Source organism: Alnus glutinosa, chromosome 14 (genome assembly GCF_958979055.1).
Source record: "Alnus glutinosa chromosome 14, dhAlnGlut1.1, whole genome shotgun sequence".
NCBI classification, from domain to species: Eukaryota; Viridiplantae; Streptophyta; class Magnoliopsida; order Fagales; family Betulaceae; genus Alnus; species Alnus glutinosa.
Genome location: NC_084899.1, coordinates 15,474,021 through 15,616,854, shown reverse-complemented (window position 1 = coordinate 15,616,854; position 142,834 = coordinate 15,474,021). Strand labels below are relative to the sequence as shown.

General features: G+C 37.7%; 3 protein-coding genes and 1 non-coding gene across 4 annotated transcripts; 3 read left to right on the top strand and 1 right to left on the bottom strand.

The window, feature by feature from the left end:
* The first annotated feature begins 62,823 nt into the window (after positions 1 to 62,823).
* Positions 62,824 to 104,259, top strand: LOC133856580 (phosphatidylinositol 4-kinase beta 1-like). Its single transcript, XM_062291638.1, has 16 exons — positions 62,824 to 64,861; positions 70,761 to 70,952; positions 71,066 to 71,114; positions 79,899 to 80,031; positions 80,161 to 80,680; positions 81,154 to 81,234; positions 81,325 to 81,444; positions 82,047 to 82,116; positions 85,467 to 85,564; positions 85,762 to 85,863; positions 92,542 to 92,595; positions 101,766 to 101,909; positions 102,090 to 102,143; positions 102,272 to 102,346; positions 103,133 to 103,216; positions 103,301 to 104,259. Exons 1-16 carry the CDS (start codon positions 63,332 to 63,334, stop codon positions 103,400 to 103,402), a joined length of 3,408 nt encoding a protein of 1,135 aa, XP_062147622.1. The 5' UTR covers positions 62,824 to 63,331; the 3' UTR covers positions 103,403 to 104,259.
* LOC133858197 (small nucleolar RNA Z247) lies at positions 73,026 to 73,164 on the top strand. Its single transcript, XR_009898475.1, has one exon. It is a non-coding gene; the product is annotated as a small nucleolar RNA Z247 (small nucleolar RNA).
* An 8,192-nt stretch (positions 104,260 to 112,451) lies between the features above and the next one.
* LOC133858147 (uncharacterized) lies at positions 112,452 to 114,817 on the bottom strand. Its single transcript, XM_062293600.1, has 3 exons — positions 114,690 to 114,817; positions 114,469 to 114,531; positions 112,452 to 112,716 (listed from the first exon to the last, which is right to left on the bottom strand). Exons 1-3 carry the CDS (start codon positions 114,786 to 114,788, stop codon positions 112,543 to 112,545), a joined length of 336 nt encoding a protein of 111 aa, XP_062149584.1. The 5' UTR covers positions 114,789 to 114,817; the 3' UTR covers positions 112,452 to 112,542.
* A 9,222-nt stretch (positions 114,818 to 124,039) lies between these two features.
* LOC133857313 (BTB/POZ domain-containing protein At2g13690) lies at positions 124,040 to 131,511 on the top strand. The gene is made up of 2 exons (XM_062292530.1): positions 124,040 to 124,930; positions 130,364 to 131,511. The coding sequence occupies exons 1-2, from the start codon at positions 124,229 to 124,231 to the stop codon at positions 131,300 to 131,302; spliced, it is 1,641 nt and encodes a 546-aa protein (XP_062148514.1). The 5' UTR covers positions 124,040 to 124,228; the 3' UTR covers positions 131,303 to 131,511.
* Positions 131,512 to 142,834: the final 11,323 nt, after the last annotated feature.

Sequence of the window (142,834 nt, the reverse complement as noted above, 5' to 3'; positions counted from 1 at the left end):
GACAGTATCCCGTCAACCGTCTGTTATCCTAGTTTGCATGAGTCATAGGCTTGACTCATTTTCTCGAGCTCTCCTACACATGCATCCCTTATCCCCATCATCTTCTCTTTATAATAAAAAAATTGATTTTAAAAAAAAAGTTGACTCTGATGTGACATCATAGACAATTTTTTTTCTTAAAATCAATCTTTTTTAAAGAAAAGAGAGAGACAAAGGAGGGATGAAGGATGCATTTCTAGCATTTCTCCATTTTCTCACTGCCCCGATTGAAATTTACTTTTCCCTTCTCTTTTTTATAATTTTTTTAAAAAGAAAAATATTAACTTTTAAACATTTTTAACTTTTTTCACTTTTTATATTAAATCAACACTTTTTTATTACTTTTTAAATAAATAAAAAGTTACTATAATATAAATTTTTTTCACTTTTCCATATAAATTATTTCAACTTTATATCACATCAGTCTTATTTTCCAATCATTCAAAAATAGAACCTCTATCAACCCTGGTCTAAAGGGTTTTAACATTCGATTTCTTTTACAAGGACGACAACTCAAAAAGAAAGGACCCCACAAAATGTGAATTTTCCCATGATTCCACCTAAGCACAAAGCAATTCAACTAGGAGGCAAGTAATGCATCTTTTGCCTCCAAGCTCCGTGACCAACATATCCTTCTTGGCTTGTAACCATTGTTTGGCCTCTTTATAAAGCTCGTAGGCCGTATATATGACTTTTCGCTCCACAGTGCAAAGGGTGATGTAAGAGTCCATTATAACGATACAATATTGTTTGCTTTTGACTCTCTCGAATCAGACTTCTCAAAAAATCACTCATCTTAGTACTACTCTCGTATAATCACGTTTAACTACGGAATTCTGATAGGTTCATGGTCATTACAGCTTTAAAATACATTGTAATGGTGCGAATATACACATAAGTGTTGTGCAAATATTCACCTAAATAAATAAATAAATATTTTTACGTTTTATTCGTAAATGCACAAAATTAAAACAATAGTATAGAAGGCAAATACGAAATCATTACCATGAGGATTTGTATAAACTATGCTTAAAGAGATTTTCTTAAATAAATATTTTGAATGAGATGAGATAAAATATTAAATTGAAATAATAAAGAGAAAATGTATAGTTTCGATATCCACCACTAATCATACTCAATTAAGATTCACAATATGTACATTACTACAGTCATAACATGATGCTTAATGTTTACCAACCACAAGGGAATGGTATCTTCTCATAAAGTTATTGATTTCCCTAAGCAACAAGTTATGCATGATATCTACTCTAACTTTTTTCATCCTCGAAAGATTTAACATGGTATCTACTAAGTTGTTCTTAAAAAAAGCATAAATCTATGGAAATTAGTAAACACACTCATATTAGAACATGGTATTTATTTCAGTTGTCTTTATATTGATTAATCCAAGAACTTGTGGCGAAGTTCTTTCATTACAATATTATGTCCAAGACTCGGTTATCCAAATTGACATAAATAACAAAGCTATACCACAAGAATATGCCAGCCTAACTTAAATATGCGTGGAATTCAATAAATTAATTAATCAAATTAAGCATCAATATACAAATTGTAGCAAGGCAAATTGAAAAACTTAAATAAACATGATTAGGGCTTCAATTGAGCTCAAACTAAAGTATTAGTTATACATAATTTGGATAGAAATCATCCTCATAAGAAAATAATAAAGGAAAAGAAAAACTAGAAAAATCTTTTTTCTTGAGTAGCCTTTGATTATTCCTCAAAGCTTATATGTTTCTTCAATGTTTAAAGGCCTATTTATAGGGATTTAGGAGAATCCTAGAAGCCCTAATAGTCTCAGAAAATTCGAAAGCCAATCTCCTAGTCCAAGTAGGAGACTGAAAATCTAATCCTATAAGGAAAAAGATTTCAAATTCGTTCAGATTTGTGGTCTTTTATTGCGAGGCAATTTTGGAATAGTAAATGTCCGAATTAGGAAAAACGTATTTCAAACATATTTGTTGCATTTTGTATTAGATCTCCAACGCTGCTAATTTCACCGCAATTTGATACTTGAGAAAAAGTTATGATTAAAATATAGAGACGTGCTCATCCTGGATTATTTCCAAAAATAACAGATTTTGCCGACTTATCTTTTCTTAAATTCAAAAATGATTTGGAGTTGAATCTTTCCAAAAGTAAGTTTGCTGACTTTGGTATAATCTTGGAATTTTGTGAATTTTCTTCCAAAACCTATAAAATACAAGAAAACACAAAAACAGTACAAAACATCAAACTACAACAAAACTAAGAGATTAACATATATGAATTAAAGGGCTTGAATGTGTAACATTTAGCACTTATCACACCCCCAAACTTACATATTGCTAGTCTCTTAACAATTTCAAAATTGAAAATAAAACTAAAACAATAACTACTCTACCTCATCTATCGCGAAAAATGCGATTGCATTTAGCTTATGCAATAAGTCTTTTAAACCTCTGAGACTCCCTAATGGACCAATGAAGCTTCGTGAGGATTTGCCAAGAATGATACCCACAAACATTATGCAAATCATGTTATCTAAAAGATTGAAGCATCAACAAGATTATGATTCTCATTTATTATTAAGCTTAAAAAGATAAACTCCATATTCAAAATGAAAATGAATTCCAAAGTCTAACCACTTACAGATGACAGGCTGAGACATCACAAATTTAATTCAGTGTAAAGTGAATTAGGACATAATCATGAGGCTTCAAATTATTTCTAATGTGTAATGACTCAATACTTCAAAGTTTACTGGGGCTCCCATTAGAATGAACAACTATCATTTGCTCTAGTATTGATCATCACTTAAGACTGTCCTAATTAATTTCTAAAGTCTGCGTCGATCGCTCTGATACCAACTTTGTAACACCCCAGACTATTTATCAGTAAATAAATCCCAAGTGTTACCACTAAATCCTCATCATCAAGTAAATTGCAGAAAAAGTTTTTTTTTTTTTTTTTTCCTACTACACAAATAAAATAATCAACTCAAATTTAAACTAGAGCAACTACTAAACCATTTAAACCATACTACCTTACAGTAACAGAAATCATAATGGTATCACCACAAGCCGATCATAAGTACAGGTCATACATCAAAAACACGATAATTTATCAAATACGTAAATAGTTTGAGAACATCATAAGTCTAAATATAAACTCAATCATCATGTAATACGATTTATGAATCGAAATCCTTATTGAAGGTCATATATATATGGTTTCCAATACAATGCTATAAATTAAATTTCTTTAAAGCCTTTGAAACCTTGCATTTTCTCTAAAAACACAAATTTGAGTTTCCAAATGTTTGAAGTTCCCACTCGAACAATTGAGATCTTCTTTCCGAATGTTCGATGTTCCCACTCGAATGATCGAGACTTCTTTCCCCAAACATTCGACGTTCCCACTCGAACAATCGAGATTTTCCTACCCCGAATATTCTAGTTTCCTCTAGAACATTCGAGCCTATTTGAGACATTTTTTTAATGTTTTTAGCCACATCATCCCTTTAAGCATGCAATAAACCATATCAAGCCATCTCTTTGTTAGGACTCTTGGTTGAGTTGGATAATAGGTTTAAGTAGGAGTTTTAGGTCTTTCATGCATTCTGGTAGTCACCGAACGTTCCATTGCTCATGACTAAACATTTGACCATTGTTGGTTGAACGATCGACCTCGACACCGAACGTTCGATGAAGGCAGTAATCTGCATGATTAAGGTTTTATTACATAATTAGGGTTTTACATGCTAAATTAAGGTTTTTTTATTTTTATTTTTATTTTTTATAGATACTTTGAGAACTTACAAAGCTAAAGCCAAGACTAACCAATGGCTTAACAACAACTGGAAAACTAGAAAAACTATAAGGACGTATTACTAATTACAAAGTAATCAAGGTGGATCCTTGCCACTATCGATTCAGATCGAAGGGATAGGAGACGAGTTGGTGGGAATGCTGCCAGTTGTTACCCTGGTTGCGACCCAATTTGTTACATAATAAGCACAGAAGTTTGTCCTTCTATCGACTTTCTGTGACGACCTATTTTTTTTTTTTTTATACAAAATATTTGCATAAACATTAATCTCTTAAAATATAAATGGATCTTCACAGTGGCACGACAGTATATCGCAAAGCCAACATATGGTACATCCCCCATAATATGTACCTAGTAAATCAGAGTATAACATCTATCTACTATGCAGCAGAAAACATAAACATAATAGCAGAAATCACATCTTAAACATCTATCATAAATTAATCATAATCAAGAGCCAATATTACATCTATCTATTTAAGTCTTTCTTCAAATTAAATACATAACATAAATGACTTTATACAATAACAAGTAACACAGGCGTCACAAGCCATAAACAAAACCAATAAAACAAAGGACGCCCATGGTCCCGCAATTACGACCGTCGCGGCGAGCTTCAGTCATAATATCCTAAGTGCACATCTACAACACCCTCAACTACGACCGGAGTACCTGCAGCCAAGGAAACATCATCTATACGGTTGTGGGGGTTTGCCACATCCGTATAGGTGGAATTATGAGCCCACCGTCTTAGCATAAATAAATACACTAAGACATCAGAGGTATACTATTCACTGAATTTTCGCAAAAAACCAACTTTTCCTTCGTTTTAATATACTTTTCATGAAAACATCACACAATTTAACAATGTTATGCATGCTCATGATAGTCTTTTTATTCATTGTGAGGCTTACCCTCTCTTCGATAATTATAAGGCTTACCCTCTTTTCTTTATTATGAGGCTTACCCTCTCTTCGTTAATGTGCTCATGCTTTATGCTATACAATTCAAACTCAATACTCATATTCTTTGCAAATCATGCTTTCTTCAAACACGATAAACCAATCAACATGTAATTTTATCATTCTTCTTTGCATAATTTAAATCCCAACAACAACTCACAATCAAATCCTTCAAATCAGTTCAAATCACATTTTTCAGTCACACATCACTTCTCATAAACATCTTTGATACTTCAACATAATTAAAACTACTTAAAACATCCAGAAAGCATATAATCAACATAACGTCAGTTCAGTTATGTAAAACAATATGTCATTTGCAATTCTAAAAATATATAAAAGTATAGTTTTCTCAGTGAGTAGAATACACACCTTGGCTGCATTGAACTCGTGACTCGAACTTTACATCGGAGAACCCATTGAAGTTTCCAATCCAGACACTATCCTGCAAACATTGGTATTGTTAGACTACGCTATTGAACTCTACGCTCAATGACACATAGACTGCCCGTGTGCACACACGTCGCGCTACCCGCTTCCAAGACTAGATATGTACTTTTGGCTATTATTAGGTTAATCATTGGTTCAATGTTCGTATTTATTTGTTTATTAACAATAAGATGTATTTACTATTTTCATTAGTTTATATATTATTGTATTCCGTTTTCATTATTAATCCCTAGATATTAATCTTAGGTTTTAGGTTTGTAACATTATTTTGTTTCTTATTCTTAAACACAATTGTTATTATATTCAATACTTTATATTTTATTAGCTACTAACCATCTAGGTAGTTTAGATCATAGAACCCTAATCTTATTTAACATACTAATTTAATAACTCATATTAGATTAGATTATAATTTCGTTTGTAACATATCCGTTTACTAAAGCTTGAAGTATGTACATAGACTTCTAAACTAAGTATTATACCTATTGTTATTAGTTCATATCTCTTAGGAATTCTACCTCAATATTAGTTATGTTACTATTTCAATTCCTAACTCGCTATCTATGTTTATTTGACTAACTCAATTATTAATTATTGTATTTCTTTGACATCAAGTTATTTACTTATTTTATCCACTTATTCTCTTGTTACACTTATCCATTAACTCTTTCAAACCTAGGACCTTAGTAGTTTATACCCTAAAGGTTATCTTAATATCTTTAATCATATTATACCAAAATCACAGGGTCTATTTATTAGATTAGGTTACAATCACGTATTGCAATATATATATTCATTTATTAAAGCTTGAGACATCTACATGAACATCAAAGCTAAGGATTATACTTTACTCTTTATTAAACCTATGGGCATAAATGGATTCTAGAATTTATTTTAGCTATCTTCACTTGTTATCCATATTAAGCTCTATACTTATATGCTTTGACTCATTCCTCAATTACCGCCAAGATTAGAACCATATTACTTATAACCTCAACCTAATACAATCTCATAGTCACCATACCTATAATACTAAAATGAGGAATTCAACTATTAATTAACAACCCGCCCCCAAATTAATTGAACTCTATCAACACCTAAAATATCCAACATTATAAGCATATCATGGAGAACATATTAGCCATCATTAACCAACTACACATCAAAACAAATTCCACCATTTAACATCAACATCTATAATTACTCCAAATCAGAATTTCAACTAATCATAAGCTTCCACCAAACAAAGCCTCAAGTTCCTTACTTGTCATGACCCAAAAGAAACCACAATCTAATCCCACACATCATATGGCCATGGGAATCAAGAGTTACTGAATCAACTCAAAACACCAATAAATTAACCACAACATTAAACACCACCGAAAACTACACCCTTTAAAATCTCTCTCTATTAACTAAAACCAACACCATCAAATTAATAATCCAAAAATCCAGATTTGAATCCATTAAAACAATCATCAAATTCAGCCCTTACATTCTCGAAAACTCAAAACTATTAATCATCAAGTTAAGCCCTAAAATACAACATCAATTGTGCCAAGATTTTCCTTTACTTCAAACCACCAAAATACCCTTCATAATCACCTTTCATTCCAACATCAAGCACTTACCACAAAGCATCAATCATAGGTTATCAAAATCAAGAATCAAAACCCATAAAATAACCATCATTCGGCCATTACCATAAAATCCCCATGAAACCCTAGATTTTCATCTCAAGAAAAGCCCACAATTTCCAACTCAAAGGGAGTTCAAATCGTATCTCCAAAACAACCAAAATAAAATACAAATGCAGAATTTCTTAATCCAAGAGAACTCAAACATTCAACAGAAATTAAGGAGCCAAAATACCCAAACAATTATCAATCAAAACCCAAATATCAAACCCATCAGAAATCTAGCTTCAAGAACACCAACCCAAAAATCACCTAAACAGAAAATTGCAACCAAATCCCTAAATAAATCGATCCAATAACTGACAATCACCAAGGCAAAAAATCCATCAAAAATCAAATCTAAAAGCTAAAGGGAAGATGATTTTTACCTCTTGCTACACATAGCCGAAACCCCCATTTTTCTTCTCATTTTTCTGCAACTCGTCTCTCGACCTCGATCAGCATCTTCTAGCTCTCACGGTGGTTCTCTGTGTCTTGGATTCACTCTCACTTGACGGGTCTCACGGGTTGTGTGAGAGAAGGACGAAGAGAGGAAGAAGAAAGAAGAGGGAAATGAAGCTGGGCGTGCGCGTGACAAGGGAGAAGGGAGAAAGAAAGGAAAAGAAGAGAAAAGAAAGAAGAGAACGTGCGTGAGGGAGAGAGAGAGAGAGAGCGAGAGAGAGAGAAGGAGAAAGAAAAGAAGGAAAAGAGATAAAGTGGGAACGTGGTGCGGTGTGAGTGGTTGGGGGGAGATAGGGTAATTTTCTCCTAGCCATTCCGGTGATGACACGTGGCAGGGTAGGATTCCCTTATTTTTAAAACCCCCAACTTCTATTAATTACATCAAGACCCCACTTTATACTATTTCTATCATTTAAAAATTGTTATTTAGCCCATCATTTTTAATTAGGACTTATTATTATTATTTATTTTAACTCCATTATTTTATCTTAGACTTACTATATTTACATAATATAAATATTATCACATAGAATATAATTAGGGGTAATTACCTTTTTCCCCCATGAACTACCAACTTTTGCGCAAAGCCCCCACAAACTACCAACTCGACCAAAATAGAGGATTCAACTACCAAACGCAACCATTTTCCCTCCTTCCGTCAGTTAGAGGGTTAAAACAAACGGTCAACGGGTCACGTGACCGTCTCGTGCCGTTTTACATGGGGGCATGTTGGAAGATGGTAGTAGTTTATGGGGGCATGTTGGAAGATGATGGTAGTTCATGGGGAAAAATAGGAAGAAAATAAGGGCAAAACAGCATGTGACGGTCAAGTGACCCGTTGACCGTTTGTTTTAACCCCTTTGACTGACGGAAGGGGGGAAAATGGTTGTCTTTGGTAGTTGAATGTTCTATTTTGGTCGAGTTGGTAGTTTGTAGGGGCTTTGCGCAAAAGTTAGTAGTTCATGGGGGAAAAGGTAATTACCCCATATAGTTATTAGTCTCATCTATTTAATAAATATAATCCATTAATTGCTAAACTCTTTATTTATTTTCTTGGTCTTTACACTTTCTTTGCTGACCAGGAACAATCGGGAAGAATAGAGTCAAGAGTAGAAGAGATCCGCCAATCTTGGGCAATTTTTGGATCTTGAAGAGCCAATATAACGATTAGTGAATCACCTTCTATGATAAAGTGATTGAGACTAAGTGAAGAGGCTAAGGAAACCGCCAGTTTAGCTACTAATGCCTCTCCCAATTTGGATGACAAGTTTGGTTAACTTGAGTGGCCTGCTGAAGGATTTGCCCTTTATGATTCTGACGAACAGCTGCTTGTAATGAGAAAGTGTCTCTAATAGCTATATCAAAATTAATCTTGAAAATAGGCGGAGGTGGAGGAATCAACTTTTCTACAACTGAATTGTTTGGAACAGTTTTCCAAGCTACTAAATGTTCCATAGAGACCTTATTTACATTACGGGATAGTTGAAGAGCATTAAAAGAGATACCATCATGGTAAGCTTTGTTACGGGAAAACCAGAGAAAATCACATGCCACAGCATCAAAAATTTGGAAACAATGGTGATCAGTCTTCGGAATATTGAGAACCGACCCAGGAGAGATAATGACTTTGATCCAGTTCAATATATTTGGAAAGTACAGCGCTGTTGAATCAAGAGGCCAAGGCGAAAGTCTCCATATGACTCGGGCATAAAAACAAGCAAAGAACAAATGGGGTACTGAGTCTTCACCAACCTTACAAAAAGGGCATCGAGATTCATGAACAAGAGGTGAAAAGATGGAGTTAATACGTTCCCGTGTAGGAAGAATATTCCAAGCAATTTTCCAAATAAATAACCTTAATTTGTCATTAAGATTCAATTTCCACAGATTTTTCCAAAAGGTTGGGGAAGTACTAGGCAATGTAGTTATGGTTGACCGATTCTGCTGGATAGTAAGATAAGCTAAATTTGAAGTGAATTTCCCAGATGTAGAAAAGGTACATAAGAACTTATGCTGAGGTGCCAAAGAAATATGGATATTTGAAATCTCACAGATGGATGGAGAATCAAAAACATAAGAGAGAGCTTGCATATTCTATTTATTTGTTCCAGGGATAATAAGGTCTAAAATAAGAACATAAGATAGATTCCGATTATTAGGAAATCGTGGTTTAGGCCTGTACCTAAGCAAAGTAGGGATTCATGTTGTTGTCCAAACAGGAAATGCAGAGTTGATAGAAACTTGAAAACAAGAACCCATGGTGAGTAAATATCGACTTTTTTGTATCCCTTTCCATAACCAAGAAGTTGAGTTATGAGTAAGGGATGACAAAAAATTCCCATAACTGATGTATTTTTTCTGAACATATTTCACCCAAATACTATCAGAATTATTGAGAATCTTCCATCCCAGTTTTGCAATAAGCGCCAGATTAGTTGATTTCATATCACGAATAACCAATCCTCCTTGAGAGCGAGGCATACAAATAGAACTCCAGAATTTAAGTGATAGATTATTCAATTTACCCTCGGGGAAGCCCTACCAAAAATTCTTGAATTGACGATCTAGGGTATCACAAACAGAATCGGGCAACACAAAGGTGCTCATTGCATATGAAGGGATAGCAGCCGCACATGCTTTAATAAGAACTGTTCTTCCTGCTTGAGAAAGGGTTTTCACATGCCATCCTTAAATTTTGTGAAAAACCTTAGCCAATACAAGCTGAAACGCCTCCTTTTTGGATTTACCAATTATAAAGGGAAGCCCTAAATAATTGGAAGCCAAAGATGTTAGTTTATAAGGAAAAATACCTTTGATGCTATGGACTGTGGAGTCAGAGATATTTTTACTGAATAAAAGAGAAGATTTCCCAACATTCACTTGCTGTCCAGATCAGGAACAATAAAGATTCAGACAATATTTGATGATAGCTGCTTCAGAGGATGTAGCCTTTGCAAAAATGATGAGATCATCAGCAAACAAAAGATGTGTAATTGTGGGACAAGTTTTTGAAATTTTAATTCCTTTAAGAAGACCAATTGATTCCTACTGATGGAATAGTCTGGATAACACTTCTATTCCAAGAATAAATAAGGAGGGAGATAAGGGGTCGCCTTGCCTGAGTCCACGAGAAGGGGTAAATAAACCAAAGGGAGATCCATTAATAAGGATAGAAAGGGACGTAGAATACAGACTCTAATCCAGTTAATCCAAATTGGATGAAACCTCAGTTTTGCCATAATGGATAATAAGAAATCCCACTCCATTCAGCCAAATGCTTTCTCCATATCAATTTTGACAGTCATAAGGCCCCCACAACCTTTTTTGGATTTGAGTGAGTGAAACAGCTCATGTGCCAAAATTGAATTATCCTGAATGGTCCGGGAGGGAACAAAAGCCGATTGATTAGGAGAAATAAAATGATGTAAAAGACCTTTGAACCTGTTCGCAAGAATCTTGGATATAATCTTGTAGATTATATTGCATAGACTGGTTGGCTGGAAATGATTGACCGAAAAAAGCCCTAATCTTTTGGGAATGAGAGCATTAAAAGTGTGGTTCTGTTCTTTCAACAAATGATTCTTCTTAAAAAAAATCCCAGACACAATTTAGAACTACTCTAATAATACTCCAGTATTTATGATAAAAGAGAGCAGTAAAATCATCAGGACTTGGAGCTTTGGTAGCCTCAATACTAGTAAGAGCTTCATAAATTTCATTTTCCACAGGAATTGAGCATAGATTTGAATTTTCCTCCTCAAAGATGGAAGAATCAAAAAGGTTCAACAAATCATCTGTAGCAGTTGGCGAAGAGGAGGAAAAGGGCTGCTTGAAATGTTGACTTAAACAATTGCCTATTTTTCTTCTATCAGATATCCAAGCACCAAAAGGCAATTTTAAAAAAATCAATGGCATTACATCTTTGCTTAATCAATGTAGACACATGAACATATTTAGTATTCAGGTCCTTACAAGTAAGTCATGTATCTCTACATTTACTTTTCCAGAGAATTTCTTCTTGGAGAAGAAGAGAATCAAGCTCATGCTTAAGATTTAGTTCATCCAAGTGCAACTGTGGAGAAAAGCTAGATTGTTGTATATAATCTATATGCTGAGTAACCAAGTTGATTTTTTCCTGAATATTCCCAAAGGAGAGAGTATTCCAGAATTTTCAAAGCATATTTCACAGATTTCAATTTTTTTGCTAAGATAAAAGTAGGAGAACCATTGACATAAGAATCCGAAGCTGCAAGAATAACCGAATGACATTATGGATGTTTAGTCCAGAATTCCTCTAACCTAAAAGGTATAGGTAAATGCAAAAGAGACATTGCAGTATTGAGAATAAGGGGATTATGATCAGAATTGGTGGCTGGCAAATGACATTGAAAAATGTGGAAAGAGCCTAATCTACTGAGTTGAAGCAACACCCCAATCTAGACGTTGTTTAATCAAATTCCTCCATTCCCTATGATTTGACCATGTAAAAGAATTCCCTAAATAACCCAAATCAACCATACCACAATCATTCATAAAGGTTTGGGAAAAATCATTTGAAGAACTAGCAAATGGCAATCCACCTGATTTATTAGTTTGATCCAGAATCATGTGAAAGTCACCAATACAAAGCCATGGGCCAGAATATTTATCCCCAATAGACATATTATTATCCCAAAACTGAGCTTGAGAAGAATAATAAGGTGATCCATAAATGCAAGAAAGCAACCGAGGATGATGAGAGGGATCCGAATAACACCAAGCAGAAATAGTATGCATATTAGTAACAAAACATTCTAGTTCCACACTATAACGCCATGTCAACAAAAGACCCCTTTAGTACCAACAGGAGGAACATGTGCCATAAAAAAAAAAAAAAAAAAAAAAAAACCAAGACAGTTCATAATTATACATGCAACAGTAGGATCAGTTTTTGTTTCAAAAAGAAACATAATATCAGGACTATATTTGCTGATCTTGACTCTTAAGCTTCGGGTTGCAAAGGCACAAGACAACCCTCTGCAATTCCAAGCTAAGCGTTTCATTGTTGGGGAGGAGAACCGAATTGGTTCTCCCCCTTTTCTTCAGTGGTGGATTCTTGATCAGCCATATCAGGTGTTTTGCGGTGCAGATCCTGATTAAACAATCTTGTTCCTCGAGTTGAATGATAATATTTCCGGATAGGAGAGAGGGATGCCTCCATGTCAACTTCCATGCTAGTGGGAGGAACATCATAAGGAGAATGGATAACTGGCCCTGCTGTCAGTTTAGCATGAACAGGTGGCACTTTAATGGATGGTGGAATTGAACCAAAGGAATGAGCGCAGGCATCCATTGAGTACTGCAGAGCGGTGAGAGACAGAGCTGCCATTTCCATTTTTGTAGGTTTGGAAGTTTTAAGCTTTTTCAATTCAGACAGAGGCAACTCATCAAGATCAATCCAAGGCCTTTTTTGGGTTGAAGGCAGAGATGTAATGATCGGTGATGGTGGTGGAGAAGGTGGAGGGGGGGAGTGAACAATGGATGAAGGTGGTGCAAATGGGCTTCGAGACCGGGTATAATATGGGTGAAAACAAGTAAGCTTACTTGGATTTGGTGATATGTGACAATTCGGTTTGAAGGATCCAATATCGGAAGGTGGAGTTTGGGATATGATTTGGAATGGGTTGGGACTAGAATCGACAGGTTTGTCATAGTGAACAATCTGTGAGGTGAGAAGTCCATATGAAATTGGGCCTGGTCCTTTAGCAAAATCTTGATTGGGTGGGCTTGGCAGAGATGGATTATGGCCCAAATGAAAGGATTCAGAAGGGGGATAAATTTGGAAAGGCCTTGACCCATGAGTAGGTAATGGAGGTGATGTTGTATGGGCCCAATTGGAAAGGAAATCCATGAATCGGGCCGGATGATTAAGATTTGGGCTTTCCAAATTTGGGATGTCCCAAGTAGGTCCCTCAGAAATTTCATAAATATTTGTAATAAGCAAATCCATGACAGAAGGGGCATTATGGGGATAACAACTAGAATATTCAGCAGCTAGCAGAGCGTAATGATGTTTTACCTGAGCTGGAGGACACATGTCAACCAGGGGAGCTTTGCCTTTGTCTTGAGCAAAGCAAACCGAAGAAGTACTTTGAGTATCTGGCGCCTTAATGAAGCTAGCAGACGTGCCATGCTCTGATTCGCTCATGACTGGAAGTTTTTGTTAGTTTGTGATTGGCTGCATTCTGTTGGACCAAATCACTTATATGTAATGATGCTTATTATACAAGGATGCTATTTTATTCAGAGTCTACACTTCAGTTATGAGCTTCAAGAAGACTTTGTGCAAGATTCAAAATAGTGTAGTTCAGTTCCTTTGTATCCATCCGGACGACGTGGTATTCCATTCGGACGATGAGAACTTTCCATCCGGATGTCCCTCTGTGTCCAGAAGCTTCAAACTGTTCAAGGTTGCATCCGTCCTGACGTCACAACAACACGTCCAAACACCCTTCAGTGTTCGACAAGTAAAAGGATTTCTTTCCAAAACACAGATATGGGAAGACAGCTGCAACCATCTGAATGGCGTGGCTATTCCGTCCGAACGCTATCCTTGATAAGGCAAGTCGTGTAAAAGATGTTCAACCGTCCGGACGTCAGACTCCATGGTTCGGACGCTCAAGCCTTAATATGGAAATTACGTGCAACAAAAGTGCAACCGTCCGGATGCTAGGGCAACATCGTCCGGATGCGGCCCTATTCAGGAAAGAATTTCAAGCGAATTTGGAAAGACGATTGCACAGTTGTCCGTCCAGACGTCCTCAGCTACTGTTCGGATGCCCCCTAGGAAAATCGTATCAGACACTATTTAGGTTTCTGTAGCCTATAAATAGAGGCCCCTAGGCATGTAATTTGCAAGAATTCAGTACTGAATTCCATAGAGCTTGGAGAGTTATTTTATGAGTTATTGTGCTAGTCCATCTACTCTTAAGCTGTTGCAAAGTGCTGTTGCTATGCTGAAACTGAAGTCTATCTTAGGGTTGGCCCTAAGGTAAAGGATTCCATTGAAGACTCCTTCAAGTAGGTGACTTGGTTGGGAGGCGTTCTTGTTGGGTTACACGTTAGAGTTCAAGGTACGATCACTGCATAAGGGTTTGTGAGTGCTACTGCTTTGTAACTGACTTTGTCTTCTGAATAGTGGATATCCTAGGTTTGGCTGTCCCGGAGTGATTTTTCTCTTAATTGAGTTTCCACTTCGTCAACAAAATATTTGTGTCATTTAAATTCCGCAATTTAAATATTTTGTTGCATACTATCACACACTTGATAAATTAGAAGTCATCTTTATTTTTCAATTGGTATCAGAGCAGGTACACTCCGTTTAAAGGGTTTATTTCCTAAGTGTGATCCTTATCTTCTTGTGACTTCTATTTTTTGTTAATAACTTTTATCATGAATTTGTCTCAGTTATCTGAAGAAAATTCTAATATTAAGCTCTCTAAGGTTTTTGATAAATTGAGTAAAACTTCTAAAAACTCCAATAAAGAGCTCAAAAAAGTGAAGCAAGAAAAAGAGTCTTTGATTGTTCAGTTATCTGAATCACATGTTTTGATTGACTCTTTGAGATCTGAGAATACCATGTTGCTTAATACTATTGATGCACTTGAGAATAAATTGAAAAAGTTCTCTAGTGATAATTTGAAAAGCATGCTTTGTATTCATTCAGATATTTCTAACAAGCCTACTACTTAATTGTTGATAATATGATTACTTCTACTTCACATACTTCTGATTCTGAATTAGATTCTATTGATATTAAGCCTGTGATAGTAGATACAGCTTGTTTAGAAAAGTCTTGCTTAAATAATCATGTGATGCCAAAGTCCAAGGAATCAGGAACACGAGGTAAGTTTGTTCATACTTGTCATAATTGTGGAAAAATTGGTCATATTAGACCAAATTGTTATTTGTTGAAATCCCACAGGCCTAGGATGAAGTAGGATGCTCCGAGGAAAGGTACAGTTAAAAATTCTTCCTCATCATATGTCCCTCCGCATAGAAGACATATAAAAGGTAAGAGCAATACTATTTGTGAGAATGCTAACTTTAAATCTGCAGAGACTATCAAAAAGCATTCCAACAAAAAAAGCCTGCCTACCTGTCATCACTGGTCACATCCGACCCAAATGTTCACAGCTCCAGGCTCAGAAGTCGAAGGTTCAGAAGGCACTTCAGGCTCCACTGCATCAGTAGCAACAACAGAAGTTTGATCTTGCCAATCAGAGTGACAAACCAAAGAAGAACAAATCAATGCGCTACGAGAAAAAACCGCAGAAGCCCAATGGCAGCTATGGCTATGAAGGATTGCTGAGCCTAATACAAGGTATGCTAAGAAGAATGGACAACATGAACAAGACTTACAAACCACCGCCACGGGTCAACCAGGTATGGGTCAGGAATGATGAGACCATTCACCCCTTGAGGGGGAGTGGACTCACTGAGTAGAGGTGTAGTCTTACCATGCCTAAGATTTTGGTTCATAAATTCTAGTGCATGTTAGGTATGTTTGCATTGCACTGTTTATCATGTCATATCTTATTCATGCCTTGCATTCCGTTTGAGGAACCAATAATTCTATCCCCATATTTTGTTGTCTTGAGAAACTTTTGCAGATATTTTTTTTGGGGATGACAGTTAAAAGCACGTCGGGCGGCTGCTTTTCTATCTTGGTATTTCTAAACCTCTCTCCTCGAGGACAGTTTTGATTTTACCTTACATGCTGGGACTAGATGTTATTGCCTTTTCCATAAGCATGTCCTTGTTGTTTTTTTGTCTTATTTTGTTCAACATAAAATAAAAATAAAAAAAAAATAAAAAATTGGGGAGAAGATGCGGAATTTTATTTTTTCTGTTGATAGCTTTTCTGATATAGTTTGTGTTTTTGCCTGATATCTTAGTTCATTGTGCATTAATTGAATATGCTTATATATGATTAAGAGTTTATTTCTGTTGTCTGCTAAGTTTTCCTATTGCATCTTAATGATAGATAGTTGTTTTTCTCATGCGATGAAAAAATTGTGCACTATCCAAAGCTCCCCTAAGGTACATTTTTTTTTTCTCTCGGACTTTTAACTTCTGGAAATTCTAATAAGAGAGATTTTTTTTTGCTTAGATGGTCAAATTGACCAACTCTCTAGTTGAACCTAGAATCCATAAATTCTGGCATTCTTTCTAAGTTGTAGCACCAAGTAATATAAAGTATTCAAAACTGAATAAATATGGATAAATAAAAAGATCCACTGCTTTTATGCTATAAATCTGTTCTTGAACTTGTCCCTATAGAAACAGTTAGTGACCAAATCATTGCAGAAATAGACGGTCACTAAAGGACTAATTAAAAGAAAAATGTTGCAACTTAGGGGGATTGTATCAGATGAGGGTAACTAGGCCCTAGTAAAATAAGGTTTGACTTTTGACTGACATATCATTGATTTTCTCTCTTGTTTAGAAAATTCGGTTGCTTTAAAGTCATATCAATGACCTTCATACCTTATTCAGAACCTTTCACACACACACGCATTGCATGAGTTGAGTAATCTATTTAAAATTTCTATCTGCAGGGAAATTTGTGCTTATTGAATACTTAACTCTCATTTATATCTTTGTATATTTTTGCAATGCTATTTGATTGCTTTATCAGTTGATTATATATGCGTGTTTTGAAACTAACTTTAAGGAAAAATATTTTTCTGCAAATTTTTCTTCAGTTTCAGATTTTCAGTGTGAAGCGTCCAGACGGACCTATTCTTCCATCCGGACGAGAGCAGTGTAACGCCCCGCCTTTTACAAAAAGGCGTGAGTGAAAATTTCAAATTTCTACATGACATTACGACATCATCAGAGTTAATATTGGGCAACAGAATACAATATATCCAACAGACTTGAAATTAAATAACAAATCACAGCTTCTAATTAAAATTCCTCTAGACATCTATTAGAAAATACTTAGAACAAATACATGGAAGCAAGCGTCAATAATGACACAAAAGAATGCATGAAAATTTTAGCAATCTTCTCAACAGAAAATGTTATAAACACAGAAGACTACAAACTGAAAATTAAATTGACTTCTAAGCGTGTGTGTGGGTAAAGTGTTAACAAAATAATAACAGTGCGGAATTTAAATAACACAAGAATTTTTGTTAACAAAGTGGAAAACTCAATATGAAAAAAATCACTCTGGGGCAGCCAAACCCAGGATATCCACTATTCAGAAGACAAGATTAGTTACAAAGTAGTAGCACTCACATACTCCTGATGCAGTGGTCGTACTTTGCACTCTAACGTGTAACCCAACACGAACACCTCCCAACCAGGTCTCCTACCTGAAGGGGTCTTTAATAGAATCATTTACCTTAGGGCCAACCCCTAAGATAGACTTCAGATTAAGCGCAGTAATAGCACACACAGCAACGGCTTTAGAGAGATCAACTCAGCTCAATAATCTCACAATATAGCTCTCTAAGCACTAATGGAATTCAATACCGAATTCTTGCTGTTCTCAAGCCTAAGGACCTCTATTTATAGGCTGAGGGTTCAAATGAGCGTTTGGCTTGATAAAACATAGGCACCATCTGGACAGTAGTCAAGGGCCGTCCGAACGGAGAATTTCACTGAAATTCTTTCCTGTTTTTGATCCGCGTTCGGACGGTGGTGCCCTGTCGTACGGATGGTCGCACTTCCGCTGCAAGCAATTTCCATATAAAGGCTTTGCGCGTCCGGACTGGGGCAATGGTCGTTCGGACGGTTGATTTGATGTACACAATTTCCATATCTGATGCACGGGTGTCCGGACCATGCTGACTGGCGTCCGGATGTCTGGATTTTGAATGCGATACTTGCCTTATGGATAAGCGCGTCTGGACGGGAATCCACGTCGTTCGGATGGTTACAGCGATCTTCCCATATATGTGTTTTGAAAAGAAATCCTAAAGCTTCGTCGAACACTGAGAGTCGTTCGGACGTGCTGCTGAAACATCCGGACGGATGCAAGCTGGAGTAGTTCAAAACTTCTCGACACAAGGGAAGGTTCGGACGAGAAGTTCTCGTCATCCGGACGGATGATGCTTTGAACAGATGGGCGTCTAGACGATATGACACGTCATCCGGACGACTGGCACTTTGGACAGATGGGCGTTCGGACGGTATGACACGTCGTCCGGACGGTTGGCAGGGAACCGAATTTTCTACCTTGCAAACTGTGCAGAATCTTCTGGAAGCACTTCTGAATAGCGGAATCCTTGTTAAAAAGCATCTTTACAAAGAAGTGATTTTGTTCAACAGAATGTGGCCAATTACAAACTAACACAAACGAAATACAATCTATGTGTCCATAGCTTTAAAACCTCTTGCGCCCTAATCTTCATCTATAAAACCTGCTCCAACATACACATACATACATACATACATACATACATACATACATACATACATACATACATACATACATACATACATACATACATATATATATATATATATATATATATATATATATATAGAAACAAAAACACAAAATACCCTAAGGGAGTCCGCTGTTTCCAATAATATGAATGCTGATTTATTTAATAAATGCAACACAATGTAAATATGGCTTTATAATCACATGTATACGCAATATATAATCTATGGTAGCTAATCATGGTCATAGATTGAATATAAACATAACCATAAAGCAATAATATGACAATTTTAAATGCAGAGTTTTAGGTATTGCCATTTTTCCACTCCTCTGCTGGCCTAAGCACTGTTGGTATCTTATTTAAAGCCTGGGCTTCCTCGCTTTAACTTTTAATTATATTCTTTGGGAGCCTAGGCTCTTGGAAACCTGGGTCTTCCCTGGTGACCTAGGTACACCAGTTTTTGTATTTATTATTCTCTTTTTTGGTACTTCTACATTCACTACACCTAGGCAACCAATGAATCGTCATATACCACTGTGGATCTAGATCCACAGCTTGTTATTAAACAGCTTATTAAAATAATAAAATATGCAAAGTCACATGCCCAAACAAGTAAATAAAGCAGTAGACATAATATTATAAGAAAAATCCACCAGCATCGTCCTCAGTAAGAATAAAGATACTTATCGCCCTTTGGTGCAGTTCTCCTAGCTCATCCTTTGCCATAAATATATATATATACATACAAAGTGTTAACATCGTTACTTTTGGATATTGATTATATTCACTAAGGTACACTTATTTGTAAAGCCGATTATATCAATTATCATTCTGAGTTTATGGAACTCTATGATAGTTATACACTAAACTTAGCATCTAATCTCCATCTTTGATTAATAAAATTAGTCATTTACTAATTTCAAAATCTCAAACTCAGCTGATTACCAACATTAACAAAAGCCATTAATCTATTAAAAAAGTTGAAAAATTAAATGGACTTATAATTTTAACAAGTGTGTGTGAACAGTGTGCAACAAAATATTAAATGCGGAATTAAAAGAGACAAATATTTTGTTGACGAAGTGGAAACTCAATTAAGAGAAAAACCACTCCAGTGCAGCCAAACCCAGTATATCCACTATTCAGAAGACAAGACTAGATACAAAGTAGTAACACTCACATACCCCTGATGCAGTGGTTGTACCTTGCTCCCTAACGTGTAACCCAACACGAGCGCTTCCCAACCAGGTCTCCTACCTGAAGGGGTCTTCAACGGAATTCTTTACCTTAGAGCCGACCTTTAAGATAGACTTCAGTTGTAGCGCAGCACACTTGAAACAGCTTTAGAAGGATCTTGAACTTCTCTGAGCTCTTGTGGAATTCAATACCGAATTCTTGCAGTTCTCAATGCCCAGAGGCCTCTATTTATAGGCTGAGGTGCAGAATGGGCGACTGCTATAATATGTACGGACGCCATCCAGACGGTGAACTTAGGCCGTCCGGACGGACAGCTGTGCGACGGGATTTTCCAAAAATTTTGCTGAAAATCTTTCCTGTTTAAGAGCCGCGTCCGGACGGTCGCACGTCTGCTGCAAGTAATTTCCCTATAAGGCTTAGCGCGTCCGGATCAAGGGGGATGAACGTCCGGACGACAATTCTTCAACACGCAATTTCCATATCTGCTATGCGTGCATCCGGACCAAGAGAGGCAGACGTCCGGACGGTTGAAGTCGAATCGGCAATTTCCTTAACTGATGAGCACGCGTCCGGACCAAGGCTGACTGACGTCCGGACGGCGATATTTGAATTGCGATTCTTGCCTTATGGAGATGCGCGTCCGGACGAGATACCACATCTTCTGGACGGTTGATCGATCTTCCCTTTATTGGAACTTGGAAAGAATCTGAGACTGTTCGAGTACTGATAGGCGTCCGGATGGGCTGCTGCGATGTCCGAACAGATGCAAGATGGAACAGAAGCTTCTCGAAACAGTGTAGGGTCCGAACAGAAAAGATACGTCGTCCGGACGGATGATGCTGGTCTGTCTGGCGTCCGGTAGGGATGAACACGTCGTCCAGACGGATGGAACAGTGGATACTAATACCCACTCACACACACAATCAAATCCTCACCAAAACATAGTGGCCAGAACAGGGGAAATCATCTCCAAAACAAGGGTACTAGGCCGAAACGTTACACCAAACTCCAATCAGCTGCAAAGTCTCACAAAACAAAGCACACACATGCTCTGTCAGCACATCGAATTCATAGTAAACATACACATACCATAATCGAAATATGGGACATTTGGGTGATTAGCAAAACACACACATACACCCAATAGGCCGAAACACCATACAACCAGGAAACCATCACACCAAAATCAAGGCTCAGCCGATCAAGAATCAACTGAAAGGATCATCAAACATACAATCAGCAAAATCAATAATAATAAGTCCATGTGATGAGTGCCAAATATTGTGTATTTGGACCCCTTGATTTACATTAGTTAGACCTTTGGCCTTGTTGTTTTCTGATGTTTTGGTTAGTTTTTGTGTTTTTGTGTTTTGTAGGTCAACAAGAGAGGAATGGAAAATTTCATGAGGAAATGCTTGGAAATTCGGAAGTCTTGGAGAGTTGATCGATCGAACTTAAAAGTCGATCGATCGAATTTTGACCGATGTAGATCGATCGAATTTAATTCGATCGATCAATTTTTCCCAAAACTAATTGTTGCAGAAGCTCGCCAGAACGCCCAATCAGGAGCTTCTCCATGACAAAAAGTAGTTCTCCCTTTGATTTTCGCAGCAGAACATGCTGGTTTCGTGACCTTAGTTGTCTCTAGCAAAGAGAGGAACCCTAGAGGGGGTTAGAGGAGTCATTTTACATGGGTTTCTAACCCTAATTTCCTTCTATAAAGCCATAGTCATGCCTCCTTGTTGGAGAGCAATTCTCAGAGTAGTAGCTAGGTTTAATTTCGTGCATTTTGTAGTTTATTTCAGTAGCTATTTTCTTTTGACATTTGTCTTTGTAAAGCTTTTCTTTTATTTTCATGTTTGTTCTTCAAGTTTTTGTGGTGTTCTTAGTCATGGGAGGCTAGAACTCTCAACTAAGGCTGAGGATGAAACCTCTCCATTGATGACACTCATACTCTTGTAGTACTACTTGCACATTTAATGCTATATCATTATGTTGTTCAAGTTCCAATCATTTAATGCTTTATCTTTTGCAATGAATGTGGTTGGTGGTAGAAATAGGACATTTAATGTGTTTCAACCAATGGATACATTTTTTTATCGGTTTGAAAGATGATATCCATTGTGATTTATTCTTTGAATGGATACAATGGATGATTTGATTTCAAATGGGTACTCTTTGTGATTTATCTTTGAGTTGGATTCATTTGATGGTTCTAAGGTTTATGGTTAAGAAACTTGAATGACACCCTAAGCTTAATGTTCTTTGGGTGTTCAAGTGGAAACCAAGAGTGTGAGTTGTTGGATTTGGTTTGGTGAATTCCTTAACTTAGCATTTTTTGTGCATGTTTAACCCTCAAACTCTTGGAACTAGGTTAGAATGAGGTTGATTAAGCAAAACACTAACTTTTGACCATTTCCCTGTGGATTCAACCTCGCACTTGCATAACGCTATATTGCAAACGATTCGTGCGCTTGCGAGTACTCTTTTAAACTCATAACACCATGAATCAAGCTAATTTACAAGAATCACTAATTAGAGGATTTACCCAGAAAATTCATCGAAAAATGGGTGAAAACGATCATAGGTCTCTTATGGAAACCGGTTTCAAAACGCTGGAATTCGCCTATGGAAGTCTTCGGAAAGGCTACTGGCATTGTCACTGGCGATGACCCATGGCAGATTAGGTCTGGGTCTCGTCAGAGGGTCGGGTTTCTGCTCCAGTTCTTCTGGGTTTCGCATCCTTTTGGGTCTGTCAGGTTCTCTAGCTCCACTGGAAGTTCATCCTTCGATCGGATCTTCTCCCGGTTTTAGTCTCAGCTTCGGTCTCTCTCTCTCTCTCTCTCAAAAAAGAAGAGAAGAAAGGAAGAAAGGAGATAGGGAGAAGAAAGGGGAATCAGGTCTCACTCTTTCAATTTCTCTTTCAAACTCACTCAATCTCTCCATCTTATCTTTGAATTTCCCTCATCTTCCCCTCTCTGTCTCCCTCACTTTCTAGCTCTCCCTTCTCCCCACGATCGTCTCTTTCTCAGAGACTCGGATGGAAACGGGAAGAGAAAGAGTAAGAGGAAGAAAAGAGAAAAGGAGGAAAGAAGAAAATCAGGAAGAGGAAGGGGATGATTCTCTCTTTCACTCTCATCGCCTTTGTCTCTCTCTCTCTCTGTTTCGGATGAAGAGCAGAAAAGAAAGAACATAAAAGAGGAAAAAAGAGAAAAATAAAAGAAGAAGGAAAAAGCCTCGAGAAGGAAAAGAAAAGAAGAGAAAAGGAAGAAGAAACTCAGTGAATTTCACTGAGAGGTGCAAGATTAATGAAGGAATTGAGGGTGGATTTTATAAGCTTTGTAAACTGTGGTTAGTTTTTACCTCAGCTAAAATTAACATGAGTTAAAAGTAAAATATCTAGTTAACCTATGGTTAAATTTTATCTAGTTAGGTTAACTAGAGTTACTTTTTAATAAAATCTAATTACTATTAATTATATGTATTTTTATATAAGGTCTTTCTCATTTAATATCTCACTAGGATATAATTTTAAACCCATTTTAAGTCCAGTTCATTTCATAATTAATGTTAATTTTTGAATAACATTATTATACTAATAATATTATTATACCAAATAATATTAGGCCAAAATAATATTATGTACAATAAATATTTAATAATATTATATATCAATAATATTATTCCACAAATATTCTCATATAATAATATTGGAGGTATTATTATTCCAACTAATTCACCAGATATTTAAGTTTGCCTATTATCAAATAAGAACAAGTGATGTATAAATATGCAATTATCAGAGCAATGTCGATCGAGCGACTTTACAGTCAATCGAGCGAATGTGTAGCGAATAAAATAGATTGATTGATTATATAATTGATCGAGGGACTTAATAATGATAAGTAAATAAAATAGATCGAGCGGTTAAGAGTGGTTATCGATTGACAAGTCAATCGAGCTATGGGTATTGTCGATCGAGCGATTGGTAGAGCAATAAGTCGATCGATCGGTAGAAGTGGTCGATCAAGCGATTAAAAGTATGAATTGATCATCATGGGAATTAAATTCTATTTAAGGCGCCCTGTCTTAAAATCAGGGGTATTACAAGCAGTCTTACCATACACTGACCTAGCACTAGCCGTCCGGAAGGTTAAGTGACACGTCCGGACGGGATCTTTACAGGTTTAAGACTTGCATCTCTTTCTCTGTCATACACACATTTCTGCATTTTTATTGATTTATCATGTCATGTTGTGTGTTTTTCTAGCGAATTTCTCCCAAGATTTTGGCGTTCTACACATTTCTTCTCATTCCATGATTTTCTTTGTGTCTTCCTTTATTCTTTTAAGTTTTTGTGCTTTTAGAATATTGGAATATTTGTTGATTTGGATATTTTCTTGAGATATTGTGCATGAAAAACCTATTATGTCTGTGTCCTGGGTTGATCTTGATATATTTATGCCTTATGAATTGCTGTATTGCTTATATTTTTCTTTGGCATCCATTTGACAGCCGTAATAAATACCACATTGTTTTTGGAACTTGTTAGTATTATTTATTGGCTACATTCTGGATTAAACAAAAATACTTTATATAATGGTTGCGCTTTAACAGTACAGTCAGTTTTTCAATCTTCATGTTTTCGGACATACAATTTTCAAATCAGAATCTTCATATATTCAAACATCTACTGTTCCCAAGCTTCTAGAAGATATCCATGAAGAGTCCATTACAAAAACCAAGACAAATCAGCCGGTTCCTGTGCAACCTTCCGGACGAGTCTTTGAAGACGTCTGGACGCCCCGCAGTGTCTTACAGATAAACATTGAAGACGTCCGGATGTCAGAGCAACACCGTCCGGACACTCGGTTAATCAGTATTCGACAAGGAGTCTGTTTTAAAAAATTGACACTGTTTGGGAAGTCTCTGCAATTCGTCCGGATGACTCGGCTACACGTCCGGATGATGTTCAGTATCTGTAGATCGCCCGGACGACTTGGCAACACGTCTGGACGATATCCAGTAGTTCAGATAAACTCCAGATTTCCATTCAAATGCGGAAAGGATTTTAGCGAAGACCGTCCAGACGCTCGGTCAAGCCGTCCGGACGCAGACCTGATAAGGATAGAATTGCGCTATTTCTGAAGGATATCGCATAAATCTGTTCGGACGTGGCAAACTTCCGTCCGGACGCTCGACAGACAGAGTTCGAATCTCAGCATTTTTTTAGGTCTCTTGAAGCCTATAAATAGGGGGATCTAGGTCTGTGTTTTGTACAGAATTTGACAGAGAATTCCATAGTGCTTTGAGAGGGTGTTTAGGGAGAATCGAAGATCTGCTAGCTCTCAAGCCGGTGCCAGTGTGTGCTCAAGTGTTCATGTGAAGTCTATCTTAGGGGTCGGGCCTAAGGTAAAGGAATCCATCAAAAACCCCTTCAAGTGGAAGATCTAGTTGGGAAGCGTTCGTGTTGAGTTACACGTCAGAGTTAAAGGTATGACTACTGCATAGGGTTATGTGAGTACGAGTGTCTTGTAACTAGCTTTGTTTTTGGATAGTGGATTTCCTGGGTTTGGCTGCCCCAGAGTGGTTTTTACTCTTTGTTAGTTTTTGGCCTCATTCTGTGTTTGGACAAAAATACTTGTTTGTAAAAGATGCTTCACAGGGATTCAACTATTCAGAAGTGCTTCAGAGTCAGAAGATTTCCGATTCCCTGTCAGCCGTCCAGACGATGTGTCATCCCGTCCGGATGCCTATCTGTCACTGTTCCATCCGTCCAGACGACGTGCCATACCGTCCGGACGCCAGACAGACCAAGCATCATCTGTTCGGACGACGTGCATTTCTGTCCGGACCATCCACTACGTCGAGAAGGTTCTGTCCAACTTGCATCTATCCGGACATCTCAGCAGCCCGTCCGGACGCCTCTTTGTACTCGAACAGTTTCAGATTCTTTCCAAGTTCCAATAAAGGGAAGATCAATCAACCGTTCAGACGATGTGGTATCCCGTTCAGACGCGCGTCTCTACAAGGCAAGAATCGCAATTAAAATACACTCGTCCGGACGTCAGACAACCTTGGTCCGGACGCGCGTTCATCAAAGAAGGAAATTGCCGATTTGACTTCAACTGTCCGGACAACGGCCTATCATGGTCCGGACGCGCGCACATCAGTTATGGAAATTGCGTGTTGAAGATCAGCCGTCCGGACATTCATCCCCCATGGTCCGGACGCGCGAAGCCTTATATGGAAAATACTTGTAGCGGACGTGCAACCGTCCGGACGACTGTTTCTTCCATCCGGACACTGCTCTTAAACAGGAAAGATTTTCAGCGAAATTTATAGAAAATCCTGTCGCACAGTTGCCTGTCCGAACGGCACCCGCATATATTTCAGCAGTCGCCCATTCTGCACCTTAGCTTATAAATAGAGGCCCCTGGGCATTGAGAACTGCAAGAATTCGATATTGAATTCCATTAGAGCTCAGAGAAGTATTAGCTGTTCAAGTCTCCTCTGAAGCCATTACAAGTGTGCTGTTGCTGCGCTACATCTGAAGTCTATCTTCGAGGTCGGCTCTAAGATAAAGGATTCCATTGAAGACCCCTTCAAGTAGGTGACCTGGTTGGGAAGCATTAGGGTAGGGTTACATGTCAGAGAGCAAGGTACGACCACTGCATCGGGTACATGTGAGTGTTACTATCTTGTATCTAGCTTCGTCTTTTGAATAGTGGAATTCCTAGGTTTGGCTGCCCCGGAGTGGTTTTTTTCTTAATTGAGTTTCCACTTCGTCAACAAAATATTTGTCTCCTTTAAATTTCGCATTTAATATTTTGTTGCACACTGGTCAGACACACTTGTATAAATTAGAAGTCCATTTATTTTTCACTCTTCATAGAGTTTCCACTTCGTAACAAATATCTTGTCTCATTTAAATTCCGCATTTAAGATATTTGTTTACATACAAACACACACTTGGTTTAAATTAGAAGTCAATAAATTATTTTCAATTGGTATCAGAGCTTGGTACACTCTGTTTTTAGATTTATTTCTTGAGTGTATCCTTTTGACTTCTGTTTTTGATTATTATGTCTCAAAATATTAATTCTGTTCCGTCCTTTGATGAAACGAACTATGGCTATTGGAAAGCTTGAATGCGCTTCTTTTTAAAATCTATTGACGTCTGGAAAATTGTTGAAACTGGTTGGATTAAACCAGAAGAAACAGACGAAATTACTATTGTTCAAACAAGTGCAAGGCTGTCCAATGATAAAGCCCTCCATGCACTATATCAAGCACTTTCACCATCTGAATTCGCAAGAATTTTAAATTGTGAAATTGCTAAAGATGCATGGCAAATTCTAGAAACAACATATGAAGGCACAAAACTAGGAAAATCGGCCAAACTTTAAATGTTGATGTCTAAATTTGAATAAATTAAGATACTAGAAGATGAGACATTTGGAGAGTTCTACACTAAGATTAGCGACCTAAGAAACACGATGGTGAGTCTTGGGAAGCAAATCTCGGATGTAAAACTCATTCGAAAGATACTAAGATCTTTGCCTGAACATTTCAGGATTAAGCTGACAACAATATAAGAAAGCAAAGATCTGGAGGAGATGAAGATTGAAGAGCTGGTAGGATCTCGTCAGACATACAAATACTCCTTACCTCCGGTCAGAAAGGCAAAGACAATTGCCCTCAAAGCATCTAAGGCATCCAAGAAGAAATCCGTAGTCTCATCTGACGAAGACTCGGATGTTGATGAAGATGCAGTGGCAATGTTAGCCAAGAACTTCAAGCGCTTTATGAAGAATAATAAGTTCAAGAAGAAGTTCTCTGACAGATTAAGAAAGGCTCCTCACACAACTGATACAGAAGAAGCAGAAAAGAAAGATCCAAGGGGTCCCCAATGCTTCGAATGTTTAGGTTTTGGGCACATCAAGACTGAATGTGCAAATCTGAAGAAACAAAGAGGGAAAGCCTTTAATGCAACTCTTAGCGATGAGTCTGAGAAAGAAGAAGAAGCTCCTGAGGAAGAAAAAATCATGGCATTTGTTGCCCCATATGAAGATAAGGAGGATTCTCAGTCCTACTATTTTGAGAATAGTGAAGAAGAAGATATGCAGTCAGCCTATCAACTTCAATATGTAGAATTCCTAAAGCTGAGGGAGAAATACAAGCAGTAGGTACTAGAGCTGAACAGCCTCAGGACTGAGAAGACCTCTATGCTCATAAAGATCAATGATTTAGAAGAGAGGCTACTAGAGACACAGTTACAACTAGAGAGAGTCTCAAACGAGAAGCTCACTCGTATGCTCTCCATTTAGAAGTGCCCAACTGACAAGACCGGACTCGGGTATGTTCCTACTTCTGATACCCCTTCTACCTCCAATAACATTTTGGTGAAGCCAGTTATTCCCGACTCTCCACCCCCAAGAGTGGATAAGGGAAAAGCTGTTATGGAAGGAGAAGTTCCTATCAAGAAAAAGCCTCCCACGTGCCATCACTGTGGCAAGCTAGGGTACATTAGACCTAAGTGCCCACATTGGCAAGTTCAGCAGAAGAAAAAGTGGCAGGCTCCTAAAACTTCCATGTGTCACCAATGTGGAGTTAGTAGTCATATCAGACCTAAGTGTCCTCCACCTAAGTCACCCAGGCAGCATAGATCACGGCCCAGAAATCATACTCCAAGGCATCAGCAGTTGCAGAAGCCTACTCAGGCGAAAAAGAGTTGGATCCCCAAGAAAACTACAGCAAGGGAAATCTCCAGTGAAGGAACATCTTCCACTAGTATTTTCAAGCAAGATCTGGTCAGATTTCTGACTTTAAAGCTTCAGAAGGAAGGACAATACAAGGATGAGAACACTCACTTCCCGAGGGGGAACAGACTTACCTAGTAGGTAAGGTCACACATGCCTAGGATTTTGGTTCCTAAATCCTAGAGCATGATAGGTACACTTGCATAGTTTATGTTATTTTATCATCTTATAAAAACTTTGCATGCTGTTTTGGAACCATCTTTTCTATCCTTATATTCCCTCTTGGGTTGTCTTGAGGAAATTCTGCAGGTATTAAATAGGGATGATTGTAAAAGCACGTCAAGCCTACTCTCTTTATTTTGAAAGCATGTTTATTTTTTTTTTTTATAAAAAAAAAAGGGTTAAAAGGATGCAAAGTTTTGTTTTGTTTTGTTTTGTTTTTTTTTTTTTTTTTTTGTTTTTTTTTTTTTTTATAACTTCCAAATATCTTATGTATGTTTAACTGATGTCTCAATTTTTGATGCATTTTTTCAATTGCCTTTATATAACTGAGAGTTTTTTTTAATCTGCAAAGTTTCCCAATGGCATACATTCTAGATAGTTGCTTTTCTCTTGCGATGACAAATGTGCACTATCCAAGGCTCCCCTAAGATATTTGTGTCTCTCCTCTGACTTTTAGTTTCTGGATTTTTTTAAATACGAGAGATTTTGTTTTGCCAAGATGGTCAAATTGACCAACTCGCCAGTTGAACCTAGAACCCATAAATTCTAGCATTCTTTCTAGGCTGCAACACCAAGAGATAAAAGGCATTCAAAACTGAATAAACATGGATAAATAAAAAGATCCATTGCTGATGCTAAATCTGTTCTTGATCTTGTCCGTAAAGAAATAGTCAGTGACCACATCATTGCGGAAATAGACGGTCACTAAAGGGTATAGTAAAAGAAAAGTGCTGCAGCTTAGGAGGAGTGTATCAGATGAGGGTAACTAGGCCCTAGCATAATAAGGTTTGACTTTTGACTGATCTAACATTGATTTTATCTTTTCTTCGAAAAATCTGGGTATTTTAAGTCATATCAGCATACTTCATACCTTATTAAGAAAGCTTTCACACATACACGCATTGCTTGAGTTAAGTTTTCTATTGAAATGTTCTTCCGCAGGGAAATTCTTGTGATGATTAAAACATAACTCTTAATTGTATGTTGGATTTTTTTTATAAATGCTAATTGAACTAAGATATCAGTGTTATATACATGCGTGCTCTAGAAATTATTTGGGAAACATTTTTTTGCACTTTTTCCTCTCTTTTTCAGATTTTTTTTTTTTTTTTTTTTTTTTTTTTTTTTTTTTTTTTTTGTGTGTGTGTGTGTGTGTGAAGCGTTCGGACTGTGTTGGGACGTCCAGACGGTATTTCTAGTGTCCGGACGATACGGTTGATTCGTCTAGACGACCGTGTTTTTGCGACCTCTACGTGGCACTACGTTCGAACGTCACTTAAGTTCTGTCCGGACGGTGAACCCTATAGGGTTAAATCGCTTTCTCCCTGTACCACAGCTCACTTTTTGGCCTCCTTTTGTGTTTTTTTGTCGTCTTGTGTGTTTTTCTAGTACTTTTTATGCATAGTTCTCACGTGCACGTGTCGTCTTTGGATTTTATCTCCACCCTAGGTATATTCTTGTACTCTTTTACTAATTTATTTTAAGCTTTCTATGATTAAAATAAGTTGATTTTGGGTTTCTACTATTTTGAGTTTAATATGTATTATTCCTCAAAATTTGCTATTAGTTGGGTTGAGATTATGTTATTTGGTTCTCCATAATGTTGGGCTTGTGTTTTCTTAATGTTGTAAATTTTGGATAGTCCATTTTACAGCCGTTATAATGCCCAAATTTCTTTTGGACTAACATGAATTAATGCTTTCATGGATTTGTGTCTGTGATTTTTTTTGTTTTGTTTGTTCATAAATCATGTCTTCAGACGGTTATCCTCCTCGAGTCCGACAAAGAATTAAGGAATCAGTTGCTGACCGATTGCATCTTATGCAATCATGACAGGTCCTATCTGAACGGAATCTTCTCCGCGCAGACCTGAGAGACCCCATTCTGCTTCCTATTGCTTAGATGCTCCTGGAGAACAACTGGGAGTACCTTTACAATTGTGCCTGCCAGGCCTTTCCAAGACTGGTGCGGGAATTTTATGGTCATATGATCGTCACTCAGGATGATGATCGTGGACTGATCATGCAGACTATGGTCAGAGGTCAGACTTTTCTGATAGACCCTCAGCTTATCAGTTCTGTGATCGGGGTCCCTGTTCTGCCAGTCTCCGAAGCTCCGTTTCCTAATGAGGCTCTCAGCATTATTTTCTCCATGACTTCTTTGGGACGAGACCATAGCGTGAGGACAAGTCCCACTCCCAGATCAACATCGGTGCCTTTGCTCCTACACCGATTTTTGGCAAAAATTGTGGTGACAAACATCTGGCCTCAAGCTGGGTGGGGTGAGCTTACCCTCAAGAAGCCCACTCTTCTATATGCCATTGTGACGCGGACTCCATTTTGCATGTGCAAGCATATCTTGCACACTATGCTCGAGGTTCCCAATGAGAAGAACACGAGTTTGACGTTTAGGTGTCTGATCACTCAAATCTGCCTTCAGGTCGTGCCAGACATTTCAGACTCGGAACCCCGCTCACGGATTCTAGATCCCCTTGGCATCCAGACTCTCATGATGTCTAATGCCCAGTTGCGGCACAAGGCTCAAGGCGTTGTTCCTCAGCCTCCACCAGATCTCCCTACAGCAGCCGCATCATCATCATCTCAGGCTGTGCCTCCCTCTTTTGACATTGAGGCTGCATTTGTACAGCTCATGACTTCCATGTCAGCTCTTCAGCGGGAAGTCAATCTTATCGGGGAGGGTGTCGAGCAGAGCCAGATAGACATCAGAGAATCCTGAAATATCATCATCCCAAGCAAAATGATGATGATGATTAGGTGTTTATTTTTTGTTGTTCTTGTCTTATTTTCAGAACAATTTTAAATTTATGTTGACATGCACAGTTATGGTTTTAATTTCATACTCTGTTTACCCTTTGTCATTGTGTGACAAAAAGGGGGAGTATTTTTTTTATTGTATTTGGTGTTTAGACCGGAAATGTATTTCCAAACCGGTCACGTGTTTTTGTCCCAGAATGGCCAAATGAGGAGTTTGTTAGTATTTTTTATTGGCTACATTCAGGATAAAACAAAAACACTTTATGTAATGGTTGCGTTTTAACAGGACAGTCGATTTTTCAATCTTCATGTTTTCAGACAGACGGTTTTCAAATCAGAATCTTCATATATTCAGACATCTATTGTTCCCAAGCTTCTAGAAGATATCCATGAAGAGTCCATTACAAAAACCAAGACAAATCAGCCGGTTCATGTGCAACCGTTCGGACGAGTCTTTGAAGACGTCTGGACACCCCGCAGTGTCTTACAGATAAACATTGAAGACGTTCGGATGTCAAAGCAACACCGTCCGGATGCTCTGTCAATCAGTATTCGACAAGGAGTCTGTTTTAAAAAATTGACACTGTTTAGGAAGTCTCTGCAGTCCGTCTGGACGACTCAGCTACACGTCCGGACGATGTTCAGTATTTGCAGACCGTCCGAACGACTTAGCAACACGTCCGGACGATATCCAGTAGTTTAGATAAACTCCAAATTTCCGTTCGAACGTGGAAAGGATTTTAGTGAAGACCATCCGAACGCTCGGTCAAGCCGTCCAGACGCAAACCTGATAAGGATAAAATTGCACTATTTCTAAAGGATATCGCAGAAATCCGTCCGGACGTGGCAAAATTTCGCCCGGACGCTCGAGAGATAGAGTCTGAATCTCAGCATTTTTTTAGGTCTCCTGAAGCCTATAATAGGGGGCTCTAAGCCTGTGTTTTGTACAGAATTTGATAGAGAATTCCATAGTGCTTTGAGAGGGTGTTTAGGGAGAATCGAAGATCTGCTAGCTCTCAAGCCGGTGCCAGTGTGTGCTCAAGTGTTCGTGTGAAGTCTATCTTAGGGGTCGGCCCTAAGGTAAAGGAATCCATCAAAAATCCCTTCAGGTAGAAGATCTGGTTGGGAACTGTTCGTGTTAGGTTACAGGTCAGAGTTAAAGGTATGACTACTGCATAGGGTTATGTGAGTACGAGTGTCTTGTAACTAGCTTTGTTTTTGGATAGTGGATTTCCTGGGTTTGGCTGGCCCGGAGTGGTTTTTTCTCTTCATAGAGTTTCCACTTCGTAACAAATATCTTGTCTCATTTAAATTCCGCATTTAAGATATTTGTTTGCACACAAACACACACTTGGTTTAAATTAGAAGTCAATAAATTATTTTCAGAACTAACAGGATCTGATTTTTCTTGGTAATGGCATCTTTAGAGATATTTCTGTTTAATCTTGGTTCAAGAATATGTCTTCCAGCAGCTTCCAACACAGTGTTTGACAGATGGATCTTTTGGAAAACAGACTGTTGTTGAAGTCATTTGTTCATATTTCCAAAGGTCTCAGGTTTTAGATGAGCTCTTCCCCCCCGCTCATGCAAAGCCTTTCATAGCATCTCCCTTAGATCAGTATCAATTAGAGGTTCAGTGGTGAATCTTCTCTTTTATCTTGCCGACCAGTTGTTTAGAGGATGTCAATCTGCGGATAACCAAGTTTAGGCTTTGCAAAATCAAGCAACTGAAGGTTTTTCAGTCCATGGTTCCTGGCTCCGGAGCTAGAAGCCGAAGTAGTACAAATCTAGCCTTTTGTACAGCTTTCTCTCCGTTACTTGATTTTAGTGTGAAAATAAATATTGACTTCTAACAACCAAGTTTGTGTGTTTGTGTGCAACAAAAATATCTTTAAATGCAGAAAATAAAAAGACAAGATATTTGTTGACGAAGTGGAAACCCTGTGAAGAGAAAAACCACTCCGAGGCAGCCAAACCCAGGAACTCCACTATCCAAAAACAAAGCAAATTACAAAGCACTCGTACTCACAAAACTTATTCCAGTAGTCATACCTTTAACGATAACATGAAGCCCATCGTGAACGCTTCTCAACCAAGTCTCCTACTTGAAGGGGTCTTTGATGGATTCCTTTACCTTAGGGCCGACCCCTAAGATAGACTTCACACGAACTATTGAGCACACACCGGCAACGAGAAGAGAGCTAGTAGATTTTCGATTCTCCCTAAACACCCTCTCTAAGCACTATGGAATTCGTTACATAATTCATACAATTTACAAGCCTAGAGCCCTTTCTTTATAGGCTTACAGAAAACCTAAATCTGCTTAAATTCGAACTCTGGTTATCGAGCGTCCAGAAGGAAGTTAGCCTCGTCCGGACGGTCTTCTGCGACTGCCTTCCAGACTAGCGCAAATATTCCCATAACAGGAATACGTCCGGACGGCTTGGCCAAGCGTCCGGACCATCTTCGTTATATCTCATTTCCGCGTTCAAACGGAAGTCTGGAATAATCTGAAAAGCTGGACAGCATCCGGACGTGTTGCCACGTCTTCCGGACGTCTTGCAGAAACTTCCCAAACAGTGTTGACTGCTGACATCCAAATCCGTTTAGAAATTGGAGAGGCTTAACCTATCGTCCGGACGGTGTTGCTCTAACGTCCAGACGCACCGTCCGGACATCTTCAACGCTAAAGCTTCTAGACACTGCATGGCGTTCAGACGCCTGCAAAGGCTTGTCCAGACGGTTGCACAGGAACCGATTTTTCTGTCTTGGAATTTTCAAGGAATCTTCATGGACATCTTCTAGAAACTTGTGATCCGTCACATGTTTTGAAATCAACACTGTCCGTATACATGTAGACTTTGAATATGAACCGATCATCCTGTTAATTTGCAACCATTACAAAAAGTGTTTTTGTCATCCAGAATATAGCCAATATAAAATACTAACACAGTGGATCAGCAGGATTTGGTATTTGGAGGATTTGTGTTCCTCTCTTTTGGGCCATTTGCAGACTCTTCTCAATTTTTCTATTGTTTTGGATTTTAGAACGTTTTTGTCTGTGGATTTTATATACTCTATTTACCCTTGTCATGTTGAGACATCAAGCGGGAGTATTTTATTTTGTGGTTTTTCTTTTACTTTGTTTTACTTTTTGTCCTTTTGAGACAAAATGGGGGAGTATTTTTTTATTTGGACTGGGATTGTATTTTTAACCGGTCAAGTGATTTTTTTCCCAAATAGCCAAAGGGGGAGTTTGTTAGTTTGTGATTGGCTGCATTCTGTTGGACAAAATCACTTCTATGTAATGATACTTATTGTACAGGGATGCTGTTTTATTCAGAGTCTACACTTCAATTATGAGCTTCAAGAAGACTCTGTGCAAGATTCAAAACAGTGTAGTTCAATTCCCTTGTATCCGTCTGAACGACATGGTATTCCGTCCGGACGCTCATCTGTCAAAGCATCATCCATCTGGACAATGAGAACTTTTCATCCGGACGCCTTTTAGAATTCGACAAGTAAAAGGATTTCTTTCCAAAACAAAGATATGGGAAGGCAGCTGCAACTGTCTAGACGACGTGGCTATTTTGCCCGGACACTATCCTTGATAAGGCAAGTCGTGTAGAAGATGTTCAACTGTCCGAACGTCAGACTCTATGGTCCGAACGATCAAGCCTTAATATGGAAATTTTGTGTAGCAGAAGTGTAACCGTCCGGATGCTAGGGCAACACCGTCTGGACGCGGCCCTATTCAGGAAAGAATTTCAAGCGAATTTGGAAAGACGATTGCACAATTGTTCATCCGAACGCCACTTAGGAAAATCGTATCAATCGCGATTATGTTGGGTTACACGTCAGAGTTCAAGGTACAACCAACGCATAAGGATATGTGAGTGCTACTGCTTTGTAACTAACTTTGTCTTTTGAATAGTGGATATCTTGGGTTTGGCTGCCTCGGAGTGGTTTTTCTCTTAATTGAGTTTCCGCTTCGTCAACAAAATATTTATGTCATTTAAATTCCGCAATTTAAATATTTTGTTGAACACTATCACACACTTGGTAAATTCGAAGTCATCTTTATTTTTCAATTTTGATTTCGAAGGCGTTGGAAAAGAACCAGCTACTCAAGTGCATGACAAAGATATTTCCATGGAAACTACGTGGGCATGCACCATGTGTGGAACTAACTTAGAGTGGATAGGATGCAACTCGGGTTGAAAGGGAACCAACTGCAACCGAGTTGACTTGCCACCATAGCTAAAGCTGGAATTGACCTTCGAGCGAGATTGTGCGGGGCCATCCGAAGAGACCTCAGAGTCTAAATCATCCTTAACATGTGGAAAAACCATTCTTGGACCAGGGGAAGGCAGAGTATACCATGGCAAACTATACTTGGCCAAAGGAAAATGAGATTCAGGTTGAGGACATCCAAGTTGCTTGTGACCAATAAAACCACACAGAGTACAATAATCACCCAAACGCTCATAATGAAATCTAATCCAAAGAGGATCATGTCCATCACAAGGCAAATTAAACCCTGGAATAAGAGGTTTGAAGGTATTAATCCCCACCTAAACACGGGGAAACGTCGTACAAACAATACCCAGGTTTTCTAAATTGTCAACATTCAGCAGGTTTCCCAAACCTTTCCTGATCATAACAACATTCTTAATGGTCATATTTTGATGTAGAAGCCCATGGATTTGGATTCAAAAAGGACAATGAGTAAGCTTCATTTTAGCAATGGCCAGCTCCGGTGACCATAAACGTAGAAGCAGAAGAGAACCCCAAACATTCCAGGGACCCTCGTTAAGAATCTTCTCCACATGAATTGGATTGAAGACACCCAACATGAATTTATTTGGAGCAAGAGTTTCAACGGCCAAAAGGGTAGCAAAGATCCATGAAGCAGCCAGGGTTCCTCGAAAGGCCTGGGTATTGATGGGTTTGGGTGATAAAATTTTCTCAATGAGTGCAAAAGCCTCCTGAGTTGGAGGCAGTTTTTTAATAACTTCCAGTTTCAAAAACTCATGGGGAAACTCAAACCTAAGAGCTTCCGTCTTGTCAATCAAATCTTGAAGTGATTCAGGAGATGTCATGGTGGTAAAGAAATTAAAAATGGAAAGTGAAAAATAAATAACGACTTCTAAACAACCAAGTGTGTGTTCGTGTGCAACAAAATATCTTAAATGCGAAAAATAAAAGAGATAAGATATTTGTTAACGAAGTGAAAACTCTGTGAAGAGAAAAACCACTCCGGGGCAGACAAACCCAGGAAATCCACTATCCAAAGACAATGCAAGTTACAAAGTACTTGTACTCACAAAACCCATTGCAGTAGTCATACCTTTAACTATAACACAAAGCCTATCCTGAATGCTTCCGAACCAAGTCTCCTACTTGAAGGGGTCTTTAATGGAATCATTTTCCTTAGGTTCGACCCCTAAGATAGACTTCATAAGAACAAAGAACACACACCGAAAACGGTTGGAGAGCTAGCGGATCTTCAATTCTACCTAAACACCCTCTCTAAGTACTATGGAAGTCCATATTGAATTCTTCCAAATAACAAGCCTTAAGCCATCTATTTATAGGCTTATAGAAAACCTAATTCTGCTCAAATTCGGACTCTAGCGAGTTGGCGTCCGGACGGAAGTTAGCCTTGTCCGAACGGTCTTTTGTGACCGCCTTTCTAGAATAGCTCGATTCTTCCCATAACAGGTCAACGTCCGGACGGCTTGGCCGAGCGTCCAGACGTCTTCACAGTCACTCCTTTCCGCGTCTGTAAAGGAAACCCGAAATATTATGGAATGTTGGGTAGTGTCCAGACGTGTTACCACTTCGTCCGGACATCTTGCAAAAACTTCCCAAACAGTGTCGACTGAAATCCAAATCCGTGTAGAACTTGGAGGAGGTTGACCTGACGTCCGGACGTCTTCAACATTGAAGCTTCTGGACACTGTGGGGTATCCGGACGCCTTCAAAGGCCCGTCCGGACGGTTGCACACGAACCGATTGATCTGACTTGGAAATTGCATTGAATCTTCATGGACATCTTCTAGAAACTTGTGACCAGTCACATGGCTTGAAACGAACGTTGTCCATATAACTTGATGACTCTGAATAAAACTAATAAACCAGTTTAAAATGCAACCGTTACATAAAGTGTTTTTATCAACTAGAATGTCGCCAACATAAAATACTAACAAACTCCCCCTTTGGCCATTTAGGGACAAAAAAACTTGACCGGTTTGGAAATACATTTCAGGTCCAAAAACAAAAAATACTCCCCTTTTTTGTCTCAAAGGAACAAAGGGTAAACAGAGTATTAGAGAAAAACCATAACCAAACATTTCCAAATAACAAAAAACAAAGGAAGATAATACAGTCAGGGATTCAACAAGAATTCAGTACACACATGTATCTAAACCTGAGAAAACAGTCAAATAGCTCGTCAAAAATACGCAAACATATAAAGAAGAGTCAAGTAATCAATGAACATAAATTTCCTTGTAGATAGAAGTTTTTCAAAAATCAACTTAACTCATGCAATGCGTGTGTGTGTGAAGACTTTCTCAATAAGGTATGATCTTCACTGATATGATTTAAATCAATTGAATTTTCTAAAAAAGAGAGAAATTCACAGTTAAATCAGTCAAAAGTAAAACCTTATCTTACTAGGGCCTAATCACCCTCATCTGATACTCTTCCCCTAAGAAGCATCACTGTTTTTCTTTTTACTTGGACCATGAAGGACAAGATTAATAGCTAAGTCAACATAAAAGCAGTGAATTTAATCATAGAACAATAAGCTCAAAAGTAAAACTGCTTGTATCTTTCTGGTGCTGCAACCTAAAGAGAAAGCCAGAATTTCTGGGGTCTAGGTTCAACTAGCGAGTTGGTCAATTTGGCCATTTTAGAACATAAAAAATCTCTCTAAAAAAAAAATTCTAGAAGCAGAAAATCAGAGATAAAAAAATTGTACCTTAGAGGAGCCTTGGATAGTGCACATTTTCATCGCATGAGGAAAGCAACTATCTAATACAAATGCAGCAGTAAAACTTAGCACAAATCAGACATAGAATCTCAATAATATGTAGGCATATTCTATCAAAGTACAAATAACTGAGATACCAGATAAAGATGCATGAGGTAGCTGAAAGACTAAGAAGAAAGACCTTGCACCTTACCCCTTTGTTTTGTTTTTTTTTTAAAACAAATCAACATGTATAAAAGAAAAAGTAAAGACTATCAGTCCAAGCATGTAGGGTAAGGGCAAACCTGACCTCAGGGAGAGAGGTTTACCTATACCAAGACAGAAAAGCAATCACCTGACGTGCTTTGTCTGTCATCCCTATGTAATACCTGCAGAAATTTCTCAAGACAACAAGAGAAACTATATAGGGATAGAAAAAAATGGTTCCAAAGCATGTACAGGATATGACAATATAAAAGATGCAATGCAAGTGTACCTGACATGCACTAGGATTTAGGAACCGCAATCTTATGCATGTGTGATCTCACCTATTAGGTGGGTCCGCTCCCCCTTGGGAAGTGAGTATGCCTATCCTGTCCTCCATCATTTGGCTGCATTGCCATATATCTAATCAAGCTTCGCATAAAGCTGCCATCAATGGGCAATTCTTCATAGGATGGATCCTTTTTAGGCGTCTATGGCTTTTCCTCATGATGCTAAGATTTGTTCTTCTTTGGCAACCAGGCCTGTTTTACAGGAACAAACCTCTATTGTTGTCGCTGATGCCTTGGAGCAGGATATCTTGCATGAGGTCCAAACTTTCTAGGTGGGTCTTTTGAGGCTGAGGACCCCTAGGTCTGACATGACTATTAACTCCACATTGGTGACATATGGGAGTCTTGTGCACTAGTGGAGCATACCTTAATAGTTTCCTCTGAGCCTGATGCTTCCTAGGAGGTCTAGTCCTAGGAGATTTGGTGCTAGCAGAATCTTTTTTTGGCAACTCCTTCACTTTAGACCTCTGAACAAGTACGTGTGGGCACTTGGGTCGGATGTGTACGCTCAACCCACAGTGATGGCATATAGGGACAAACTTTTGAGTGGGTTGTCTCCTATGTGGAGGAACATATTCTGTCTTGGAATGTTCTTCAATATCTTTTTCCTTCTTAGGAGCATTTTTCTTATTCCAAGTTCTTGAGAATTTTAACTGACCACAATTTGGTCTTATATGTTCCACCATCCCACAATGATAACATGTAGGTAGGCTTCTCTCTATATAATGCTCAGATTTCGTAGGTGTAGTATTATCATTCTCACAAGAAACCATAATAGCCTTACCTTTGTCATTCTGAAGCTCTGAACCTAAAGGCTTCACAAACACAGTTCTGAAAGTAGAAGCAATGTTGGAGGAATCAGTAGCTACATACCCGAGACCAGTTTTGTCAGATGAGCACTTCTGACCTGTCAGCATCTGAGCTAGCTTGTTGTCTGAGAACTTCTCCAACTGTAATTGTTCATCCATCTGTTTATCTTTCAATTCTGTGATCTTCTGAAGTAATGTGTCTCTTTTTGTCTTCATTGTGTTCAGCTTTATCACCTTCTTCTGATTGGACTCTTTCAGCTTCATGAGTTCCATGTACATGACACAATATTTCTCTTTTAGTTCTTCATCACCATGCTCAGAGTAGTAAAGATCGTCCTGATTTTCATGTGGAGCCACACGTGTTAGACAATTCTCAAGAGATTCTTCTTCTTTCTCAGACTCATCGCTGAGAGTTGCAGTGTAGGCCTTTGATAAGTCTTGAATGTTGCACATTCATGCCTTTTAATTTACAATTGTTAAACCCTTAGCCTCATTATAATCTAACATTTTGCCTCGTTTTAGTATTTTTAACATTTTTAGGATGCTAAGGAAAAGGGCAAGTGAAGCTATTAAATTTGAGCTTAAATTGATATTAATCCAAGGAATTGTATTTTTGTAGGATTAAAAAGAAAAAGAAAAGAAAAATAACGAAGACAAAAATAAAGGAATAAGTGGTATTACGTTGGACTTGGAGCAAATAGAAGTGTGGGACCTACAAAGAAGAACAAAAAGGAAAAGGTTCAGCAACATAAAAGAAAGAAGAAGAGACAAATAACAAAGAAGGCCTTTGTTTACCAACTACGTGGGACCTACAAGCAATAGAAGAAAGAAGAGAAGGTTGCGCCGCACTGTAGAGGAAAGATAAGAAAGGAAAAAAAGAAGAAGAAAAAAAGTGGAAAAGAAATAGGCAGTGCAGGAGCCGAACTGCAGCACCTACGGGATCAGAAAAGAAAAGAAAAAAAAAAAGAAAAAGAGAAGTCTAATGCATTAAATGATATATGAAGACTTTTGTTAACAATCTGCATAAGATAAGAAAGGGAAGAAGAAAAATGGGCACAGTGCCGCACTGCAAGCAAAGAAAATAAGAAAAGAAAGAAGCGCAGTGTAGGAGCAGAAAAAAAAAAAAAGGCGGTGGAAGAAAGGTTGAAATTTTTCCAACTATAAAAGCCTCTCTTCAGACGCATTTCAAGAGATATAGATTTGAGCTTCAGAATTTTTTTTAGTTTTTAGACACTTTCTTTTCTCTCTCCGACTAGATGCACGAAGGAGGGACTTTCAGTTTCCAATTTCTCCAGAATCTCTTGCACAGTGACGACAAGCAGTAGAGGAAGGGGCTTTTATGCTTGGGTTTTGTCCTTAATTTCAAATTCTCTCTTGTCCATGTATATTTATTTATATTTGCCATGTATTTTAATATTATGAGAGACTAAATTCTCAACTAAGGTTGAGGATGAAATCTCATGAATGAATTTCAGCAGTTATTTTTGAGATTTGATTTTGCCCAGAATGATGTTTAATTGAATGATTAAAATTGTTATTGCTTCATATCAATTGATGATGAATTCTGGATATGAGTTTAATTAGGTTTTTCTCATGATCTAGGATTATTTTTATTAATTGACTACTTGGTTTATATTGTGATTTTAGAATTGGATATTTGTTGTGATTTGTTTTTTACGGATACTATAGATGATTTGATTTTAATTTCTTTTAAAAGTGAAGAAGAACATGCTTTAGATTTTTGTTAAGGATTTTAACGATGATATTTTCCATAGTAACAAGATTGATTTCTAGATTATCATGTAGAATATGGGTAAAATCAATGATCAAGAATATATGTTGTCATGAATTAATGAGGTGGATTCCACAACTTTAGTTCTTTTTATCTTGAAAGTTTATTGCTTTTATTATTTATTTTGTTTTGATTAATTGCATGTTTGAATTTATTTTTATTTCTGAACAACCATATTTTTCTTGAACTAGATTAGGATTTATTTAGTTTAGATTTTATTAGTTCTCCTACGATTATACAAGTCCCTGTGGGTTCGACCTTGCGCTTGCTAAACTATACTTCGGTACGGTTCGTGCGCTTGCGAGTACATTAAAATTTCATAACAGCCTTCCCCTTAGCCTGCTTAAGATTTGCACATTCAGTTCTCATGTGCCTAAAGCCGGAGTACTCATAACATTTCTGACCTCTAGGATCTTCTTTTGGCTCGACTTCACTGGGAGTTTCCCTCAGTCCTTCGATGAATTTATCAGTCTTTATCAATTTATTGATCCAGTTGGTGATCATGGCTAATTCATCTTCATTGTCTGAGTCTTTATCTGATGAGACTCTGCTTTTAGTTGCTTTGAAGGCCATCCCCTTTGCTTTCTTGACTGGAGATAGAGAATACTCATAAGTTTGAAGAGATCCCACCAACATAGAATCTAAGTCCTTGCTTTCTTCAATAGAAGTCATTTTAATCCTGAAACGCTCTAGCAAAGACCTTATAATCTTTTTGATGAGTTTTACATCAGAGACCCTCTTCCCGAGACTCAGCATCGAGTTTCTCAAGTCGTTGATCCTGGTGTAAAACTCACTGAATGTCTCATTCTCTAACATCTTAGTTTCTTCAAATCTAGAAATCAACATCTGGACCTTGGCAGATTTAACAAGTTTGGTGCCCTCATATGTTGTTTCTAAGATTTACCATGTTTCTTTAGCAGATTCACAATATTTAAATTCTTGCTAATTCAAATGAGGAAAGCGCTTGACATAGAGTATGGAGGGCTTTATCATTGGAAAGTCGTGCACTATTTTGAGCCACAGATAGTTCAGCAATTGTAGCCTCTGGTTTAATCCAACCAGTTTCTACAATTTGCCAAACATCAATAGATTTTAAAAAGAAGCACATACGAGCTTTCCAATACCAATAATTCGTGCCATCAAAGGCAGGAATGCAATGAAGAGATTGAGACATTATAAAAAAAATAGAAGTAAAAAAGATCACACTCAAGAAATAAATCCTAAACAGAGTGTATCAAGCTCTGATACCAATTGAAAAATAAATAATGACTTCTAAACAACCAAGTGTGTGTTCGTGTGCAACAAAATATCTTAAATGCAGAAAATAAAAGAGACAAGATATTCTTTACGAAGTGGAAACTCTGTGAAGAGAAAAATCACTCCGGGCAGCCAAACCCAAGAAATCCACTATCCAAAAACAAAGCAAGTTACAAAGCACTTATACTCACAAAATCCATTGCAGTAGTTATACCTTTTAACTATAACACGAAGCCCATCGTGACCGCTTCCTAACCAAGTCTCCTACTTGAAAGGGTCTTTGATGGAATCCTTTACCTTAAGGCCGACCCCTAAGATAGACTTCACACGAATAAAGAGCACACACCGGCAACGGCTGGAGAGCTAGCTGATCTTCAATTCTACCTAAACACACTCCCTAAGCACTATGGAATTCTATACTGAATTCTTACAAATAACAAGCCTAGAGCCATCTATTTATAGGCTTACAGAAAACCTAATTCTGCTCAAATTCGGACTTTGGTCAGTTGGCGTCCGAACAGAAGTTAGCCTCGTTACGACGGTCTTCTGCGATAGCCTTTCCGAAATAGTTCGATTATTCCCATAACAGGTCCATGTCCGGACAGCTTGGTCGAGCGTCCAGATGGTCTTCACTGTCACTCTTTTCCGCGTCCGTAAAGAAAACCTAGAATATTCTGGAATGTTGGGTAGCGCTCGGACGTGTTGCCACGTCGTCCAGATGTCTTGTAGAAACTTCCCAAACAGTGTCGACTAAAATCCAACTTTGTGTAGAACTTGGAGTAGTTTGACTTAAACGTCCGGACGGTGTTGCTCTGACGTCCGGACATTTTCAACACTAAAGCTTTTAAACATTGTGGGGTGTCCGGATGCCTTCAAAGGCCCGTCCGGACGGTTGCACAGGAACCGGTTGATCTGACTTGGAAATTGCATGGAATTTTCATGGACATCTTCTAGAAACTTGTGACCGGTCACATGGCTTGAAACGAACGATGTCCATATAACTTGAAGACTCTGAATAAAATTGATAAACCTGTTTAAAATGCAACCGTTACATAAAGTGTTTTTGTCAACCAGAATGTTGCCAACATAAAATACTAACAGAAAGTGAGAAGATGGAGTGAAAGAAAGGGGAAAACTATTTGCGACCAAACAAAAAGGTGACAGAGTCTCTGGTTTCTATCCTAGAGAGGAGAGAGAAAGGAGCTCAAAGGAGAGCCGAAATTTTCAGTCACATAGTGGCTATCTCTTCAGTAAACACTTACAAGAGTTAACAAAAAGAAATCCTTCTTCTCAAAAGCCAAAGGCTGATTCTAATTCAAAGTGAGACATTCTCGTGCTACATTAAGGTTCTAGTTTAGGTTGTGTATGATATTAGAGTATGAATTGCAGTAACATGGTGATTAAAATTTCTGAGAGTAAGAACAATCGCCCAAGGTAAGTAAATGCTTATGGAACCGTATTTTCTTAACATGCAATATATTAATGAATTGAGCATACTTTACTTTTCAAAGGAATATGTAATGACTCTACTAAATTTTATAACATGTTTACAACTGCTTCAATCGAATATTTGCTTATATACGATTTATAATAAATGAGGAATATTACATCATATGACATAGTACACTGGTACGTGCGGTATAGCAGCCATGAGGTTACCATTATATAGGCTCGACTCTGTGGTCAAAGAGATTTATTTTTATCGTTTGACCTTGGATACAATGATTATTTGTGACTGGTGCACCATAAAATGATGGGTCACCATTACGGCTTTACTAGTAGCAAGGGTCACCCGAGGTCGGATTCGATTAGGCTACTAGTACATTACAGTATACGGAAATATCTGGGGCACCGGTATTGTAGTACAAGTCCTTCGGGACAACGTCAACCAAAACAGGAATAGGTTAAGTGTTGGGGATCATACGCTAATCAAAGTATGCGCAACGGGATATCGATCCCATAAAAAAAATAAAAATAAACAATGCTAGATTAATTAAACTAACATGTTCAGGGTACTTAGAATTGAAAGTAGCCTTTCCTAAGCTACTAGGGCCAGTTGACTTTGGTTGATTTGCTCCTTGCATGTTGAATGTTGAAGAACGTTGAAAAATAGAAATTGACTTCTAAAATAAACAACAAGTGTGTGTGTGTGTGTGCACAAAGTGTTAACAAAAATTAACAATGCTGAAAATAAATAACACAATGATTTTTGTTAATGAAGTGTAAACTCAAGATGAAAAAAACCACTCCTCCCAAGATATCTACTATTCAGAAGACAAGACTAGATACAAGATAGTAACACTCACATACCCCTGATGCAGTGGTCGTACCTTGCTATCTAACGTGTAACCCAACACGAACGCCTCCCAACCAGGTCTCCTACCTGAAGGGGTCTTCAATAGAATCATTTACCTTATGGCCAACCCCTAAGATAGACTTCAATTTAAGCGCAACAATAGCACACACAACAATGGCTCTAGAGAGAACAAATCAGCTCAATAACCTCACAACTAACTCTCTAAGCTCTAGTGGAATTCAATACTGAATTCTTGTAGTTCTCAATGCCAATGGCCCTCTATTTATAGGCTGAGGCTTCAAATGGGCGACTGCTTTGATAAATACGGGCGCCGTTCGGACGGTGGACATGGGCCGTCCGGACGGACAACTGTGCGACCAGAATTCTGAGATTTTCGCTAAAAATCTTTCCTGATTAAGAGCCGAGTCAGGACGGTCGCACGTCCGCTGCAAGTAATTTCCTTATTAAGGCTTCTCGAGTCCGGACCAGGGGGATGGCCTTCCGGACGATTGATCTTCTACACGCAATTTCCATATCTGTTGAGAGCGCGTCCGGACGATGGTAGACTAGCGTTCGGACGGTTGAATTTGAATTGAGATTCTTGCCTTATGGGTGAGCACGTCCGGACGGGAATCCACGTCGTTCGGACGGTTGCAGCAATCTTCCCTTATTTGAACTTGGAAAGAAATCTGAAGCTAGTCGATCACTGAGAGTCGTCCGGACGGGCTGCTGAGTCGTCCGAACGGATGCAAGCTGGAACATAAGCTTTTAGATACAGATGAGTGTCTGGATGGAAATCCACGTCGTCTGGACGGATGATGCTTTGGTCTGTCGGGCGTCCAGACGGTATTGTACGTCGTCCGGACAGCTGGAACTATGGACAGATGAGCGTCCGGACGGCTGGCAGGGAACCGAAATCTCTGACTTGCTAACAGTGCAAAATCATCTGAAGCACTTCTGAATAGTGGAATCCCTGTTGAAAAGCATCTTTACATACAAAGTGATTTTGTCCAATCAGAATGAGGCCAATTACAAACTAACAAACGTGTTCTTGACTCAACCTCCAGATCTTCTCTCTGATGACTGAATATGACCGTGAGTGTGGACTCACAACTTGAAGTAGTGAATTGGTAAATAATACTTCACTATGGCTCTCTATTTATAAACTCGGATTTACACTTATGATAGGGTTAGGAGATAAGAAAGAGTTGTAGCATAGATAGGATTGGAGTCATAGGAAGAATGAAATTCCTCCACCTTCCTAGTAGGGTGCATGGCCAAGTGAGAGGGAAACACTTCCCTTGGTCATGCACCACACGTCCATACCAGGCACCTAGGACTAGGATTTTTATCCTAACTCAATTGCTACTAATTTTCTAGCATGAGCTTGGGTTTTATTCGTTAGGTCTTATTTTCCTTAATCTCTTTTTAAGCCTTTTGGAATTAATTCCAATAGCCCATAGCTCTTAAATACTTAAGTCCATAAGAAATTAATTTGTAAGCTCATAGCTATTTAATTGCTTAAGCTCATAGGAAATTAATTCCTAAGCCTAATCATATCTAAGTAATGAGCCACTTAGGAATCATATTCTTTTGGCCCTGTTTTATCAAATTAAATAATCCAAAATAAATAAATACATAACCGAAGCTCATAGCATATGGTCAATTTACATCGGCTCAAAGAATGACTTAAAGGAAAAAATACAATTAGTTTTAAATAGGTCTGTGACAATATCACATGACCCTATTTAATCACAATTGATTGCACTAAACAAATGTGACTACACTCCAATATGTATTTTCAAATTAATGAATCAATCACTGCGACATACTTATTTATTACATGTTACCCCTTCACAAAATCATTCTATAGTCGAACCAAAGTCAATATATCGTTACTTAGTTCACTACCTATTTTTCTTGATACTCCTGATTTAATTACATGATATATCATTTTTGTACCTTGTGAGTTTTTCATCTTACCTTGCACAAAACAAAGTTTTAGTAAATACCACTGAAATACTTAGGCCCGAGCTTTAGGATAATCAATCCCATTAAATCTACATCAATGAGAATATATTTCTTATCACTTTGTTAAATGACAAAGAATTTGGATTCCTTCTTGAAGAATTTATACCCACAATGCTACATACAATCACACAATGCACAAAAGTGTTGACCAGTGATTTGATCTCATTCTTGTACATCAAAGTAACCTACACTTTACATCTGAGTTCTCAATCTTCTCAGGATTTAGAGTAACTATTACAAGTCGTCGTGCACGTACATCATTCTTAATTACAGTGTTGAAAGAATAATGACTCACATAGTCTGCTCGGTGCATGGCACTATCTTGTTTTTATACCAACATATCAACCTGAAGCCCTTCCTTCTTCTCCTAATCAAGATAGATCGTTAAGGTTGACATGTTGTAGTCTAGATGGATTTCCCAGTTCCATTTATTACTATGAACAATCTTTTATAAATTATAAGAACCTATGACTATGATCTTATGTGCGATAATCTCATTACTCACACCTTAGTCAAATACAATATAACTTAGGAACCTTATATGTATATCATATGAAATAAGGTTAAATAGGGTATTGGTACCTGTGGTTTAAAGTTTTTATTTTTTGCCCCATGTGCTTCAATTCGTATCACGGATGGTACTTGGGCTATGAGAAAAGATAAAGATGGTATCTCCATCCAAAAACTAACGGTATTGACAGGTATTTACACGTGTTTACTCTCAGGTATTGACACGTGTCCTATGCATTAAAAAAATATTAAAAAACTTCAAATAATAAAACTTAATAATTTTAAAAGCTTTAAAAAAAAATGAAAAAAAACAAAACAAAACAAAAACAAAAGAAAGGGTGGCTCCCTTGGCCGGTCTTGGGGTGGATGAACCACCCCTGTGGCCCATGGGGGTGGTTTGGCCAAATCCAAGGGCAAAAGAGCAAGAAAAAAAATAATTAAGGGAGTTTAGCCCATGGGGCAAAAGAGCAAGAAAAATAAATAAAAAAATTAAGGGGGTTTGGCCATTGGGGTGGCTGAACCACTCATGTGGCCGAACCACCCTCAAGGGCAAAAGAGAAAGGAAAAAAAAATGAAGTAAGGGGGTTTGGCCCTTAAGGGTGGTTCAGCCACCCCCAAACCAATCATGACCAATATAGGGGGGGCGGCCACCCCCATTTTGACTAAAGGTTGGCTCAGCCACCCCACTTCTCTCTCTTTATCTCTCACTCTCTCTCTCTCTCTCTCTCTTTGTTTTTCTTCTTTTTTAAAAAAAAAAAAAATTTAATGCTTTTTTTTTTTTAAGTTTTTTTAAAAAAATTTAAAGCTTTTTATTTTTAGTTTTTTAATTTATTTAATGTATAGGACATGTGTCAACACTTGAGAGTAGACACTTGGACAACTGTTAGTTTTTTTACAGAAATTTGGACGAAGGTACTATCTCCGTCTTTTCCCATAACACAGGTACCATCTGTAATACGAATTTAAGTATAGAGAGCAAAAAATAAAAACTTTAAACCATAGGTACCAAAAAGGTGTTTAACCCTATATATATATATATATATATATATATATATATATGCAATGTTTAATATTATTCAATTTATAGAAAAGCAATATTAACACAATTGGAGTTTTGGACATCAGTCCCAACATTAAGAGCCCGAGTAAACTATATGAAGGAAAGCTATGATTACTTATATTTTAATATATTGCATAAATTTCTCTACATTAAAATGAGTGAATTGTCGCTGGGATTGTGCCTACCCTATTTCAAAATAAATCATAATGTTTTTGAGTTACTAATTTTGATAATGCAAACGTTATTAGAAACTCTTTACATAAACAAGTTCCATAACAATTTACTTAGTTAAGTTGTGGACTTCTGTTGTTATTGTAATGCCCCGCATAATTAATACCTATATTTTAATAAAATATGACAATGACGGCAACCTAATACTCTACCTCTTCCATGTTTTAATAAAACTCTTTTCAAATAAATTATGAAGAATGTCTCTTTATTTATTTTAAAAAATTATACAACCTTCGAACGATTAAAGTTGGGCTCGAACGATCGAAGTTTCCAACGAACGACCGTTTTGTTCTAACATCCTTTTTTCTTTTAAGAGCATGAGAGATACCTTAGCCATTCTTATCTCTTCAGCTTGCCTATATCAAGGGCATTATATCCATTAGTCACCATGTTCGTCTAGACCTATAGGGAGAAAAAAAAAAATAAGAGAGAGAGAGAGAGTGAGGAAAGTTTTAATTCCTCAAAACCTTGGGGTAAGAAACTTAAACTATACCTTAAATCTCTCATTTTCAAGCATGTTTTTACTTTTTAAATTCGTACTTGCTTATGCTTAACTATTTTTTCAAATATTAGGAACTTAACTTGACAATCGACCTTGAAAAAATTGGTTTTCATACATAAAGGCATGAGATGTAAAATGAGTTTTTGTTTTGTGATAATATGGTAGCTAAATAATCATGATACAGTATTAAAGAACAATAGGATCATGTTCTACCCCCAAAACGACAAGCACCCCTAACAATATGTATGAAAATAAATTGCAATGAACAATATTTAAAACATCATAATCATAATCAACATTAACACATCCACAACACAAGGATTTTGTTTATGAAGTGGAAAACCTAAGAGCACATCAAGGGAAAATGGTCTCCGGAGCAGCCAAACCTTGGAAATCACTATATCAAGAAGATTCAGATTACAGGCACAAGGAATACTTAAAAACCCCTTTGCAATGTCCTAGACTATATAAGACCAATCAGCTTCCCGCTTGCCACCTAGGTCTACAATCTTCTTGGAGTGCATTTCCTTACCGACTTACTGGTAGACTTTGCAGAAGAATGATGTGTATGGTGTTGTTTGAAATCAACAACAAGAAAGGTATATCTCAAGGCTTCTTCACATACTCTCTTGGATCAATAATAGTGAAGGTATAAAGATTTCTAGATGGTATCTAAGCTGATGATGACTAAAAACTTATTCACCAAAAGGAATGAGACGTTTTTCTCTTTGAGGGTTAGAGGAAATAGTCAGCAAATGAGAGAAATGAGGGATTTTCATCAATTGAAAAACTTGGAGCTGTCATGACAAAAATTGTATGTTCTTCCTATCAGAAATTGACACGTCAATGTCTACAAACGTCGTCATGACAGCTTCATGACAGAAGTCCTCCAAGCCATTTTCAAAACCGACTTAGTCATGACGACATAATAACGGAAGTACTCAGAAGCTTTTCTTCAAATCAAATCCAGCATGACAGCTTCATGACGAAACCTTCCCAAGAGCTTGTTAAGAGCCTTGCAGGCCATAGGGGTGGCACCGGCCACTCCTTGGCCAAAATGGGGGTAGCTGGCCACCCCCAAATTTTTTTTCCTAATTTTTTTAATAAAATAAAGGGGCAATTACTCTTTTCCCATGAACTACCAGCCTTCGTCAATTTGCCCCCATGAATTGACACTCTCACTACCTGACTACATCGAATTTCCATTTACGTACCCAAAACTCCCTTCCATCAGCCAACCTCATTAAAAAACTTGAAATGACTCAAATACCCTAATTTTATAATCAAAATTTACATATGCGAGCCACCCTCGGCCTATGGGGTGGCCGTGCGGCCACACCCTAGAATTTTTATTTTTATTTTTATTTTTAACATTTTAATTTTTTTGAGGTTTTATATTTTTGATATATTTGTAATCTCAAGTTTGATATTTTTTATTAAATTATTTTTTGATGGTATATATGTCTTTAAACGAAAGTTAACGTCTAAAAATATAATATTCTATTCGATTTAACGAGATTCCCTAACGGTAGGGAGTTTTGGTAAGTAAATGGTATTTCGATGCGGTCGGGTGGTAAGAGTGACAGTTCGTGTTGGCATATTGACAGAGGTTGATAGTTTATGGGGTAAAATGTAACTACCCGTAAAATAAAAATAAAAAAGTAATTTTTTAATAATTTATTCGTCCTACGTGGCATTGAAACCATAAGTATCACACTATCCTGTGATCTGTGGGCCACATGGGATGGTAATCTAAGTTGGACTAAACATGTGGAAGGAGTGACAAGTGTCAGCATTTTAAGGGGTGAACGTGGACAATTGTTAAAAGAATGGATGTAGGCTAGACAGAAGTACCAAATAGTTTTTTTTACTAATGATAGGTACTACTTGTGACACTTTTTAAAACCAAGGTGACGATTTGATGCAAGGCCTAACCATAGGTACTTGTGATGTATTTAACCAAAAAAAAAAACCAACACTACACACAAAAAAATACAAAAATTAGGATCCCACCAAATGCTAATTAAACATTCACAATAACTACACAATACAAACATGATCAAGAGAATCACATAATGATCACAAGATGTAACTCAAAATCTCATTGTACACATATATGATGGTTTTTTAACTCATTTAAACGCAGTTAAGGAATGGTAAGCATAAGTCATGTCAATTATTGTGTGTGTGCGCGTGTGTGTGTCACTAGGAGTGTAAACGAGCCGATGTTGAGCGAGTACCTCTCGTTCAAGCTCGGCTCATTTACTTTTTTCATAAGCTCAAGCTCGAGCTCATGACGAGCCAAAAAATTGGGCTTGAGCTCAGCTCACCAAGGTGTAAACCTTGTCGAGCTCGAGCTTGACCTCGCATTATTAGCCGAGCCCAAGCTCGAGTACTCAGCTCGAGCTCAATTCGAGTAATGAAAATGGTCGGCACCAACGCCATCCCTGAAAAGTATGGTTGTATTTTAGTCGAGCCGAGCTGAGCTTAGGGCTGCTAGATTCGACTCAAAAACATAGAATATGAGCTCGAACTTGGCTCGGGCTCGAGCCAAGTTTTGAAAAGTTGTTCGAATTCGGCTTGTTAAGAGCCTAACCAAGTTCGAGCCAAGCTCAAACTCGGCTAGCTTAACAAGCCAAGCCTCCAATCGAGCTCGATTGGGGTTTTATATAATTTTTTACTTCAAAAAAAAAAATTAATATTAAAATTCAGTACAATTTTAACTCTTTGATCTATATTTCACATTCTAATTAATAAAACATTTGTAGTATTACATTGTAATTTCCACTATAAATTTATACATAATTCCTTTGTAGTATTACCTCTTATTACAAATCAAAATAATAATAAAAACAATTTACAAATAGTGTAAAATTATAAACAATGCCAACTTCAACTTTATGGGTCTTCACTTGATGAACAACAAAACCATACTTTGAATCAGCTCAACATCTGTAAACAAAATTAAAAGAAAAAAAAAATATTAAGTTAATTTTTACTCCCTTGCGATATTTATTCAAGTTCTCTTAACTTGGTAAACATGTCAAGAGAGGTTATTATAATAACACAAATATTAATTGTCCTTTCATTGAGATTTTCAAGTGGCTATTGGCAGTTTGTCAATCACCATTGCTAAGGCATCGTTTCAGTTTGATGGCCTTTGCAATTGTTTGATGAGCAAAATATATTGTTGCATAACACAAGTAGCAAAATATGATGATGTGACAGGACCTCTTAACTCCTGCCATACACTTCCTCGGTAGCATAGTACAATACAATTGCTTAAGAGTCAATACAATTTTGAGGTCTTATAGAAGTGTAATTCCGTCATTTACCATGACTATCCCAATGGCAACCAAGATTAAAATTGTGGTCTTATAGAAGTGTAATCCCATCATTTACCATGACTGTCCCAATGGCAGCCAAGATTAAAATGGTTATAGCCACCAAAGACTAATGAATGATTTAATCATTAAGACATAACAATCGGTTTAGAATTTCAGAGTTATGTAATGTTTTCATCATAAAGCATATCAAGGTATGCATCAAGGTTTTCAACATGAAAGTATGAATGTCAACAACAAGATGCCTGATGTGAATTTTACTTGTATTTGCAAGTGTACGAATCGTTTGCAATAAATGATTTTGCAAGTGCGAGGTCGATCTCACAGAGAATTGTATTCTTGAAAAACAATTTTGTTTCTAAACTAATTAAATCTTAACATAGTTCCAAAAAATGTTTGATTTTTGATAAAAAGAATCCACCCCCATCGAATCATAACAACATACTTCATGTTCATCAATATTAATCCGAAGTTCTCACAATTAAAATCTTAGGTATGTTTTGCTATGCTTCAAACAGTTAATCAAAACATCCCATGTATCCATTTTTTACACAAATCACAAAAGATATCCAGTTTAAACCAAATCATTAAATGTATCCGTAGAATAAATCACAAGAGATATCCAATTGTTTTGTAAATAAAAATCAAGCAATCAATTATATAAAATTATCTCAAATCATCAAATGTATCCTTGAATTACAAAAGATATCCAAGAATCATTCCTCACATTGAAAAGAAGTAAAACATTGAAAAAATTAAACCAAATAAAATCGAATAATAAAAACTTAAATAGAAGTATTATTGTTCTTCATTGATGATGCTTTATCATCAACCTTAGTTGAAAAATTAGCTACACATGACTATAAAAAATAAATCATAAACTAAAGAAAAACTATACTAAAAAGAGAAAAATATGAAGTTTGGTTTCTGCTCTCTTGCTTCCCCCTCTTCTTGAGGCTTAGAGGTCTATTTATAGGGAGCAAACAATTCCTAGAAGCCCTATAAATTCTAGAAAAATCATACTTCAATCTCCTAGTCAAATTTAGAAGCAATCATAGTACAAATCGGAATAGGATTCGTCTATATTTGCGTTCCTATAGTGCAGGACACTTTTGAATTAGGAAAATCCTATTTCACTATTATTTGTAGTATTTTGAGTTAGATTTCCAACGCCGCTGATCTCACTTTAATCTGATACTTGAGCAGAAAGTTATGACAAAAATACTATAACATGTGCAGAATCTGAAATTTAAACCAATCTGATTTTGACTCCAATTAGAGAAATTCCGATTTAATCTTTTCAATGATTTGGTTAAACATAACCACATCATCTAGGTCTTCTCAAAGTGTGATTTCTTCCAAGCTTTGCATTTTTCACCTTAAAGCTGTCGTTTTCTCTCAATGATCTGCAAAATATTAAAATACCAAAACTAACAAAAAACATTGGAAAATAACAAAGTTAAAGGTTTAGTAAATGCAAATTAAGGGATCCACATATGCAATATTTGGCACTCATCAATGCCAACAATAAACAATAAAACAATAGAAAACCATCAATTCCCTCTAGTAATGCTAAACCCATAACATAAACAACATCACTAACTTGATTGTGTTTTCTAAATAAGAAACTAGAAAATAGAGACTACTCAAATGTCAGCATTAGTGTTTTAACAGGACAGTTCAAACATCAACAATAATATGCCAACAATAAACAACAAGACAGTAGAAAACCATCAATTCCCTCCAGTAATGCTAAATGCATGACATAAACGACAACATCACTAACCTCAACCTAACTCGGTTTTCCATAGAAGAAACAACAAGACAGTAGAGACTTCTCAAATGAACCAGCCAGGGACCAATTAATATCAATATTACTTTTATAAATAATGTCAATAATGTTGTAATACTAATAAACCAATCACAAACCTCCATGGGTCTGACTCTTGGGAGAAAGTCCAGCTTTTTTCCACAGTTAATGTCAATATTACTTTTTCTAGGGACTTGATAAACAGCAACTTCATACTCTGAATTAGCTCAAAAATCTGTAAACAAACATTAAAAAAAAAATTAAGTTAATTTTTACTCCTTTGCATTACTTACTTAAGTTCTCTTAACTTGGTAAACATGTCAAGAGAGATTCTCATAATAACAAAATTTTGAATTGACCTTAATTTAATGATAGAAAATTATAAATTATCTTAAAATTCGAATTTAAAATCCCAGCTAGCATGTATTGTTCTCTCAACAAAATTCTCCAAGTAAGAGTTTCAAAATACAATATCAAAGTAATATGTTTCTCGGTTTTACTTAATACAAATTAACAACCAAGGTAACACAGCCTAAATCAAAGTTGATCTTCCTACAATATATATTAGTACTTCATACAAGTAAAAACAAAATAAAAATAAAGAAACACTACAAAAATGTAACACTACCTTGGATTATAGATTACCTCTAACTTGGATTTAATTTCACAGGCTCCTAGCACCCATGATTCATGTCCTCCAACAAAATTCTCCAAACAAGAGTTCAAAAAATATAGTATCATAGTACATATGTTTCTCAGTTTTACATAATACAAATTAAAAACTAAGGTACACATACTTAATCAAAGATGGCCCCTCCTACAAAAAGGAAAATATATATATTAGTACTTCATACAAGCCAAGCAGAACAAAAAAAAAATAATAAACACTATAAAAATAAAACTACCTTAGATGATTTATAGAGTCCATGTAATGCCCTCACCCAATTTGCTCCACATAATAACATTTGAACAATGTCTGTGGATAATGACGACCGGTACAGATCAATAACCAAACCACCAGCACTAAAAGCTAATTCTGAAGCCACCGTGGTAATAGGTATAGACAATATGTCACGAGCCATTTTAGACAATATGCGGAACTTAAGAGGAGTTGCTTTCCACCATTCTAAAGCATTAAAGTCCTCACTTGAACCCTCCTCGCATATATATACATTCTCCTCCAAATATATGTCCAAATCAAATTTTATTGGCTGAATTGTATCCACAGTTCATACAAATGATTCAAACATTTCCTTACCACTTTTAGAACTTCTCCCAATTCCAGCAACATTGGAAGAAGCACTAGAAATGCATTTTTGAGCACTTACATGTTCAATTTGTTCAATAGCTGAATTATGGTCCTTAACATATTTAACATATAATTCATGCAAAACTCAAAGGACAAATTCAATATGTCTGATGGCTTCAGGCTCTAGATAAATCATAGGAAAACAATATTGAACTAGCTTTATCTTGAACCTTGGTTCTAAAACTGTAGCTATTGCCATCAAGAGATTACATTCTCCTCAATACTTCTCAAACTTTGTAAAAATAGTTTCCGGTCGGTAGCATAAGCTTCGAGAAAGTTCGTCTTGGAATTTTTGCAAAACAATAGAGCTAAGTAAGGATGCTTGTTGGGAGTGCTAGCTAGTCCGACTCCGATGCTTAAGTTTGTTTTCAGGAGAATATGAGAGAATGTATGAATGCCTTAATCATAATAATTTTAGGTAGACCATATCGAGATGTCTGTGGGTTTTTATAGTGAGGGTGAGAATCGATTTCTCTTGGAAATGGGGGGAGTTGATTCTCTGATTGTGGGTTTTCCAGTGTCTGAAATGTGGGGTTTCCACCCGTCCAACTAATGCGTCTTCCAGTTCTCGAACATGGGTACTCCACACGTCTGGGTTGTGTTTCTTTGCGCATTAGGAATGTGCACCTCCACATTTCGGATCATGGGGCGCCTATGTATTTAGAACGTGGGCCTCGACGTCCCAAGACACCTCTGGGTATCTAAGGGGTTCGATCTCTCCATGGGCTCTTTGCGGATTGTTTTCGGGTGGGCTTGGATTTGTCACGTGACGCCTCATGAGGCTTGGCCCTTTCAGTGAATCAGTAGGCTAGGTAGATGGACCGCGTAACTGGCCTTCTTTGGGACTATGAATGGTAATGGGCTGACTGGGACTTTCGGGCCCATTCATTAACTATTGGTAATATTTTCTAACTTAATATTCATTTTTACCACCATGGCCTTTATGTAGTCATTCTCATCCCTAGACTTCTTAGCCAAAATGTCTTTTACTCTCCACACCTTAATAAGGAACAAATTAACATTTGGATAATCACTTCCTGATATAATGTTTGTCACATCATTAAATATTGCCAAGATTTCATAAACATTTTCAACTTTTTTCCATTCCTCCGTGAGTTGATGCCCAAATAAAATTTTGATCCCGATCTAAATATCTAGGAAAAACTTTTCTGTTGGTACAGTTTCTGGTCTAGTGATGTGTCATCTCGGAATGCGCTCTCTCTGCCACCTACAAGACAAAAAATTAAACAAAGGATCTTGTTGCATTCCGTCCCATGTCGAAGAAGAATAGGGAGGTGAGGAAGAAGAAGAAGGAGGAAAGAAAAGAAGAGGAGGAACTTGATAGCACTGTAAATATCCATACAGAGAAAAACAGGAAAATGCATTTTATTTTCCCTTCGCTTATTACCTTTCAGTGTCAAACTTTCTACAAAGAGAAATATTTGTTTAGGGACAAAATGTTCTCTCCAAAAGTGGACCCAACAAAGTTCCTCAACAAAAATCAGACGAAAACCCATATGTCGCAAATCAGAGACGGAGCTGGGGGGTGGCCAGTAGGGGCCATGCCCCCCCAGCTCATTTGAAAAAGAAAAATGATGATTATATGGTGATCATGAAAGATACAACATCAGGAATAATGGGTACTCAGGCGATCAATGATACTTTAGAAGAATATGGAAGTAGAGGGGATTAATTACCCGCAGCCTATATCTTGCGTGAAGCCACTAGATTACTCTTTGCTGTCATTGGATTTTAATCCGATAAGGGGGAATGATGATCAGAATTATTTTGCTAACTTTGGAGGCATGTATAGCAGTGATATGGTACAGAAATTTTGGCCTATTTTTGTTATTAAAGTGTGAAGGAATAAATCTTTTAGAACTTATTTGTGTCGATTAGCTTTTTGTGAAATGGTCTATAATTTGTGGAGAAATAGAAATGAATTAAAGTATGGGTGCATGCTAAAAATAAAGGAGCAAATTTCTCAATATTTTTTTTTGGAGGTTCGTTCTTGAGTGTTGAGAATTAATTTGGGAAGATGAAGATTTAGAAAAAAAAAAAAAAAAAAAAAAAAAAAAAACTTGAGAATATTAATCTTTGCAGGAGTTGGAATCTTATGAAGAAATTTTGAAATAATAGGCGGTTCAACCACGCCGTGCAAAACACCACTCCAACATATTGTGACTGATATAACCTATTGAATAAAAGGAAATATTAGTTTGTATTGTAGATGATGTAGTATAGAGTTGAGACAAAAAAAAAAAAAAAAAAAAAAAAAAAAAAAAAAAAAAAAGAAAAAAGAAAGAAAGAAGAGAAAACCTTTTTTTTTTTTTTTTAAAGCACTTAAAAGACTTAATAAGGCGTTGAAAAAACTTGAAGATGAAGAGATACCAAATCTACCCAATATATTTTGTATTTATACTTTAACTACATATTTTAATTTATTTTTTGTTTGGCCCCCTCCCAACTAAATGTCTAGCTCCGTCCTTGTCGCAAATTCACCCGGACTTTGCTTGGTGCTACAAGGACTGTAATATGTTCTTTAAAAGTATGGAGGAACTCGAGTGGCATGGTTTTATGGTGTGCCCTATGGACAGAAGGCCACCAGACCAAAGGATAAAGGAATATGACGCCGCAATGAAGAAGAAGATGAAGAAGAAGAAGAAGAAGGAGGAGGAGGAGGAGGAAGAGGCAGCAGGGAAGGAAGATGTGGCGAAGGAGAAGAAGAAGGATGAGGAAGATGAGTCAGATGATTGAAAGGTCGGAGGCCACTTCTTCGGCGTGTGGTCTTCTTGCAGCCACCTCTGCTCTCTGCCGCCACCTTCCATCGTTGTAGCTGTTGTGTTTTGGAGCTCCGTTTCTGGTTCGCTATTTGTTTTAATTTCTTCTTGTTCTTACTATAGATACACAAGAGTTGAACAACATCATTTGAGGCTTAATCACATAATTCCTTGAAACTTGATGTCTACTTTTATTATTAGCATCATATATTTTGATAGGGGCTCATCAGTAATTCATTATTTTTCTTTGAATTCTTGTTGCTATACAAATCTTATAGATGTCAACAAAGATCTCCAATTTTTTTGGTATGCAAATGTTGTGTATATGTCCATTATACAACACCTAGTGTCAGTTTTTTAGATTACTAGGATTGCTTAATTAGGCTTGCAAGCAGAGGTGGAGGGAGGGGGGTCGAGAGGGGGCAAATGCCCCCTCAAACTCCAAAAGTCAAAGAAGTGGCCTCTGACCCTTCAGTCATCTTCCTCCTTGTCCTTCTTCTCCTTCGCCGCCTTCTCCTTCTTTGCCGGCTCCTCATCCTCCTCCTCCTCCTCCTCCTTCTTCTTCTTCTCATTCATCGCGATGTCATATTCCTTTATCCTCTGGTCTGGTGGCCTTCTGTTCATAAGGCACACCATAAAACTGTGCCACTCGAGTTCCTCCATACTTTTGAAGAACATATTACAGTCCTTGCAGCACCAAGCAAAGTCCGGGTGAATTTGCGACATATGGGTTTTCGCCTGATTTTTGTTGAGGAACTCTGTTGGGTCCACTGTTGGAGAGAACATTTTGTCCCTAAACAAATATTTCTCTTTGTAGCAAGTTTGACACTGAAAGGTAATATGCGAGGGGGAAATAAAATGTACTTTCCTGTTTTTCTCTGTATGGATATTTACATTGCTATCGAGTTCTTCCTTTTCTTCTTTCCTTCTTCTTCTTCTTCTTCCTCGCCTCCCTATTCTTCTTCGACATGGGACGGAATGCAACAAGCTCCTTTGTTTAATTTTTTGTCTTTTAGGTGGCGGAGAGAGCGCATTCTGAGACGACACGTCACTAGACCAGAAACTATACCAATAGACAAGTTTTTCCTAGATATTCAGATCGAGATCAAAATTTTATTTGGGCACCAACTCATAAGGAATGGAAAAAAGTTGAAAATGTTTGTGAAATCTTGGACTACATATAATACATTTTTCTCCTCATGAACTACCGGTCATTGTCAACATGTCACCACGAACTGACACTTCGACCAAAAGAGAGCATGCAACTACCATTTTTGTACCTTTACCCTTTTTCGTCAGTCAAATTCGTAAAAAGATTTAAATACCCTAATTCAAGTTTCAAATTTACATATAAGACCTTAAAATTAAACAATTAAAAAAAAAAGGAAAAGGAAAAGGAAAAGAGAGGTGGCAGTCACCCCTTCTATTTTTTTTCTTCTTTTTTTTTTTTAATAAAAAAATATTTTTTTTATAAAATTACTGTTTGAAGGTATTTATGTCTTTAAACAAATTTTAAAGTATAAAAATAGAATATTCTGTTCAATTTAACAAGATTCCCTAACGGAAGGGGTGTAAAGGTACAACAATGGTAGTTGCATGCTCTCTTTTAGTCGATGTGTCAATTCGTGGTAGCATGTTGGCAATGATCGATAGTTCATTGGGGAAAATATAATTACTCATTTTATTTAATATTTCTTTTGAAGACAGAAGCTCCTGATGAGCTGTAAGCTGTAATGGTGACTTGGCTATTGTATATTATAGTTCTGGAATTAGTTCTCAGTCTTCTTAATTGGCACCAAATTTGGGTTTGTATTATCTCATCTATAGTTTTTAGATGTACAGAGGTTAAGCAGTACTAGGTAAATATGTCAAATACATTTGAAGAGATCAAACATGTTGAATAGATGCTTCTTGTGCAATTTTGGTGGTCAGAGTACGCCTAGGGGTACAGTTTGATGAATATGTTAGTCCTAGAATATTTGCTATTTTTGTGTCTGTATTTGTATTATGTTCTCTGTATTCATCCGCTCAAACGGTGTTCTTAACGAAGAATAAGAGCTAATGGCATGTTTGGGTGTTCATTTTTTTTTTTTTTTTTTGTATTATATTCTACTATATTTAAAATTATGAATACTGAGAAAATTTAAGTTTTAAAATTATGCTTGGATGGTTTAGAGAATCTGAAACAAAATATGAGTGTGAATTGAATTAAATATAATTGAGAAGAATATATATAAAAATGATTTTTTTATTATTATTATAAAACTAAAAAACTAATTTTTTTTTAAAGGGATAATTGTACCATTGGTCCCTGTGGTTGGCCTAAATTACAAATCACTCCTTGTGGTATCAACATTAATTCAGAGATCCTTGTGCTTGGCTTAATTTACAAATCGATCCCTAGAGTCAAATTTCATTAAAATTTTTAACAGATTCTACTAAACGCCACATAAGCGCCATGTCAACCAATAAGATGGTGACACGTGTCCATCTTAATAATAAAAAAAATAAATATATTAACAAATAAATAAATAAAACTTTTTTTTAAAAAAATTTAAATTTAAATTTTTTTTAAAAAAGAATAAATAAAAAGAAAAAGAAAAAGCAAAGAGGTGGCCCTTTGGGGGTGGCCTGGCCACCCCCAGCCAATGTGTTGGCCACCTCGAAAAGCATTTCGGGGCGGCTCGTTCCAGGCTAGTGGGGTGGCCGTGCACCACTTCCAGCCACTGGGGGTGGCTGTGTGCCACCCCCAGAGCTGACAAGGGAGCCACCCCCCAGAGGTGGCCAAGGGTGGCGCACGGTCACCCCTTCGCCTTTTTTTTTTTTTTTTTTTTTTTTTTTTTTAAGTTTTATTTATTTATTTTTTAATATATTTATATATTTTTATTAAGATGGACACGTGTCGCTATTTTATTGACTCTGGTGTGTACTCTGGTGTGTCGCTTACGTAGCGTTTAATAGAATCTGTCAAAAATTTTAACGAAATTTGACTCTAGGGATCAATTTGTAAATTAAGCCAACCACATGGATCTCTGAATTCATATTGATTCCATATGGAGTGATTTGTAATTCAGGCCAACCACAGGAACTAATATTGCAATTATCCATTTTTTAAAATTAGGGTGATTTTCGAACCACCCCTACGGGTGGCTCTACCACCTCTAGCAGCTGTTTTGGGGTGGCGCAATCACCCCTAGACAGTTGGGGGTGCTTCAGCCACCACCCCTAGACGCCTAAGGGTGGTCGAGCCACTTTTGAATTTTTATGTTTTATTTTTTTTATTATTTTGGAGTTGGGCTAAATTTTTTTAACTTCGGTTAAAAACAGGTCAACAAGCAGATCGGGTAAACACGGGATACAATTTTAATATTAAAAATCCACCAAAACAACATTTTCAAATATAATATAATATAATATAATACAAAGCTGAAACATACCCTAAGAATCCGCATTTATTTTATACTAACAAATAAAAAAGAAAAAGAACTGTAACTAACAAATAAAAAAGAAAAAACATAAAAAGAACGAGAGAAAACTTCCCGACCCCACCAAATCAAACATTTAAAACTTGAATATCGCAATAATTGCTTTTACGTTACACAATTCCTTCACCGGAGGGAAATTCAAGGAACCCCACGCCACCAACTGTGCGCACTCGCACTCGCACGCGTGCATTCAATTTTCACGTTATTATTATTATTAATTTTTTTTTAAAAAATCAAATATAGCTAGTAATAATTACCTCAACCTTGCTCTCTCTCTCGCTCTCTCCAACTACGACCACCACCGCCAGCACGACCGCCACGACCAGAAGCAGCACAGCGACGTCGTTTGCGACGAGGGAGATCCACTTTTGGCATTCGCTTCGTCTCTGTATATTCTCAGAATCCGATTCCACTCTCTCCGCGTAAGCGTAATTCGATCTCTGTAGTTTTCTCGAATCCTAAATTCCTCGCATTTTCTCGGTGCGAATTAATGGTATTTTCCTCTTTCTTCTCCCGAGAAACGAACAGAAGATTCATTTCGCTGTTGTTTATGCTTCGGATTTTGGGCTTCTGGTCAGGAACTGCGAATATCAAGGGTTTCACACTAGACATTTTGAATTGAATTGCTGAAGAGTTGTGGATTGCTTTTGGTTGGCGAAATTAGGGTTTTCCATGACGGTTTAGGGGATTTATAGGGTTTATATCGGAGCAGTGGAATGCTAGATTGGATGATTTGATTGTGATTAGCGTGATGGCCGATTGAGCAATGGTGCGGCTTCTGGGACTGACTCGCGGGGAATCGGATGAGTCGCCTCGCGAGATCACCTCGCGGACCAACCGGGCGAGTGAGTCCAGCGAGAATGGGTGGCTCATTCGGTTCTTCGACTCGGCGTTCTTCTGTGAGTGGATCGCCGTTAGCTATTTGTACAAGCATGATCACCCCGGGGTACGAGACTACCTCTGTAATCGGATGTACACTCTACCCTTACCGGGTGTGGAGAGCTATTTGTTTCAAATTTGTTATATGATGGTGCACAAGCCAAGCCCATCTTTGGATAAGTTTGTCATTGATATATGCTCCCTATCGTCGAAGATAGCTCTGAAAGTGCATTGGTTTTTAATGGCGGAGATTGAGGATTCGGATGATAATGAAGGGATTAGTAGGATCCAAGAGAAGTGCCAGATTGCAGCGACTTTGATGGGTGAGTGGCCTCCTCTGATACAGCCTCAGATTGTGTCATCAAGCCCTGGAGGCAAGAACCAGGTGTTGAATAAGTTACTGTCATCGAAGCTGTTGTCACGAACATCGTCACCACCCACTTCAAAGACTCTATCGTTCTCGACTTCACTGGGAAAAAATTTGCAAGAGGATGGTAATCAGTTATCTTCAGAGGAGAACAATATTTTAAAGAAGTTCATTCCAAGTCCAAAGGTTCGAGATGCGTTCCTATTCAGGAAGTCTGCAGATAAAGATGATGATGAGTCGGAGAAGGATGGGTTCTTTAAGAGGCTTTTGAGGGACAGTAGAAGTGAGGATGAGGCAGGTTCAAAGGTTCGAGATATGTTGCTTTTCAGGAAGTCGGTGGAGAAAGATGATGATGATTCTGAGAAGGATGGGTTTTTTAAGAGGCTTTTGAGGGACAGTAAAAGTGAGGATGAGGAGTTGACGTCGAGCTCAGAGGGTTTTTTTAAGAAGTTGTTTCGGGATAGCAAGAGTGACTCTGAGGATAAATCGATTTCTAAATCAGTGGAAGATGATGAAAAGGAAGGCTTCTTTCGTAAGTTTTTCAAAGAAAAGTTAGAGGACAAGAAGGATGGGAAAGATGGGAAGGGAGATGAAGATATTGGCAACTCGGAAGAAAAATGTTCTAAATCTGTTGAAGATGATGAAAAAGAGGGGTTCTTCCGGAAATTGTTTAAAGATAAGGACAAGAAAGATGAAGATACGGTGAATTCTGAAGAGAAAAGTTCAAAACATGCTGAAGATGATGAAAAAGAGGGGTTCTTTAGGAAGTTATTTAAAGATAAGTCTGAGGACAAGAAAGATCCAAATGATAAAGCTGATGAGGGGAATGCCAATGCTGAAGAAGAAGAGCCTTCCGAATTTTCATTGTTCCGAAGATTGTTTCGTGTGCACCCTGAAGATTCCAAAAATACTGTCTCTAATGAAATCAGCAATGGTGGTAGCTTGTTTGAAAGTAGTCCAGGAACTGAAAGATTTTTTCGCAAATTGTTTAGGGATCGAGACCGTTCAGTTGAAGACTCAGAACTGTTTGGTTCAAAGAAGCACAAAGAGGTCTGTTCACATTTGGTTTATTTTTATGTTTTTATCTTAATATGAAAGCATAGGCTTCACTTTGCAGCACTCTTTGTTTTCCAAATTATATTGACACCAGAAAAGAATATATGTTTTCCTTTTGCTGTTTTATAAGATTTTAGTAGAATGTGATCTAAACATTTGATTATTGGCACTCTTTATTATGTGTGCATAATTAAATAATTTTTTCAATTTGGGAGGGATTCCCAAATTATACTTTCTTTTTTGCTTGTAGTTATACATGCCATTATTGTCCCTTATTTCTCGTTCTCGCTAGGTGTATCTCTGGTATAATTTCTATGTACCTGGGTTGCACCTCTGGTCATTTTTAATAATATTTTGATTACTTATAAAAAAAATAATAAATGCCATTATTGTCCCATTTACTCTAGTTTATGACTCATTTCTTCTGATTTCGAGGCAATACTTCTATTAGAAGTTTCAGAATAGATTCCCTCTTTTTTCTTGTTTCGGTGTCCTTTTTGTATACTTCCTGGATACTTAGGAGCGCTTTTACGCTTTTTATAAACTTTTTGCTTACCTAACAAAAAAAAAAGTTTCAGAATAGATATGTGTAAATAGTTTTTTTTTTTTTTTTGATAGTTAAGAGATCAAATTTATTAGAAAAGCGTAAGGCGCCCCTTGGTACACTGGAAGTATACAAGGAAAACACCTAACTAGAAATAGATAAGCGAGAGAGAAAGTTAGAAAAAGAAATAAACAAAGGATGGACATAAGCTGAAGTTCAACAATACAAAAAATGATAGAACAAAGAAAGAGTCTCTTCCAAGGTTCTTTCCAAGTCTTCAAAACTTCTATTTTTTCTTTCCCACCAAAGGCACCAGAAGATACAAATAGGTGCCATTTTCCAAACAACAGCACTCCTTGATCTGCCAGATGACTACCAACATGCAAGCAAGTCAATCGCCCGTCTAGGCATAACCCAAGACACACCGAAACGGCTAAAGAGAGAATTCCACACAACAGAAGCCACGTCGCAGTGGAGAAAGAGATGATTCACAGTTTCCTCGGTCTTCTTACACATGCTACAACGGTTGATCACAATAACATGCCGTTTTCTAAGGTTGTCCTGGGTGAGGATCTTACCAAGAGCTGCAGTCCATACAAAGAAAGTAGCCCTAGGAGGAGCTTGAGTACGCCAAACACTTTTCCAGGGAAAGCGTCTGCCACCAGCGCTAGTTAAGGAGTAAAAGAAGGACTTGACTATGAAAACTCCTTTTTTGGAGGGGACCCACCACAAACTGTCTTTATTGTCTCTGTTTACTTTAACTGAATGTAGCAATTGGATGAAAGAGGCAAAGATATCCACCTCCCAATCGTGAGCCTCCCTGATGAAGCTCACATTCCACTGGAATGAGTCACCCAACCGCTCCAGATTATTCGCAACAACGGTGTCCTTAAGGCGAGCAATGGCAAATAAAGCTGGAAAGGCTGCTTTGAGGGCTGTGTCACCACACCACAAATCATGCCAAAAACTGATCTTGGAGGCATCCCCCACGACGAATCTAGTGTAACGAGAGAACGAATCCTAGTCTTTCCTGATGTTTTTCCATACCCCCACCCCAAAGGCTCCTGTCGGCTCGAGAGAGCACCAACCACCCCTTAGGCTGCTATATTTAGAATCTACCACGACTCTCCACCATGCATCTCGCTCAGACCCATAACGCCATAGCCATTTGCCTAGAAGAGCACGATTGAAAGTCTTCAAGTTTCTGAAACCCAAACCTCTCTCAGAGATCGGAGAGCAAACCTTGTCCCATCTGACCAAGTGATATTTGAATTCTTCGCCTATCCCACCCCAAAGAAAGTCTCTTTGAAGCTTCTTAATACGGTTAGCCACATGAGTAGGAATGGGAAAAATAGACATGAAATACGTAGGGAGGTTGGAGAGTGTACTCTTGATGAGGGTAACCCTAGCACCCTTGGACAAATACAACTTTTGCCAACTGGCCAAACGACGCTCCATCTTAACCACAATATCATCCCAGATGGACGTAGCCTTGTGGCGTGCCCCAAGGGGCATGCCGAGATTCTTCAAGGGCAGAGAGGAAGTCCCGCAACCCAAGATAGAAGCCAACTCGGCAACATTGTCCACATTGCCAACAGGAACCAAGAGAGATTTAGCCAAATTGATCTTTAAACCAGAGACAGCTTCAAAGCAAACTAGTACTACACGCAGGTAACCCTAGCACCCTTGGACAAATACAACTTTTGCCAACTGACCAAACGACGCTCCATCTTAACCACAATATCATCCCAGATGGACGTAGCCTTGTGGCTTGCCCCAAGGGGCATGCCAAGATACTTCAAGGGCAGAGAGGAAGTCCCGCAACCCAAGATAGAAGCCAACTCGACAACATTGTCCACATTGCCAACAGGAACCAAGAGAGATTTAGCCAAATTGACCTTTAAACTAGAGACAACTTCAAAGCAAACTAGTAGTACACGCAGGAAACGAAGATGGTCAGGATTAGCCTCACAGAAGACCAATATGTCATCTGCAAACAACAAATGAGAGATGTTGATCATAGGAGGCCTAGAACCCACCGAAAAGCATGAGAGTCGACCACTATCAACAACACCAGAGAGCATTTTGCTCAAAGCCTTCATGACAACAATGAACAGGAGAGGCGAAAGAGGATCACCCTGTCTCAGCCCTCTAGAACTATTAAAGAAGCCAGCTAGCGACCATTAACCAAAACTGAGTGGCGCGCCGATGAGATGCAATGAGAAATCCAAGAGACTCATTTATCCCCGAAGCCGCATCTTTTTAGCATGTACAATAAGAACTTCTAGTTGACGTGGTCGAAAGCCTTCGTAATATCTAGTTTGCAAAGAACCCCTGGGATACCAGACTTGATACGGCTATCCAAGCATTCACTGGCTATGAGGACCGAGTCCAAAATATGTCTACCTTTGACAAAAGCATTCTAAGGCTTTGAAATAATCTTCTCCAAAACACGGCTCATTCTATTAGCAAAAACTTTAGCAATGATCTTATAAATACCACTCACCAGGCTGATAGGCCGGAAGTTTGCAAGATCGGTTGCCTCAGGGGATTTGGGGATTTAAGCAATGAAAAAGGCGTTGAGGCTTTTCACAAATTTGTTATGAGCATGAAAATCTATGAAGACCCCCATGATATCCGATTTGATCACATTCCAGCAGCGACTATGTGTAAATAGTTGCAGAATGTAAATTTGTTTTTAGTTTTGTTGATGTCCCCAATGGCAAGGTAGTTCTAATAGCCGCTTGATAATCGTAGATACACAATTCAAAGAGAGGTGAACATCTTATAAACTTCTAGGGTGGATCAAACTGAAGAGAAAATATATTGAGGATATGAGATGTACATTTTAAGACGTGACAAAGAAAGAAGTGTGATTGGCAGTGTCTTTAATATGGTAAGTACTGAATTGATGAGAAATTAGAACAGGGATACCCCTCGTTCCGTTCCACTTACAATATTGAACATAACGTTCCATTTCAGGCTTACTGGCCTTGTTTGTCCGTACAATGGCTCTTCTCTTCTCCCTATCCTCAAGAGCCATGCAAGAGCGAACTGTCTTACCTGGTATTTAGCTTTTACTTTCCTTACTGTAGCATCTCTGGGAAATTCAGTTGATCTTCCCTTATACATATTTGTAGAAGCGGATCATTGTACCTTATACATTGGGGTTTAGGCCCTTCTATTTTTCTCCTGTGTCATCTCAGCTCTTTATTATTCTCTTCCATTGGTTTTCCTCTGAGAAATAACTTTAATAAGCTTCCTGTTATCTGTCTTCCCCATAGTGATTTGTTCCTCCTAACCCCTTCAGCTCTATCTCTACTTTGAGCCTGTCTTGTTCTTTTACAAACTTCAAACCTGCAAGCCACTAATATTTTAACCTCCTTTTAATGTGTGATACTCTAAGTCAAGTCTGGTCAAGTCTGATAGTTTATTGAATGCTTTGTGCTTCAATGTTGAAGTTAACCCATTCCTGATCCCTTAATGTTCTGTTCCAATGAAAACAGCTGAACTTTTCCTGAGCGAAACGTATTCATTTTGTTCCAATGAAAAGCTTGATTGCTTGAGTTGAACGGTATTGATAGCCTTGGAGATTAGGAGTCCAGGAAATAGGTCTTTGAATTAAAGGATAACAATTAGAGTTTTGAAAATAGAACAAAAAAAGTGTGTGTGAGAGAGAGAGAGAGGCGGAATGACATAGCACAAGTACAATTTGTTCCAATTAAAAGCCAGATTGGCTGAGTAAAATGGTATTAACAACCATGGAGATTGGGAGTCCAAGAAACAGGTTGTTGAATCTAAAGGATAATAATTAGTGTATCGAAAATAAAATGAAAAAAGAGTGAGGATGGATGTGGAAGAGGAAGGAAGTTAATGTTATGTGGAAATGCCTTGAAAGTAGGACTGCAGTACATATCCTTACCATTCAATGAACAGGATATTTTATCCATGCATATAAAATATCAAGAGCAATGCTGTACAAACCTAGGAAGCCTTTACATAAGGTCTCTTTATGACACGCTTGAATTTGCAGCCAAACCAAATTTTTTCTAATAGCTTCTCATTGGCCAATACTATGGCCTTCTCTAATTTCTTTTGGTCCCTACTCATCCCCTGCATGATGTATATCCGTGAACTTGCTCTCTGTATGGGAACTTGCTGAAGCCACTTGTCCAGCAGTGCCCTATTTGTGATCCTTAGAAGATGGTTAGATAAACTTATCATGAAGGTAAAATAGGCAGAATTGCAGTATGTCAATTTATTCAATGGAGTCAGTCATGAAATGTTTCGCCGACAATACTTGCAAATAAGTTCTTTTCCCTCTACATGATGAAGAGTATGGATGAAAGGTTTTTGATCTGGTGATTTTTTTTTTTTTGATAAGTAATTGCAATTTTATTAAAAAACAGCGTAAGGTGCCCCTAGTACACACAGAGTATACAAGAAGTAAAAGCCTCACCACCGACCCGACAAGAAGTAACCCACAAAACAACTCAATCCTAAGACCCCGAGAAACAAACCACAAAAACCCCCCTAGGCATACAACCCTACATCACATGTGATGCAGAGTGAAATAAGAATAAATTTGTTGTTTTATTTTATTTAGATTATTAGTTTTATTGTAGTTCAATTAGAGGCTTGACCCAAAGTTTAGAGTTATTTGTAATTCAATAATGGGCTTAGCCCAAAAGTGAGTCACATTAGCTTAAGTTATTTGTTATTTAATAATGGGTTTGGCCCTTGACCTAAAGTGAGTCACATTAGGGTTAGGGTTAGGGTTAGGTTTAGGGTTTAGGGTTTAGTCTATGATCCTATTTAAGCATAATATTCAATTGTAATAGTTAGTTGATGATGAATGAAAAATTGAGCGTGCGCTGCTATTGTCTTCTCCCTATTTTCCCTCTCTCTCGGCTTTCTTCTTCCTTTCAATCCCGAGCTTATTCCCCTCTATTTCTGTGTTTTCTTTCTCTTAAATTCTTGTTTTATTTATTCTATTAATCTGTCCTACATCAACATGGGTCTTGCCTGATTTAGTATGTGGAAAGAACCTGAGGTTGACCCAAGGGATGAACATGCCATAGTTAGATGCACTAAGGTTTTCTTCAAAAAAAAAAGAAAAAAAAAAAGAAAGAAGAAAAACGTAACAGAAAAAAAGAAAAAAAGAAGTTTAGTGGAGGGATGTTTAGCTGCACATTACAGTTTGCCTATTTTTTTTTTTTAATAAGTAATCGACAAATATCATTAAAAGTGTAAAGGCGCCCTTAAATAGACAAGAAGGATACAGGAAGTACCTAACTGGAAGGATCTTACTGTTTGCTAAATTGATTCATCATGCTCTTATTTTGGCAGAAGCATCCTGGTTCCCCAAAGCAGCGGAGCGAAAAGTCAAATGCAAAGCCCCCACTTCCAAATAATACTGCAGCGCAGTTCCGAAAAGGGGCTTATCATGAGTCATTGGAGTTTGTGCAGTCATTATGTGAGACATCATATGGCTTGGTTGATGTATTTCCAGTTGAAGATCGCAAAAGTGCTCTTTGTGAGGTCAATTATGTTTTTTTTTAATGCTTTCTTCGTACTGATACATGCTTTATAATAATATCTACATTCATATATGTCGTATGAATGCTTTTCTGATGCTTTTATTGTGTTTCTAGTCCCTCGCAGAGCTCAATTTGCGTGTAGCTGAGGCTCAAAATAGTGGAGGTACATCTTTAATCACTGTAGGTAGTATAGGAACGCTCATCTTAAGGCACGCTGCCTATGTATTTTCTTATGTGTAATGTTTAACAAGTGGCATGTTATTGTTGAAAGAATGGTCTGAAAATTTGTGATGACATAGGGCCAAGTTAGGTGTTTCAGGAATAGTGTGGTATGTTTCTAAAGATTTGGATTTGTAATATGAAATATTGAAAAACTTGTAACTTTTTTCTCTTATCAAAAAAAAAAAAAAGAAAAAAGAAAAACTTGTAACTTTTCAAACAAACAATTTTGAGAAAAATCTGTTATGGAAATAGTCTCTATTTTTTTCTCCATGTATTTTTCAAAGATGTTCAGAATGCCTATGTGGAAACAAGTCTAAGGCATATCTGAAAGCGGTAGCTTTAGGAGGTTACTTTATTTTTCTTTATTCTTATAAAAGTATATGCAAAAGTTTACTTACCAAAAAAAAAAAAAGAAAGTATATGCAAAAGTGTAAGGTGTGTTAGTATGTGGAATGTAATGATACATCCTTCTTCAGATTGATAAATAATGTTACTCCAAGGAATCTAGCTACTCAAGTTGAATTTTGATGGGTGGATTCTTTTAATAAAGTCTTCTCTTGAATTAGTAACAGAAATTGATTGTGGGGTTCTGCTTTCTTATAAGCAAATGTTTTGGATGCACTTATAAGTCTGTGCACCTCTTGTTTTGTATGCCCGGTGTTTGTTTAAATGTAAGCAACTCTTGTTTTTCCATTGTCCTATGCGAACTTACATCTTCTTCTCTAGTTGCTTGACTACTCTTCTGCTTTTCCACTTTCATTTTTTATTTTTTGTGGAGGATTTTGTTTTTATTCTATCACCTTCTCTCTCCCCACCCCCCCTTCTTTTTCTTACTTCTCTCTCTCTCTCTCTCTCTCTCTCTCTTTGTGTTCTTTATTAATAGACTGATTTCGCAAGAAAAGACTTTTGGAAGAATTGTATGCCCTTGATCGGTTGGAGGATATTAACGCACAACACACTCCTAACTCTATTCAAACTAATAAGAGTCCTAGTGAGTGTGTTAAGGAGAAACCCGGTTGATCACAACTACTAGTGACAACCGGTTCCTAAAGAGATAGAATCCTACTTGTATTTACTAGAAGAGTTTTAACTGTATTTGTTTACTTTAGGCTACTGATCACAGTTTTGTATTTAGATTGCGTTTATCTCTAAGAGATAGTATTAGACTAGGAAGCAAGTACTTTGATGTTATCTTGTATCATGTACAAACTCTATATAAATCAATAGATGCTCACAAGATGAGTAAGCTTGAAAAGCCAAATATTATTTGTTTCTACATGGTATCAGAGCATTCCATAGACTAGCGTCTTTTTTTCCCCCCCTTTCATCATGTCTGATTCTACAACTACTTCAGGAGAAACAATTTCCACCCTCATCTAATGTTGTTTTTACCATCCCCAACATGAACCACACCTTGCAAATCAAACTCTCCATTGCAAACTTTCCCAGTTGGAGAACTCAGATCATGGCTTTTGTTAAAGCCCAAGATTCATACGGCTTCCTGGATGGTTCTACTCAGCCTCCAGCCTAGACAATCCCGAATTCGAGCACCACTCAAGGTGCTCTTGCCACCATAGCAAATCCAGAATTTCTAGCTTGGTGCCAACGTGATCAGATGCTCCTCAGCGTGTTAATCTCCACGCTCTTCGAACCTCTTATGGTTCATGCAGTCGGCTGTGCCACCTCTCACCAACTTTGGACTACCTTGGTGTCCATGTTTGCTTCCCAAGCACGATCCCAGGTCTTGCAGATTCATTATCAACTTGCTACTTCCAAGAAGGGTAGTGCATCGATTACGGAATATTTTCAATCATTCAAGGCTCTTTGTGACAACCTTGCTGCTGCCGGCCAACACCTCAACGATTTTGAGCACACCTCTTATTTTCTGGCTGGTCTCGGATCTGATTACGATCCGTTTGTTACCTCCATCACTACTTGACTGGATCCTTTGTCACTAGATGAAATCTATGGACACCTTCTTGCTCATGAGATGCGGATTGAACATCATCTCACACCCGTGGAGCCTGTCTCGCCTGCTGCTAATTTTTCATCCCGAGGTGCCCTATCCCGAAGTCGAGGCTATCGCGGTCGTGGCCGCAACACCAACAACTACCGAAGTCGGGGATCTGCCTATCCTGGCCGTGGCAGAGGTACATATTTCCCATCTGATTTGGCACAGTCTTCACGTCCCATCTGCCAGCTTTGTGGGAAGCGGGCACACTGCCCCTAGGTGCTATCAACGCCCCGATCCAGCTCTTGCTGGACCACCGTCTGCTCCATATCAGCCAGCTCAAGCCTATTATTCTTCTCCTAATCTTCCTACAGAAGAAAATTGGTACCTAGATACTGGTGCAACCCACCACCTCACCAACAACCTGCAGAACCTGAATATTTCCTCTGAAGAATACTCTGGGCAAGATCAAATCCGCATAGGTAATGGTACAAGTTTGTCTATATCTCACTCCAATTCTGCAACTCTTTCCCTTTCTCGTTGTAAATTTCTTCTAACCAATTGCTTCATGTTCCTCACATCTGCAAAGATCTTCTCTCTATCCGTCAGTTTGCTTTTGACAATGATGTTTTCTTTGAGTTTCACTCCTCTTTTTTTATCATTAAGGATTGGAAGACCAAATTGCCAGTTCATCACGGCCAACTTAAGGATGGTCTTTATCACCTCTTCCCTCCGCAAGTGCGTTCATCCACATTGCAAGCACTCGTTGGTGAGAACTTCACAAAATTGGCACCAACGTTTGGGCCACCAGCCCTTCGGACTGTCAGCTTTGTCCTATCCAAATTTCAGCTTCCTATTTTGTCAAATAAGGCACCGGCTCCCTGCAATGTTTGTCCTCAGGCAAAGGGTCACCAATTGCCCTTTTTAGCTTCACAAACTTCTATTTCGTTTTTTTCATCTCTTGCAGAACCGGATGTGGCTCCTGATCAACAACCAACCCGTATACATCCTATGCGGACTCGATCTCAAAATAATGTCAACACAATCAGGAAGCTCACTGACGGGACAGTGCGCTATCCTCTACCTCGGGCATTGCTCTCTGAAGCTGCTATTACAGAGCCTACATGCTTCACCAATGCTGTCAAGGTTAGTGAATGGCGTACTGCCATGTAGACTGAATTTAATGCTTTGATGAAAAATAGCAATTGGACTCTTATTCTAGCTTCAGTTGCTAAAAATGTGGTTGGCTGCAAATGGGTTTTTAAACTCAAAAGAAAGGCTGATGGGTCTATCGATCGTCACAAGGCACGACTAGTTGCTAAGGGTTTTCACCAACATGCTGGAATTGATTGTGGTGAGACTTTCAGCCCTGTGGTAAAGCCAACTACTCTACGTACTGTTCTATCACATGCTTACTCGGCTGGGTGGTCAGGTCTATGAAACAAAAAGACATCCAAAATGCTTTTCTGCATGGTTTATTGTCCGAGGATGTCTATATGGAGCAACCTCCGTGTTTTATTCATCCTTCTTACCCTCATCATATATGCAAGTTGAAGAAAGCACTATATTCATCCTTCTTACCCCGGGCATGGTTTACTCGACTTAGTGGGAAACTGATTGAACTTGGGTTTATTGGCTCCAAAGTCGATTCCTCTCTGTTTCTTTATCATACAGCAGCTGTCACTATGTTCCTACTTATTTCTGTTGATGATATTATTATTGTCTCTTCTGTTCCCACTGCCATTGATGAACTCTTACAGCTTTTGAGCAGTAATTTTGCTGTTAAAGATCTCGGCACATTACACTATTTCCTTGGCATTGAAGTTATCCCAGTGAAGGATGGTCTCTTACTCTCTCAGCAGTGCTACATTCGGGATTTACTTTTCAAAATCAACATGACTGAAGCAAAACCAGTCTCGTCTCCAATGGCATCTTCTTCGACATTATCTGCTTACACAGGTGATCATATGGAAGACCCCACATTATATCGAAGTAGTGTTGGTTCACTTCAGTACTTATTGCTTACACACCCAGCTTGGCGTTTGCTGTAAGTCGTGTATGCCAGTTTATGCATCGTCCAACCAAGCTCCATTGGCAAGCTGTCAAGCGTATTCTTCGGTACCTCAAGCATACCATCTAACATGGTTTACTTTTGCACAAGACTTCATCCAATTCTCTACAAGCCTACTCGGATGCTGACTGGACAGGATGCTCTGATGATCGACGTTCCACCGGTGCTTATTGTGTGTATCTTCGTTCTAACTTAATTTCTGGAGCTCTCGTAAGCAGCCTACTGTCTCAAGGTCTTCAACAGAGGTTGAGTATAAGTCTATTGCTAACATGGCTGTAGAGTTGCTCTGGATTCGATCTCTTCTTAAAGAGCTTCGTCTTACATTGTCTGGTCCACTGAAGATATGGTGTGACAATATTGGAGCAATTTACTTGTCGGTCAATCCTATTTTTCATGCTCGCACCAAGCATGTTGCTATTGATTTCCATTTTGTTCGAGAGTTGGTTGCATCCAAGGACCTAGAGATTCTAGTTGTTCCAAGTACTGATCAGATTGCAGATGTGCTAACTAAACCACTTGTTTCTAAAAGATTTCATTATTTGTCTTACAAGCTCAACGTCCGCTCACTCCCGTTGCACTTGCATGAGGATATTAACGCACAGCACACTCCTAACTCTATTCAAACTAATAATAGTCCTAGTGAGTGTTTAAGGAGAAACCCGGTTGATCACAACTACTAGTGACAACCGGTTCCTATAGAGATAGAATCCTACTTGTGTTTACTAGAAGAGTTTTAACTGTATTTGTTTACTTTAGGCTGCTGATCATAGTTTTGTATTTAGATTAGGTTTATCTCTAAGAGATAGTATTATACTAGGAAGCAAGTACTTTGATGTTATCTTGTATCATGTACAAACTCTATATAAATCAATAGATGCCCACAAGATGAGTAAGCTTGAAAAGCCAAATATTATTTGTTTCTACATAGGAACAACGTGGTTTAATTCCTGAAGAAAAGTTCAGGAAAAGTGAGGTCATAAGAGATATGGAGAACGCTACTCTGCATGAAGAGATTAGTTGGAGACAGAAGTCTAGGGTTCTTTGGTTTAAAGAGGGTGATAAATGCACTAAATTTTTTCATTGGATAGCTAACTCGAACAGGAGATCCAATGCCATAGAGTCTCTCTTAGTTAATGGCTCTATTTCTTCTGATCAGCAGACTATTAGGGCTCATGTTGCTCATTTTTATGAGGCCCTCTTTACAGAGCCTTATCCTTGGAGGCCTGGGTTAGACAACCTTGCTTTTGATTCTTTGGATGCGGTTGAGGCTTCTTCCTTGGAATTTCCTTTCGGGGAAAATGAGGTCTTAGAGGTGGTTAAGGGCATGAACCATGAGATGGCTCCAGGTCCTGATGGGTTCTCTATAGCTTTCTTCCAAGATTGTTGGGATGTAATCAAGAAAGATATCATGGGGGTTTTTCCGGACTTTTACACTCATAGCAAGTTTGTTAAAAGATTTAATGCCACCTTTCTTGCTCTGATTCCGAAGAAGTCTGGGGCTATGGATCTTAAAGATTTTTGGCCTATTAGTCTTGTTAGTGGGGTTTACAGGATCATTGCAAAAGTTCTTGCTAATAGACTTAGAAAGGTTGTGGATAAGATAATCTCGAAGCCCCAAAATGCTTTTGTGAAAGGTAGGCAAATTCTTGATTCAGTTATTATTGCTAATGAGTGTTTGGATAGTTGTATTAAATTAGGTGAACCGGGGTTGATCTGCAAGTTGGATATTGAGGAGGCATACGATCATGTCAACTGGAACTTCTTATTATATTTGTTGAGAAGATGTGGTTTTGGTGAGAGATGGTGTTCATGGATAGCGCATTATATTCCCTCGGTCCGATTCTTTGTTTTGGTGAATGGTACCCCTTCAGGTTTTTTTAGTAGCTCTCGTGGTCTAAGACAAGGTGATTCTCTATCGCCTCTTTTGTTTGTCATTGTGATGGAGGCCCTAAGTAAGTTGTTCACTGTTGTTGTTCACAGGGGTTTTCTATTAGGTTTCTTAGTGGGTTCTGGTGGTAATGGGATGCTTAATATTTCTCATTTATTGTTTGCGGATGACACTTTAGTCTTTTGCGGGGCTAATCTTGATCACCTCCGTTTTTTTCGAGTTGTTTTTTTTTTTTGAATTTTGAAGCTGTTTCAGGTTTAAAGATTAATTTGGCCAAGTCAGTTTTGGCTCCAATGGGTGATGTTGTTAATATGGATGATTTGGCTGGCATTTTGGGGTGCGGAGTTTCCTCTCTTCCTTTAAAGTATCTCGATCTTTGTTGGGGGCCCCTTTCAAGGCTAAGTCCATTTGGGATGATGTAGTGGGCAAAATTGAAAGACGGCTGGCTAGTTGGAAGATGATGTATTTGTCTAAGGGTGGTAGAGTTACCCTTATAAAGAGTACACTATCTAATCTCCCCACGTATTTCCTCTCTTTCTTCCCCATTCCTTCCAGTGTTGCTAGCCGTATAGAGAAGCTTCATTGTGATTTTTTGTGGGGAGGTCTTGGTGAAGATTTCAAATATCATTTGGTTAACTGGTCCATGGTTTGTTCCCCTATTTCAGAAGGTGGTTTGGGTATCCGGAATTTGAGGACCTTTAATAAGGTTTTATTTGGGAAGTGGTTGTGGTGTTATGAGCATGAGAGAGAGGCCTTGTGGAGATCAGTTGTGGATGCTAAATACGGTTCTACTTGGGCTCGTTGCTGTTCTTTAGATCCCCCTGGGTCTCACGGAGTAGGGCTTTGGAAGAACATCAAGAAGGGGTGGAGCTTATTTAGTAGCCATACCAGACTTGTTCTGGGAGATGGATCTAGGATCTAGGATTCGATTCTGGGATGATGTGTGGTGCGAAGAGATGCCCCTTAAGGAAAAAAAGAAGAAGATGCCCCTTAGGGAAGCTTTTCCAGGTTTGTATGACATTGCTTGTGACAAGAACTCGCTTGTTGCAGATATGATTCTAGAGAACAGATCTTTTCAGTGGGATGTCAAGTTCATTTGAGCGGCCCATGATTGGGAGGTGGACGTCTTGGCTTCCTTCTTCACCTTATTGTATTCTATCAGACGTGATCGTGACGGGGAAGACAAGCTTTGGTAGTCTCCTTCACGCAAAGGGAAGCTTGATGTTAGATCTTTCTATAAGATTCTTGCTTATAAGGAGACAGCTCATTTCCCCTGGAAAAGTGTTTGGCGGACTAAGGTTCCTTTAAAAGTGGCTTTTTTCGCTTGGGTGGCAGCTTTAGGGAAGATCCTTACTTTGGACAATCTCAGAAAGAGGCAAGTCATTGTGATTGATAGATGTTGCATGTGTAAAAAGAATGGGGAGTCTGTGGATCATCTACTCCTACATTGTGAGGTCGCTTGCGTTCTTTGGAATGCCATTTTTAGTCGCTTCAGTTTGTCTTAGGTTATGCTTTGTCGGGTGGTAGATCTATTTGCTTGTTGGTGGACTGGTGGTCGCTCTCAGAGTGCGGTTGTGTTGAAGATGGTCCCTTGCTTGTGGAGGTAGCGCAATGATAGACAGTTTGAGGATAAAGAAAGAACCATTGAGAAGCTCGTTTCTTTTTTCTTTCTTTCTTTGTATTCTTGGACGGCTGCATTCCTTGCCCCTATAGTGATTAATTATCATGATTTTCTTGTATTGTTTTCCTCTTCTTCTTAGTTGTCGTTTTTGTATACTCCTTGTGTACTTGATTGCTCTTTGCGCTTCTAATGAATTTTCCCTCACTTAAAAAAAAATAGACTGATAGATTTGGATTCTTCTTGTATTATGTTGATTTTGACTTGAAATTCTGGGATCTAAAATAACAAGGGTGCACAAAAATCGTTTTCTTTCTAGCAAGGTCATTGATATGAAGATGCGAATTTGTTATTGAGTTTGAGGCTTGCCAACATAGATATGGCCTTTGGCAAGTTGTTTGCTATTATCTTTTCATCTTCATGTTCTTTTATGAGGTTTGGTATCTTAATACTCACATATGTATAATATGCATATACAAAGTAATGGGAAAAATATACTCCTTATATGCTCAGGGGTGCTTAAAAAGTATTGGGAAAAGTACACATAGCCCTCTTAAACTAACACCTAATTTGCAATGTCATATTTGAACTAAAGATTGCATTAATGTGCCTCCAAACTACCAAAAATTTGCAGTGTCCTCCAAATGACAAAAATACCTTTAATAAGAAAAAAAAGTGTTGACAAACCTACGGCAGCTGTCGTGGGTCTTGGGTTGGCATTGCCGTGGGCCACAAGACTGATTTTTTTTTTCTCTCTCGAATTTCTAGGGGTATCTTTGTCTTATTGAAAAATTTAAAGGGCATTTTTGTTTTTTTGCTGGACAAAAGGGGTACATTACAAATTTTTGGTAGTTTGGGGAGGACATTAATGCAATCTTTAATTCAAGGGCACATTGCAAATTGAGTGTTAGTTTGAGGGGGGTATGTGTACTTTTCTCCGTAGTAATAAAAAGAATTAAGTTATTTATTCTCTGATTATTCTTGATATTGTTTTCTGCTTTTACTTATTGGCTCTTAACTGGCACTTTTTGCAGAGCACTATTGACATGTGCTTTCTGTTAACTGGGGTATTCATTATTGCATATAGCTACATTCTCTTATTTAAATAATGCTGATTATATTTAGGAGTTTGCTGCCCCATTGAAAGGGGATTTATGTACATTCTCTTATTTTAGTTATGCTGATCATATTTCCTAGGAGTTTGCTTCCCAATGGGAAAGGGGATGTATCGTGTGGTTCATATACCTGAAGATGAAGCCATTCTTTTGAATTCAAGGGAAAAGGCACCTTATCTATTCTGTGTTGAAGTTTTGAAAAGTGAAATGCCAAGGTAATACATCATCTAAATGAGTAACAGTAGTTCCTAATTGTTCAGTTACTGAAACCAGCACCTTTGGTGAAAGGATTTCTAACTCACTCATATTTTTTGTTCTTTTTTTTTTGTCAAAACTTGTTTTAGCAATGCAAAGGACACATCTGGTGTGCAAAAGCTTTCTAGAGGAGGAATTCCTCTGGCAAATGGAGATGCATTATTGCAAAAGCCCCCTCCTTGGGCTTATCCGTTATGGACTGCCCAGGAGGTTTATCGTAATAGTAATGATAGAATGTCAAGGTCAACTGCCCAAGCAATTGATCAAGCAATGACACATATTTCAGAGGCGAAAAAAAAGTTTGTTAATGTGAGTCTTTCTGTAGAGAATCGATTGCCTATCCAGTCAAAGAGCATTGAACACAGTTGCAACGATTGTGCTACTCTGCAGTCTACTTCAGCTTCTGCAGGTGTTGTGTCCAGGAGCTATCAATGTGGTGAATGTGTGACTCACACATCAAAAGCAGCACATAGTAGTGATTTGGAGTGGGTAAGGGTAGTTCTGACAGCAGATCCGGGGATTAGAATGGAAGACATTGAGGATCAAGGGCCAGCACGTCGGAAGGAACACCGCCGGGTTCCAAGTACAGTAGCTATAGAGGCAGTAAAGGTGGGCCTTTGGTTGATCTTAAGTACTATTGATGCTATTGGTGCCATTATTGTTTATTAATACTAGGTCAAATTCTAAATGTCCACTGCTTATAGTTTTATGGTAGCAATCTACTCGCTATAGGAGGTTATCAGGGAGGAGGTGGTCGGCCCTCTTCTCTGCTCACACTTTTTATTCCTAGCAGCTAGCATTCTTACCAACTTTGCGTTGTTAGTTGTCTTTTTAGTGTCACTTTGATGAATTAAGTTGCCTATCATGGTTGCGCCCGTTGCGCCTTTTTAAAAAAAGTTGTAATGCTGTTGAAACATCAACTCATCAAAGGATAATATGCTTGTTGGTAAATGATTGGGCTTGTATTTCCCAAAATTAATTTCCTTGTGTATCTATTCTGCATATGAGTTTTTTTTTTTTTTTTTTTAATTTATTTATTCATATTTTGTATGAGATGTTAACGAACTTTGAACTTTCTGCAGGCTGCTGCAGCAAAAGGAGAAGCACCTCCTGGGCTTCCTCTGAAAGGAGCTGGTCAAGAGTCGTCAGATGCACAACCAAGGGTGAATATTAATTGAAAATTGGATATTTTGCACTTTTTGTTTTGTGTAAAGAGAGAATATCATATCCAAGAGACTCTAATTTCTCAACAGGTTAGTGGTGGTACTCCCAAGGCCTGTGATCCCTTATCTGGCGAACTTTGGGAGGTAAAGAAAGAAAGGATACGTAAAGCTTCAGTGCATGGAAATTTACCTGGTTGGGATTTGCGCTCAGTAAGTTCTGTATACAGTAAACACTTTTTTTTAATGAACATATTGGTTTTGAGTAGTGTGAACTAGATAATTGGTAAACATTAAACATTCTTTTTCGCTAGCATTTTGGATGATTTCTAAGATATGCATTTGTACATGGAAATAGTTAGAACAAGATGTCAATCTGACGATCTCCTTAGTGATTGTATAGTTTAAGCTTAGTCTCATCAAACTAGAGTTTCTTCACCTATGAATTTTGTTACCTGGTGGAGTTGAAAAAGATTGAAACCTGCTGCAATGATACCCTGATTGCGGTTGATAATTTGGACCATTTATAAAACTATTACCCATAGTTAAAACTAATGTATTTAAAACCACTACCCCTTCACGTGTTTGCCACTTGTGTCAGTATATTTATCATTAATTGGGAGAATTGGCGACTGTTGGACGTGCAGAAAGGTTGCTTGTTCTCTTTTGGCTGTATATTTGAGGTGTTTGATTTTATGTCATGGATATTGAAGACATGTCAGTCTTTGTATATGTTGTAAATATTCTGTGATGGGTGATTTAACGCATTCAACATTAATGACATTTTTTTTTTCGTTTTCTTGATTTTCGCGTAGGTTATTGTGAAGAGTGGTGATGATTGTAGGCAAGAACATCTTGCCGTGCAGCTTATTTCTCACTTTTATGGTAGGTGCCCCTTTGTGTATATTTTGTTTCATGTTATGTAGTTCTTTGTCTTGTTCCATGGTTCCATCTTGTCCAGCTAGTCACTTTAGAATGTTCTACACTGTAAAAAATGTTTTTCAATCTGCTGTTTAATGAGGTCAAATAAGATGTACTGTTGAGACATGGAATTGCTTATTGTTTATCTAAGTCAAGTTAAGATGAGCTAAAATTAAGTAAGAATTGGGGTTTCCCCCTCAATCTTGCTTTTGATAATGATGGGAAAACCTTAGCTCTCTCTATCGTGTTTAATTTTCAAAGATGTTTGCCATTTCTTTTATGGTTGGACTTTGATGGCGCTTGAGGCCAATAGTTTTTGGAGCCTCGACCAAATGGCATCTCCTTTCCCATCAAGCAAGGGATGGAGGGTGCGGTCACAGTTTTAATCTTGTACAGGTGTGTGACTTGTATTTGCTTATCAAAGATAGATACAAGGCCCTTGAGTCGATGGGATCATTTTATGTGGATTTATTTATTTCTGTTTTCATAAATTATTGATGTGCCTCAAGTGCGTAGACTTTTTCTCAGAACTGTGAATGCCTGTGTTGTAGTTGGTGGATTTGTTACAATGGGACTTATGGGGTGGGCTAGGTGAGAGTTTAAATTTCACCCGTTCAGCTGGTCAAAGGTTTGTTCCTTGATTTCTGAGGGAGGGTTTGGGGTCCGAAACTTACTTTTGTTCAACCGTGCTCTTTTGAGAAAGTGGCTTTGACACTATTTGCATGAGAGAGAGGCTTTGTGAAGAGTCGTAGTAGACATCAAATATGGTAGCTCGTGGGGCGGGTGGGGGGTGAGGTCATACGGGGTGGGTTTATGGAAAAATATCAGGGGGGGCTAAGGGGAGTTTTCTAGTCATACTAGGTTTGAGGTGGGAGATGGCTCGAAGATTAGATCCTAGCATGACATGTGGTGTAGGGATCAAGTCCTTAAGGAAACTTTCTCGGATTTGTATAGTATTGCTTGCGTAAAGGATGCTTTTGTGGCAAATTACTTAGACTTATCTAGTGTTTTCCATCAGTGGAATATAAGCTTTATCAAAGTGGCTCTCGATAGGGATTGGACTTTTTGCCTTGTTTTTTAATTTGTTGTATTCCTTTAGATTAAGACAGGGAGGTGAAGACAAGCTATGCTAGGCCCATTTCAAGAGAAGGATGCTTGTTGTTAGATCTTTCTATAACATTCTTGTACCTTAATCCTCAGAGTGCAGCTATGTGGAAGATGGTTTTGTCTCGCTTTTTGTGGTGTCTTTGAAGGGATAGAAATGATAGAAGTTTTGAAGATTGTGAGAGGACGATGGTGGAATGACTTTATCAAAACTCTTTACCATTAGACAAACTGCTTCTTCTTTTTTCTTTTTTGGATAAGTAATGGCAATTTTATTAAAAAAATAGCGTAAGGCGTCCCTAATACACACGGAGTATACAAGAAGCAAAAGCCTCACCACCGACCTGACAAGAAGAAGCCCACAAAACAACCCAACCTTAAGGCCTCGAGAAACAAACCACAAAAATCCCCAAGGCAAAAAACCCTACATCACATGGGTCTTGCCTTTCTTACACCTAGAAGAAATTTTAGAGTCGCCATAATTAACGGAGCTTTGCAGATTCGGAAGCTCTTTCTTACCCTTAGTCTTCGACGCTTAATCATTTCTTCCGTAATAGCCCTGAACCTCTCGTTATGCTCCTCAGACACATTGCCTGCATACTCCTGGGACAACCTCTCCCAAAACCCAGCAACCTTCTTCCTAACATCTATCTCCCACTCCGATGTCAACTAGACAAACTACTTTAGATCTTAATTTGCTTTGTTTTCGTAATTTTCTTGACTTGTTTTCTCTTTCTAGCTTGGTGTATCTCTTGTATATTCTCTGTGTTGAGTCGCACATTTTGCGCTTTTTAATAATATTATGATTACTTTAAAAAAAAATTGTTTGGGTTGATTTTATTAAAGTGGGCCTGCCAGAATTCATAGTGCTAGCAGTCTGACACCTTTTTTTTTGGTCCTCTCTCTTAACAATAGTAGTCTGAAAGGAGGGATTGTTACTTTCCTGTCAATGACAAGCTGTTCTGAACTTTAATTCGTAGGCAAGAGCGGGTAGGTTTTTTAAGTTCCACTAGAATATGAGTTATTTGAAAGTTTCGAGTTTGCATAGTTGGTAAAGTGTGTTGGCGTTGTACCACAGAACTAGGATCAACTTTTGCCTTCACTAGGAGAGGGTGAGGGAGGAGTTTACGGGATGTGAGAGAATTAACATGTTGGGTAACACTTAGTCTCAAGTAGCCTCCAATACGCAGCCCCCGGCCCTCTCTTTAAAAAATAAAATTGGAAAATGAAAGATGAGGAAAAAGAAAAGAAAATAATGATACAGGGAAAAGAAAAATATCATGTGTGTGGTATGTGCTGTTTGTATAATCATTCTTCCCAAAAGTGAATTAACACCTATTCCACTTTTCTTCTCTCTCTCTCTCTCTCTCCCATTCTTTTCTAGGTAGTAAATTTATAACAGTTTAATCATTCATAAAAATTGCATTTATAAGTTCCTGTATCTTGGTTATTGCCAGCAACTGTTCATTTCATGTGATTGTTTTTTTTTTTTTTGATAAGTAATTTAAAATTCAATAAAAAAGCGCAGAGGGGCGCAACCCTAATACACGGGAAGTATACAAGAGAGCCCCTAAACAGGAGGAACAACTAATAAATTAAGAAAGTCTACAAAAGTAGAAACACCTAGGTGGCAAAGATGGGGAGCTATCCATAGATATAGCGTGTTAAGAAGACGCTTCCTTAAAACTACCATTACAGTCTCGACATCTTCAAAAAGCCTCGCATTCCGCTCCCTCCAAATGCTCCACAAAACACAGTGAGGAACTAAACGCCAAACATTTTTTGCTAGGCCATGCCCTCGAAAAGCACCCCAAGTAGTCAACAAACCCATCACCGATTGTGGCATGACCCATTCAACTCCAAATAAAGAAAACACAAAACTCCAAAGCTCACGGGCGGTGTCGCAATGAAGTAATAGATGATCAATAGACTCCCCTTTCTTTATTTGGAGTTAACCCTTAAGTGTGACGATATGCACAGAAAACTGCACTCATCTTTTTCCTGTTCATGATTGGCATTGTAAGAAGACAGTAAATTAACAAACATGCATGACTTGTACAATGCTGGGTCTAAGTACTGATTTTCTAATACCACATAGTTCGCTGGGTCTTATACTATTACAGCTAATGCCAACTTATTTCAAGAAACTTGTTTTCTCTCATTATTTTACTGATGGTCTGAGGCTTGTAATCATTGGGTTTTGATGCCAGATATATTCCAAGAAGCTGGTCTCCCTCTCTGGTTGCGGCCTTATGAAGTTCTAGTTACTTCTTCTTACACAGCTCTCATTGAAACAATTCCAGATACGGTAATTCTGTAAGCTTATGAGATTTTTATTTTTTTATTTTTATTTATTTATTTATTTTTTTTTTAATGTCAATTGACAATATAAGTTGCTGGCTATCTATTCTAGACACAGTAATTCTGTAAACTTACGCATTTTAAGTGAATTGGCATTATAAATTCCTGGCTATCTCCAAAGTAATTTTTGTCTTATTTTTTTAGGCTTCACTTCATTCTATAAAAAGTAGATATCCCATAACAAGTTTACGTGAATTCTTCGTTGCCAAGCATGAAGAAAATTCTCCAAGTTTTAAGCTTGCCCAGGTAATTTCCAGTTGCAATAAATACAGTAATGCTTCAGATTGTTCTATCCTTTGCGAGTTTGCTGATTCCCAAGTATTACCAGCTTTTTACCATGAGGGCATATATCACTACTATTAATTGTGTCTATTGCTTTATTTGTTTGTTTTTAACCTTACCCGATGTGGCTTAAACGAAGCCCAGTAAGCAAAGAAGTTTATAAAAGCGTAAAGGCACCACTAAGCATACATAAAGTATACAAAAAGGACACCAAAACAGGAAAAAAGAGGGAAGAGAGGAAAAACACCCGCAAAACCCAAAAACAGGAGGAAACCCAAACACCCCAACATAACCAGCTCACAAAACCCAGAGACTATTACATCACATCAGTGGCCCTCTTGCCTTGCCCCAGCTAGAACCAAAACCCCTGGCATCATAATTAATTGTGCACTCTAAGTTCTTCACTTCACCTCTAAGTTACTCATGTAGGTATATGAACATTTGATGCCTTTTGAGTGTTATTTTGTTTGGAAGGTTGGAAATGACTATTTAAGAAATGTTGGAGTCTTTTAGCATGGGGTCATTGGACTGTTTTCTTTTGTTGTGGAGAAGTGATTGGAATGGAACAACTATATGTTTGAGGGCGATAATGTCTTAAGCCTGCAGTATCTGGGTTAAAACTTGTTTCCATGAGATTTTTGTTATGTTTTGTGGAGTGAAATGACTTCCGGGTATTTATACAGTGGAGGACAGAGGGAAGAGATAGAGGTGCCTTTCAGTGTGAGAAGGGAGGAAAGCAGGTCATCATCCATACAGTGACCAGATTTGGATATGAAATAGAGAGCTAGGATTGGAGATTTTTTTTTGATAGGTAAGAAAAGAAATAGCATTAAAAAAGCGTAAAGGTGCCCCTAAGCATACATGGAGTATACAAGGACACCAAAACAAAAGAAAAACAGAAAACATTAAACCCAAAAGATAGAAGAAAGGCTACATTAAACCCCCAACTTCTTGCCTCTAATCCGGCTAGAACCCACATCTCTAGCATCGAAATTGATCGAGCATTCTAGATTCTTGATCTCTCTTTTCCCTTTTTCCTTAGGAGTAGAGACAGAGTGCTGCCTCTCATCAACTATAGTCAAGAAATCCTGAAAACCCTTCTCAGTCTCCTTGAAAGAAACCCCCCATCGTGCGAAAACAAGACCTAGCATCTTGCACTGCCCTGAGGTACACAACAACCCCTCCCTTAGGATCATCCCCCTTCAAAGATTCACTCATCTCGAAGACTCAAGAAGACTGCTGGTCCCTCCAAGACATACCAGGTAAAAACTAGGGAGAACACCCATACACCGAGGAGAATGGCCTCGGTGGAAACAAAACCCTTTGAAAAGAGGGAGGGAACCCCCCAATGCGAAACGGATACGAAAAAGCAGGCCCAATACCACCAGACGAGGGTTGGGCAACCGAAACCCCTCCCCCACCTAGCATCATCGAGGACTGGTCCATGGCCTTGATAGGGGGCTGAGAAGGAACACCCCAAGACAGCGCTATCGGAACATTGATTGCTGCCACAACCTTAGCAATCAGAGAAGCGTCCACTTGTGCTACACTGCCTTTATTCACTTTCCGGTAATATCTCTGCACTTGCTTGGAATCTGGCGAGTAGATGGGAGCCCCACACTCCGACATCATCGGGCAAGACAAGCGTAGCCTTTCACCCAAGGTAGCCACCCCTGAAAAAGTGGCTCCGAAAGATTCAGACCCACCAACAAAGCCTACTGGCTCCGGAGAAAACCCCTCAGACCTGAGAGAAGCATTCAGGGACAACTCCTCTGGGGAGAGAAAGGAGTTCTAGTGCACAGAAGGCGCCAAACCTACGCTTGACGAGCACCCCATCGAGAAACCCATGTCTACCGGCGGCGGATAGAGAAGAGCAGTTGAAGAAATCGACGGAACAGTAACTAAAGAGCAACCCAAGGCTACTTGTTGCGGAACAGTGGCATAAAACTTCTCCACTACGGCCCCCGGAGATGAAACCTTCGGGGGAGAAGAAGAGGCGTGCACATAAGACACCGGGAACTCAATTGACGAACAACCCAAAGCTTTCGACGTCAGAGAAGAACCAATAGCGGCCGCCCAAGACACCGAGCCTAAAATCGTACCTGAACTCGAGCTTAAACCCACAGAAAATGCGTCGAAAGCATGAACTAGATGAAGACCCGACTTAGTGTTCTTTTTCGAATAGGGCCTACAGCCCAACCCAAAGCAACTCTTAAACATCCGGCCCAACCCATTCTTGCCCATTCTCCGCTTCAGCCCAAAAGAGGAATACAAGCCCAATTTAGCCCTATGCCCACAAGCCTAAACTAGACACATTTCATAAATATTGAGAAGCTTCCTGAAAACCCCAAGCTCCTGCATTGATGCGTTAACTTCAAGATCAATGTCATCCACTGCAACCCTCTTCTTGGAGCACGCCAGATTGCACCCTCTGGAATCTCAAAGCCTGGAGCCCAACCCCTTCCTGCCCATTCTCCTCTTCTTGTTGGTTTTGTTGAAGAGAAGTGGTTTTGGGGAGAAATGACGAGCATGGATAGCCTTTTGTATTTCAATGGTATGTTTTTCTGTTTTAATAAATCGAACCCCCTCTAGTAGTTGTTATGGAGATGTCGGCCACAATGGATAGGGGTCTTTTAGATGGTTTTTCAGTGGTGTCAAGAAATAATGTAGGAATGGTTGTGTCGCATTTGTTTTTTGCGGATGATACTTTTTATCTTTTGTGAGGCCAATTATGAACATCTTCGTAATCTAAGATGTCTATTTTTATGTTTTGAAGTGGTCTCGGGGTTAAAGATTAATTTGTTGAACCCAAAGATTATTCCAATTGGTGAGGTGGTTGATGTAGAAAGTTTGGCTAGAATAATTGGGTGTAGGGTGGCTTTGTTACCTATGAAATATTTGAGTATTTCGGGTGGAGGGCGTCGCCGGAGGAGCAATGTGCTCTTGACCTTTTTCCGATGGTGAGGCATGCAGATGTTGAACCAAGATCGGTGGTGGATTGCTTCTCGTTGGAGTCCTCGCCGCTTGAGCTGTTGGGCAAAGACCGGCATCTTCGTCCGAAGGGTAAGAAGCTTCTCTCTCGTTCGAATTTGAATTTTGAAAATTTGAAATCCGAATATTCAAGAACGTGTACGTGGAATAAGCTGGGTTCCAGGTTTTATGTGGCCTTGGGCCGAGCTGTAAGAAAACTTCTAGACTGGTTTTTCGGGTCGGGGATGGGTCGTAAACATTTAGGTTTCCATGTGGCCCCTTTTTGGCCGAAACCTAAAGTTGCCCGTCCATCCAAATCCCTGTCGGAGACGACGCTGGAGTGGTCTTTTGGGATGTTTTTGGTTCGGTCTCCTCCTGGGGGTTTAGTGGGTAATGCACTGGTAGCCACAAAGGGTGCGGGTCCGGCGTAGTCAACTTCTCCAGCCTCTAAAAAATTTGGGTTTCCCCCTTCTCTGGCACCAGAGCTTACTTTTTTGGCGGCTCCTCCAGCTCGCCCTCCGGATCCTGTGTTTAAGTTCTCTCCTTTGAGGCCGCTTCAGATTCCTTAACCCGGGTTTGCCCCTTCGTCTTTCACTGGAGCGGCTGTGTTGGGTGAGAAGCTGCGTTCTCCCCTCGTGGTGGTTTCTAAGCCTTTTCAGTGTTACTACAAGAAGGTGAAGGTGTTAAGGGAAGGGAAATCTGTGAAGTGGAATGAGGAGGTATTTTTTGATTATTTGGAAGTCGCGAAGATGACTGTTGGCTGCTCGGTTGAGAAGGTTACGGCTGCTAAGCTGCCAATGAAGAAGGCTGTAGAGCCACCAGTGAAGTAGGGTCTTAGGAAGGGATTTGTCAACCCTTGCCTGAAGGTGCCAATTAATCCCACATCACCGCAGAAGGTCACCGATGTCGGGATGGTTGGACCTTCATTCCCCCCGAGAGGTTGTCTCACTCCTTATTCCTTTGAAGGAAATGGTTTATCCCTTTCTCGCAATTGGCCTGTTGATTTTGATCATAACGGGGAGATTGTGGTTTGGGAGGAGGATGATGAGTTTTGGGATGGCTTGCCCTTGGATTGGGCTTTGGATGGTGTTTTTGAGGAGGAGGCCTTGGCTATTCGGGATGTCATGGAGGAAAAGTTTCTGAGAGAAAATGTTAGCATGCCAAAAGTCAAAAGGTAAGAGGAGCTTTTGAATCTGCAAAGCTCCATTAATTATGGTTACGGTTTAGCTTCCTCCAGGCGTAGGAAAGGATAGACCCACGTTTTGTAGGGTTTGTTGTTGCTTTGGTGGGTTGTCTCTCGGGCATTTAGTTTTTTCTTGTAACTCTGTTTGGGCTCCTTTGTGGGTTGTTTGGTTCTTTCTTGGGTTTTGGGGTTTTTTCTGTTGGTTTTGTTGGTTGTTGCGGGTTAGCTTTAGGAGTTTCTGATGTATACTTCCTGTGTACCTAGGGGTGTCTTTACACTTTTTTAACAAATCTTTTTTTACTTATCAAAAAAACAAATATATTTGGGTCTTCCTTTGGGGGCACCATACAAGCTAGTTCTATATGGAATGGTATTGTCAAAAAACTGGAGAGGCGGTTGGCGGTTTGGAAGAGGCTATATTTGTCAGAGGGAGTAGGCTGACTTTGATCAAAAGTACTTTGTCCAATGTGCCCATATACAATTAATGTTTGTTTCCTATATCAAAGGGTGTTCTAATAGGATTGAGAAACTTCAAAGAGATTTTTTATGGGGAGGTATCAATGAGGAGTTTAAATTACATCTAGTTAAATGGTCAAAAATTTGTTCTCCCAAGTAGTATGGTGGTTTTGGGGGTTAGAAACTTGATTAAGTATAATCAAGCACTGTTGGGTAAATGGTTATGGCCGTATGCTACGGAGAGGGAGGCTTTATGATGTTTGGTGGTGGAAGCAAAATATGATACTATGAGTGGAGGTTGGTGTTCTAAGGATGTAGAGGGGCCTTTTGGTGTTGGAGTGTGGAAACATATTAGGAGGGTGTGAAGAGTTTTTTTTTTTTTTTTTTCGAGATTTGTCAAATATGAAGTGAGAGATGGATCAAAGATTAGGTTCTGGCATGATGTATAGTGTGTTGAAGATGGAAACTACCGACATACTATGATTCTCCTTTATTTATTCTGATTGCAATATTGTCTTTATTTCTTTCCATATTAGTCTATTGGTTTCTTCTATTTAAACCTATGCAATTGTATGAAACGAAGAGAAGCAATAAGTCAGGAGTTCGAACCTTGACTCTGTCATTTACCTCATATTTCAATTAAATATTCCATATGTTGGGCCTCACTTATTAAAAGGAAATCTGAGCTCACATGTGAGGAGAGTGTTAAAGTATTGTATAAGTGAATAAATTTACCTCTTCCTATTAGTTTAAGCTTTTGGGACAAGTGGTTAAATCACCGCTTGTCCCAAAAGCTTAAGCTAATAGGAAGAGGTAAATTTTATAATTTAATCAATACTTTAACATAGTGTGTGGATCAACCAATGAAGGAAGCTTTCTCGGAGTTGTTTAGTATTGCTTGTTGTAAGGAGGCGTGGGTTGCGGATAATATGCAGTTTTCCAATGGTGTATTTAGGGGAATATATCTTTTATAAGATCTGTACCTGATTGGGAGGTAGATTTGGTGATTGCGTTTTTTGGTAAGTTGTATTACCTCAAATGGAGACAAGGTGGTGAGAATCGTACTCGGTGGATTCCTTCAAAGAGGAAGAAGTTTGAAGTGAGGTTTTTTTTTTTCACGAATTGTCTAGTTCTCGGGGGGTTCTTATTTCCTTGGAGTTTTTGGAAAGTCAATGTTCCTTTGAGAATGAGTTATTTATTTATTTATTTTTTATTTTTTTTTGTTGTTGACGGCTCTTGGTAAGATTTTGATTTTGGTTAATCTGAGAAAGAGAAGAGTAATAGTGGTGGAATGGTGTTGCATGTATAAAAGGAGTGAGAAATCTATTGATGACCTTTTTCTCCATTATGAAGTGGCAAGACAATTATGGAGTGCGCTTCTTAGCCTCTTCGGAGTAAAATGGGTTATACCTAAAAGGGTGATAGAGCTGTTAGATTGTTGGTGAGGTCAAGTGGGAAGTCTATCAGTTCTAGTTGCTTGGAGGATATCCCCGTTGTGCTTAAAGTGGAGCATATGGAGAGAGCAGAATGCCAAATGTTTTGAAGATCATGAGAAGTCGATGGAAGAGCTCAAGAACATTTTGGTCAAATCGCTTTTTAATTGGACATGGGCGTATAATATTTCTCATGTTTCTAACTTTTTTGAATTTGTAGATTTTTGTTCCTCTTTTAGCCTTTAGTGGGGACTCTCTTTATATACATCCTGTGTACTGGGGTTTGCGCCCTCTTTGCACTTTCCAATGATATGAATTACTTATATGTATACAAGTAAAAAAAATTCCCATGCACTTGGGTGTAGTCATTATTTTTGGCGTGTGTGTGTGTGTTTTTTTCCCCTTTGAGAAAAGGGGGAGAGAGAGAGAGAGAGATTGGGTGGTTCCTGGAAACATATAGTTTTGGATGAATTTGTCTGTTGTACGTTGATTCGATTAATTATAATCATTTCATTATGTTTAAGTGAAAAAGAGTTTAACTGAATTTATTTTAGGGTAAAGATTTTATCATTTCATTTTTTTTTTTTATTCTTTTTGCAGAGAAATTTCGTTGAAAGTATGGCTGGATATTCCCTTGTGTGCTACCTTCTCCAGGTATGGCTCTCTCTCTCTCTCTCTCTCTCTGTGACACACACACACCCACACACCCACAGACATGCACAAACGTAAGTAGGATACGGATGTGGGAGTAGTTCAGAGTGGCATCCTCAAAATGAAATGAAAGTTGTTGTGAATTGGGATACTGATGTGGGAGTTGTCATGTAGGTCTCTTCTGCATTGTGAACTTGTCCCTTTATAAGTTTATATGATTTAGTTTTCAAGCAATTATGAGGGCTTCAAAATACTGTTTGTGACAGTTGCTATTTATTCTCTGTTCACATGTAATAAACTCTTCTTACACGACGCTGTATTGATAGATAACTTTTCCACTTCAATTGCAGTAAAGAAATCATGCAGCTTTTTAAGTTAATGAGTAAATTATTTACAGTGATGTCAAGGGATCAAGGTATTGAATGTGGAGATAGAATGGTATCATGTCTTTTTAATGTGGCATTCTCTATATTAAATGTTCTGCAGCATGGGCAATTGGTGCCCAGAATGTCCCCAACAACCATGCACTATGACATATTGAAAAATGTTTGGGGCATTCCCTTGTATACACCCTATGTGCTTGAGTTTCTTCTTATTTTAATAACATTTGTTACCTATAAAAAAAAAATAGACATTAGAAAAATAATCGATCCAGATGATGTTTGTAAGGGGTTATAGGTTCTTTTCTGTACTTAATTATGAAATTTTACTTCCCTCATCTTCTTTTTTGTGTCTGCAAAGTAAATTGTTCTCTCTATTTTTTAGAGAGAGAAGCTCTCCACCCTTTTTTCAAAATCCTCTGCTTCTCCCCTCTTTCTCCTCATTCTGTGGCTGTTCTAGGGGAGGAGGGAAGCCTTTCCTCCTCCCATCCTTTTCTCTTCTTTCCTCACGTCTTCTTCTCTTTCCCTCTGCCTCTTTGGGTTCTTAGGGTTTATCTTTTTCTTGGGTGTAGTTCTCGGTGGCTGGGTCTTCTCCAGCTCGTTCTGGTCTCTTCCGTCGATGCCGTTTCCGTGGTTGGCCGCTACGCTGTCGTGCGTGGGTTTTGGTCCTTTTGCATCTTGGGTTGTAGATCTACTGTGTTTGGGTCCTCCTAACAGTGCACGTGCTTCACCGGAGGTTTCGCTGTCATGGTCCGGCATTCCCTATCGTTGGCGTTGCTACGGGTGGACGCCACGCGCCGTCCCAGCACATGTGGCCAAGGGAGTTTTTTTTTTAAGTTTGGGAGTTAGATCTACGGTGTTGGGGATCTCTTCGCCGTGCACGCGCCCCTCCGGTGGCTTTTCCAGCAAATTCCGCGATGTCCGACAGTTTTTTCGGCTGGTTCAACGACACGCCGGCGATAGTAGCGCCACGCACCGCCGACTGTAGTTTTTTTTCTTTTTCTTGGCTGTAGTTGTGGCTTTTCTTTTGTATTTGGGGTTTGATTTGTATTTTGGGTTTGCTTTTCAGATGTAATTCAAGCTTTTTTGTATTTTTGGGTTTGTATTTCTGTTGGGTTTGGGTGCTTTTGGGCAGATTTGGGTGAATATTGGGAGGCTTTTTTGGGCTTTGGGTTTCTTGCGATTCTGGGTGTTATGGGTGCTGCATGCGGGTTTTAGGGTTGGTCCTTATGGGTTTGTTTGGGTTTTTCTTTTTATGGGTTAGGTTTGGCTGTTCCTGTGTATGCTTTCTGTGTACTTAGGGACGCCTTACGCTTATATATGAAGTTTTCTTACTTATAAAAAAAAAAAAAAAAAAAAAGTAAATTAACGGATTGATGTATGCATCTACAATAATCCATGCGAAGTATGCTTATGCATCAATTTTTCACTTATAAGTTTGCTTTTCTTTTACCCTACACTGGGTTGCTCAGGGAATGTGGGAGAAAAACACAAATAGATGTTTTATGATTTGCATTTTTTTGGTTCCAGGTCATTGAGTTTTAGCTCAAATAGCACCTCCCATTCTCTGTGGAGGGTGAACTCATGAATTCAAAACCCAGTGGATGCATAATTTACTCATAGAAAAAAAAGAAATTGCTTCCAAAAATGCAGAAGTGTTTTGGGGTACAAGGCGGGTTCCTTATCCATGTTTTATTTGGAATTACCCCTAGGGTAATCCTTTAAGGCTCAAGGGTTGTGGAATGTTATTATTAAAAAGTTGGAGTATTAACGCTCATGACTTATCATCGAAGGATTCAATCACTCAAGACACCTCTCATCCTATACGTGAGTTTAGTGATAAAGAGATAAGAGATAAGAGCATGAAGAGATAGAGAGAGGAAGACATTGTAATCTAACTCAAACTCAATGTATAGATGAGGAAGAGTTATACTTCAATATGAAGACATAGAAGAGATAGAGTTGTAGTTAATCTTATATATTGTAAATGCTATATATATATATATATATCAATCAAAGCTCACTAAGATGAGCACGGTGAATATATTATACAACTAAGGTTATTAGGTTCTTTTATGGTATCAGAGCAGCATATAGACCAACGTCTTTGATCCTTATGTCTAACTCTAACTCTACTTCCAACACCTCTTCCATGGCTTCACCGCCCCACCCAACCAATCCCATGTCTGTAGTCTTCACCGTCCCAAACATGAATCACTCTGTGAATATCAAGCTCTCCAAAGGGAATTTCATGACTTGGAGAACGCAGCTCCTTGCCTACATCTGCGGTCAAGATGTGTTCGGGTTCTTAGATGGCTCATCTCAGCCACTTGCCCAAATTGTTCCCAATACCAGCACAGATGCTGGTGCTACCATGGCCAATCCGGAGTATCTTGCGTGGTGCCAAAGGGATCAAATGATCCTTAGTATGCTCATTTCAACGCTCAGCCTTATGTTTTTCATGCTATAGGTTGTGCTACTGCCCATGCTTTATGGACCATTTTGGTCGCTATGTTTGCCTCTCAAGCACGGGCTCATGGCAAATCTATTTTCAATTAGCCACGGTTAAGAAAGGGAACGACTCTATCACTGAGTATTTTCAGACCATCAAGACCTTGAGTGAAACTCTGGCTGTTGTTGGCCAGCCCTTGAACGACTTTGAAAGTGTCTCCTTCCTTCTCAAAGATCTCGGATCTAAACATAACCCGTTTGTTACCTCTGTAACAATGCGTGTGGATCCTTTATCCATCAATGAGCTTTATGGACATCTTCTTGTTCATGAGATGCGTATTGAACAGCAGCTCCCATCCATTGATCTTGCCCAACCCTCTGCTAATATCTCTTCTCGGTCTCCCATGTCTAGAGGTTGAGGTTACCGTGGTCGTGGCTCATCATCTTCCTATGGTGGACGACAACTACCGTGGTCATGGTTCTTCCTCCATCAACCGAGGGCGTGGCTCCTACTTCTCCAATGACACTGCCTCTTCATCACGACCTACATGTCTGATTTGTGGCAAGCTAGGCCACACTGCCCTCGGATGCTATCAACGGCAAGAATTGGCATCTCCATCTGAATCTCAGCACAGTCCACTGGCTTATTACTCTTCTCCTGTCCTGCCTGCTAAAGACAATTGGTACCCCGATACCGGAGTAACTCATCACGTTACTAGTGAGCTCCAGCATCTCAATCTCTCTTCTGAGGACTACCATGGTCAGGATCAGATCTGTGTAGGAGATGGAACAGATTTGCCTATAAGTCACATTGGTTCTGCATCTCTCACTCTTACTCGTCGTTAATATCTCATTAAACAACTCCTTCATGTTCCTTTAATTTGCAAAAATCTTCTCTTAGTTCGTAAATTTGCTCTTGTAACTCTGTGTTTTTTGAATTTCATTCATCTTATTTTGTGATTAGGGACTGTCAAACCGGGATCCCACTCCATCAAGGCCCAATTAAGGATGGACTCTACCAACTCCATCTTTCGCCTAGTTCTTCCTCTTCAATAAAACTAGCCCTTGTAGGTGAGCGAACCTCTAACGATCATTGGCGCAAGTGCTTAGGTCATCCTGCTCTTCAAACAGTCAACAAAGTCTTATCTCATTTTCATCTTCCAGTCGTCCCTAATAAGGCATCAAATCCTTGCACTGCCTGCTCTCAGGCCAAAGGACATTCAGTTTCTACTTCAAGCATATGTAACCCTTCAGATTTAATTTTTTTAGATGTATGAGATCCTTCCCCAACTCTTTCTATCTATGGAAATCGTTATTATGTGTCCTTCATATATGCTTTCAGTCGTTTTACATGGGTCTTTCCCATCCAATCTAAATCTGATGTTATGCCCATGTTTCTCAAATTTCAAGCCATGGTGGAACGCTTATTAAACTCAAAGATTAAAAGTGTGCAAACAGATTGGGGTGGCAAATATCGCAACCTACATACCTATTTTCAATCCATTGGCATCATCCATTGCATTTCATGTCCTCACATGCATCAACAAGGATGCGCTAAAAGAAAACACCGTCATCTTATTGATACCACGTTGGCTCTTCTAGTTGACAGTCATCTTCCCAAAACCTTTTGAGATGAGGCGTGTCTCACTTCTTGCTACCTCATCAATAGGTTGTCCACTCCATTGCTGAAAAATAAGTCTCATTTTCAAAAACTTTTTAACCGCACTCCTGACTACACTTTCCTTAAAATCTTTGGGTGTGCATGCTTCCCTAATCTTCACCCCTATAACTCATAAATTCTCTCTCCATTCCAAACAATGTGTTTTCCTCGGCTACAGTCCAAACCACAAAGGTTACAAGTGCTATCACACTGAGTCTGGCCACATGTATATCTCACGAGATGTGGTGTTTCATGAAACTATGTTTCCCTTCACCACTACATCACTCACTGAGTCCTATGCTGCCCAACCTGCTCCCTTTATTCCATCTCTCCATATTCCAACACAGATTCCTACTCCTCCTGCAGCATCAAATATAACTCCATCACTTACTTTTTCCCATTCATCTTCTGCGGAACCAAGTGTGACTCATTCTCACTCCAATACTCATGCTCCTCCTCGCACTCATCCTATGCACACAAGGGCTTAGAATCACATTGTTCAACAACGGAAACTCACGGATGGCACAATAAGATACCCTGTGCCTCGCACATTACTATCCATAACTACATTAGCCCTTTGTGGAGTCTACATGTTTCTCGAATGTAGTCACCATCACTGAATGTCGTAATGCAATGCAAGTGGAGTTCAACACCTTGCTCCAAAACCATACTTGGTCTCTTGTTCCACCAATGGCAGCCAAGAAAGTCGTGGGCTGCAAATGAGTTTTTAAACTTAAAAGAAAGGCCGATGGGTCCATTGAAAGCCACAAGGCACGGCTCGTCGCCAAGGGTTGTCATCAACAAGCTGGAGTTGACTATGGTGAGACCTATAGCCCGGTTGTTAAATCTACGACTATAAGAACTGTGCTATCTATTGCTTACTCTACATGTTGGTCTCTAAAACAAATAGACATTCAGAATGCCTTCTTCATGGCTTCCTCTTCAAAGATGTATACTTGATTCAACCATCCGGATTCATTCATCCAAGCTATCCACATCATGTCTGCAAGCTCCACAAAGCTCTCTACGGTTTAAAACAGGCCAGTCGCGTCTAGTTTTCTAGACTCAGTGAAAAACTACTTCAGCTTGAATTCACGGGCTCCAAGGCAAATTCATCGTTGTTTATTTACCACAACTTTGTCACTATGTATCTCCTCATATATGTCAATGACATAATTATCACAGTCTCTGCCCCTGCTGCAATTACTGAACTGCTTCAGCTCCTCAGTGTTGATTTCGCAGTTATAGATTTGGGTGCCCTTCACCATTTTCTTGGGGTTGAAGTCCTCTCAGTCGAGTCTGGCCTTCTCTTCCAATACAGGTATATTTTGGACTTATTGAAGAAAACCAACATGCTGGAAGCCAAGCCTATCACGTCCCCCATGGCAGCCCTCTCTGTTCTGTTGGCTTTCACCGATGATCCAATAGAAGATCCTTCTCTATCGCAGCACTGTTGGATCCTTACAATACCTCGCACTGACACGCCTAGACTTGGGTTTTGCTGTTAACCATGTGTGCCAGTTCATGCATAGACCAACTAAACTACACTGGCAAGCTGTAAAAATGATTCTTCGCTACCTAAAGCACATTGTGTCTCATGGGCTCTCCTTCATCGAATGCAATCCACTAGCCTCCAAGCCTACTCGGATGCAGATTGGGCAGGCTGCCCAGATGTTTGACACTCCACAGGAGCCTATTGTGTCTTCCTTGGCTCAATCTTGATTTCATGGAGCTCTAGGAAGCAACCCGCCGTCTCACACTCCTATACGGAAGCAAAATATAAAGCGGTTGCCAACACTGTTGCTGAACTCCTTTGGATTCAAGCTCTTCCTCATGAACTCTGTATCTCTCTCCCATCTCCACCTAAACTATGGTGTGACAACATTGGGGCTACAAACATGTCAGTAAATCCTTTATTTCATGCACACACAAAACATGTGGAAATCGACTTCCATTTCGTTAGAGATCGTGTTGTTGATAGATCATTGGAAATTCTCTTCATTCCCAGCTCGGACCAATTAGTGGATGTTCTAACTAAACCTCTTGTCTCCACTCGGTTTCAAAGGTTATGTTTCAAGCTCAACATCTGATCTCCCCCGTTGACCTTGCGGGAGGGTATTAATGCACATGACTTATCATCAAATGACTCAATCACTCAAGACACCTCTCATCCTATACGTGAGTCTAGTGATAAAGAGATAAGAGATAAGAGCATGAAGCGATAGAGATAGGAAGACATTGTAATCTAACTCAAACTTAATGTATAGATGAGGAAGAGTTATACTTCAATATGAAAACATAGAAGAGGTAAGAGTTGTAGTTAATCTTATATATTGTAAATGCTATATATATATCAATCAATCAAAACTCACTAAGATGAGCATGGTGAATATATTATACATCAAGGGTTATGAGGTTCTTTTATGGAGAAGAGATCAACAAGCTGGAAAAAAAGTTGTATTTGTTTAAGGGTAGGAGAGTTACATTGTTAAAAAAACACTTGTCTAGTATTTCTACATGTTTGATTTCTCTTTTCAATAGCGCTATCTCAGGGCTAATAAGTGGGCAAAATACAATGGGATTTTTTATGAGGAGATACTGGGAGTGAATTCTAGTATCATCTGTTGGATGGGATTGTGATGTGCTCCCCTGCTAATGTGGGTGGTTTAGATGTTTGTAAATTGAAAGCTTTTTAAGCAAGCATTGCTAGGGAAATGGTTATGGTATTTCAGAGAGGAACCTGTTTTTGGAATCAGAGAGGAACCTGTTTTTGGCTGTGAATTATAGTCGCGAGATATGGTAAAATTTTGGATAAGTGGGCTACAGAGAAGGTGGGAGCCTTTCTCTCAACTTATGTGGTTCAAAATAGGGGATGGTAGTGAGTTTCATTCCTGGTATGGCAGTTGGTGTTGTGATGTTGTGTTGAAGTATAGTGCAGACGTTTTTTTGAGAGCTGTGCATAAGGAATGTTCAGTAGCCTCACAATTTCGAATATCGAGAGGAGCATGTCATTGGAATATTAGATTTGTGAGACCTTTGCAAGATTGGGAGCTGGAGTTAGTTGATCTACTTTTAGTTTATTATACTCTACTTCTACATTGTTAAGTGACAAGAGAGGTTGTGGTTTCTAGTCTTAATCTCTATGTAGGTTGCATGGGGTGATGCCTTCGACTGCAAAGTTTTTGAGCGTTGGAAAGGAAGATTTGATCACCAAGAGAAGGGTTTGATTTGGTGGGGGCAGTTCCTCATGCTTTTATGTGGATACTATGGGGGGAGAAGACAACCATACTTTTAATGCCGTAGGGTTAAATGGAGACTTACTTAAATCCAGTTTTTAGGTTCTTTGTATATGGAATGTGTGCTTTGGCCATCATATGCTGTGATTCTTGGATTTTATTGCTCTTTTTAATCTTTGATTGTTATATACTCATTCATCCTGTGTATTTATCGAGTACATTTTTACTACTACTGAAACAAAAGGGAAGAAAGAAATGAGGAAGTGAAATACTTGTACTTTGTCAAGGAGTTGTATTAGGCTAGGTTGGGTGGTAATATTGGTTTTGGCTTAGGGTTCTGCTTGGGAGGACCATTTTGGGGTATTGACCTTTTTTGTTACAGAAGAGAGTTAAAAACAGTTCATTTGCAGTTCTTCTATAAATGCAACATAGCATGGTTGGTTTTCATTGCAAACTATTCTGTCTATAATTGGACCTCGAAATTTCAAGAGGCTTCAGTAAAAGGGCACTGATCAACTAGGGGTATTTTATTTGCAGTTCTTCGATAATGTTTTTGATATGTTTGATGTGTTGGATTTTTGTGATTAATCTTTTGTCTATTTACCCTTATCCATATTTTCTCTTTCTTTTATATGTTTCTCTTGTATACTTCTTGTATACTAGGGCTATATTCTCCCTTTCTAGACTCTTCTCATGTAAAACTTTTACTGAGAGAGAGAGAGTTGGATACTCTGATACAGAAAAGGCAATAAAGTAGGATGCTCTATGTCTATTAATTTTTCAGGCTTCTCACTCCTAAACCAGCATATTCAATTAGGTTCTCCAGTAAAATGTGGGTGAGGAAAGAGATTTAGAATACATAAAGAAAAATTCTTCTGGTCTTCATAACTGAGAAGCAGTGGATTTTCTGTAAATTTTCACGCATTGCAATCACACCACTCCTTGAATGAAGAAAATGCTTGGGCAATTTGTACCAATAGTTAGACATAATTGATCCTTTCGAATATGTCATGTCTGTCATGTTTTGAGTTTTTTGGTTGAATGTTTTTCTGTTCATTGTTCTGAAAAGTTTCTTCAATATTTTTTTAGTACACAATCCGCTCATCTGTTCTTATAGCTAGACTAGTGAGTTATGCTTCTTTGAATGTTAGTGAATTACCAATGGTAGATTAAAGAATTCGTCTCTTGTAAGAAGTAGCCTGCATCTTGAGAGTCAGCATCAGCATCTGTAACAATACATTGCTTTTACATACGCTGCACTTGACTCTGGCAGTCAACTGGTCACATAACCCTTGATTCTTTGGATAAAAAAAGGACATACAGAAGTGTATCCATAAACAGATTGAAATGTGTATTGGTTGAAAATATAGTTGGTTTGGCACAGTGAAGCAACTTCTACAGCACATGCCCGATTAAGTGGTTTGTTTTGTGCCTGCTTCTCATCAGGTGAAGGATCGGCACAATGGGAATCTCTTATTGGATGAAGAAGGTCATATCATACATATTGATTTTGGCTTCATGCTCTCCAATTCACCTGGTGGCGTCAATTTTGAGAGTGCACCTTTCAAATTAACCCGCGAACTTCTTGAAGTAAGGAAGCGATGTTGTGAGGCTCACATTCTTTCAGTTTTTTTTTTTTTTTTTTTGTTATGTTAATTGGAACGATCTTTGTCGAGCTAACTGTTTAGCATCTTGATTTTTATTTTATTTTATTTTTTTTATAAATTTAGCTTTCAACTCTAAAGTGATGGAATATTGTGATCATTCTAGGTCATGGATTCTGATGCTGAGGGAGTTCCAAGCGAGTTCTTTGATTATTTTAAGGTCCTGATAAAAAATCTCTTTCTTTTTTCCTTTTTTTTTCTTTTTGGACTTTTTGAAGGCTTTGAATAAACTTACCATATTCTTAGGGTTAAATTTCACTTATGCTCTTTGCCCTTCAAAAAATTCAGGTTTTATGCATTCAAGGCTTTCTTACATGTCGTAAGCATGCTGAGCGCATTATTCTTCTTGTTGAAATGTTGCAGGTAAAACCATATCATCTACTACTTTTGCTGTATAAACTTTGTTTTCTGTGATTTCTGGGCCCAAGGACTTGTATTTAATAAAATGTAGTCCTCTGGTGGGGTCTGGTAGTTGTATGGATGGTCAGTTTAAATCTCTTCTTTGACCTGGCCTCTGTTTTCACCATGCTGTCATCCGTGTCTGGTTTGAACTCAATTTGGCCATCTAATGTTGTCTTGGACAACCTTATATGACTCAGCCAATTTGTTAACCTTAGATGGTTTGAAGGTTGTCTGAGACAGCCTCAGATGGCTGAGACCATTGCAGTGATTCATAACTATCATGCTGAGCTCCATTTGATCTGAAAAATGGTGATGTTCTTCAGTGATTTTATGCCTGCAGAAGAAGGGTACTCTCTTTTTGACTTTATAATCGTCATAGTGTAGGGTTTGGGGATGAAATCTTCACCTGTGTGACTAGAAGTTTTATTAATAACACCTGGATTATATTTCGATAAAATTTGCCTATAATGCAAGGGGACATCATCTTTATGTGACAACCAATATGTGTCTTGAGATGACCGTTTAATACTAATTGGAAGGCCACCTCAAATTGGAAAGCCTTTAACTAACTTTTTAACCAACTTTGGATTATGCTTTAAATACAAAGGTGTGTGTATGTGGATGGGTGGGTGCGTGATAGTGTGGTCATTCTGGTGATAAGATAGAGGAAGTACATAAATAGTTATCAGTGTCTGCTTGGATGATACCTGGTTGACTAAAGGTGCTATTCTTTTATGTTTGGATCAGGACTCTGGTTTCCCTTGCTTTAAAGGTGGTCCACGGACAATACAGAACCTAAGAAAACGATTCCATTTAAGTTTAACGGAAGAGGTTTGATGTTTATCTCCTAACCTCTCTCTACTGTACATCATTTCAGTGCATGGTTTCACATTGCTATCTATTGCTTTCTTGCAGCAATGTGTGTCCTTGGTGCTATCCCTAATAAGCAGCAGCTTAGATGCATGGCGGACACGGCAGTATGATTATTATCAGAAGGTTTTGAATGGAATATTGTGAAAAGGAAATCTTATCAGTTACATGGTTCTTTCCATTTGACAAAGCCAGCCCAGTTTAGGCATGTCGATTAAATTGCATGTCACTGTGTGATGTGAGGACATTTGGTTCGTTGTGGGATGGCTTGAGCGTTTTCTTGGATGCAAAAAGGATTATTAGAGGCAGTTTTTGGCCTGTTTTTTTTTTTCTTTTTTTCTTTCTTTCTTGGTGTGAGGAATTTGTAATTGTGTCGGGAGATGATTCGCAGGCACATTTTACCTCATCAGGGTTATTCTTTTTCACTATTCTTTTTTTCCCCTCGATCTCATGTAATATGAGACTGCTGGGCCTGTGGGCAATTTAGCTTGGTTGGAGGAGATACATAGCCATCCTAACCATCATTGGGGAGCACACACTGTACAGAGTGACTCCAGTGGAAAGGACTGGACATGAAATAGGTACAGATCGAGACCATGTTTGCTGGGTGAGATTGCGATTGCGATTGCGACTGCGACGTATTTTGCCTTGGTTAGTGATCCGATGCGTTCAGCTAGTTGTGGTTCTTTACATCTTTCGTTTCCGTCTGAAACCGATATATTCTTCAGATAAAACCATGGACAAGATTCAGCATTGAAAGGCAGCCCGCTGTTCCTTTCTAGTCTCTGCTATTTGCTAGCATGTCTTCACAAAGTTGTGATTCTTCTATATTCATCATAAAGTTGTGTTAGAAAAAACTATTGGAAACCAGAATATGATTGTATCATGTGTAATTTATTCAATTTTCATATCCAGTGAAATTTTTTTTCCGGTTGAAACTTGTAATCCGTATGGAATTTGGATGGCATTGAGATTTGATCAATTTTTGTGTCCCTTTTATCGAATTCCAGTTAGCATGGACGTGCTTGATTATCTTTTGTGAATTGAATTTTGGTCGTCTTTTATAAAATCTGTTGGCTGTCACCAACCTCTTACAATGGAAGCAGAACATTCAGAAGATACCAAAACTCTTCCATTATGATTAACTAGCTTATAACCCGCGCATTTAAAATGTTCATTTTCATTTTTAGATTTTAATTTAGAGAAAATAACGAAAAGTAATTTACTTCATAATCAACAATTTTCAATCTAAATTTCTTTAAAATTAGACTAAAATAAATCTTTTGCTTATAATATATGTATCTTAACAGATCTTTCATATTTGAATGAGAAATCACAAAATTATTTTAGCAATTTTACAATTAGGTAGTTACAACTAAACGTGATTATCTATTATGATATATAAGCTGCAAACAAAATCTCTATACATGTTGAGACTTGACGGGTAATATTGTAAGGAACCTTTACTTAGCCAGCTAGCTATACTTAAAATTCTCAACAATCTCAAATAGAAAAGATACGGTGTAGTTTGCAATAGTAAATGAACAAAGCAAAGTATCCAACCGTGTTGCTTTACATAGTACCAAAAATGACCCCTCCTCCGATAAGGGATGAAAATGTGGGTGGATACGGTTAGCAAAACCCATTATCTGTATATGCAGATACAGATAGCAGTTTTATGGTATGCCGATACGGTTAATAACCACATCCAAATTTCCTTTATATATATATATATATATAAGGGAAAAATATAAAAAAAAAAACCTCTTCAATTAACAGCCAATTTTAAAACAGCCAATTTTAAAATAGCCCAATGAATTTTCAACTGTGTTAAAGTAACCCATCAAACTAATATGGTGTGCCAAAAAGCTACTTTTTTTTTTTTTTTTTTGACGATACTCTTATTCTCTTAAAAACTAAAATAAAAAATTAATAAAAAAAACTATTTTTTTTTTTAAAAAAAAAAAAACCAAGGGGGTGGATTAATACAACAAAAAAAAGAAAAGAAAAGAAAAAAAAATTGTTTTTTTCTGGATAAATGCAAAGTCAATCCCTGTAATTGGCCTAAATTACAAATCGCTCCTTGCGGTATAAAAATAATTCGGAGGTTATCAAGGTAAACCAAAATAACAATTTAGTTCCTATAATCAAAACACTTGACAGATTCCTAAATGTCCAAGTGAGATAAGGTAGCTAGATCAAATCCCCCTTCACCCCTCTTGTATGGACATGTCAAAAAAAGAAAAAAGAAAAAAAGATAAGGCAGCTAGAGACGAGATGGTGATGGAGATCAAGGCACCGCTTTGAAGGATCTCGTTCAAGTACCAATTGGGCGGGTTACGAGAGCACGAGCAAAGAAGTTCAAGGATGTGCTCAACGGACTCATCCAAGAGTTATGGGCTCAAGCAAATTCGGGGAGGCCCATTGAGCATGATCCACGTGGGCAACAAAGAATTGTCACCTTGATTCAAGTTCTAGAAGGATCCGGTCAAGGCTAAGAACTGCTGAGATTGTTCGTTAATTTAGAAGGATCGGATTGCAAGACTTATTTTCTTTACCTACCTAAGATCTTTATATATTTTCTTTCCTTGCTAGGAATTGATTTGGACTTTATTTTCTTTCCTTGCTAGGAATTGATTTGTTTACTTATTAGGATTAGAACTACTTTCTCCGCAAGTAATTTTCTTGTATAAATAGGTGTACCTACCATGTAATCGAGGAGACATTGATGATTCATAAAACTTGTGAGGTTTTATTCTCTTTGGTTCTTTGAAGAACTACTCGAACTTATCGGGATTTCCCGTGGCGTTCATCTCGACTTATCAAACGGAATTTTCACCACCGTTTGTGGCGTCTTCCTTATACCGAGGTTCTTGTTTGTCATAAACAACGGGTCGAGGTTTTTCCATTCGAATCTGTCCTTAGAACGGTCTTGGGTTCCCTTTCGTTGTTGGGTCTCGTTATTCTTGACGGGGTTCACATCATTTGGTATCACAGCTCAGTTTCTAGTTCAGGTTTGCATATCCCTTCACATCACTATTTTGAAATTTTATTTCATTATTCTTAAAAGCCAGTTGCTAATCATCAAAAAAACAAAAAAAAAATCGTGTCAAAATTCAGATTTGTGATTTTCGCGAATCTTTGCTTTAATTTTTCAGATTTGAAATTTTCAGATTTGAATTCCATTCTTAATTGATTACGCGAATCTTTGCTTTAATTTTCAGATCAATAATTTCAAGATTTGGATTTTCTTTCCATATCTGCAACTTCCATCTTTGAATTACATGTCGCTTTCAATTGTCCTTTGTATAGTTTCATGTGCTTGTTGAAATCTGATCAATCGTTTTTGGCAATTACAATTATTATTGCTGCTTGTGACTAGAAAAAAAAAAAAAAAAAAAAAAAAAAAAAAAAAAAAAAAAAAAAAAAATTCATTATTCTGTGCTTCTCTGAAAATTTCCATATTCCTTGTGTTCAAATCTGAAATTCCTTGAGTAGTTCTGGGTGAATTGTTGCTGGAAATTTTGAGTTGTTTGTTTAGTTTCAAAAGAACTAAGAGAGAATTATCGAGTGGAAAAAGGCAAGAGTGGTGAGAACATCAGAGGGTAAAAGCCATATTATTTTGAGTGAAACACGAGTGGAGAGTGATCCACCTTCTTGAGTGTAAACACGTAAGGGAGTGATTCGTGAGGATCTTTTTTTTCTTTCTAACCTTTGTTTTGCAGCAATCATGTCTCACGATAGTGGTAAGAGCATTGTCGAAGGTGATACAAAATTGGCCGATCCGAAAATGTTTATGGAGGCCATGATGAGTGAGATGAGGCGAGTGATGAAGATGGAGATGGAGCAGGTTCACGAACGGATAGATCAGATGGAGAATAGACGTGAGGAGCAACCACAAAACGGTCGTAATTTTCGTAAAAGGGAAAGAGTTCCACCGAGGGAGGAGGATGAAGAGCGTTATGGGTCTGGTTTTGATGAAGAAGAAGATCGGGGTTCCATTGTTAACAATAGGAGACCTGGAGGAAGATTTAGAGAAGCTAGGAATCGTGAAGATAACAACTTGGGTGGTATTAAGATGAAGATTCCGTCCTTTCAAGGTAGATCTGATCCTGAGGCATATCTTGAATGGGAGAAGAAGATGGAATTCGTGTTTGATTGTCACAACTACTCCGAGACAAAGAAAGTAAAATTAGCTGTGATTGAATTTTCTGAATATGCTATTACTTGGTGGGATCAGCTTGTGATAAACAGGAGGCGGAATAGAGAACGCCCAATAGACACATGGGAGGAGATGAAAGTTGTGATGAGAAAACGGTTCGTTCCAAGTTACTACTACCGAGAGTTGTACAAAAGGCTACAAGGTCTTAGACAAGGGAGTCAAAGCGTAGAGGATTACTACAAGGAGATGGAGATTGCTATGATCCGCGCTAATGTAGAGGAAGATCGGGAGGCTAAAATGGCTAGATTTTTACTTGGCTTAAACCGGGAGATCCATGATAAGGTAGAGATGCAGCATTATGTGGAATTGGAAGATATGGTGCATATGGCTATCAAAGTGGAACAACAACTCAAGAGAGGGAGTGGGACACGTGCAGGCCATAACTCTAGTTCTACCTCTTGGAAATTGAGTCAAGCCAAGCCGCTGGACAAGTCACAAACGCCCAAACCCGAGCCCAAGTCCGTGACCACCAGCCACGTTCCTCAAGGTAAAACCGAAGCCTCTACCTCTAGGAATCGTGATATTAAGTGTTTTAGATGTCAAGGCAGGGGCCACATAGCAAGTCAATGTCCAAACAAGCAAGCCATGGTGTTGCAAGCCAATGGAGAAATTGTGACCGATAATGAAGATTCCGACACCGACAACATGCCGCCATTGGAGGATGTTTCCGATGAGGAGTATTTAGCCCCTGACGCATTGACATTGGTGGCGAGAAGAGCATTGAGCTTGCAAGCAAAAGGAGTTGATGAAGTACAGCGGGAGAACATCTTTCACACAAGGTGCTACGTTAAAGACAAGGAGTACGAGGATGTCTTCCCCGAGGAAACACCACATGGGTTACCTCCAATCCGAGGGATTGAACATCAAATTGATTTAGTTCCTGGTGTAACCATCCCAAACCGACCAGCTTATAGGAGCAATCCCGAGGAGACAAAGGAGCTTCAACGGCAGGTAAGTGAATTGTTGGAGAAAGGGCACGTGAGGGAGAGCATGAGCCCATGTGCGGTTCCGGTCTTACTTGTACCTAAGAAGGATGGGACGTGGAGAATGTGCGTTGATTGCCAAGCCATCAACAACATACGGTAAAGTATCGTCATCCTATCCCACGCTTAGATGATATGTTAGATGAGCTGCATGGTTCTTGCATATTTTCTAAGATTGATTTAAAAAGTGGTTATCATCAAATTAGGATAAAAGAAGGAGATGAATGGAAAACTGCCTTTAAAACAAAATATGGTTTGTATGAATGGTTAGTTATGCCTTTTGGTTTGACTAATGCTCCGAGCACCTTTATGAGACTTATGAACCATGTTTTGCGTGCATTTATAGGCAGATTTGTTGTTGTCTATTTTGATGATATACTCATTTATAGCAAGAACATAGACGATCATGTAGTACATTTAAAATCCGTTTTAGATGTGCTAAGGAAAGAAAAGTTGTTTGCTAATTTAAAGAAGTGCACTTTTTACACCGATAAGCTTGTATTTTTGGGATTTGTTGTTAGTGCACAAGGTATACAGGTTGATGAGGAGAAGGTACGTGGTCCAAGATTGGCCGAGCCCCACAAGTGTAGGTAATGTTCGTGGTTTTCATGGACTTACTAGTTTCTACTGGTGGTTCGTGAAGGACTTCAGTAGCTTAGCCTCACCGCTTACCGAAGTGATCAAGAAAAACGTTGGATTTTGGTGGGGAGAAGAACAAGAGAAAGCAAGACTCAACATTGAGCGAAGAACGGAACAATATGCCACACAAGCCAACAAGGGACGTCGCAACCTGGTTTTTGAACCCGGAGATTGGGTTTGGCTGTATATGAGAAAAGAAAGATTCCCGGTGAAAAGACGTTCCAAATTGCTCCCAAGAGGAGATGGCCCTTTTCAAGTCCTCGAGCGTATCAATGACAACGCTTACAAGCTAGATTTACCTGGTGAGTACAATGTCAGTACCATTTTTAATGTTACTGATTTGAGTCCTTTTGATGTAGGTGATGATTTGAGGGCAAATCCTTTTCAAGAGGAGGGGAATGATGGAGATCAAGGCACCGCTTTGAAGGATCTCGTTCAAGTACCAATTGGGCGGGTTACGAGAGCACGAGCAAAGAAGTTCAAGGATGTGCTCAACGGACTCATCCAAGAGTTATGGGCTCAAGCAAATTCGGGGAGGCCCATTGAGCATGATCCACGTGGGCAACAAAGAATTGTCACCTTGATTCAAGTTCTAGAAGGATCCGGTCAAGGCTAAGAACTGCTGAGATTGTTCGTTAATTTAGAAGGATCGGATTGCAAGACTTATTTTCTTTACCTACCTAAGATCTTTATTTATTTTCTTTCCTTGCTAGGAATTGATTTGGACTTTATTTTCTTTCCTTGCTAGGAATTGATTTGTTTACTTATTAGGATTAGAACTATTTTCTCCGCAAGTAATTTTCTTGTATAAATAGGTGTACCTACCATGTAATCGAGGAGACATTGATGATTCATAAAACTTGTGAGATTTTATTCTCTTTGGTTCTTTGAAGAACTACTCGAACTTATCGGGATTTCCCGTGGCGTTCATCTCGACTTATCAAACGGAATTTTCACCACCGTTTGTGGCGTCTTCCTTATACCGAGGTTCTTGTTTGTCATAAACAACGGGTCGAGGTTTTTCCATTCGAATCTGTCCTTAGAACGGTCTTGGGTTCCCTTTCGTTGTTGGGTCTCGTTATTCTTGACGGGGTTCACATCAGATGGTTTTTCTTTTTTCTTTTTTTTCAGGAGAGAGGGGAGAGCGTTTAAATTAAAAGTCCATGTACTAATATTAGAGATTATAGTTACAATTTGATTGGTTATTGTGACGGTATAAATTAACCCAAAAAATCATAAAGGTTTGTTTGTTAGGCTATTGTGACAATCTAATATATTTCTATATCCCTTTAATGTTAATCTAATTAGGAGTAGCTTCGCATTTGAAAACAAAAAGGTAGAAATTTGATTGGTTAATTTATGTTCTTATTCATTCTATGGTACTTGTTTTTGGGTTTTGTTGGGTTGTGTGCCTAATAATGTTTGTAACAGGTAAATCAATAAGAAGCATTGGTCACTTATTCGTTGCAATTTTTGTTTGAAAATCAAAAGCTTTGCTGTTTGGTGTATTTTTTTTAATAAGAGGATTTCCAGTAAAAAAAATTCTGATGGGACTCAAATTGTTTTTGAAAACTTAGTAGGTTTAGTTGTGTAGTGTTGTAGAAATTGGAGCTTGTCTTACTTTTTGGTATAGAGGGCCAAATGCCTGTTTGTTTAACCCAAAATTATTTAATTGTTTTTCATTTGAATTGATTTTTTTTTTTTTTGAAATTTATGAAAAATCTCAAAATTGATTAAAAGAAATTCTCCCTATTCATTTGGAATTCTGCAAAATACAGATCATATAGTCTTTGTTTTCCCCCCATTATTTACACACATCAATAATGGTTCTTGACAACCAGAATTTTCACTGATAATGGTTCTTGTTGTTTGAATTTAATATTTGAATAATGATTCAATGCCACTCAAATATACAACTTTTCACCACCTTGCCTATGTGGCAAGGTGGTCCCCCACTATTTTTTGAGTTTTTTTATTTTTTAAAATTAAATTAAGGTGGGGGACCACCTTGCCACATAGACAAGATGGTGAAAAGTTGTATATTTAGGTGGTAATGAATCATTACTCTTAATATTTAGTTGAACCCAACAAACATAGTTCTAATTACCCAAATCATGTTTTCCAAGTTGGTAGTTACATTAAGTATTTTTTCTTCCCATCCTATTTTAGGGTTACCAAAATTCACTAAACAACTACGATTAGATTTGAATGGGTATAAGATCACATACTTTAGGAAAGAGTTGAGAATAAGAAAGAGAAATACACAATTAAAGTGGTTTGGCCTATGGCTTACATTCACACGTCAAAGCCTTTGTTTGTTTGCTACATCTTTCATTTTTTATTTATTTGATTGTGTATAAGACTATTTATAGAGAATTAGTCTAAATGTTACAAGTTTTTTTTTACTTTTACATTAACAATAAATTTAATTTATCATCTTGTAACTCGTCTTTTGAGCTCTTATAACTCTTATTTCCATAATGGGTACATTATAATTTACCAATTTTGGCGATCCAAATTTCATGTTGTTCCTTTCCTTTCTTTGCCTTTTTGAAAGATAATTGAGTTGTTCATTTTGATCAAAATTATCTTGCTTTCACCCTTTTCTCTTTTCTGTCTATTGAAAAAATTACAATTTAGCCCCTTAAACTGTCAGCTGTATTGCAAATAGCCCCACAAACTACCAACGCCCGGACCTCTTAAACTACCAAAACGTTTTAAAAAGGCTAATTTGATTGAAATATGCCTATAATACTACTTACACATGTTATTTTTCAATACTTAAAAAAAAAAAAAAATAATAAAATAAAAAAAAATAAAAAAAATAAAATCAAATCAAAAAATAAAATCAAATCAAAAAAACTAGAATTTTCCTTTTTTTAATAATAATAATAATAGTAATAAAATAAAATTTTGGTTTTTTTATTTATTTTTTAGTTCTATTTTAAAATTTAATTTTTATTATTTTTTAATTGAAAAATAACACGTGACAAGGGTAATAGAAGCATATTTTGACAAAATAAGCTTTTTTGAAACGTTTTGATAGTTTGGAAGGTTAGAATTCAAGCGTAGGCAATTTTTTAGGCTACTTACAAAACGATTGGCAATTTGAGGGGCTAAATTATAATTTTCTTGCCTATTTCATAATAGACCCTCCTTTTTTAATTGTTTAATATTTCTTATGGGAAACATTAAATGCATGTTTTTCTTGGATATATTAGACCTTTTTCATGTTTTGTCTTCAATATTGATCAACAAAAAAAAACGTCATTGCATGTTTTATTCTTTTTGCAGGGTTAACAATGGATCTGTTGGTGATTATCAGTGAATTAATTAAGCTCATTGATCGATGTTTTCCCTCTCCATATAATATCGTATATTTTCTTGACGGTGACATGTCATGCATGTTACCGTATCTTACATACATACATGCAAAATGATCATCAGAAAGGTGCTGATGCTACATCCCTGCAGGGTTTTGGTAATTGTAGATCATGGTCTCCTTCACCCGAATCACACTCGAGCCCTTGATGATCACTTTTATCCATATAATTTGTATTTCCATTATGCCAGCTTGACCTAATTGCAACACTACAACTAACAACTGGCTCCAATCCCTGCATGCACATCCATCGATCGGTCACATAAATAATTCACTTCAACCAATCAATTTTCATCCAAATTAATTAAACAATATATATACATTTATTCGGATAATATTAGAAATAAATATCTATCTATGTATATAGAAGTATGCATGTCTTTACGTAAAGAAGCTTAGTTAGATATACAGCTCGATCTGTTGTTTGTGAAATATTGATAAACAAGATAAATGCAAAATGATACTAATTCAAAAAAAAATTCTCACAGTCAATTGCAAATTCTTAATTATGTGAACATACTAGAGTTTGATTTTTTTTATTTTTTTTTTATTTTTTTGTATTATATTCTACTATATTTAAAATTGTGAATACCAAAAAAATTTGTTTTTTAAAATTATGTTGGAATGGTTTAGATTTATTTAATTTTATTATTATTTATAAGTTGGGTTAATTTCAACTTAAAAATCCAACCAAAAACAACTTTTTCAAATATAATAAAATAAAATTCAGTATAATTAAACACCTAAACCTGGGAACGTGAGACATCAGTACTTTAGAATTAACCAAGTTTTTCGTTATTTTCTCACAAACAAATTATCAAAATGTTGACATTATATAAAATTTAATTAAGAAAGTGAGCCCCTTTAATTTCCTGCAAAACTTCATGGTTCAAACCTCAAACTAATGGTGCATGGTAAGGGATTTTGTTTCATAATTGGATACACATCCATCATTAATTTCTCTCTCTCTCTCTCTCTCTCTCTCTGATCGTAGAGATCTATATATCATGGAAACAATTACCTCAACCATGCTTAGCTATTTGTTATGGGACATATTTTTCTCCAATTTGAACATGTGAAAAATACATATTTTCTTAATAGCATAAACCGAATAAAAAGAAATTTTATTATACGCTATTAAAAAAAAAAAAAGAGCATAGATTTTGTTGGGAATAATCCCACTAGGCCTGGCCCACGTTGGAAACTACGAGCCTCTGATCCCACCTTAGCCCATGTGAAAATATGGGCTCAAGGCCCATTAGATGTTGACCCACGAGAGTAAAATATCTAGAGTCTCAGGAATGTACTATCCCGAAACTAGCACAGTATATTAAAAATCCGATTATACACGATTCCAGATTTTTCGGAATCGTGCACGGTCCCTAAAAATTCGGGATTAACACTGATCTCAAATTTGTTGTTGGGAATCAAGCCTCGAGACGGTTAAGGAAATAGCCTCAGTTTAGAAAGAAGACGATTCCGTATTGAGGTGAGATTCTGGCGACACTTCTACGTCGAAGGAGAACAAAGAAACGAAACCCTAATGCAATGAAGATATTTATCACTTAGCCTATAAATAGGCCGAAACCTTAGCCTATGAAGGGGACTAATTTTAATTATTATGTTCGAATATACTTTACATTCAGGTATTAACTTAAGTATCACGAGGAGGAACGCCGATCAACTCCCGACGCATTCCCTTAACTTTATCTGTTTTGCAGTGAACGTGCACCATACCAAAAATTGCACTAACATACTTCTCATACACTAATTTAAAACATGTAATTCTTAAATGTTAAGGAAGACATCACATTACTATTTACTTTCAATCCAATTTAGAGAAAATCAGTTTATCTCTCACACACACACACGTACATAGATGTATCTAATATAATTGAAATGAATAAAAGGAAAGCTCATAAATAGTAAGTGAACAAAAAAAGTTAAACCGTAGTATCAAATTAAAGTTTATTGGAGCCTTAATTACCTTGGTGAAAATACTCATCGCATCTTCTATGCTCCTTGTATTCACCACATTCTCAGCTGCCTCCTATCACCAAATTAATTAATTAACATCCTCAAAATTCATCACAAACCCATAAAAAATAAAAAAATAAAAAAAAAAAATCTGTCTCTCAAATTAATTAACACAAAAAAAAAAGATTAATTAATTAGCAAATGCATTTATATAAAAAAAAACTTAATTACCCTTGCATACTGGATTTGATGAATGCCCAAAGTCCTTGGCTCGCTTTCTATGGATGATTTCCTAGCAATCCTTACCACCGACGCTCCTTCCACTTCCATTTCTAGCGCCAAAAACAAACAAACACTAATTAACGCCTCCCCATTAATCAGATTGGAACAACCTTTATATAGTACCACGAGAGCTACTGCACCACGATATGTACGTTACGTGTCGACCGAGCACCGAATGGGTTCGGTGTGCGTGGCGCGCTGGGGCTGGTTTGATTAGACACGTGGCGTGTGGCGATTACCTCGTGCCAATTGTGGGAAACTCTCTGGGTCAGACGCCACGTGCTGGCTTCTCCATAATAGGAAATTGAGGGAGTTTTATTCGGCCGACACCTTGCGTGTTACTGTGTGGTGCCCAAGCCAATCCGTGCATGCCACGAGTGCGTGCAGTATTTTCTATTCGTTGAAGGGAGATATTTATATAGGGGCTTGTTGGGTACACGTGTGTGTTTGGGAATTGGGATCGCTGTTTAATTGTCGGTTTGGGTTTTCTGTCACCGTGTCACGCCGCCCTTGATTACGTTGAAGGAGATAAGAAGTCTATGGAACAATCATGGACGTGAGTAATAGGGATTCCAACCTACGATCTTCTTTTGTGTTTTTACACGTCGACACAAGGAGTGGATATTCGAAATAAATGATCCTACTTTATGAAATGTGATCCCAAAAAAACAGCTTAGTTGTTAAACCATTTCACCTTTTTTTTTTTTTATTATTTTGTAAATGAATAATAAACTTCTGAATTGTCATTCGATTTGAAAATGATTATTCACTTTTTAATTTTAAACATTTACTTTTTAATTTTTTTGCGTTTTTAAATTTGATCCCTCCTTATCTTTTCTGTTCAATTTTGCTATTTCCGTTAGACTAAGTCACCATTTAGCAAAGTTAGGCAACTCAATAAAAACGCCGTCGTTTTTTTATTTTACCTTAAAAAAATTAAAAATTATATATATATATATATATATTAAAGAAAGGAAGTCTTCTTCTTCAACCTTTCTCCGGCAACGATTTCTCCGGCCAGTTCTTGCTATCCGTACGACATTTTGCTATCACAAAAAGAATCCATGTGATAAGCGATGAAATTTATTATCTATCAGAAGCCATGAAACAATAATCAAACTGAAAAGTGAAATTCAAGAAAATGAAACCCAAAATGCATAATAGTTCTCAAAGATTACACGTCTGGCAACATTTTGATCATTGGCTGTGTGCAAAGTGGTGATTTGGAGAGTGGCCAGAGGGTGTTTGATGAAATGTGTGAGAGACTTAATTAGGGGCCGGTTATAATGACATGAATCTGTTTTTGGTGCAGGAAGAGTAGTGGGTTTTCGCGGGGTGCATCCATTTATAGAGTAACAACTAACAAGGTAATTAATTAATTAATATGCATGAGAAGATAATGATTCTAATCAAATAGCTATCCTGTATTTCGCCATTGACAGGGTATAGTATGATGAATGTTGTTAATTATACAGCTTGTTATTTGGTTTTGTGACAGACACCACCAGCATGGACGATGGCAAGCAAGGGTTGGAAGAGTTGCAGGGAACAAAGACCTCTACTTGGGAACTTTCAGTTAGTTATATATATATGATCTTAATCTTCATGTTAATTTGAAAATGAAAATGAAAATGAAAATGGGATATATATATATATATATATGAATTTCTTTTATAGAAATTAATGATGTTGTTAATGTAGGCACTCAAGAGGAAGCAGCGGAGGCTTATGACATGGCTGCCATAAAGTTCCGCGGGCTGAATGCAGTAACAAACTTTGACATGAGCAGATATGACGTGAAGAGCATACTGGAGAGCAGCACGTTGCCCATTGGTGGGCCTGCTAAGCGATTGAAAGATGTTGAGGAGGACGATGAGGATTCTCGGCACCGGGGAAAGAACAGAAGTTTGAAATAGTAGCAACAAAAACAGATTCATGATCATCATCAATTTACGATCAATATATAAAAGCAAAAACAGATTCATGATCCAAAAGGCTCAGAATCCAAATCAATTCATTTTCTATCCAGTTAAGAAACTGATTATTGCAAACTGAGATGATGAAAACCGTCTAAAAAAAAAAAAAAAACCGTTTGAGATGATCAAGTTCATGTCATTATCACCAGCCCCCTAATTTAAGTCTGACAGACATTTCATCAAACACTTTCTAGGCACTCTCCAAATCACCACTTTGCATACACCTAATGATCAAAATGTTATCAAAATGTTAAAAGACGTGTAATTTTTTAGGAACTATTATGCCTTCTGGGTTTCATTTTCTTGAATTTCGCTTTCCAGTTTGATTATTGTTTCATGGCTTCTGATACAACAATTTCAGAAGTGATTGTTCTCTGCTTGGTTGCTGGGAAATTGTGAGAAAAGGTAAGATAATAAATTCCATCGCTTGTTACATGGATTCTTTTTGTCGCATATTTTTTTTTACATCAAGGGTATTAATCTAAGTCAATTTAACGACTACAATTGGAGCGTTTTGGACATTTTAAGTGACTACTTTGCACGTGAAAGTTCCATTTTTTTTTTCCCGTCATTTTAGCACCAATAGCTATCACGTGCTCTTTTTTTCCGTCCATTTAAGTGCTAGTAGACTAGTAGTAATTTTCATATCACTGGGTTTTTTTTTTTTCGTCATTTCAAACAAACCATTATTTTTTAGGTTTACGTCATTTAAAAATAAACGACGTTATTTTTGCGTCCCTTATACTTAAAGGACACAACTTTTATAAATCTAACGTCCTTTACCAACAAGTGTCGTTAAGACTTCAAAAGAATAAAACAAGTGTCGTTAAAAATGAATACTTTTATGACGTTTTATTAAGCGACATGAATAATTCACGTCGTTTCTTAGTAAAAAACGACGTGAAATATTCACGTCCTTTCTAGAAACAGACGCTGCCCAAATTTTTCTTAAATCGCGCGCTTTCGTTTCTTTTTCAGCTTTATTTCCGCCTTGTTTTTTCATCACTGTACTCTCTCACTCGGTGTCGACCACGGATTCCCAATAACCAAATCAGGCGAGCGCTATCTTTTCCTCTTCCACGCATTCTCGGTCTCTCGGTCTCAAAATCCCCAGCTCTGAAAACCAAATCAGGACGATCGGTTTAGCGTTCTGCAATCGAACCAATCTTGATCGAAAATTTTCCGGTAAATATACCTTTGTAACTCTAATTTCTGGTTTTGGGCCGTCGGATTGTGTGTTTGATTGGCCTTTTGTGGGGATGATATGGTTTGGATTTTGGGGTTTTTGTTGTTGTTGTGGGTTCGAGTTACATGTACTTATATGTGAGTTTGTTTTAGTGTGTATTTGGTTTACAGGCTTTTGGGGTTTTGAATTTTTGGGTTGTAACTTGTTATGATCCTGGATATTTGAGATAGATACAATCATGCCCATAACGAAACAATCATGCCCATAATATAATTGTGCTTTTCTTTGTGGGGTTAGGGATTGGTTCAGAAAACATCTATCTCTTCTCTCTCATTTGTTTCTCTGTGATGTGTGTGTTCCAGAAATTTCATTGTTTTTCGTTTGAACTTGTGTAATAGCCATGTGAAATTTTCTTGAGAAAACCCCCTAGAAAAATTTGTCTATCATATGTTTGATGAAATGTCTTAGTAAAAACTCTCAAGAAAAGAACTCTTTGCCCATCTAAACATGCAAGATTGCTATATGTCTTATGTAAACAATAACATGTGTGGTCCAACCTCATAAAATAGTTTGCAAGTTGTATCCCTAGAAACTGGAAACTAACAGCATAGTTTGAGGATTCCTCAATTCTTTCTGATCACAAGGTAACAGCTAACTTTGCAAAAAAAAAAAAAAAAACCCATGCCCTTGACTCAATGGATTTGCAGTTAGTATCTGTGATTTTGTATTCTTACTGAAGCTTGCCCCATTTTTTTTTTCCCCTTTTGGGTGGTGGGAAGTTGGTGGCCTAGTTACCTGGAACAACATATTTGTTTGGGTTTCTAGTACATGTACAGGGGCTTGATAAACTCCTATATCCAGTATGTGGTACGTTGGCGCTAGGCTTTGTTGGTTCGCCAATTGAGCTCGTGGCTAGCATCAAAAGCTTATTTGGGCTGCTTTGCTTTGGTACAATTTGATTCACACACACACAAACACATCAATGACAAGTCTTTATCTCATTTTATTTTCTTTAGCTTCCCTATATATCATAATTTCTTCTCAAAGTGCCGAAATTTGCATATATCAAAGCTTATTCAAAGTTTCATTTTTGAATTTGATCATGAGGAATATTTTACACAAGAAAATCTACAAAATTATACCATGTGAATATTGTCAGTTTCAGGTAATATGAAGTTTCTGAATTGAAAAAACTTGAAAGAAAAACAGAGTATGAGATACCATTTTGATTCAAGATATTAACTCTAGAATCCTAATAAGAAATTAGACAACAATTAATAATACTCTAATCCTAGTTGTGTTCAGCAAAAGTAGTAGCAATAGTTGAGTTGAGTTTGAGTTGAGTTGGGTTCCTAGGCTTTGAATTTTCTTCGGGTATTCTTTTGATTATTTCATTATGAAGAGTTATATGAGCATGTGTTTTCAAGAAATTCCTATACGAAGGTGTGGGGAGTTTTTTAAAAAAGTGTATTGTGTTTTAATTTTTAAATAGTGTTTTGTGCATTGTGCTTGTCTTTTGATAAATGTTACAGTATTTGTTTTGAAAAGTGTGTTAATGGTAGAGAGCCACATTTTATAACCTGTTTCCATTCCTCATATTATTATTTTTAATGATCTATTGTTGGGTGGAGAGATCTTTTTGCTAAATCTATCCAGCAAGAAGAGCACCAACAGATTTTATGATTACCCTTACCATTTTCCCTTTATAATAACAAATGTTGAAGTCCTGTGATCACGAAAGGTCCCTCCTTCATAGCCTTTTCCATACTTCCAAGGCCTAAAATTGTGACTTACTACTAATCATCCAGCAAGGGGGCTCATCATTCATTTTCATTGAATATTTGAAATTCTTTTTCCTAGATGAAGTGAAAGCTCTGTTTAGTGTTTAGTATGAAAGGACAAGGAAGGAAGTTTCAATCGTGGACAACAAATGCAGTGGACATTTCTAACCAAATTAATATTAATATATATATATATATATAGATCCTAAAAACATTTGTTATCAAGAGTCCATTTTCATTTGTTATGTAGAGTGAAGTGCATATGTTATCAAGACACTTTTTTTTTTCAAGAAAAAAAAAAAAAATTACTGTTCTTCATGTGAATTTTCATTTGTAGTCAAGCCATGGACAAGAGTTGGATGAGAATGTCTAGAGGTTCAAAAGAGCATCTAGATGGCATCGAAGCATTTCTGGAATTTGCATTTAGCAACACCAAAACACCAGGCTTCATTTTGTGTCCATGTAACCGGTGTCGCATGAGCAAGACATTGACGCAGGAAGTTGTATACGACCATTTGATGACGGGCCCGGGAATCTTGAAGGGTTATACCGATTGGGTACTGCATGGGGATAAGATTAACGCTTCTGTTAATAGGGAGTCCATATTACAAGGCCCTACAACGGCTCCCATCAATAGGATGCCTCCTCTTTGACACTTTTACGGTTTGATTGGTTTGATTGATAGATAGTTATTGGTAAAGTATTGATTAAATGATTTAATTTATCTTTTTTTTTTTTTTTGTTTTTTTTGGCACAAGTTTTTGAGACAAGTGATTATTTGACTTTGTATTAGAGTCAAAGGTCTTGAGTTTGAACTTTGACTCTATTACTTATTCTATTTCAATTAAATATCCATGTGTTTGGTCTCACCTATTAAAATGGTAGTTTGAACTCACACGTGAGGAGTGTTGAAATATTGATTAATTGATTCAATTTACCTCTTTCTATTAACTTAAGTTTTTAGGACAAGTGGTAATATAATATGAATGATAAAACAAATAAGTAAAAAATAAATAAAAAATAAAAAATAAAAATTACAGTCTAGAAGACTAATAGTTCTAGAATCTAACGACATTCACGTAAGACTAGAGCCTCCATGTATTCCTTTTCCACCCGTTTTCAACATGAAGTTTATATGCTTTAGAACCGTGACGACAACTTTTACATCAAGAAATTGACATGTTTCTGCATGAAAAGATTAGCCTTTAGAAGGGAGATATATGCCAAATCTCATTTACGGAAAGACTTCGTTGAAAAGAATCAAAAACTCATGTCTTAGTCCTTTCTCTCTTGATTATCTCTAAGTCATAAGGAAGTGAAATTTTTTATAATTGAGACCAAGATCCTAGCAAATTAAAGCCACCTGTACAGCACGTTTACCGAAATTAAGAAAAAAAATAGAAATGATATACCGACACTGGTCACTTTGAGAAGAGTAATGCTACACACATTCTCACTCCTATTCTCACATTCATTGATGTGATTTTTAAAATTATCATTGAATTTTGGATGGATCACTATTGAATTTTGATTTAATGATTATTTTAAAAGTCACACTATAGAGTGTGAGTGTGGGAGTTAGAATGCATGTAGTATTTCTCATTTGAGAATGTAGGTCCAAGTCAAAGTCACACGCTACAAAGAGGACGAGAAGGCTCAAAGAGCGTATATTACTCAAATGACAAGTAGGGGGTTGTAGAGGATATCTTCCCACGGTAACTGTTTCATGATTTTTGGAAAAAAGTAGGCAATGACGTTAGCTTGTTAGCGAACACACTCTTGTACGACAAGGGATAACAATTAGCCGATGACACTTGGCTAACTCAATAAAACGGCTATAGCTCCGCCATACAAAGAGAATACCCATGCAAGTAATGAATATGTTATTTCTTCATTCTCATTCGGAACACTATGGAGTGATTACTCTTACTAATTTAAGTATCGGAGTTATTCCTGCTGACACTCTAATAAGACTTCGATCTCATCTTCTCCCTCTTTCACGTGTTAATTGTAGGAAAGCAGCCATGTGATCTATTGTATCATCAAGAAATTAATATGACTGATTTGCGCACTTTTAACCATGGATTTAACCAATAAAACCAACGGTCATGCTTTGATTTCGTAAGGTATAACCGTATAGGAATCAAGAGATGCCCTGTCCTTGCATAGGAGAAAAAGAAAGAAAGAAAGAGAGATGCCTTGTCGTTTAGGCCAATTGAAGCATAGACATTCGCCAAGAATAGCAAAATCCATAGCTTAAGACGAAAATCATAAAGTAAGACATGAGGACAAATTAGAACAAAAACATGTTGGAGAATGTCGCTGTCTTATATTAAAACCAATAGTATCATTCCATTGCATCATGAGGATGTGATGATGCATGCAAGGAACATAAAAGAAATTCTTAACTCAAACCTATAATTTTAAGTTATTAAATTATATTAAAAATTATTATATGATTAAAAGATACTATGGAGTGCTTAACATCTTCATCCATAATGAAACGTTAGGGCTTATTATAAGTACCTAGTTTTTTTAGGATAGGAGACTTTAAACTTTTCTTTAACCTTGAATTAATAATAATTAATGACGAAACGAAAGACTTGGTAACAACAGCTAGAAAGGTCTGACCAAAAGATAAAACAAACCCGTAGGCTTAAAGGAACAATAAACTTTGCAGAATGGTGAGAAATTCTCAAATTTGATTAACAATTCAAGGAGTTTTTTGTTTACTTGCTACTACATCTTATACTTATTGAAACAAATTTGAAGAGAAAGTAAACCTAGTTCTAGGAAAAGATGTAAACTTAATCCTAGTAAGGAAAAGAAAATAATTATGATCTTAAAAGGAAGTAAAATTCTAAATTATAAAAGCAAATCAAATCTTCAGCTTGGCAGTCACGGATTTCCCTTCTAGAATATTCGTCATCAGCGATCGTTTCTCGGATGAGGCTTAGCGATTGGGATCATGTTTCGGGAGTGTCCTACATCTGACTTGGGATCGCTTCGATCATTTTTCGGCAGCTAGCGTCCTACATCTGTCTCAGGATTACTTCTCGAAAGCGTTTTGCAATTTTTTCTCGAAAAGCGCATGCTTCTTGAAAAAGAAAGGTTATTGCTATTTAATTTATACGAGCAGTATTTTATTGAAGACTTAAAGTTATTACTCAACAAATAAAAAATTTAAATTTTTATTAAATAAAGAATAAGATCAATTCAAACGTAGTTTTTTTTTTTAATTATTATTTATTATTTATATAATAGATAGAATTTAAGTGGTCTAACTCAAAGCCTTTGCTAGATTTGTAACCTATCTATTCTATAAATAGAAATATATATTCTCGGGAGCGTCCTACATCAATTAATTAGAGCCATATTGTTCAAATCTTAATTGGTTAAGGATTTGACATCAATTTGCTGTAAATCAGTGTCAAATTAGGATAGCTTGTCCTAATCGCCTCAAGTAATGCGTGCTCTTAGTGACAATGAATGATACTTTTAACTTTTTTTTTTTTTTTTTTTTAGGTTAAAGTGTGTCATGTTATTTTAAAGCAATTCCAACTTTTTCCATCGAAGAATAATTTGAAGCACGAGATCCTATTTGCTAGAGGAGGACCAAACAACCTGGACCGATGCCTTTCCCATTCCAAGAGGCAATCAAAAGCCCAAAAAGTACACCAATTTATTTCTCCTCATAATCATTGCTTGATGAGAAAAAAAACTATCAATTTTCCACGTACTGCAATTCTCTATTAAAATGTAACATCTTTAAAAGAAAAGACACGCTTACATTTTATATATATTTATTATATATCTACGTACAATTAAGTTTCAAATCAACAGTTAAATTTGTAAAGTTTAATATGAATTTTATAAATTCAAATGTAAATTTAAAAATAAAATGTATAAAATATGCATAAGAGATGTAAAAATATCATTTTTTATATTTTAAATGGCTGATGTTAGTTTGTTGCTTTCAAAAGATTTTTTAAAATAAAATGGTTTGTTACATTAAACTTACGTTACTGTATATATTGAGTGTATAAATATTAAGGACAATGTTTACTTTTTTTTTTTATTATTATTATTATTATTATTATTTGTTTCTCTTTTTCTCAAAATATTAATAAAGTAGAGAGTTAAATAGATAATTTTGTATTAAAAAAATATAAGTTAAAATAGAAAATATTTGTTTTGAGTAGTTAAAATAGCCACTAGGAGTGGAAATGCTAATGGATAATTTTATTTTATTTTATTTTTTTAAAATGGAGTTGTAGGAAAATAATATATATATAAATTCCTTGACTAAAACTAAAACTAACATACCGAACTAAACTCCAAAACTGTCCACGATTCCCAAGAAAACCAAGGGCACCTACATATTCTCTCTCTCTCTGGAGCAGCGACAAAACAATGCTGTAAACATTTTCATGGTTTCACTCACTCTCATACAAACATACACTGACACACACTCTCTCTCTCTCTCTCTCTCCCTGGGACTCGTACTCTGAGTCAGTCCTCGTTCGCCATCCGAGTCACCCCGAAATGGACGGTTCCGCCCGCCGGAAACCAGGGTCCCGTCGGGAAGGCCCGGTCCTCCGCGGATCATGGTGTTGCTCATTCGCAGTGCCACCGGCAAGTCCCGAAAACCTCTCTCTCTCTCGCGCAAAGTCCCTTCCCACCAAGTCCGAGACCCTCTCAAAACCCAGCACCAACTCGGTCCCCAACTCGCCCCAGAGCTCCAAATCCGGGCTTGGCTTCGTTGGTCGGACCCGGATCGACCCTCGCCGGATCTTGTCCCCTGGCCGCGTCTCCCCCATCGACTCCGATCCCACCGTCCATTCCATCCAAGAAGATACCCCTGTAGCTGTCGATTCCTCTACACCCCGTTCCAAATCCCAGAGCTTCCGAGCCCCGCCTGCGAGCTCGTTCTTGAGCTCCGCGAGCCCCGAGAACGAGGCTGTCTTCGACGTGAGGTTGAACTTGAGAGGGAAGAACGGTGGGTTCTTGGTCTTGGAGCTGAACTCGGAGGTTCTGAGCGCGAGTTCAGATTTGTTCGGGGCTTTGATCGAAGAGTATAAGAGGAATTTGAGCGGGTCGTCTTCCGGGGCGAAGATGTGCAGGATTGAGGTCCCGGAGGTGGACAATCTTGGGGTGTTTAAGGAGACCATCGAGCTGATGTTCGAGGACGATATTCCAAGGCGGCTCTTGAAGATCGGAGCGTATCGGTGCATCGATATACTCGAGGTTTGTGGCATTTGGGTTTTCTTTATTTTTATCGTAGTTTGAATTTTTTGTTTCTGGGTTTTGTTGGAATTGTTTTTCTTGCGGGTTCTTGTGCTTATAGTAATGCCTGAGAGGGGATTTCTTTGAAATTCTTGCGCCTTTTGTGATTGAAGTTTTGCTTGGTTTGGTATATGTATCGGGATATCTTGATGGTATGTAACAATGGAATACTTGTAGTTTGAGTTAGACTATATGCATGTTGCTTGAAATAGTATGTATAGGAATGGGGTGGCTGCAAATTTGATGGACTAGAATATTTGTATTTGAGTGAGATTTTGTCCTGAAAGGACTACGGCTTTAGGTGGAAATATGATCCCTGCCATTTCGAGGAAATCAGGCCTATGAGTTTGATGAATTTTGGTGGAGCTCAGTTTATCTACTGAAAAATTAATTTTTCAGTTTTGGTTTTAGTCGCCAATCTCATAGCTTTCAATTAAGATTCTTGTTATTTCCTCGCAAAACATGGATTGAAAGCTGGATGGATAAAATGTGCAATTCATGACCAAAAAAAAAAAAAAATCCCCTTCAAAATGCATCATTTTTATTTTTTAAATTGAGATTTATAAATCTGATCATTGAGAGATTTCTTTTGGCTAATGGCTATGCAAATAGCTGTCCACCAGAAAACATTTTAACCAGGTGCTTGGTTGCAGCACCATGTGCAGCCTACATGGTTTTATTTCATTTTATTTTATTTCATACTTGGAATAAATAGGGGGGTGTGAACCATTAAGCATTTTATTTCATACTTGGAATAGCTACAACTCTACTCTACATGCTTATGCTTCACTACAAAATTTGTTATAGTAAGGGTTTTTTTTTTTTTTTTTTTTTTTTTTTTTGGTCTATTAAGAGCGTTTCGTGGAAGTAACTTAGTTTAGAATGTGTCATATTTGGGATTTAGATGAAAACTTTGTTACTTTGGATTATACACCAGCAAATTACATGTTTCATGCCATTATGATTTCCAGCTTTTGTAGTTTACTTTAAAAAAAAAAAATGATTTCCAGCTTTAGTAGTTTGATGAGTATCAAACTTTCCAAAATCTAAATAAAATTTTATTTTTGCATTGTCACAAGCGTACAATGATATTCTTTTGGCTTCAAAATCAACTTGACCTCAGCTGTTTACTTTCATTTTGGCTTCGTTCAACATGTTAATGTACTGGTTCATTGCTGAGTTGTTTGTTTGAGAAACTGTCTAGGTTAGTTTGGTACTTAGGTTGGCCCATTGACCAGCCAGCCGAACCAAGCTGCACGACCCTTACTGGTGCCTATGAAGACTAAACAGTGAATGAAAAAAATTAACTTGACAATTATTAAACCTTGTTTCTTCATCAGATACCAAATATCAAATGGATGTTGGAAAATTGACCAAATAAAACATGGAGGTTGAAATCAATCTGTTTGTTAGAATAAACTTAAAAAGTGCTTTCGTACATAGGAAACAGAAAAACATGGATGTAGTCTGGACTTGTCTTATGATTTGTGGGAAAGGGTTAATGGACTGTCCTCTGGCCCCAAATTTTTATGCTGGAAATTCCCAAACAAAAATTTCCATATCTGCATAGTAACCTTTTCTGATCGAACAAGCTTTTCGTACAAATATAAAATTGCTCCAATTTTCTTAGTCACTTCATCTTTGGCTTTTCCTCATTTAAAAAGGATTACTTCTATTAATTGCATTGAAAGCTTAGTGACAAGATTGACCTCTTCTCTTGTTATGTCAAACAAGCCTTATTATGAACTGATCAGGTGTCTAATGTTCTTCCATGCATAAATATCAGTAACATCATACAATTCCCTGTTTAGCTTTTGCTTCTCTTGTTTTTGCTTCAGTCTTTGGTTAGGTTCTGGAAGTCTCACACTTTATCGTTCATGTTTGTAGTTCAATGAGATAAAAGACTCACTCTCTCTATCTCTCTATCCTTTTTTTTCTTTCTTTTCTCTCCTTTTGGTTGGGGGTGGATAGGGGGTTGGGATATGTCTAAAAGGGAGCATGCCCAAGGGGGAAGGAGGGGTGGTAAGATTGGCATAAGTTTTATGGGTTCAAATATTAGCGATACAAATAAGAAAGTATCTACATAAAGGAATGTGGCCTTCTAATAAGATTTGGGGTTTTCCTTTTCCTGAAATTTGTTGTCTATGCATATCTTACTTGTTCATATTCTCTAGCCACATCAGTGGTATGACAGATAGCTTAATGTGTTCACCTTATCCTAGAGCGTGGAAGTACCAATTGCTCTTTTCTTAAAAAGATAAAAGCACAATCCAGGTACACATGAAGTATAAAAGAGAAAAACCTAGTTAGAAGGAGGGGGAAAAAAAAGAAAAAAAAAAAAAGAAAATCATGAAAACTAAGCAAATTTTTTTTTATAAGTAAGAATACTTTATTAAAGAAAGCATAAGGCGCCCCTAAGTATACAGGAAGTATACACAGAAACAACCAAAGCTAACCCACTAAAACCCAATAGAACCAACAAAACCTGAACCCCTAGAAAACGAAGAAAAACCCCAAAACAAACTACAGTAGAAACCAACTAAGAACAAAACAACCCACCACCCACCCACCAAAGCACACAAACCTACATCATGTGTGTCTTGCCTTTCCTACTCCTAGAAGGAACTTTAGCATCACCATAATTGATGGAGCTATGCAAATTTAGTAGCTCCCTTTTTCCTTTAGACTTTTGGCGCGCAATCATCTTCTCCCGTTGAAAATCTTCTTCCATGGCTTCCCTAATTGCCAAGGCCTCCTCCCCAAAAGCCCCTTCCAAAGGTAAACGTAGCTATCTAAAGGTAAACAGTATTGAAGAACAAATACTTGCACTTCACCACCATCCTTGCACGGTCCTCAAAATTTCTATCATTTCTTTTTCTTTAAAGACACCACAAAAAGTATAAAGGTGATATTTCACATAGCTGCACTCTTGAGGGCTACAATATAACCTCCTCCAATAAGGAAACAAGTCTATTACTCGTCTAGGCATAACCCAAGACATCCCAACACAATTGAAGATAGCACCTCATAAGGCACAAGTAGCCTCACAATGGAGAAGAAAATGATTTACAGACTCACTGCACCTTTTACACATATTACACCAATCGACCATAATGACATGCCGCTTTATAACGTTATCCATGGTAAGAATCTTCCCGAAGGCGGCCGACCATGCAAAGAAAGCCGCTTTCAAAGGAACCTTAATTCGCTAAATACTATTTCAAGGGAAGGGAGTGGCATCATGACAGACAAGGATGTTGTAGAAAGATCTAACATCAAACAACTCTCTTTTGGGGAGGACTCAACAAAGCTTGTCTGTTCCTCCCCGTCTAAATCTAAAGGAGTACAATAAATTGAAAAACGAAGCAAAGACATCCACCTCTCAATCATGAGCCCCTCTAATAAAGCTTACATTCCACTAATGGGAGCCACTAGAAAGCTCCAAATGAACTACTACGAAAGCATCCTTAACGCAAGCAATACTATATAAATTCGGAAATGCTTCTTTTTTTGATGACGAGGAACCCCTCCATGGTAGGGCCAGTTCGTATATCCACCCATGTCAGGTAAATCTCGAACCCGCGTAAAGCACCCGCTCCACACGGATTGGGTAATACTCCGGTTTCGACAATGGGTTGGCCCCAATGAATTGTTTACAATCAAGAAGATTCGAACCTTAAACCTCATAGTACTACCACAAAGACCAAGACTTCTTTAAGGGCTTGATTCTCACACCACTGGTCATGCCAAACAGATTCTAATCTTGGAGCATCTTCCACCTCAAATCTAGTATGACTAGAGAACTCCCCAAACCCTTCCTGATATTCTTCCATCCCACCCCATATAATCCAATAATCTCATTAGAACACCACCCACCCAACGAGCTGCCATATTTACCACAACGCTCCACCAAACCTCTCTCTAACACATATAGTGCCATAGTCATTTTCCAATAAGAGCACGATTGAATATCAAGTTTCAAGCCTCCAAACCTCCCTTAAAAAAACTCATCACCTAGCCCACCCTATAAGAAATCTCGTTGTAGCTTCTCTATGCAGTTTGCAACACTAGCAAGGAGAGGGAAAAGAGACATGAAATGCATAGGCAAATTGGAAAGTGTGCTCTTGATTAAGGTAACCTTACCATCCTTAAAAAAATACATCATTTTCCAACAAGCCAACCGACGCTCTATCTTCTCAATAACACTGTCCCAAATAGAATTAGCCTTATAAGCTCTCAACAGAAGACCAAAATACTTCAAAGGCAAATAAGAAACCTCGCAGCCCATAATACCAACCAAACCATCCACATTATTGACATTACCCACAAGAATCAATTCCAACTTGGGTAGATTAATTTTCAAATCGGAAATAGCTTCAAAACGTAAAAATAAGCCACGTAGGTAGCGTAGGTGGTCAGGATTGGCCCCACAAAAAACAAAAGTGTCATCCGCAAACAAAATGTGAGATATGTTAACCACATTAGAGTGCCTAGATCCCATAGAAAAGCCTTAAATAAAGCCCCATTAACAGTTGCTAAAAGCATTTTACTTAAGGCCTCCATAACGATAACAAACAGAAAAGGTGACAAAGGATCTCCTTGTCTCAAACCACAGGAACTACTGAACAATCCGAAAGGATTACCATTCACTAAAATAGAAAAGCACACCAAAGAAATACAATGCGCTATCGAAGAGCACCATTTCTCTCCGAAACCGCACCTCCCCAACAAGTGTAATAAGAACTCCCAATTGATATGATCATAGGACTTCTCAATATCCAATTTGCAAAGAACCTCTGGCTTACCAGATTTGATCCTACTATTTAGACATTCATTTGCTATGAGCAGGGAGTCAAGGATTTGCCTACCTCTAACAAAAGCATTCTGGGGCTTCAAAATAATCTTTTCCACAACCCTTCTCCACCTATTGGCTAGGACTTTGACAATAATCTTGTAAACTCTACTCACAAGACTAATAGGTTGAAACTCCTTAAGATCAATAGCTCGGGATTTCATTAGAATGAGAGCAACGACAGTGGCATTAAGGCTTTTTGTCAAACTTACTACTAGCATGAAAATCATCGAACACCCTCATAATGTCTGGCGGGGGAAATTTCTAATAGGTTGTAACAATTTTGTTATTGAGAATTAGATTTTATTACATTAATGGATCTGTTCGAAGAGCGACTATAAAGTAATTGGGGAGAGAGGCTTCTCCAAAATATCAACTTCCAAGTCCGTATAAGCAAAAGTGGGGGAATAAAAAAAGAAGAAAAAAGGGGTTATAGTTCTTTGAAAGTATGGTGTTAAGAAAGCTTCTCCAAAATATCAACTATAATATATGTAATAACAGTTGTGTGCTTCTTTAACTAAGTCATCTCTTATTCTTACTAGGTATCAGCAGGTATTATGTTCAGCAATGGAGTTTTGTCCTGTTTAAAGTACCTTGAGGCTGTTCCTTGGACTGAGGAAGAAGAGGAGAAACTGAGGATCATGTTTACAAAAATTAAGTTTAATGATGCTACAACTAGAGATATTTTGGCTAGACTGTACTGTCGTGACTTGGTAGATTCCCAACAGCATTTAGCCAGACAGCTTGTTTCGTCTATCACCAGTTGTACTGATGCCAACGCTAGGAATGAGCTAAAGTCATTAGTCAAGGGTCTCCTGTGCAAAAGTTCAGTCTATGAGAAGGACCAGGCTGATCTCAATGAGGAAGATCTTTACATTGCTTGCCAGTCATGTCTGGGTTCACTTGTCAGATTGTTTGAGGAGGCCTCTGACACTATCCCCCATGAGAGATTGGCTAAGAAGGAAAAGGATAGGCCCTTGATTGAACGCGTCGCAAGGCAAGTCGATAACATCAACTGGTTGCTAGAAATTCTGCTTGACCGGCAAATGGCTGAGGAGTTTGTGGATATTTGGGCAGAACAGGGAGAACTGCTTAAGATGCATGAGAATGCATCTCCAATGGTCAGGTACGAGCTCAGCAGGGTTTCGGCACTTCTATTCATTGCAATGGGTACCAGAAAAATGCATTGCCGATCAGAATCAAGATCAGGGCTTCTCCTGGCATGGTTTGGCCCAATGCTGTCTGACTTTGGTTGGCTGCAGAGATGCAGAAAAGGCCTTGACATGAAGGCATTGGAGGAAGCTATGGGTCAGGCACTCCTTACGCTTCCTTTGAAGCATCAGTATGTGCTGTTTATGGAATGGTTTCGGTGTTTCTCCAAGCATGGCACTGAATGCCCTAATCTAAGCAAAGCCTTCCAGATTTGGTGGCGCCGCTCATTCCTAAGAGGCTCAGAAACTTGTGGAATTGAATCCAGGTAACCGGTACCCTCCAATCCCGTGTGGTATTGCAGTAGTGTAGGTGAAGAGATTCTGACATGTTCTTGTTCTTGGAGTTAATAACGTAGATCAACCTTGTAGAGGTGTTGTAACAGTTGTAAGTGCATAAATTCTATGAGATTATCCTCTACTTTGTAAGCTCATAAAATTACTTCCAGCAAATGAAACATGGAGTAAAATATTAGTCACTAGTCAGGCCAAAGTCCACTGCATATATGGACCAGAAAGAAAAAAGCTACTCATTGCATGATACAATAAGTGTATACCATCGTACACATAATTTCATTTCCATTACACTATTGTGTAAAAAAATAGTTTATCAAAGTTGTACTAGAGCCAAGTACGAATGGTGGCTGAAACTTGTTAAAACGGATGGAATAATATAATGCAATAAATTGGAATTTGAGCGAAATGGAACAAAGTGGATTGGTGTACCAATTTACGTGTAAATACAAAAGTATTTCGTTGGTTATGATAGGAATGGACATAATTGGTAACCATGAGTTGCAACATTAGCTTCCCTTCTTACATGGTCAATTTGCCAACGCATCAAAGTGCTAGTGCTAATTTTTCATAATTATGCTTATTTTCATAATTACTACGTGACGCTAGTGCTACTTCTTTGTAAAACTTTCGTACCAAAAATTGCTATATATATCTTGACAACAAAACCAAAAAAAATAAAAAATAATGTAGTGAGCTCATGCTTGGTGGTTGGCCTACCCACTTGATTGGTATGGCATTCCCCCAAATTCGGCCGAAAGGGTAGCCGAACTACTCCAAGTGAATATCAATCCCTAAATTCTAATTTAAAACAATTCCCGCTTGGAGGATTGAAGTGGTCGAGAAGGTACAATATAACGATTCAAGGAAAAACGCTAACTACATTCTGTGCTATTACTCCAAAAGGACTAGTCAATTTAGAGCTTCTATGGAATCTTTTATAAAGTTCAGTTTCACTTAATAACTAGACAATGTGAGACTTCACACTTATGATTATCTTTATAAACCACTAATTGTATATGAGTTACTCCTCATGTTTCCAATATGGGACCAAGGTATTACATACAATTATACAAACATAGTGCTCATGACTACTGCGAGATACCGATGTAAAATCCATTTGGAGTGGGCCCACTTACTATATTAAAAATTGCCTCACATTTTTTATTCCCATTTTTTGTTTTTTAGTATAGTAAATGCGCCACTCTGAATGAATTCTGAATTTAACATCAGTGCTTAGTGGTGGGCAAAATATCCGATTGCCGCCCACTGACCACCACCAAACCACCTTCGACTGCCTACCTGTTGAGTCTGTGTCCGGACATCAGGATTTCTATTCGGACAGGAACTCCAAGTGCTGATTTTTTGCCAGGGCCAATCCGAACAAGTAGTAGGGCCCGTCTGAACAAAAGTTTTAGAAAGTGCTATTTTTTAGGCATATCCAGACACGCGGGGCATTAAACTATAGAACCCTATGGGCGTCTGGACACGCCAGGAGGGCGTCCAGACACAGCTGCCTGAAAACTCTAATTTTCTATTTAAAGACCTATGAGCATTCCTAGTAGCCTCACCAAATTTTACTCACCAAAATAACTAAAAATCACTTTTTTCTATTCTGGTGAGCCACTTTATTAAAATTCTCCCAGCAGCCTCACCATTTTAACTAGTCAATATTCATTATTCCATTTAAATAATAATTTTTTCATATATTTTTTTTTTTATATATAATCTTTTTACAAAAAATCATTCATATCCATGAAATAAGGACAATATCGTGTGAGAGATGGGAGATGGGAGAAGGGAGAAGAAAATGAGAGAAAAAAGGAAAAAAGTGTGCTAATCATGTGAGAGAGAAATGTGAAACAAAATTTGGTGAGTGGGTTGTTGAGTGAAAATGCCTGGTCTAATTTGACTAGTAATTTCAGTCATCAAATTTTTTTGGTTAAAATGGTGAGGCTGCTGGGAGTGGTTTTTAAGAGTTTTCATCAAATTGGCTCACCAAAATAGCTAAAAAACTAATTTGGTGAGGCTACTAAAAATGCTCTTATGAGACTATGTTGTTATGGAAAAATAGTGGAAACATTGAGAGGTATTTTCTAAGTTTTCTATAGAAGAGTAGAATAGTTTAATCAACATCTTTAGATTGTAAAAGTTTATTATATTGTTTTCTCCGTTATAGTGAAATCTGCTGCAACTCTGTAGACGTAGCCCTTAGCGGTGAACCACGTAAATTCTTGTGTTCTTTTGTGATTGCTTGTTTATCTTTCTTATGCTTTCTTCTCTTTCGTATCTCACGAGTCTTGGGAAATAAGACATATTTCCTAACACTACCGCCACAAAAAATAATCAAAATTTAGAATAAAAAATTTATACCGAAGTTGGGTCAGTTCGATAATTGGTATATATTTTTGTTGCCGGTTAACCAACACGACCCGACACGACAAATGGTTAACCAACCATGTATCATTACCACCGTGAAGTTAAGCATTTGTTTGTTGATCATATACCCTTGACAATAAAATCCATTCCCACATCTTATTGGCAAGTGGGTGCTTGATTACCTAACCTTACACTAATAATAATTAGAACACTTACAATGAACTCTTCATATTTAATTTTTATCTGCATTTTTTATTAAAAAAAAAAAAAACCATAAAATGTCCAAATAACAGACTCTTTAGCAAATGTTTAACTTAACACTTGTCAGATTTTGTCTTTAGATTTAAAGTGCTAAAAAGACATTGTTATAATTTTTTTAATATTACTTTTACAAACCATGCCAATGTTCTCTTCATTTTTCTAGTAAATACAAACCGTGCAATGCGACAATGTTATTATGAATGATTAAAAAATAGTATTTATTTAAAGTAGAGAAACATTTAGAGAATTTGTTGTTTGATGATTTAAAAAAGTGACTGCCTCAAACCTTTCAAATAGATTTTAAGAATTAAAATTAGAAAAATTATAAAAAGGCCATTGCGAATGCCCTTAATCTGCTTAATTGCCCTTCTAGAATGCACCGAAACGATTGAGATTCGCACAGATATGTTTGCTGCAATGGCCGAACCTGAAACTGATATCCATTCTCGTCCATGAAATTTATGGAGCTCACACCTCACTCAGTTGTATACCAGCCTTCGTTTGTAAATGTCTCATCACTCCTCCTTTCATATTACATTGAGCTCTAATCTTGCTTTTACGGGATTTAATTATTACTGTATATTTTGCCGTCCATTTCTACGTTGCTTGCGCTTAAATACGGCTAACAGATTTAAGCGACCAGCTATTTACTGACTTACCGAATTAATTATTTTAATTGAAAATTTTGAAAGTAATACATATTTTGAAAAAATGGGTAAATTAACCGATTATTTTTGTTCGAAATCCGAAATTACCTTTACCGTCACCGATTTAACCGATACTTACCCTTATGCTTAGCATTAATTGGGGGTTAAAATGCAATTATCAATGTTAGATATCCGCATCATGTGGTTGTTATCTGAGTCCTCTCGATCGGTTAATAAATGCAATTATTATCTGTTATTTACATATGAGGAAATGAACGTTTTGAATTATTATCTAAATTTATATGCAAGATTAAATAATGTGGTTATTACTATATGCAAGCTTAAATAAATTAAGTTTTCATTTGTTACACAATTCACGATTATCATCCATAGAGGGTCATTGTCTCACAGAGTAATCGAGATTTTGATTACCCAAAGAAAATAAAAATAGTAAATGTAGTGAGTTATGACTTTAAGATGATAGTAAAATAAACCTAACATAACCTGAAGGTCATAAACTTACCAAATTCAAAACGACGTTGTTTTAGTGAATTTAATTTTATATATATATATAAAGGGAATGTGGATGCGATTAATAACCGCATCCGCGTACTCTAAAACTGCTATTCGCGTTTACATATGTGGATAATGGTTTTTCCTATCCGCATCCACATATGCAGATAGGGGTTAGGTGCAGATAGCAAATGCAAGCGATTATTATCCGCCTGCATTTTCACCCCTACTGCTAACATTACTCAGTGTTCCACAATCATCTTGAGCATTCACAACAATCACCCTATAAGGGATTCTGTTCCCTAAATTTAGGGAAAAGCTAAAAAAAAAAAATTACAAAAACTTACCTATAGTAGTGTCCCTATATATGCCCTATACATTAGGAATGCTACAGTGCTCACGGTAGCATTCCCATAGAAAATTATAATCCTAAAAAAAACCTACACTATCTCTCCTCTATCCTCTCACGTCTCCCAAGTCCCAATCTCTTTCTTCTTCCTCTCTCTAAACTCCCATATCTCTTTCTTCTTCTACCATTCGACCATCAATCCAAAAGAGATAGCCGGATCTGTCCCACCTTTTTCCCTTCAAAAGCCAAAGAAGTGATTTTCCGTCTTTCCCCTCTCATCTAAGTTTTGGGTTTCCTCTAGTTTTGAAACCTCTGCTTTCAATGCTTTAGTCATTTGTGAAACAGAATTGGAGCGGTTGCTGGGTCTACTGAAGTTGGGGCAACCCATCGGTAAGGTAGACCATCAGCTTGCTCAGCCACCATGCATGGATTATTTCGGGGGTGCCATGACAGAGATATTTGACTATACATGCTCAGTTTTAGTGTCGATGATCAAAGCGGTTGGGGCTTTTGTAACGTTCCATATCACCTGGGAATGAGGATGTGCTTATATGTATAAATGTATCATTCTTGACACAATGTATTTTAAAGCCGTAATGACTATGAACCTATTAGAACTCAGCAGTTAAGCTTGCTTCTGCGATAATAGTACTAAGATGTGTGCCTCTTGGGAAGTATGGTTCGGTGGAGCTAAAAGCGGACAATATTGTGTCATTGGGGTGGGTCATTACAGCTTCAAACTCTGTCGACGGCTGGGTTTTGCGTCTTGCTGGAGACGAAGACAACGAGAGAGAGAGAGAGAGAAGAAAAGAATCGAATAAAAACACAAAAGAAAAAAATTAAAAATAATATATGCCAGATTGCCTGATGATGAGCTTGCCATTACCTAATTTGGTTCCAGGAACATAACTCAACAATTGCATTTATGGTTTTTATATATATATATATATGAGGATAGTAGTGACAGTAGACTAATGTCTTTTTCAACTTTCCCTTTGTATTTGAACTTTTATAATAAGCCAATTGAGAGGTGTGTAACGTCACGGAATCTTGTTATTTTTTACGTCTGCCTCAATAGCTGGGAGTTGGATTTTGTCACTAAACTGAAACAAACAAAAAGGAATATGAAGTTTGTGTCTGCAGTTTATACTTGTAGATGCTGCCACTATTTTAATGTTTTTTTTTTTTTTTTTTATTGTCATATTTACTTAGATTCTTTCCACTTACATTCCCTTCCTGAATAATCCATTTTAGTTTGTAGGAGCTATTGAAGAAAGGACTAAAGAATCTATAACATGGAAGGGTCCATTATTACAACAAAAAAAAAATAGTGTTATTTATGAGGGAGCCCCCATTTTCAGTTTGTTGCTAGATCTACAACCAACATTAGGGCAAAAATTTGTTAACATAAAAGTCTAAGAGGCGCAAATGTTACAAATAGAAACACCAGAGCACTTATTAACACATTAAATGCATGAGTTTAAATTTATTTATTTATTTTTGAAAAAAATCATATTTAGCACCTATATTTTTATCTTATTTGATAGTTTTCGAATTTCTAATTTCAAGAATATGACCCTTAATTTTTGTCCAGATTTTAAATAGGTCTCTTTATCACTTTTCTATCAAAATGAATAGTTTGTCACATGTCACATGCGTCTCAATTGACACACTGACGTCCATATCAACACCTAATATTAATATCATATCATTAAGCGCTAAATCATCAATAAAAAAAAAAAAAAAAAAAAAGGACCCCAACTCCAAAAACAAAAATAATATTCTTAGTCATTTTAATCTTTTAGATTTGTAGCGTTAGAGGAAAAATCATTAAATTTGACGTTGAGATAGACTCTGGCGTGTCAAATGAGACACACGTGACAAATAAAAAATTGTTAACTTTGTCAATAAAGTGATAGAGAGCCCAATTTAAAACTTGAATAAAACGTAAGAACTTTATTGTTAAAATTGAAAACATAATGACTAAATTCATATTAGATAAAAACTTAGGGACTAAATATAATTTTTTCCAAAGTTTTTTCTTAAACATAAATGCAAAAAACGTCAAAAAACTAAACATTGAATTTTTGAAATAAAAAACTCTTGTGCTCTAAGCACTTAATTATTTTGAATATAATAAATTAACACATGACATGACATAGAATTCCCCCATCTAATTTTCATGTGGCTTCCTAATGCGTTTCTTTCTGACCTGAAAAATAAAACAAAATAAGTGAGCAAAAAAGCTCAATAAATAATACTCTCAACCAATTTAAATCGGTTGGGTACAATTTTTTTTTTTTCCTTTCAAACATTTTCTTAAAAAATATTTATTTGTCAATAAAAGGATACTCTTAAATCTTTCCTCGTAAAATTGGGCTTAAGAAAATTTTCTTTCTTTTTCTCTATGGTTGTATGGTTTATGCATATTGTTACACCCCCATATGCAGGGGTTGCACAATCCAACATTCGGGATTATGGCAACATCCGTGGTCATGGACGTACCCTCTGTCTAACTGATTAACTTTTGGTTGCATTTAGCTTGGCAAACATGACAATGGACCACACCTTCACGTAAAGAAATTTCAGTGGGTTACGCTCCATCCCAACTCTGGTACTGTGTCGTGTCACTTCTCCATTACACCTTCTTCCATTCTCAATAACAGCTATTCATTTTCCCAATGGAATAGTCATTTCGCATATCAAATGAGTCTTTAGTTGTGGCTCATATCATTCTTTTCCAATTTTCACTATTTTACTTTGATAGTTAGTATTTAAAGTAGTAAATCCAGCTAATTACAAGTTAATAAGTATGGAGGCACTACGAGTAACACTAAGAGTTAATTATTTTAATTAATTAATTTTAAAGGCATCATCTTCTATGCGATAATCTCTTTACACATCTAAACCATATTCATTGTAACTTGCTATATATACATAAATGTCACACACACATATATATAATAGGAAAAAATACAATTAACCCCCCGAAAGTTTGACCACTTTTTCAATTTTGCTTCCAATGTTTAAAACTTTGCAACGTGTCCCAACAAAGTTTCCAAATTTGTCAATGTGTCTAATCAGTTAGTGGTTTCCGTCTGCTCTGATGGAAAGGGCCTCACGTGCTTTGCACGTGATTTTTTCATGCGAGCTTCTCAATTTTACCCTCAATTAGATGTGGTCAATTACCGAATTGACCTTCAAATATTTCACGTGTGCTTTAGACATTTAAAGACTATGACCACGGAATTTTATGTCTACATTATGTCCTTGTTTGTCTTCAAGCCGACTTTTTTTTTTTTTTTTTTTTTTGTATTGTTTCAAGTCGATGGATCCTTTAATGGAAAATGCTTCCTCTAGGTCCACATATAGTGCGGCCACATCTTCAATTCAGCACATTTGTTTCTGTGAGTGGCCGATGATGGTGAAAACCACCCACACTAAAGAAAATTTTGGTAGGAGGTTTGTGAGTTGCAAAAATTGGAAGGTAAATACATTACTCGATATTTTCCTATTCTTGTATTTTTGTGGTGAGTGTAATAGTTCTTGCTTGTTTGTATTCAATTCTTATGTGGGTCTTTGTTTCTCAATCACTGTTACTGATGTTTATTGATAATCAATAATTAAGTTGTTTTAGATTACTTGTATGTAAGCGTTCTGGGTTTTAAGTTGTTTTAGATTATCAGTAATTGATTGTTTAATAGTTACTGCCTTTGTTGTTGTGAAAAGAAAAAAAAAAAAAAAGTGGGTCTTTGTTATTGATTTTACAGATTAACCGAGATTGTGGTTTCTTTGAATGAGTTGAGCCTAAACTTTGTAAAAATGGTAAAAAGGTGGCAAGACAGTTATGGCGAAGGCACGAAATTTTGGTTGCCAAAGCAAAACGATGTGAAACCATAGTTGAAGTTGAAATTTGGATGGTTAAAGCTGAAATGGAGAAAGAGGTTGGGTAGCTCAGGGGAATAATGGAGAAACAGGCTGAGCAACTGAAGGCAGAAGTGGAGATTGGGAAGATCAAACTCCACGCAGTGAAGAAGAATTACCAAAAAATCCTTGTTTGTTCATAGATCTTTTGTGCATTGTCCCTGTTTTTGTTTTGAATACACTTTCAAAGGCACACACCATGGTAAAGTTTGTTGTATGACATTACTTTGAGGTGTCCATCGTGGTAGAGCACATTGTATTTATGTGTTATGTTTGTCCTTGTGTATTGCAATCATCTGTTTAGTTATTTTGTGTTTGTAATGAAGTCTATGATATTTAACCAAACATTTTGTTAGCGCTGTGTATACTTCATGTTTTGTTTGTTTTTGTTATTAATGTGGTGTTAAAGGCATTTTGTATTCAATGCGATGTACAATGAATGTAGTAGTTAGTTCTGTCACCATGAAGTTATGAATGTGGTGTTAAAGACATTGATTTGTTTGGGACAATGTATGAGTTATTGCATAACAATTTTGGACCACCACTGGTTTTTGGAATGAGGAAATGAGGTATACATAACAAAGTGCTACCATATTAGGTATACATAATGAGGTATAATCTTCATGTTACAAGCTATTAAAACAATATCTATAAACTAAACAAAGATACAATAACACATGTAGTAATTCTTCATTTAAAACCCATCAAAGCAGCATCCAACATTACATATTGTTTAGGATTGTTGCCCTTCAAAAAATATTGTTCGAAAGCTGTTATAGTCATAGTTTGTACCAAAATAGAAAATAACAACAATTTTTTGAATATACAAAAAAAGTGAAGCTTCTATGAAATTAGTGCTTCCAATTTGGCTTCAACCTTCTTCTCTTCGTTTCCATAATTTCAATTCCTTTTTCAACTGTTGTGACAATACATTTGCTTTGGACTGTCGATGCATGTGCTGCACCAGTTTCGACTATACCTCTTGCTGCACCACTAGTTGGAGCCTTTCTTGTTAAGCCACCTCCTGATGCACCTATTGGGGATCATGCGTTAATCCAATTAGACGTAGCGGAATACCAATTCCAGAAAAATTTTCTTCAAGATAAACAAGGCTAGATAATTTAAACTAACATGTTTAGAATACTTACAATCGAAATCGGCCTCTCCTAGGCTACTAGGGCCAGTTGACTTTGGTTGATTTGCTCACTGCATGTTGAAGAACGTGTTCTTCGTGTTCTTGACTCAACCTTTAGATCTTTCTCTTCGATAACTGAATATGACCGTGAGTGTGGATTCACAACTTGAAGTAGTAAAATTAGTAAATAATACTTCACTATAACCCTTTATTTATAGACTTAGATTTACTCATATGATAGAGTTAGGAGATAATTCAAAAGATGTAACTGAGATTGCATAGGAGTCATTGAACTCCTCTTCCTAGTTACAATAGTGCACGGCCAAAGGGAGATATTTATATCCCTTTGGCCATGCATCATCCAGCCTATGGGGAGATAATATCTCCCCATACATCTAGGGATAGGGTTTTAACCCTAGCCCATTGGTACAAACTTTTTTAGCATGGGCTTGGGTTTTATCCCTAAGGCTCAATGCTCTTTTATCTCTTCTTAAGCCTTTGAAATTATATAACCGAGGCTAATAGTATATGGTCAATTTAATTATATGATCTATCCTTTTTGTACTTGTGAGTTTTTCATCTCACCTTACACAAAATAAAGTTTCAGTAAATTCTACCGAAACACTCAGACCCGAGCTTTAAGATAATCAACCTCATTAAATCTACATCAAGGGGAATATCCCTTATCGCTTTGCTCTTTCTGACAAAGGATTTAGATTTCTTCTTAAAAAAAGTGTTCCTACAATGCTACATGCGATCACCCAACGCACAGAAGTGTTGACCAGTGATTTGATCTCATTCTTGTACATCAAAGCAACCTACACTTCACATTTGAGTTTGAAATCTTCTTGAGATTTAGATTAATTGTTATAAGTTGTCGTGCACGTACATCATTCTTAATCACAGTGTTGAAAGAATGATGACTCATGGTCTTCGTTCGGTGATGGTACTATATACCTTGCACTTACACCAACATATCAATCTGAAGCCCTACCTGCTTCTCCTAATCAAGATAGATCATTAAGATTAACATGTTATAGTATAGATGGATTTTCCAATTCTATTTACGAGTACGAACAATCTTATATAAATTACAAGGACCTATGATTATGATTTTCTTTGTGATAATCTCATTACTCACACTTTAGTAAAATACAATGTAACTTAGGGTGCTTACATGTATATCATATAAAATACTCAAACATATATGTACATGTAAAGCAATAATATATATATGTGTATGTGTGTGTGTGTGTGTGTGTGTGTGTGTCCAATGTTCAATATTATACAACTTAGGAAAAACAACTTAATGCAATTGGAGTTTTGGACACCAATTCCAAAAGCATCACTTCTTGGGCCAGCTCTTGCGCAGTCATCAAGTTGTGAATCACATTCAAATAGGTCAATGTGTATAGCGCCACATTGTTTTATGGGAGCACTACGGAAAATACCGTTCACTTTAATTGATTGTCGAGTTCTTGTTGCAGGTCCTGCTTTGATAGTGGTTTTGATTGGAACTCTGCCCCATATAACACCCTAATAATAATTATTAAATATTTTAAGATTTGATAATTAGTTGAAAAAAAATATATATATTAAATTTCTGGCTGAATTGAGGGTTACGTGGCAAGTTTGAAGCTTCATTTTCTTATGGACATGTTGAGCTGCGTATCTTTCACGTAAGTAGTTTCTTCTTCACCAATCAATTTTCTACCGGTCACAGTTATAAGAGCTGAGTTATTTTATTTCTGCACATCATACTTTAGTTCAGTTAAGAAGCTCTTCTCAGAGGAAATCTGCAGGTATTTTCTCTTAAGAATTAGTGCACTCTATTTGTTCATTAGCTCTTTAATAATTTTGGCATATATTCATTACTATTTATTCATTTCTTTTTCAATTTTCTTTTTATTCCTTTTCATGCCGTGCGTGTACCAGACCCTATATCCTTAAGATTTTATTTTTTTCTTTTCCTTCCTCTTTTCTTCTTCTTCTCTGCTTGTGTTTCTTCATTTTTTTTTCTCCTTGCACAGTTTGAGAGGGAGACGAGAGTGGAGATGAGGGAGAGTTGTGTGTGTGTGACCGTGAGAGGGAGGGGAGGAAGGAAGAGGACCCAGCCGGTGGGTGGGCCACCGGACTGGGCGGACGACGCCGCCGGACCGGCAGGCCACGGTCCCGCGCCGGCGACGTCTCCTGGTGCATTTTTCCGGCGACTTTGCCGGTACCCATACCTTTGGAAGCCAATTTTCTCCTTGGGTAAGTGAAAATCTTAGTCTTTATCAATTTTTAGTTGAGTTTTGAGAAGA

Bases quoted from the DNA above. Each gene is read 5' to 3' on its own strand.
- LOC133857313 (XM_062292530.1), top strand. From the start codon at position 124,229: ATGGACGGTTCCGCCCGCCGGAAACCAGGGTCCCGTCGGGAAGGCCCG. The intron at 124,931-130,363 runs GTTTGTGGCATT...TATTCTTACTAG, and splicing joins GGTGCATCGATATACTCGAG to GTATCAGCAGGTATTATGTT.
- LOC133858147 (XM_062293600.1), bottom strand. From the start codon at position 114,788: ATGGAAGTGGAAGGAGCGTCGGTGGTAAGGATTGCTAGGAAATCATCC. The intron at 114,532-114,689 runs GTAATTAAGTTT...ATTTGGTGATAG, and splicing joins ATCAAATCCAGTATGCAAGG to GAGGCAGCTGAGAATGTGGT. The intron at 112,717-114,468 runs GTAATTAAGGCT...ATGTGCATGCAG, and splicing joins CGATGAGTATTTTCACCAAG to GGATTGGAGCCAGTTGTTAG.
- LOC133856580 (XM_062291638.1), top strand. From the start codon at position 63,332: ATGGTGCGGCTTCTGGGACTGACTCGCGGGGAATCGGATGAGTCGCCT. The intron at 82,117-85,466 runs GTAGGTGCCCCT...TTTTGATGCCAG, and splicing joins GCTTATTTCTCACTTTTATG to ATATATTCCAAGAAGCTGGT. The intron at 102,347-103,132 runs GTAAAACCATAT...TGTTTGGATCAG, and splicing joins TTCTTGTTGAAATGTTGCAG to GACTCTGGTTTCCCTTGCTT.